General features: G+C 33.5%; 14 protein-coding genes and 1 pseudogene across 23 annotated transcripts; 6 read left to right on the top strand and 9 right to left on the bottom strand.

The window, feature by feature from the left end:
- Positions 1-902: 902 nt before the first annotated feature.
- On the bottom strand, positions 903-2,763 carry LOC118034138 (calcium uniporter protein 4, mitochondrial). Its single transcript, XM_035039346.2, has 2 exons — positions 2,093-2,763; positions 903-1,701 (listed from the first exon to the last, which is right to left on the bottom strand). The coding sequence occupies exons 1-2, from the start codon at positions 2,675-2,677 to the stop codon at positions 1,288-1,290; spliced, it is 999 nt and encodes a 332-aa protein (XP_034895237.1). The 5' UTR covers positions 2,678-2,763; the 3' UTR covers positions 903-1,287.
- A 20,851-nt stretch (positions 2,764-23,614) lies between these two features.
- Positions 23,615-27,131, bottom strand: LOC118034137 (uncharacterized). Of its 2 annotated transcripts, none has more exons than XM_035039345.1 (6): positions 26,694-27,131; positions 25,349-25,475; positions 24,716-24,855; positions 24,530-24,592; positions 24,372-24,440; positions 23,615-24,016 (listed from the first exon to the last, which is right to left on the bottom strand). In XM_035039345.1, the coding sequence occupies exons 1-6, from the start codon at positions 26,907-26,909 to the stop codon at positions 23,945-23,947; spliced, it is 687 nt and encodes a 228-aa protein (XP_034895236.1). In that variant the 5' UTR covers positions 26,910-27,131; the 3' UTR covers positions 23,615-23,944. The 2 variants fall into 2 exon arrangements, with proteins under 2 accessions (XP_034895236.1, XP_034895235.1); XM_035039344.1 differs by having other exon boundaries at positions 25,340-25,475; positions 26,694-27,130.
- A 6,376-nt stretch (positions 27,132-33,507) lies between these two features.
- LOC118034135 (uncharacterized) lies at positions 33,508-37,800 on the bottom strand. Of its 5 annotated transcripts, none has more exons than XM_035039337.2 (7): positions 37,681-37,800; positions 37,305-37,338; positions 35,862-36,077; positions 35,160-35,383; positions 34,888-35,052; positions 34,338-34,665; positions 33,508-34,156 (listed from the first exon to the last, which is right to left on the bottom strand). In XM_035039337.2, exons 2-7 carry the CDS (start codon positions 37,324-37,326, stop codon positions 33,879-33,881), a joined length of 1,233 nt encoding a protein of 410 aa, XP_034895228.1. In that variant the 5' UTR covers positions 37,327-37,338; positions 37,681-37,800; the 3' UTR covers positions 33,508-33,878. The 5 variants fall into 5 exon arrangements, with proteins under 5 accessions (XP_034895228.1, XP_034895225.1, XP_034895229.1 ...); XM_035039334.2 differs by having other exon boundaries at positions 35,160-35,386; positions 37,681-37,799; XM_035039338.2 differs by having other exon boundaries at positions 35,160-35,386; positions 35,862-36,071; positions 37,681-37,753.
- Positions 37,801-42,664: 4,864 nt separating this feature from the next.
- On the top strand, positions 42,665-46,531 carry LOC118034134 (methyltransferase-like protein 2). 2 transcript variants are annotated; one of them, XM_035039333.2, is made up of 9 exons: positions 42,665-43,002; positions 43,088-43,402; positions 43,602-43,635; positions 44,067-44,139; positions 44,465-44,642; positions 44,716-44,805; positions 44,927-45,026; positions 45,198-45,431; positions 45,655-46,531. In XM_035039333.2, the coding sequence occupies exons 1-8, from the start codon at positions 42,730-42,732 to the stop codon at positions 45,353-45,355; spliced, it is 1,221 nt and encodes a 406-aa protein (XP_034895224.1). In that variant the 5' UTR covers positions 42,665-42,729; the 3' UTR covers positions 45,356-45,431; positions 45,655-46,531. The 2 variants fall into 2 exon arrangements, with proteins under 2 accessions (XP_034895224.1, XP_034895223.1); XM_035039332.2 differs by having other exon boundaries at positions 45,672-46,531.
- A 1,817-nt stretch (positions 46,532-48,348) lies between these two features.
- On the top strand, positions 48,349-50,800 carry LOC118034133 (NEDD8-conjugating enzyme Ubc12-like; annotated as a pseudogene).
- A 1,649-nt stretch (positions 50,801-52,449) lies between these two features.
- Positions 52,450-54,523, top strand: LOC118034132 (protein BRASSINAZOLE-RESISTANT 1). Its single transcript, XM_035039331.2, has 2 exons — positions 52,450-52,873; positions 53,420-54,523. Exons 1-2 carry the CDS (start codon positions 52,619-52,621, stop codon positions 54,116-54,118), a joined length of 954 nt encoding a protein of 317 aa, XP_034895222.1. The 5' UTR covers positions 52,450-52,618; the 3' UTR covers positions 54,119-54,523.
- Positions 54,524-57,255: 2,732 nt separating this feature from the next.
- LOC118034130 (uncharacterized) lies at positions 57,256-60,718 on the bottom strand. The gene is made up of 4 exons (XM_035039330.2): positions 60,030-60,718; positions 58,453-58,594; positions 58,220-58,361; positions 57,256-57,846 (listed from the first exon to the last, which is right to left on the bottom strand). Exons 1-4 carry the CDS (start codon positions 60,400-60,402, stop codon positions 57,508-57,510), a joined length of 996 nt encoding a protein of 331 aa, XP_034895221.1. The 5' UTR covers positions 60,403-60,718; the 3' UTR covers positions 57,256-57,507.
- Positions 60,719-65,515: 4,797 nt separating this feature from the next.
- On the top strand, positions 65,516-67,159 carry LOC118034129 (anthocyanidin 3-O-glucosyltransferase 5). The gene has a single exon (XM_035039329.2). The coding sequence runs from the start codon at positions 65,553-65,555 to the stop codon at positions 67,005-67,007; it is 1,455 nt and encodes a 484-aa protein (XP_034895220.1). The 5' UTR covers positions 65,516-65,552; the 3' UTR covers positions 67,008-67,159.
- Positions 67,160-69,111: 1,952 nt separating this feature from the next.
- On the top strand, positions 69,112-71,017 carry LOC118034127 (hydroquinone glucosyltransferase). The gene has a single exon (XM_035039327.2). It carries the CDS (start codon positions 69,310-69,312, stop codon positions 70,750-70,752), a length of 1,443 nt encoding a protein of 480 aa, XP_034895218.1. The 5' UTR covers positions 69,112-69,309; the 3' UTR covers positions 70,753-71,017.
- Positions 71,018-71,456: 439 nt separating this feature from the next.
- Positions 71,457-72,821, bottom strand: LOC118034128 (peroxisomal membrane protein 11A). The gene has a single exon (XM_035039328.2). It carries the CDS (start codon positions 72,645-72,647, stop codon positions 71,880-71,882), a length of 768 nt encoding a protein of 255 aa, XP_034895219.1. The 5' UTR covers positions 72,648-72,821; the 3' UTR covers positions 71,457-71,879.
- A 4,070-nt stretch (positions 72,822-76,891) lies between these two features.
- On the top strand, positions 76,892-81,223 carry LOC118034125 (lysophospholipid acyltransferase LPEAT1). Of its 2 annotated transcripts, XM_035039322.2 has the most exons (9): positions 76,892-77,657; positions 77,967-78,086; positions 78,223-78,260; positions 78,422-78,486; positions 79,042-79,110; positions 79,471-79,604; positions 80,201-80,341; positions 80,549-80,612; positions 81,015-81,223. In XM_035039322.2, the coding sequence occupies exons 1-9, from the start codon at positions 77,124-77,126 to the stop codon at positions 81,023-81,025; spliced, it is 1,176 nt and encodes a 391-aa protein (XP_034895213.1). In that variant the 5' UTR covers positions 76,892-77,123; the 3' UTR covers positions 81,026-81,223. The 2 variants fall into 2 exon arrangements, with proteins under 2 accessions (XP_034895213.1, XP_034895212.1); XM_035039321.2 differs by lacking the exon at positions 81,015-81,223 and having other exon boundaries at positions 80,549-80,970.
- A 211-nt stretch (positions 81,224-81,434) lies between these two features.
- Positions 81,435-85,072, bottom strand: LOC118034126 (deSI-like protein At4g17486). Its single transcript, XM_035039324.2, has 4 exons — positions 84,727-85,072; positions 83,406-83,662; positions 82,781-83,068; positions 81,435-82,010 (listed from the first exon to the last, which is right to left on the bottom strand). Exons 2-4 carry the CDS (start codon positions 83,614-83,616, stop codon positions 81,769-81,771), a joined length of 741 nt encoding a protein of 246 aa, XP_034895215.1. The 5' UTR covers positions 83,617-83,662; positions 84,727-85,072; the 3' UTR covers positions 81,435-81,768.
- Positions 85,073-92,701: 7,629 nt separating this feature from the next.
- LOC118034124 (J domain-containing protein required for chloroplast accumulation response 1) lies at positions 92,702-97,069 on the bottom strand. The gene is made up of 9 exons (XM_035039320.2): positions 96,156-97,069; positions 95,079-95,848; positions 94,603-95,000; positions 94,389-94,500; positions 94,019-94,077; positions 93,834-93,899; positions 93,674-93,751; positions 93,052-93,228; positions 92,702-92,951 (listed from the first exon to the last, which is right to left on the bottom strand). Exons 1-9 carry the CDS (start codon positions 96,632-96,634, stop codon positions 92,913-92,915), a joined length of 2,178 nt encoding a protein of 725 aa, XP_034895211.1. The 5' UTR covers positions 96,635-97,069; the 3' UTR covers positions 92,702-92,912.
- A 1,022-nt stretch (positions 97,070-98,091) lies between these two features.
- On the bottom strand, positions 98,092-100,505 carry LOC118034122 (arabinosyltransferase RRA3). The gene is made up of 2 exons (XM_035039317.2): positions 100,278-100,505; positions 98,092-99,574 (listed from the first exon to the last, which is right to left on the bottom strand). The coding sequence occupies exons 1-2, from the start codon at positions 100,446-100,448 to the stop codon at positions 98,456-98,458; spliced, it is 1,290 nt and encodes a 429-aa protein (XP_034895208.1). The 5' UTR covers positions 100,449-100,505; the 3' UTR covers positions 98,092-98,455.
- A 2,305-nt stretch (positions 100,506-102,810) lies between these two features.
- On the bottom strand, positions 102,811-107,622 carry LOC118034121 (probable protein phosphatase 2C 55). Of its 3 annotated transcripts, none has more exons than XM_073404478.1 (6): positions 107,421-107,622; positions 106,059-106,955; positions 105,484-105,808; positions 104,817-104,966; positions 103,964-104,254; positions 102,811-103,096 (listed from the first exon to the last, which is right to left on the bottom strand). In XM_073404478.1, the coding sequence occupies exons 2-6, from the start codon at positions 106,817-106,819 to the stop codon at positions 103,055-103,057; spliced, it is 1,569 nt and encodes a 522-aa protein (XP_073260579.1). In that variant the 5' UTR covers positions 106,820-106,955; positions 107,421-107,622; the 3' UTR covers positions 102,811-103,054. The 3 variants fall into 3 exon arrangements, with proteins under 3 accessions (XP_073260579.1, XP_034895207.1, XP_073260580.1); XM_035039316.2 differs by having other exon boundaries at positions 102,811-103,093; positions 107,421-107,621; XM_073404479.1 differs by having other exon boundaries at positions 106,059-107,622.
- Positions 107,623-108,900: the final 1,278 nt, after the last annotated feature.

The raw sequence follows: 108,900 nt of genomic DNA on the forward strand, positions 1-108,900 counted from the left end.
ATTTTCTGCAAAATAAACAAGTGTCAATGTTCCTGTAAGAATACGAGAATTCAGTTGTTAAGGGCATCTCAAGCTCTGAAAGGATTCTAATGTTTATTGATGGGCTATGTTTGGATCTTGCCGAACTTTATGACGTGATAGTGATTATCAAGAAAATGAAGTTGCAAGATTGATAATCGTAAGCATTCACCAATTATTGATGCGTCTAATAAAGGAAATGGATCCGTGCCATGGCGGATTCCAACTGAGGGAGACCCCGTGGTTTGGGAAGTTAAGGTAATGGTGCCGGCCGGTGTTTCCTGTCTGTTTCAGTGCAAGGAAAGAGGGGGAACCAAGAAAACATCAATTTATGGATTAATGTGGTGTTGATTCAAGTGCAGATTCCACCTGTTTGTCCTGTAGAATTAAGAATTTGATGGTGGCCAACATCTACCATGCACGAGGGAAAAAGGTGCAAGTAGACTTCTCACTAGGTTGTAAGGAATCTCTTGCGCACACACGCAAATGGAATCGACTGCCTAACATGATTCCTAGCCCCCAATTTGCTGGGATTCTTTAATTCTTATTCAGTTCACAAACAAGGATTCTTGGAGTGAAATTTTCTCATTCTTTGATGGATTCTTCGTTACAAGACACTGATCGTTTATTTTCTCATTCTTTGATGGATTCTTCTGATGTTTTCTTCGTTACAAGACACTCATCGTTTCGGGACAAAAGTCTTTACCTTTTCTTATAGGGCTAGGAATCGCTGCCTTGATTGATTTGATTTAAGAACCCTAAAATCCCTGTTCACCAGGTATCGTTCAAAGCCAATGGAACTGTTATCTTTATGCATGATTTATAACGGATGAGAGGCATGAAAACACTACTAACAGTTGTGGATATTTATCGTCAGCAATAAAGAAGATTTGGATCGCTCTACTGAGGCATTATATTTCATAATTTACAGCTTACAAAGAAAAAAAGAAAAAGGAAAATAGGAACAGCAAACTCCCGTTCCTTTTTGCTAGCTTGACTCCAGCTTCTATGCTATGGTGGATCTTCAAATTTTCACCATCTTGTCGAAGCCTTCAATTAGTAAACTCTAACAAGGCCGGATCATTCGATGCTTGAGAAAAAGCTTCTGGCATTGTAACAAAAGGTTCTCTATTCATTCTTTACGCCCTACTTTATTAGCAGGAACATGCTCGAACTCATTCCTATGCATGGATTGGCTAAGAAATCAAGGCCCCGTCTTCAGGGTGCCCGGGTTTGCAATATTCGGATTGTGGTAAACCATAACCGAGGTTAATTAGCATGAAAAACTCTGCGAAGTTGGTTATATTTTTGGACATCAAAGCCATGAAGCACCATGAGTTTCTTTTGTTTGGTCTTGAATCGGCGCTGGAAGTACCCTTCAAAAGAAGGTTCGGTGGATGTTCTAAGGAAGAAACCATAGGCTATTGCAAAGTGAAGGGAGGTCACGAAGAAGCATATCGGCTCCATGACATCCCAGTTAAGTTCCCAGAAGGTGAGCCTCATGAACCCAAGTGTCTGGATCATTATAAAGCCCAGCCCACAATAAAGCTCTCCTCGTACCTGTGTTCTAGCCTTTTTATCAATTATTGCCTTTAGTTTCTCCATATGCTCAAGCTGTTTTCTTCTTGGATCATTCGGAGCGGCCATAGTCTGTGATATCATGTGCTCCATTGATTTCGCCACCTGGTACACAAAAAAGAAATTTAGATGTGTTGATGTTTAGCGTTATAAACGGAATTGTATAAATTAGACTTAATCAGAATATCATTATTATGATAATATTTCTTTGGTTGTCCCTTGGCAAATGGCAAGTCCAGGAAAACAAGTCGACATAGGACAGTCACACACAAACCACTTTGATCATAAGTAGTATGTATCGCTGTTTTTAGACTCGGAACAGCCCAGTAAATAATTCGGTGACATGTCGATTCAGAATGAATTATTAGAAAAAACCTTTAAGAAAATAATATGTTTTGATTTTCTTAAAAAATTTATCAAATAAAAATATGCTACAGTCTACACATAGACAAAAACTACCAGTTAAGTTAATTAATCAAATAAAAGTAATTAATACCTGCTCAGGCCTGAGATACACAATGTTCCCTAAAACGATGACGTTTCCAGACTGGTCAATCAACCTTGCAAACTCAACACCTTGATCTTCATTTCCGCACTCATCAACACAGACTTTAACAAACTCCGAATACATGATCGATACTTTTGGGATCTCTCTAAGTCTCGTCTTCAACTTCTCCATCAGAGAAACCCTTAGGATCTTCTTCGCATTCTCAACAGAAATTCCGAAAGTATTCGCCTCTCCGGCGACCTGTTCCGGTGGGGTCAGACCATCAAGGTGGAGCCGGTCACTGGAAATGTTGTACCCTTTGAGCTTTTCTCTTAACTTCTCTCCAATCGGAATGGAGATGAACTCTGGTAACTGGTTAACAGCTCTACGGTGAAGGAATCGCCGGAAAAATCCTTTATCGACTGAATCTCCGGTGAGAGGCTCTTTGTGTCGGTTGGTTTTTGATGGGGCATTATTTTTTGGCGTTGTAAGGGCTTTAACCGGTGATGATGAGTGGTCGAGAGTTGCTGCAGGTGATGGAACTCGACAACCGCTGGTGATGGTACCCTTCGAAAATAATTTTCGAGAAGCCATATTTGATAAGATTTGAGGGTTTTCAAGCTGCTGAATGAGGAAGGTTGAGGTGTGATGGGGGAGAATGAGGAGGTATATATATAGGGTCCAAAGATGGAGGAGAATCTGGAAATGAAAATGGCGATATATCGGATGGAATCTCTTTGTTTCCCTTTCTGCACGGAATCAGTTTTTACCATTTATAGGTATAGATTTCCTACCGCCATCCTACCGCCTGAGAGTGTGCGGTAATGTCGCAGGATTATTTTTTAATTTGTGTTTTTATTTAAAATTATATTAAAATAATATTTTTTTAAAAAAATTAATTTTAAATATTATTACATTAAAATTAAAATAAAGTAAAAATAAAAAAATAATTTTTTTTTAAAAAACAAGTTGAAAATCAACTTTAAACGTGCACGTGGAATGAAGTGATTATATTTTTAGATGCTTTTCAAAAATACTTTTATTTTGAAAATATATTAAATTAATATATTTTAGTATTTTATAATAATTTTGATGTGATAGTATAAAAATTAAAAAATTATAAAAAAATTATTTTTAATATATTTTTAAATAAAAAATTATTTTAAAAAACATTTTTATACCACTATCACTATTCCAAACACCGTTAAAGATTATGATTTTTTGTAATTTATGTTTTAAAAATACATAAATTTATTTTAAAAATATTATAATTTTTTTCTCCAGCCAAATATATTTATAGCTTCAATGCTTTTATTTATTTCGTCTTGAGATAATAACAATATCATTAGATCAAATTGTATCAACTATTTTTATAAAAATAACATTATTTTATTTTTTATTTTTTATTTTTGTGTTGTTCCGATATAGTTCGGTTGAGTGAACCAAATTTCATAGGTTCAATGTTTCGTTTATTTAAATAAAAAACACTCAATTTTGAGTTAAGTTTTAAGTTCTGAAATTTTCGAGTTCAATCTATCAAATTAGACAGACTTTAACAAGTGTTTATGACGCTAAGTTGAATTCCATTGTTACTACTCGTCGTCCTGTATTAGATTACTCCTAGCTGTAAACTTGCAGCGCAATGCCTTCACCATGCTCTAATGTCAATTGATTATTTTATTATTTCATTCCAATAATCTAATAGCTAGAGAGAATATGCTGATATTAATATTTTTACATCATTAATTTATTATGGACCTCGGAAGATGTTTTTTTTCTTATCACATAAAATATTTTACTTATAAAATAAGTAAAATATTTTATGCAAAATAAATAATGGTTCATGTACGATATAAGATTTTAAGAATTCCCCCAGGGATCTCAAGCTCTAAAGGATTCTAATGTGTATTAATGAATTCCCGAAAATTCTAAATAGCCTAGAAATAAGTTTCCAAGTTGAATAATTGGTCATAAAAATCTCATTCACCTTCCTTATCTAAGATAGTTAACAACATATACTTAATGCTTGTTAGGTCAAAGTGACTTGTAACTAATACCTGTAAAAAAATCCTTTTTGATGAAGGTAGGGATACTCCGATACTTAAATAAATATTTTTTTAGAGAAAAAAAATACAATAATATTTTAGAAAAAAAAATAGTTGATGGCGTATACTTGATACTTGGTAGATTAAAGTGATTTGTGGCTAGTACCTGCAAAAAAATCCTTTTTGGTAGAGGTAGGGACACTCAGATACTTAAATACAAATCTTTTTAGAAAAAGAAAATACAATAATATTTTAGAGAAAAATGCTATGAAAATACATATATAATAGATAATGAAGATTGTAAACCATTGATTTGAAGGTTTTATAGTGTATTTATAGATCACGAGTCTCGTTTTTTTTTTTTGTAAAGAAGAAGGTTTAAAGTGTAATTTTATCATGATAGTATTTAACAAGGTATAAATATCTCTTACATCTATATTAATATTTAATAGAAATATGGTAGGTGCCTAAAGAACTTTTATGCACTGAAGAGGTGTAAGGAGATTAGGGTTCAAGATATTAGATGTAACTAAGTCTATGAAAGCTGAACTTTTTTCCTAGTCTAGACCTAAAGGAGGAGGGTCATTCTCGTGGGCGTGCTCTAGGTAAGATAGTCATCTCCTTGGACATGCCAATGGAGAATGATCATTCCATTGGTCGTGCCGAGAAAGGATGATCATTCTCTTGGGCATGACAAGGGAGGATGATCATTACCTTGAACTTGCTGGACTGCTAAGTCCAAATGCATTGGATTTGATATGTTTGTTAGACTCACGTTACCTTAGATTTGGCGAATGACCAAGTCTAAATACTTTGAGTCTGACATGTTTATTAGACTCACATTACCTCATTCCATTAGACGTGCCAAGAGAGGATGGTTATTTCTTTGGATGTGCTAAAGGAGGATGGTCAACTAGGGTTTGCCCTAGAAAGGATGTGGTCATTCTCTTGGATGTATTTAGGGAAGGATAGTCATTACCTTAAATTTATCGGACTGCCAAGTCTTGGAACACAGCCAAGCCTAGTGTCACGAGGCTTGGCATTATTAAACCTAGCGCGTTTTCACTAAGACATGCTTGTTTTCTTGAATATTTATACCAATAATTCTTTTATTGATATGTTAATTTTTAGTAAACATATACCGATAAAAATTTGTTTCTTCATTTATCAATGTGCAATGTTCGGAAACTCTTACTCGTAAAAGGTAAAGATATTAATTCAATTACACGCGGGTTGGAATTTTTATTTTCTTATAATTTGTTTTTCAATTTAATGATTTCAAAAAACGATCCAATGATATATGTTTGACTAAGGGCTGTTTGTTTTTGCATTTTAAAAACGTTTTTGAAAAAAATTGATTTTTTTTATATTTTTATTAACTTCAAATTAATATGTTTTTAGTGTTTTCAAATTATTTTGATGTGCTGATATCAAAAATATTTTTTTTAAAATAAAAAAAATTATCATTAACATGTATTTTAATATAAAAAGTTATTTGAAAAGCAATCACAATTACAATGTCGAACACGCTATAAGAAGAAACTAATAATACTTAGTGACCGTTTAAGAATCATTTTAGATGTAACTGCAGCTTTTAACTATAACGATAACTTTTAAATACTTTAAAAGTTAATATTACGATCCTTTCCATGTATTTTTTTTTTATATAAATTATAATTTTTAATTTTTAAAAAACCGCAGTCACAACTTTTCCTAATCAACCTTTAGGATCTTTACTTGTCGGTGCCAAAAAAACTAATACATGCTTTAGATGCATGATACCTAACACTGAAAAAAGTATAATGCGTTCACCACCAGTCCATTAAAAAATAAAAATAAATTACCTAACTATTACCACAGCCAAATAACAGAGGAGATCGAGGATGAAATCTTTAAAGATAAAGAAAAGAAAATTGTTTTATTTTTTATAAAACAAAGTAGGGTATCCCTTATTTTAATTAAAATCACACGTGCTTGTTGTTAGATTTTTTTTAAAAAATTAAAATGATATATTTTTCAAAAAAACTATCTCAACATAAAAATTTAAATCATTAGATGAACTTCCAGGATATAATTTATATCTTTCTCTAACACACCTTCTCAAATGAAAACCCTTTGAACTTAAAACTTATATACACTCACATTATCTTGTGCTTAATTATTATCAAATAAATGAGAATAGTGACATTCGAACTCGTGACAACTTGGTTATCAAGACTCTGATACCATGTTAAATAACAATATTAACCTAAAAATTAAGTTATTAGATGAAGTTACAGGATATGATTTATATTATTATTTTATAATATTTTTTTTTTTAATGTATGTCATTGATTATATTGATATAAACTAATACCATGTTAAAAATAACTCATTTTAATTAAAAAATTAAGTTATTAAAAAAAAGTGCAAAAATAATTTTATTTTTTTCTCTAATCCTAGCCTTCTTCCTTTTAACTGATGCTTCCACTCAAACAAACATAAAAAAAATAATATTAATTTGATGTTTCAATCCGTACAATAACTCTCAAAATAGATTATATTTTTTTCTTCTTCTATAACTTCTCAAAACTAATTATCATTTAATTTTGTTTCTATCTGGGAATATATAGTGCTTTTGGGTCTTAACGATTGCATTATTTTGGAAATTAAAAACAGAAAGGGCTTTGACTTGGTATGCAAATACATAATTTTGCATAATTAAGAAGGCATGTTTAATATTTATATATTCGGTAATTTTCTTCGATAAAATAGGCCGAGTTTCAATTATTTCAATTTATTTATTTATTATATAATGATGAAGAACTACTGATCATGTCATATAATATAAAATTCAAAAACTATTTAATTTAAAACAATGTTATTTCAATATTTTTTTAAAATAAATTAAAATGATAAAGTTTTAATTTTTATTTTTTAAAAAATTACTCAATCAAGTTTTGATCAAGTAATAAACTAACTTACCAATTCATTCAAGTATAACCCCGTCAACACCCATCTACTTTTTAAGAAAATCTCTATCTACACCGATTTGGTTTTAATAGAACTAATTTAATATTGCAAATGACCATTAATAGACGAATGAGTAAGTTTTCATATGTAATCAAAATTGTCCCTTTCCAGAATTATTGCTATAAAAAAAGTAATTATAAAGGGAAAATGAAACAGGAAAAATATTATAAATATAGAAGTATATAAAATACATGACGCAGTGTTGTTATATATGCAAACAAAAAATAACAACCATGTAACAATTCCTGTACAATATGCAGTGCTGTATAGTCCACTATAATATCATTAGTTGTGGCCATGAAATGTGGAAGTCCACCTAATAATTAACTTTTTGATATTATTTTTCTTATATAATATAGTTTCTTTAATAATGTGGTGCATGATTTTTTTAAAAAACATTGTTTTAAATAAAAATATATCAAAATAAAATTTTTTATTTTTAATATTAATACATCAAAACTAAAAAAAAAACACTTAAAGATATTAATTTAATATTTTTTTAAATAATAATATTTTAAAAAACAGATTGAATAGCATTAAAATATTTCGAGTGGATGCAGTGGAATCCTAGAAAACTCAACATTTATCTCTTAAGATTTTTCTCTTACAAGACAAAAGGAGTAGGTTCAGAAAAGATAACAGTACTTGTTACTCGCTAAAGCCATGTTGCTAGCTTCATCAATTACATTCAAATTGTATTAAGTTAAAGCCCCAATTTTTTTGTCGGAAAATTAATTATTTTGAAAAGTAAACTCGATAAAAAAAATTGAAGAAAAATATTATATTTTTTTTTATTTTATTGAATCATGAAAAAAAGAGTTGATAAAAAAACTTTTGGTATTTGTTCATATCATAAAAAAGAGTTGAAAAATAATGTAAAAAAAAATCCCTATCCAAAAATTTAAGTTGTTTGGTGATGTGTTAAAATATGATTTATATTATTCTCTAAAATCCCCTTCAAATAAAAGTTATTTGGGTTTTAAATGTGTACAGGCCCACATTACATTGTATTTGATTTTTTTATCAAATAAAAAAGGATGATGAGATTTGAACTCGTGACCGTTTGGTCATCAAAGTTCTGATAGCATATTAAATAATCATCTCAACCCAAAAGTTTAAAAGTTTAAGCTATCAAGTGAGATCTTTAAATATAATTTATATTATTTTTTAACAAATAACATTTTCAGTTATTTAGGTTTTTTTTGGGTAATCGGTAAAATCTTAGTTATCAACTTTTTTAGACACACACACACACACACACATATATATATATATATATATAAGGGAGTTTTAATTTCAATTTCTAAGATAAAAAAATAATAATAACATTTTTCAATTGCATTTGGAAAAAAAAAAAAAAAACAGCTCCATTATTAAACTGGCTCTTAAAATTGTTGCAATTTAACGGAAAACCTTTCTGATTAGTGACAACTCCTCAATGTTCAATTCAATTTCCAGTCATCATTTTGGAATATTTAAGTGCATATCAAGTACTAATAACATATTTCCTTAGAAAGTCTAATTAACGGGCTTTGAGTTATATAATAAAAAATAATATTTCCTAGCACGTAATTAACGTAATTATAATTAAACAATAGTAATCATCAAGATTTGAACCTCATTTCATTAATCCTGCCTGAACCTAAGCCTGTTGCGTAAACATGATATTCGCCAAACAAAAAATTGATGCAGATATTTTATGGTGGCAAAGGAAGTGAAAGGTTTTAATTAAAAATAAAAAAGTTGATGAAAAGTCTGATAGAAATGTGTGTGTATATGTGGACTGACGTTGACAGCAACCATTAATAATATAATATATAGTTATAATTGTTAGATTTAATTTGAGAGTAACTTGAAAAAAGCATGCATCATTAAATTATTATATTAACTTGTGAATTATACTGAGTTATTTTTTGTAAAATAATATTTTTGTTTTCGGCTTAAGCAAGTTTAGATGCATCAATCATCATCACTAAAAACTTATTTAAATTATACAAGTTTTGGCTAAATTAATTTTTTATTTGATTTTATTAAAAATTTAATCCGACTTAAATTTTAAATATTATATTACTTGAATCAACTTACCAGATTGGATCGGATTTAACAACTTATTATAAAAACCTTTTTTTTTTGTATTTAAAACAATTTTAATCTGCATTACTCCAGTACACGTGTAATAATTTCTCCATTCCCAGTTGAAGCCATAGGAAACAAAATCTTCCACCTGGTTCAAAAAAACATGCCTGCTTGAAAACTGCAGATGTTCGTGAGTGTTTCCCATTGATGCAATTTGGAAGAGGGACGTGCACCACGTCAGGCCAGAAATGAGCTGCGTCTCTTCAGCGTAGACCGGAAGCGACGTGGGGTGGTGGTTCTGACTTTAATTTGTGGACAATTGGCAAGCTTTTGCTTTGCTAATTAGTCAAGTGAAAGGGATTGTAGTGGAGTTGAGGTCATCACAAAATCTTTATCCAAAGTTTTAACATCAATTTTTTTTTTCTATAATGGAAATGGTTTTGAATTTGGTGGTTAGAGAGTCTTAATTGTATATCTAGGGAATTAAGGAAAAAACAAATTAAATTTAAAGACAAATTGATCTCTTTAACCGCAAAAAAAAAAAAATTCGGTGCATTAAATATTTTTTTTAAAAACACTACTTTATTTCAATGGACATAGTTTTCAATCCTACTAATAAATGAATTAAATTAAATTTTAATAAAAGTTGATTCCAAAATCTTGTTTCCATCAATGTCACATCCTCTCCATACAATCCAAACCTTGATGGACTCATTTGTCATTCATTTCAACCCAAGATCCACGTATTTTATATATATGGATGCAAATTGTTCCATAATCGAAAGCTTGCATCCCGAGTCATGACTCACGAATCCATTTCAGGACCTTTGGTCCCAAACGAATTATGATCTGTTCACAATATCTTCCCACTAGAATAATTATATAGAGAGAACAAGAAAGAACTGTATATATTTAGCTTCCTAGTTTCCCCACCGAACCTCCATAAATTTCAAATAATTGTGGGTGGTGTAAGCATCTCTTTATCCCCCTCATAAGTATATTCTCATGATCTAAGCGTAGCAATACATAATCTTCTCCTGTCTGCGATAGAGATGGATTTTATTTTCATTTCTTTTGCATGTCCTACGTCACAAGTCATTTCTCTTAATTTCTCTACTAAATTCTCCATGCCTTGCTTCCATGTACGCATGCGTTTACTACCACAATAAACATTGAATTCTTTTTATTTTTTCGTGACGTGAGTTCCTGGTTGTAATTGGGTTGTGTTCTTCGATTTCTAGCTTTCGTTATTATAGGAATGCTACGATGGAAAATGCCTTTGCTTTTAGAATTCTTTACGGAACTACTTCATCGTTTCACTTGAAAATCAAGATGTAGAAAGATTCACGGAAACTAAAGCAAAGAGGGAATTCTAAAATTCAAAAACAACTTTAACTTTATGTGTAGTTTTACTTGTAGCATGCACGCACCAAAGGAGGGATAAATAATATATTGATATAATTCACGCGGTACGCATCATCTAGTCTAAGATTATAAATGTAAGACTTCAAAAATATCTTGCAGAATAAAGCACCCAGTCGGCCGTCGACAATGGAGGAGGGACTGCATAGAACGATAGAGTCAAAGACCGTAAAAAAGTCTTTAATTAATTGAGGGGATCGGGCATATTTTTCCCTATTCGAGTTCTGAGACGGGAAAAACTCCTATTTGATCACTAATTTATTTGACAGTACCCATTAATTAAGGACCTGATTTTCTTAATTCAGACTTTTGCATTTAAATTCATGTTTTCATTTAATTAATAGTTTATTTTAGATTTTAGAAGATTTTTTAATATAATAACAGAATTTTAGTAATTAAATGGTTATAAGTTCGAATCTTACCATTTTAATTTTTTTTAATTAAAATCTAATCAATAACTATATTAGAAAATAATATAAGTTATATTTTTAAATCTTATTTAATAAATTTATTTTTTAAGATGATTACTTCACAGTTTTTCAAATTAAGGTTTTAATGATGAAGCTAATTGAGTAAAACATGATCGTTGATAAATATATATATCCATTTCTCATTAATTTATTGTCCAAAATAATACTATAACACTTAACACAGTCGAGAAAATGACGAAAAGTTTTAGAAACCTACTGCCTCGTGAATGCATGCGATTCATTATTTGGCTGCCAAACGTAAAACCTGTGGGGGTTGATTCTTGAGAATATTCGTAAACGACAAGTCGGTGCATCGGTTAATTAAGATATCAAGATCTAGTATTATGATTCGAGAAAGCAACGGTATATTATTTAAGTGAAAATAATGAAAAGTGATGATAAAAGGTTTGAGATTTATATAGCAACTCTTGAGTTTGAGTTAAGGTGTTAATTTTTTATAAGAGTCTGGAACAACCGGGATTTTACATGTTCACCTAAACTTATAAAATGTGTTTTTTGAGGGATGAGATTTTTTCAAATTAAAAAAAAAAAAAAAAATGGAAGAAAGCGCAGACAATAATGTGTAAGGCGTAAGTTAAGAACAGATGAAATTATAAGAATTATAAATATGGTGTGAGAATGGAATAGATGTGAGAGAATTTTGTAAGCCAAATGCCAAAAGTAAGCAAAAGTCCACTCATACTTGTTGGGTGACTCTTCATCGCTAAAATCGTGCCACGTTACTTATTTTTTACAGCTCATCAATGTTTTTGAAAATGTAATTATAATTATTTTTTAAAGTATTTTTTATGGTAAAATATATTAAAATAATATTTTTTTTTTTTTTAAAAAAAAAATTATTTTGAGATTAACGTATCAAAACGATATAAAAATTATATAAAAAATAATTTGTTTTTTAAAAAAATATTTTTATAAAACACGGTTAGAACAACTCAAAGCTTAACTTGAACGAAGCTTATTGACAATTCATTTGGGGTGTAGATGGGACTTGTGAAAACATAATAAAATTAACAATTATATGATTAAATTTCAGAGATAACCCTAAGCATATGCAACCTTTATAAGCATAAAAACATTAGTTAATTATACCTAAAGTACTGTGCCGTTGACGATGAATATCGAGAGTAATAATGCCTAACATGTTCTTATAGAACATAAAGATAACTATTCTGTTTTAGGTAAAAGAAATTGGATCTAATTAAACGATAATGGTGCCGACGGATTTTGGGATTCTTAAATAAATCAAGTGGGGCAGCGATCCACAGCCCTATATATAATAAGTAGAGAGATTTTTATCCAAAAACGACGAGTGACAAGTAACGAAGAAAAACAAGAATCCATCAAAGAATGAGAAATCTTCACTCCAAGAATCCTTGTTTATTAATTGAATAAGAATTAAAGAATCCCAACAAATTGGGGGCTAGGAATCATGTTAGGCAGTCGATTCCATTTGTGCGTGTGTGTAAGAGATTCTTTACAAGCTAGTGGGAAGTCTACTACCCCCCATCATCTTCCCACGAGCACTGTACATGTTAGCCGCCTTCGAGCTCATCTCTACAGTAAAAATGGCGGAATGCGCGTTTGAATCATCATCACATTAATCCATGAATCATGGCTTCTCGGTCCCCACTCTTGCCTTACACTAAAACAGAGACAGAATCCCATGTAAGAATTGTGGGCGCACTAGGCGTGGAAGCACCATCACCATGACTTCCCAGACCTAAGGGTCGAGCTCCCCGTTGTTGGAATCCGCCATGGCACCGCTCAATTTCCTTTACTAGACACTGCAATAATTAGTGAAATGCTTGTGATTTTCAACTACTATTGCAACTTCATGCCCTAAAAGTTTGATGAAATCTTTGCTTTAGGGATGAATTGTTTCTGCGTAAGCCCACTGAATTTTACTAGTGTCGGCTTTTGAAACTATGGAGACTGACCTCATGGAAATAATGATAGCATTTTGGTGACAAAAACAAGCTTTTTTCCGACGAGGTCCACTTAGCCACTAGCTAGACATTATTTGAATTATGGGATTCATGAGCTTGGAGAATTACAATATAAATACGGAAAAGCTCCTCCAACCACATAATGATCTGCCACATGAGAAAGGCACCACTATTCCTCTGTGATTATATTTTTGTCAATGACATCATATATAATGTTCCATACATGTTTATTTATGCTAGATCTTCACAGTAATTATTACAATCATACGTTAATCACATCCAAAAATGATTAAGCAAGATGGTCTATACTTATTCATGATATATACCATGCCAAAAGAAGGGCCATCTAAAATTAATTAGCCCAAAGGAAGAGGAGAGAGTGACGCCATGGCATTAATTCAGGTTGCTAGAAAATGCTATAATTAAGCATGATAAAAAAATAAAAAATAAAGCCCAGATTTGAAAACCTACATTAACCTAGATATAAAAGTTGCTGAATACTAATCTACTAAGAACATGGAAGTCTATTTAATCTCTGGTGATTGAAAAGTAAAATACAAACATATTAATGCTCCGTTTAGAAATGCGAGTATGGCTACATTATTGTAATTATCGTAAACGTGTGTTTCATAAAAAATAATTAAAATAATATTTTTAATTTGAAAAGCAAGGTGAAACTGCAGTTCTTATCCACATTTATAAACAAAACAAACAATGAAAAGTTGGAAAAAAAACTCCAAAATAAAATAACCAAGGAATATGAAAATCCTCTTCCATCAACTTCAATAGAAAAGATGAGGCTTCCTCAGTGCCACCAGCATTAATAGGCTGATTATTATTTATTTTTAATGCTAATGGTGTTTTATACCATTGATTACTCTCAGTCCCATGTGCTGTTGTCTTCTCGGTGTCCTGTTTTAACTTTAATTACTTCGTTCTTCTTGGATTACACTTTCCCAAAAGAAAATGAAGAAGACAAGAAGAATTCTTGGTTTGCAAGAAAAGGAGAATTATAAAACTATAAGAAAGAAATGGGTGAAAGGAACTCGTAAAAGATGGTAATGTAGCAACTTGTATAAATGTCGCATATCGGATTAGAGTGAGATAATTAACTCAATATCGAATCTTTTTTTTATTTTCCAGAAAAAAAGTTACCTGCTCCAACTAATAGCTTTCACGTTTTCAACTTAATTAATTTAAAACCACATCAAAGTTAATGGTGACTCGGAACTAATTAAATTGATCATAAAGCAGGTGCACTGATTAGGTTTCAAGCTGTTAATTAGGCCTCGAAAGAATGCTCGCAAAAACTTTAACCATGTCCTTTGTGGGTGCAATGCGGTCCGAATCTGAAGCACTAAAACACATTATTCGATAGAAATTGACAGGAGTGAGAGCGATGAAGTATATATGATATGCAGAGTATATTAAATTATATAGGATGAACAAATAGGGCTCGAGTCGGTTTCAGCACTCGAAGAATCAGCTTCCGATTCATTAATCGCAAGGGTCCTGTCCCCTTTTCGTGGCTAATTGTGTATCAGTTTGGATTCCTCTAACAAGTGCACACCTGCAATCGATTCATTCGAAGCAGTAGGGGAGAAATCAGAAAATAAAATTAAAAAATTAAAATTTCAGTTATTTTATCATTTAAATTAAAAATATAAATATAATTAATCGAGTGGTTGAAATTGTTTTTCCTTACAGGCCCTACCCCCTGTCTCCGCCCTAGTTGTAGTCATAGTTATTAAAGAAAATTTAGTGTAAAGCCCGGGCTACCAGTAACTCGGATTGATTTATTTAAAAAAAATAAAAATAAAATAATATTGTTTTCAAATTATTTTGAAAAAATCAATGAATTTTTATGAGATCAACTAAATTAAAAAAAATCCATTTCAAGTTGAATTATTTTTAAAAATCAATCTAGATCAGGAGCATATCAACTGAATTTTATATTAGCCCATCGAGCCTTGCCGAGTTAATAACAATAGTTTTAAAAGCGATTAACGTTGCCTGTGACGGCTATAAATTTGCCATTTACACTAACTATTTTCTTGCTTCTTTCAAGGAAAAAAGAACGGAGAGAGAACAATTGACATTTGACAAATATATATTCTTGAGAGTTACATGTATATATATATTCTTGGGGGTGGTTTGAAATTATCAAATTGGGAAGAAAAGCAGCCATCCTTCAGAATCCATGCCGGCTTGAGATTTCGGGAATCGTAATCTCATTGTAGCTTCTTGTACCAGCAATGTTTGCTGACCCAATTCATATTAAATAACTTAGAAAAAGAAAAAGGAATACACCTATATATATATATATATATATATAGAAGGTTTGTCAACGGTCTTATTGAAAAATATAAATATGTGCACCGTATACTTCGCAATTATTTGGCAAATTAGGGTTATATATATATATATGGTGTGATTTTAATGGGGAATCTTTCTTTGTTCGAAATGCCACTGGTTAGATGCTGTTGGTGTACGCACACCAAGGCATGTCCAGTGTAGTTAATATTTTGTGCCACTATATGGAGGCAACTTCCTTTGCTTTGGCTGAGTTTTTTAGTTCTCTCTTTTAAAATAATAAAAAATAAAAAATTAGTTTGCTCGTTAATTAAAATCAAATATTTCTTTATATGATTTTAAAATACATTTTCACATCAATTTCATAATAATAATAATAAATTTATTCTCATATCAACCCTTTGAAATTAACAAAATGTTTGAAATTGTAATTGTTGTTGTTTTACAAAGTATTTTTTTTTTAAATGTATCAAAATAATATTTTTTTTAATTTTTTAAAAATTATTTTTGATATCAGCGTATCAAAATAATATAAAAATACTAAAAAAATATTAATCTTTTTAAAAATATTTTTAAAATATAAAAACAAATAAGATATAAATATTTAATTTTATAAAAAGATGCTGTTGTTACTTTAATAGATTCATATCTAGCTGTGAACAGATACGTACTCTGCAGTGGAATTTATTCATATTCTCTCATAGTCATCATTGTCATTTGATATGCTTACATCATGTTGCTTAAATTTCAATGTAAATTCCATTTATGTTAAGCTTCAAGTTATATAGATGCGTTTTCACATGCTACTTACTTTGATGAACGTGAATATTCCAAGAGCTTTGAAACATATAATTCTTGGTGCGGGAAGGGATATTCCTCTTTTCTAAATACATTGTGATTAAATTCCATCTAGGAGGAACTTGGTGTAGGTTCAGATTATCTGTTAAATGAGTTATTTCATTCGGATCAATATATAATTTTAAAATAAAATAAAAATAGTGCCGCTTTAAAAAATTAAAAAAGTCAAATTAAATATTGATTTAATTAATTGGATCAAGGCTTCATGTCAAATAAAAATATTATAAATTAAATTTTTAGATATTTAAACAAGAAGGCAAGTTGACTAGGGATGTATATGAAATTTAGGTAGCGGCTGCGATTTAGATGTTTTTTATTTTAAAATATTTTAAAATTATTTTTTTAAAATTATTTTTGATATCAACACATTAAAATAATTTAAAATTATATATAAAAAATTTTAAATAAAAAAAATTAAAATTAAAAAATATATATAATTTACATCACATCCTCAAATACACCGTTCATATGAAATTCACCGGTGCATCTGGCCAGGTTTAATAATCTTGGATCGATGGATTCGATGGCAAATTCAAGAGGGTTAGTTTTGTAATCTACACTCCAATAGTGCTCTTTCTGTCATGAGAAAAATTTCGAGGCGAGAAAATTAGAAATGACGTACATAGAGTAAGTTTTCACTTAGTCCTTGTGTTCTTTATAATTTGTGTGCTTGCCCTTTTAGTTTTTAAAATCACAAGTTAGTTTTGTCCGAAAGACTAAAAAACAATTAAATTATAAAAAATAACTAACAAAAGGAGTAAATTTTAAAGGAATACTAATATGCAGTGATCCAATATTAAGGATTTAAAACTAAAGAGATTAGTTAATTATTTTCTAAAAAAAATACTTTAAATAAATATTATTTTAATGGTAAAAAAAGACGGAGATAATCAAGGGGATTCCTCTCATTATCTCCCGAAATACTCGAGAAAACATTTTTGGCATTTTGCAGCCACAGAAGTCCTAAGACTAGCCCTTGCATAAATCAAGGGGCCATAACTCCTTTGAGAACGTGGCTATGGTCAAATATAAATTGCCTGAAATCGATAGGTTCGTGTGGCTTGCTCCTCCGATTTTGACTGCAAACTCAGCCTAAAACAATCGGAACGTTCACAGAAACAAGTTGCTAGGACCTCACCATCTTCGAGACCTCAGCAATTCCAATGAGGATAATTGAACACTTAATCTTTGAACCAGAAATATTAGCTGCACAATCCATGTATTTGCGTTAAATTAAGTGATGAAGAACAGAGAGTGAGAGTATTATTGAGCTGAAATGGTTGATCCTTTCAAATTTTCCCCACTTTTGTTTTTTCTGGGTAGAGCTTGTCGACAACTGACTGCACTTTCCATTATAGTTATAAAATTTGACCCACTTTATAATCCTTCTCAATCCAAAACAATATTATTCTAAAAAAAACAAATCATATTTTAATCGGTTTTAATCATGTTGATTGGATGTGTATTGGCTCTTTAAGTTAATTATCATCTAATTCAATATAAAATCCAACTTAGATGTTTGGGATAGAGAATTATTGAATTAACTTACAGTGTCAAGTCGTCAAATCACCTGCTTTACTCTCCATGTGAGGCTGTGTTTAATAATAATGTTTTTTTTATATATTAAAATACCATGATAAATATTCCATTAGCCAATGTTTGAGGAAAAGCCAGCCAAAAAGAAGTGTTTTCATTTAAATCCTTTGACCAAGTTACATCCAGTCATTACATGAAAACAAAAGCTACTTAATTTGAGTTGGAGAAAAGCTGTAAAAGAAAAGTCCCTCATCGTGGCTGATTGATTGATAACAAAGAGCTTCCACGTTGTGGGATCAAATTGAATCTTTGACCAAAAAGGGTTGGAAAATTTTGTAGTGTTCTTGATCGCAATAGCGAGTGATGTCGTGGAAAACTCAACCATGGAGACTTTTCCAAGAGTAGAGACGATGGAATTGTGGAAACTAACAGCGATAAATGATAGAAAGAACCCTTGTTCTCGGGGTGGAAAATGATAGACAGCGCCATGTAGCCTGGATAAATGCAAAAATAATCGGTTGTCGTGACCAAAACTTTTACGACTTCGAAGACTGGTTGAGAGCTAAAGAAATGACAATAATTGTTCCTGCTTTTTACGGTCGGAACTTCCTCCTTCCACGGTGAAAATGCCGCTGATGAAACTCTCCACTCTCGCATTCTTGATATGGGCGCTTGCATTTACTGTGTTGGGAATTGGATTCATCATCGCTATAAACGTAAAGACAAGCGAGGACGTTAAGAACAAAAGAAAACGATGTGTTTATGAGTTTTATGTTCCATTTATGCCGAATTGTAAAAACGAAAAAATCTCCCCAATTTTGGCAAAAACAAAAAAAATTCTTTGATTTTTCATCCTAAACAATATGATTTTTTTGAAAGTATCTATCTTTTTGGTTTTATTGAGAAATTGATGGGAAAAAACCTTTAAGAATCTGTCTGATCCCTCTCCTTTTCTCTTATAATGAGAAAAAAAAACAGAGAGAGAAAAATATGAAAAGAAATATTCATATATCTTTTTAATTAAACTTCATCATTAACAACCACCACTCAAATCAAAATTCAAACTAAACCAACAATACAATGATGGGTTTTTTTTATATAATTATTATTATTAAGAGTTATAGAGAAAGAGATGAGTTTAGAGTATTTTCATGGAATTTTTCATAAATCCTTATTGTTTAGTAAGAAATCTAAAAAAATCATATTGTTTATGAGAGAATAAAGGATTTTTTCTTTTTTCTGGATGGTGTTTGTTTTCTAATTAAAGTTAGGAAACTTTTTACAACTAGGCCTTCCATATATTGGGCCAAACTGTCCAGCACCACCTCCTAAAACTAAAAGAGGGGACAAACTAAACTTTGAGATGATTTGGGCCATAGTGGGCCTTATTCCCAGAGCTAGTCCAACTAACCTATTTCGATTTTGGGCCCAGGCTAACCCCTCTATCAAACAACTTCTAGCCCATCAGAAACTATATAGATTAGACACACAGATCCCCATTGCTTGGAACTGTTTGTGATCAGTGATGCCATTACTTTATCATTGAGGGCCCAATTTTCTCTCTCTGTTTTTGGAAAGATTACATGATGGTTGCAAGGATTAGGAATTTACAAGCCATCTAGAGACAAGAATCGTGTCCGGGATATCCTAGTATTCTCGGCTCTTAATTACTTGCTCTGACGCTTACCGTGCTGATGGTCTCCATTGTCGAGCAAAGAAAAGCTCACTTCACATTGTTCTCCCATGGAAAATAAGAACACAAAAACAAAACCCTTCCGAGAAAAACCATGAGGACTTCATTTTGCTTGAGGGTTCTTAATGGACAATGCTCGAGAGCCTGCTTGTCGCCACTGCTCTGGCCAGCCCAGTGAAAGATGTTGAAGATGTTGAGGCCTGGGGTCATGAATCAAAGGCTTCCTCTAGTTACGTTCTAACCCTCTAGCCCAGTTAAAAATCAATAATCGACGGGGAAAGGGATAAACTTGAATAAAAGGAACATAACGATGTAAATCCATTTGACAATTTTGCAGGCGGAATGCGTTAATCCATAGTTATCAGGGCCTCCCGGCGCAAGATCCGGTTATGAGTTGGGAGAGTTAACCGGCTCGAGTATGTTATTTATAATATGGCGAGCTGTGTTCTCCCCTCTAGCATAATTTAAAAAAAAATGTTTTGGTAAACTGGCATAGATAATAAATAAGAAACTAAAATAAAATAGTTTGGTAAAAATCCAAGTTTTCAAGTGCGGAATTTTAATTTTAAGAGAGAAGAAAGAGCTAAGAAAAGAGCAAAGAGAAAAGAAAAGAATGAGAAATCATAATCATGCTAAAACTTTGATGATGACACTTTTAGTATTATTAGAAAAATCTTGACTAGATGAATTGAACATCAAATAAAGTCAATAACAATAATCAGAATGAGTAACACGAATCGTTTAAAGACAACAAGTGATTGAATTATCTTTTCTGGTTTCATTGAATTTCTTTCGTCAAGATTCTTTTGATAATATTAAGATTATATCATTATCAGAGCTTTAATATATTTATGATATCTTATTTTGTTTTTTATTTTTTCTACATCCCCTCTGAAAAATTAGATACCACACTTTTCAAAGATGATATTTTAATTTTTATCAAATTTAGCTACATTTTAAAATTTAGTTTTTCATTTTCTTTTAAAAAAAATGTGCTATTTTTTATTTAAAAAAATCAGATAGCTGATTGCGAGACTAGGTGTGCAATTTGAGGCTTCACTTGTGTCGTAAATACACCCAGAACCTGCAGGGAATCCAAAGATTTAAGGCAGTTCCGAAACTTTAACATTACGGCATCGAACTTCCTTTAGCAATTAGCATCTATGCTATGTCGTTGTCAACTTCTATCTATTCCATATGGGTTTGCATGACATCAACCTCAGGCATTTAATTACACCATTAATTCATTTCCTTCCCCGGAGGGTTTTATTTTTCGAAACTAAAGCTACGAGGATAAGCTACGAGGATATACTATATAAAAAGTATTTCGAAAATAATACAATTTTATATAATCAGTAACAGAAATCATGCTTGAATTAATAAATTGTTAATAAAAATTATGATTGAATTAATAAGCTGCTGATAAAAACAACGGTTGTGTTTTTCGTTTTCTTGCTTTCTTTCTGATCCTTAATCCTTGCACCTTTCCGGTAAGAATTCATAACCTTCTTGGACCCCGCATAGATTGACTACTATTATTATAACCACATTTTATACTCTCTTTCTCTTTGATATTTCCCTCCTCTCCAAACGATAATCGTCCATCAGCCTTGAATTCTCTGGAGGTTATCAAAAATTTATATAATTATTAATTTTAAAATTTATAAAATTAATTAAGATATACATCTACTTTAAATATTCACATTAATTAAAAAAATAAAAATCAATCAACTCACCCATAACCAAATCTTCAAGTTCAGTAAAGGTTTCAGTCTCTTCGCGATTGCCTCTTCTCTCATGTCTCTTTTTATTTCTTAACCTTTATTTTCTGGTATCTATATGTTGTTTTCTCGTTTTCTCGAGAGTTTTTGTTTTTTTAGCTTGATTTGTCGATGTAACACTGAAATATTATTACCTGGAGCATGTATTGGCAAAGATTCATCTAGATAATTTTCTCTGATTGAAAATATATTAGCAAAAACCAGTCAAAACAGTTTGTTGTACCCGTTGCTCCAATAATCAAACTAAGGCTTGCCATGTTGTGGAAAGAAATGTATTGTGGGGTTTAATTTGTTGAATAAAGTCTGATCATAGGGACTATGAAGAAGATGAAGAAGAAAGAATTTGCTGGTATTGTCTTGCTTCTTAGTGTGCCGGGGGAGAATTTTTGAAGCCTAGCTTTGAAAATCAGGTCGAACCATTGGCTTTCGAGCTCATCCAACATGCATGTTAGTGCTACTTGACCATCTCTCGTCCATGTTACCTTTTATCAAGGAAAGAAAAAAAAAAATTGATGTATGTTTCAATCAACGCGGGGCCCAAGAAAATTAGGAACTTATGTTAGAAAGCTGCAAGGGATACTAAGGAAGCAAGAACATCTACGAATATGATAGACATGGAAACGAAAGATGCAACCGCTATTTTCATCAGCGGTTTGATAATTCTACCGCGGTTTTCATTAGCGGTTAAATAGAAATATGCTATTTTGAAATTATTTTTTTATCCCATGCCTATATCCTTGGAACTCTTGCCATGGTACTTTCGGAAAATACAAATATGGCAACAGTTTTCCATCGAGCTCACAGTTAATGTGACCAAAATCTATCAATGATCATGGCCCAAAGGAAATTGGTACGAAGCTGAGCTCTGGAGAGAGAGAGGGTAGACCTCTAGACGATAAAGCAGTGTATTAAACACGAACAGGAGTCATCGAAAGCAAGGGTTCAGGCAATCTCATCCCTTGATCAGTCCTCTATACCGACAATAAAATAGTCCTAATAACAAGATGGGTCCCGTTCCGATACGTAATATCATGTTCTGAACTTCTTCAGAGGCCTCGAAAAGGACCCTTCTCCAATCAAACAGTATGCTAGCACAGCCACAGCCATGTATTTTAATCAAATTGAAAATGACGTTCACTGCCTCTGGTCCTCGGCAAGGGGATGGATGGCCCATGGCAGTACCTTCCCACTACATTTGGGATAGTTACGACATTAACTTTTAATTCTCTCTCAATCAAGCACATGGATTTTAATATTTTTTTTCCATATGAATACATCAATTTCATACAGTATTGCCAATAAAGTATTTTCACTGCCTAAAATACTGAACTATGATTTTACCCTTTTCTTTGTTGGAGGGGACTTTCCCTACCAGATGATTTGGAGCGTTTTCGAGAAAAGCTTCCATTCCTTCCATCCTTCATTTTCCAATCTTTCAATTGAACGAATGAAAAGTTGACCATTAACAATTTCAAGCTGTGTGCCCATTTGAAGAAAAATGGAGGCTGTAACATTTCCATTTGGATTGACCCCCCAATATGTGAAAGAAGCAGTCATCATCCCTCGCTTATTGAGAAGAATCAATCAGATTAAAGCCGAAGTGCAAAGGAGCAGGAGAAATAGTAGAAATATTTGGATACGGGTTTATGAATCGCCTTTCTTTATCTTCTATTTTCCGATCTGTTGACGCGGATTTCGATCATGGTAACAGATTATTGTGGAGGGAGGTGTAGTAGGTTATATGTTATGACGATTGGATAAACCATATACATGACATGCTTGTAGAAATGCTTCAGTGAAGCTATTGCGTATATAAATGAAGTTAGAATAATGTTTGAAGATGGAATTAAAACATGTCCTGGATAAGTCTTAAGAGTGGTCTGAAGCCCTGCCAATTTAATGCAAAATGCTTCTTTTGAAGTATGAATAATCTGTTTGTTAAAATGCTTCTTAGAAACAGTACAATTTAACAAAATCATTTGGGAGGGATAGTTAGCTCCAAAATTGTTACATGGTAATCTGGATAACAAAAGGAAATTGACGGAAGTTTAACAGAAGAACTTGATTGGTAGTCTTGGAAAAAAAAATCCACGTATTCCGTCGAGAGAAACTTGAAGAGTAGACATGCTTGTAGTGCAATTATCCCTTTAATTATTAGCTAATTACTTCTTTGTTGACCTAGCTAGTGGAGATTTGTTAAGGGTTTTCTTCACTTTAAAATATATTCACCATGGACCCCGCTTTCCATGGCCAATTAAAAGCGTCCAAATCTTAAGCGGTAGCTCCCATTTCATCTTCAAAACTAATAACCAGATTATCATTTAGGAAGCACGGGACCCGTGGCACGAGGACATCAAATTGGCGACCTAAGATCCAAGAATATATACACTTTCAGAAACCCATTTCCCTCAAAGTCAGCAGTACATTAATTAAACCAAGCTTAGAAGACAGCCACAGGGACTTACTTCTTAGAGGTCCAGTCACCTCATCAGTTTTTACATATATCTACATAGCTACACTAACAAAAAGAAGGAACCTCTATAGCTCTGACAGGGTAAAATACTAACCTAGTGATAGATACGATGACAAGCAAGCCCGGGATACATATGTTACACATGGGGGTGGGGTATTCAAGTACCAAGTATTTGTTAGCATAGACAAAGAAACTCAGATATCTCTGTCTCAGGGTCATTTGCAGACGGTCTTCAGTCTTTTTGCAGCCTGGACAAATCCCACAATGACCTGCAACTCGTCCATTTGCTGCAGCAGCAAAAGACATGTTCAGATTATGATTGTCTGAAAATCCGAAAACTATTAGTAACCTTCCATTACAGACCCTTGTGTTTCAAAACAGAAAGGGAAAATAAATCCTGATAATTGAACCTAAGAACACTGGTGTTTCAGAGAAGCAAGAGTTTTTCAAATCTCCAGTTCAGCCAGCAACTAGTTCGCGAAGTGTCCATCAAATATACTTGCCTACCATTTTTTTTTTCAAAAAGCATCTAATTCTCAGTCCCATACAATACATTTAAATCGATGAATATATATATGAAAGTAAATCACGAGGAAATAACTGCAAGGAAACCATGCAGGAATTGTCCAATGTTTCTAGTACCTGCGACATAAAATGCCTCTGAACAACATCAATCAGTTGCTCCTTAGAAGGGTTGGGCATGGCATCCACCTAGAAAAATTCATGATGTTAATTAAGTTGGGCATGCGACAGAATGTATTGAGTTAATTGTTCAAGTTTCCCTCTAAAAAACCACTCACAAGATTAAAATGTCGCCAATATCTCCACAGAGCAGCCATCTCCAACTTGCTGAGGTCAACCTTCTGTAGTGAGAAGAGTCGATAAGAAAAAGATATTAATACATTTCTGTAGTTATTTCTTGTTAAAATTAGATCATGAAAGGATAAAAAAAGGTGAATAGAAGTACTAAGTTTAGTTTTATTTACCGTGGCCCCACGAGGTGTGGAGACAGAGCCCTTAGACTGCGAGTCACAAGAGGGAGACCTGCTCATAGTCTTGTGAGATGATCCTGTTGATTTATGAGTCCGATTCCTTGATCTATGGGACTTTTGAGTGTCATAGGATGCTGGAAAATGAGGGATGACAAAAAACAAAAATTAAAAGGAGGTGGACCCAACCAAAAGAAAAAGAAATGATACAAGAGAGCTTTTAGCAATAGTGAAAAGTAAAAGGTGGGAGACAGAATGGATCCTATGTGCCAAACTTACCCCTTTCACTAATAATAGCATATACTATTACGAACCTACGGTAAGAGTCCAAGCAAACATTTAACTACACCGAAAAGACTAGGGATTCCCCTAACCAATGCCATACGTTTTTTACCAAGACGATCGGAAAGGACACAGGTATCAATTAAGAAAGTTTATGAAGAAACATGGGTGCAATTAGCATAAACCAGCACAGCAGTGCAAGGTATTCATGAGATTGATAGCTTATTTTCTGTTGAATACCAGGATTGTTTCCACAACTTTTAACAGAGCTCTGCTAAAACAAGTCTAGCTAAAATTTGGGAATCAGAAGACATTATTTATGAAGAGAGATTTACTAACCAAGCTCACCCATATCCAATCCATTCCACTGCACATTATCAAATTCCAGATCATCATCATCCTCATTGCCCGTGGGAGCCTCAATCACACTAAGGGCATTCCTCTGTAGCTTGACTTCTATGCCATTTGTCAGGACCTGTATTTTTAGTGATCAGAGAATCAAAGATATCAGAACATAGCAAATGCCTGGAATGACATCATACAGATGATAAACTGATTCATAGACAAGTTGGTAGACATCAGCAAGAGAGCAAAAGTCAAGAAACGGTTGAAATGATGCAGTGAAGTAAATAAAATAAGTTCCATTTTGGAGTTTAGGCAAAGATATATATTTTAGACTTTCCTGATCATTATACTAAAAATATCATGATAAGCAATTCACCTAATAGGCAAGATGCTTCACTAAGCAAAAAGAAACAACAAACCACAGCAGAAAATGGGAGCCAATACCAAATCTTCTTTTTTTCCCCAATAATAAAAAAAACCAGTTAAAGAGAGTGATCAAATGTTTAAAGGATATTTACCTAAAGTGGAGTGGAACATTCTAAAAAACACCAGCTTTATTGTCTTTAGCCCGTATCGAAAGATGTTTCAAATTTCAGAAGTCAAAAATTGAGAGATATGTATCAAATACAGACACTAGATAAACAAGTATAAGGGGTATTCGAAGGCAAAATTAGGGGATTCCATCAGTAACCCAGGAAGCAAAACAAGTTTCAGAAGATGTTAAAAGAAGCCTGAAAAAACAAGCATGCAAGAGAATTACGGAATCTAATAAATTATTTAATCCAAGTGAATTCAGATAATGTCCGAAAACTTTTTTTTTTTTGTATAACCAAAAGAGTATCATTTAAAAATGAATCAAAACAAGATCCCCCGGCATAGCCCCATCATGCAAAGCTAAGAAGCTATCCAAAGCAGACAAAGAACAAGAAAACAATCAAGATAAACCTAAAAACCCCAAAATCATACATTTGAAATCCCACATTTTAAAAGACCCATCAAAACACCAGATCCATGAGTGAAAATCTACATGCAATGAAAAACCCATTTCCCGAATCCCTTAGTTATAGATTCGAATTACCATAAAACGCCTTAATTCTTGCAAAGTTTCACATTTAAGCATTCATTCTCCTCAATTTTATCTTCTGTAATAAGAAAATGAAAAATTAAAGCAAGTGGTCAATAAAATAGTATCACATTAACACAAAATCCAGACCCAAAACTATTAGATTGACCTGCATTGCAAAAGAAACTACCAATCAAAAGCAAACCAAACCACAGATGACAGTACATAAAAATACCCATTTTTCCTGCATTCTTAAAACCCAGAAAAAAAAGTCGAAAAATTTACCAGCCAATGCCACCCGCCAAGCCCAACAGCCTTCTTGACAACACCTTGAAGACCCACAAGCACGGACTTGGTACGGTTATTTCCAGTAACTACCACTTTAGTATGACGTGGCAGCACAGAAAGCTCTTCTTCACTGCTGTCACCGCAGCTCTGTAAGTGAGAAAACCCTCCTACAACTCCTCCTCCATTGACGGAACTCTCCATTGTCTCGAACATTATTAATAATGAATAACTGTATCTATAAACAACTCAGTGAGTCAAAATTCGAGTTTCAAAACTCGAAATGAAGATCCTGCATTGCAGAGCAAGGCAGTGAATGTTTTGGGGGACAAGGAGAGAGAAGTAGTAGAGAAATTTAGGGATTTTTGTAGGAGAAAAAACACAGTTTTTAGAGAGAGAGAGTTTTGTGTTTGTGTGGGAGAGAGAGAGGATGAGAGTGACTCCTGGCTACGTTTATTGGTTGTGTAACCATGAATCCCGACGAGAGAGAATGGACCAGTAGGAGGTCGACACGTAAGAAAGAGAGGACAGTGTCGTTAATCATGCATCAAAGCACTTCCTTAATAGCGGTTTTGGATTGGATTGTTTATTCAAGTGAGTTTGACTGTTTGACTTGTTGCAAGGGGCGAGGCTAGTGGGGGTACGACATGGAATGACGGAATTGACCTTGCTCCTGGTGCTGTGGTGTTTTTGAATTTGGAGTTGGTTTTTTTTTTTTTTTTCTCCTTGAATAACTAAACTAAACACAGGAATAGAACAAGAAGAAGAAATCGGGTTTCTTGCAAGGCAGGAATTGGGATATGTACCTTCTTGTATTCTTGCTATATTCAATCGAAGAATCATGTGATATGATGTGATAGAGAAAAATAATTCTCGGAAGAAAATTATTCAAGTTAAATATAACAAGAATATTTTTATCTTTATATTAATATGTTAAAATTATTGAAAAAAATAAACAAAAGCTCGGAACACTTCCTAGGCCTCTGGGATTTTCATTTTCGAGATGTTTCTTTATCAAGTGTAGGTCCTGTTAAGATTCCTAAACATAATTCAATGCAATTTATTTAAGAATTTAATTTAAAAAAAATATATAAGGTAGGGTGGCAATTAATATAAACTTTGTTATTCTTCTTTGGTGTGGATTCAAATGATTAAAGTTATGCAAAACAAACCTTTAATGATTCGATTAGGTGTCGAGGAGAAAAATAATTTCTTTGATTTTTCGGGGAGAAGGAGCATGTTTATATTCAATTAGTTCCATCTACGGGTATATCTTGAGTTTTGATTTTAACATATATACGGTAAAGATTTGTACTAACATTTGCTGATGTGAAAAACATAATATTTTACATTGGATATAAAAATTACCATGTAATATATGTTACAAGATAATGTAAATCATATCATAAAAATTTATTTAAAAGCTTAAGTTTTTCAATTGAGATAATTTTTTAATATAGTATTAGAACTTTGATGATCAAACGGTCACGAGTTTGAATCTCATCATTTCTATTTATTTAATAAAAAATTAAATATAAGATAATTTGAGCCTGTGTAAATTTCAAACTCAGAGTGTTTTCACTCGAGGGGTGTGCTATAAAATAATATAAATTATATCATGGACCTTACCTAAAAAAATTAAATTTTAAGATTGAATTAATTTTTTGACAATATAATAGCTATATAGAAACCAATCCTTACTGCATCTGAATAAAAAAAAAAACTACAGCATAATTGATTTGATTGATTTACAAAATGTTGGCTCTCTTTATCATACATGACTAATAATGATTAATTCCTAATGTAGGTAGATTGACTTTAATTAGATTAAAAACAGTAATGCACTTGAGGGAAATTCTCATTAATTATTATTTTTTTATAATTTAGTTGTTTTCATATTTATTTTTGATGTTTTTAAAAATTACAGTTTATATTTTTTTACAAGTATAAAATAGACCACATAATAATTTATAATAAAAATGATTACGGGTACAATAAAATTTACAATGAAAATTATAATTTAAAAAAACACAAAAATAAATACAAAAACAACTAAACTATAAAATACCAAGGCCATTTTTTCTTAGATTTTACCATTGTCTATGTTTCTTTCCATAGTCGTCGACGAATGAAATAAAACAAGGGAGAGTTGTGTTTTTTTTTTTTTAAGGAAATGAAAAAATCTCAAAGGAAAAATGGTGTTTGGTAATTTCATCGCAAAGACAACAAAAGTTTTTTTTTTTAAAGAATAAACAACAAAGGATGGAAAAAGGAAAAGGGAAACGGCAGAAGGGAAACGTAACGGAAACCCGAAATTCACATGCGGGGCCCACGAGCGGGGAAGGCGCTACCTTCCGTCGGTGTTGTCCTATCCACCACGAAATACCAAATTTATTTGCTTTGCCTCCATATTGAAAATTAAAATACCTAAAAAAATATACCTTGCCTTTATTTTCCCACCATGTTTTCCCGCCACAATTGACCACCATCAACAGTTGATTTCCTGATATCTATATTTTAGTGACTGTTTACAATTAGAAATTGCGTTAAGTGTGTATTAAAATTGTTGTTGATTCCAAAAAAAATATATATATTAAATTAATTTTTTTATAATTTTGATGTGATAGCATAAAAATAATTTTGATATGTTTTTAAATAAAAATATTTTTTAAAAATATCCTGAATTACAATATTAAATATCCATTTAGATAATGTTTTTACTTTTCAAAGCGTTTTTTTTTAGAAACGTATAAAAATAATTTTTAATACCAACACATCAAAACAATAAAAAATTAATTTAAATAAAAAAACTCAAAAAATTACAAAATTCAATTTTAACTATAAAAATAAACAGACATTTAATCATTATCATTTCAGCAGAATACCAAATTACCAATAGTTGGATTAAGTGTTTAGCCAGACGGTCTAATCATTATTCATTAAATTTTAAGTTTTTTTATTTAAAATTATTTTTTATATATTTTTTAGATTATTTTAATTTAAAAAATAATAAAAAATATTTTTATACATTTCCCACCTGTCATAAAACCAGTTAATTGCCAGTCATGGGTACAATACCTAATGTGTCCTTTAATCCAGGGAGTGTATCATTATAACTCAGTGCACCACAGGGCACATAATCACTTTTAACCATTCTTGATCTACAGACACATGCTCAAATAATGAATGCAATCCGGCTAAATTCACCGGAATTAGCTATCGGCTTGGCAATTAAAATGCAGTGGCCGGTAGCGTTGACGTGTCGACAGGAAGTGGTTGAAAGGATAGTAACTCAGGGAGCGAGGACCGAAAAGATACCAGAGAATGGGGTGATAGCTGTGGCACCGGGCAGCAGGTAGGAACCCTCAGATAAGGTGTGATAGCTAAAGGAGACAAGACATTGGGCTCCACCATGTAACTAACCTTTTCTTTTCCCCGTCTTCTCTCTCCGTTGTGGTAATTCCGTAATTGTAGTAAACCTTTTCTTTCATTGAGGTGAAACTTCTGCCAAGTTTCTCCATCTGTCTTGGTTTGTGTTAATTTTTAAATTATTTTTTATATTAAAGTAATATTTTTTAATTTTTAAAAATTTATTTTTAATACTAATAAATAAAAATAATTTTAAAATAAATAAAAATAAATTTCAAATCCACGTTTGGATTACAATGACAAGCAAAACCTAAAAATACTCAATGTTGCAATGCATAAAAATTTTTAAATATATTTTTTATTTTTAAATATATTAAAATATTTTTTTTAATATTTTACATGTGTACGTTGAAGTTATTAAAAAAATATCAATTTACTATATTTATAATTAAAATATATTTTTTTTAAAAATTACTATACTCACAAATGTAGTCAAATAAAATGAATTTGTTGATAAAACTTGTATAATTCTTAAATTAATTATTTTAATGACCAAGATTTTATGAGATTCTTTTCATGATTATTAGATGAAAGTTGTTGTCTCATGATTTTTTTTAATCAATTATCTAGCTAGATTTAAATATTTATTTAGCTTGATTTCTGTTTAGCTTATTATTTAAAATAATTCTTCAAGCTATTAAAATTCAATTATTTACATTTAAGTCTTATCAAATTAGAACGCTGTCTATAATTGAAGTAATTCTAGAGTTCATGAACCTCTATTTTACCACCTGTCGTGTATTGTTTGGTTGCTAGAATTGAGAAGGAATAATTGATCTCGATGGATGACTTGATGATGTTTTTTACTATGAAAAAAAGAAAAAGAATTCGAAATTAATCCCAGTATCTACCGAGGCCATTAGCATAAGGAACCATTTAGAAACGAAATTAAAATCATATTTTTAAAAAAGTTTATTTTATTAAAATTTAATATAATTTGTATATTTTAAATTATTTTAAAATACTAATATCAAAAATAATTTTTAAAAAATAAAAAAAATCATTACATATATTTCAATATAAAATATTATTTAAAATATAATCACAACCACACTATCAAACATTCATTCAAATCACATCTTCGGTTTTCAAGCCTTTTGCTGGGTGACATTAAATCGCTGGCACTAGTGTCCAGCGAGCTAGCTAGCTAGCTCGAGACTAGGGCTGAGGTTACAAGTTTGCAGGGAGGTTTAGATGGATCTGGATGGAATTGAATCAGAGGCGACATGTTTCACTGTTTGTCGTCTCATCGTGAATCTTGAAGAATGTCATCCACTGATGAAGCCATTTGAATAGCAACATCATTTCTGGTGAAAATGGCAGTAGCAGGTTTGTAAGTGAGTGAAATCCCTCCTCCGAGAGAGTACATGTAATTACCGTAAAAGACAATTCCCTCGGCTTCCCATTTCACAATATTCTTCGACGGGGGTTCTGTACACCTGAACCGCGGCCCACTGCTCCCACATTACCTGGACAGGAGTGGCTCTTGCTACTGAAGTCCCGAGGAGGGACCGGGCAAGGAAAAAGGCCCTGCTTTGTGCATCTGGCTTGGACCCATGGCATGCTTGTTTATTATAATTGCACTTCCTGCTTTATTTTACTATTTTTGGCCTTCGAGATACATACAGGTACATGCTATTTTCCCATCAAACTAAACCAGCTCGCATTACATAACAGTGCACGGAACAAAACAAAACAAAAAAAGGACGAGCCCTTCACTTCGAGAACATGTTAGATGCCCCCCGAGCCGGGGAACTTGATTTCAACTCAGGCCAGGTCGAAGAGTTAGGCACGGGCATGTGACTGGATAAATCGGATCAACAGTTACTTGTTCTGGGTCCTTTTTCATTTTTATTTTTTATCAGAAGGCTACAACACACTTCGACACGCTCGGTGCCTTGGTCCCCTGATTTTTATATTTTCTGTTTGGTGATGTTAGCTGGCTTTATTCATGAAGGATTTGCTACAGGCAGCAATATGTACTAGGATAAAGTTGCTGGCTGGTCCCATTACCTCGCATCCTTCCCGCCATCACTTCTAGCAACAGAGTTTTCCAAATTACCGTAGTTTGGTCCAATCAAATGATTCTTGTAGTAAATTGTTGTGCCCACTGTCAATGTGCACCGTGAGGGTAATTGAATCACAGGGGACAATTCGCTCAAAAAATAATAATAACAACAATGAAACAAATCAATCCTTATTTCAATCATAATAACTATAGCTTAACTAATTATATTTTAAATTTTTTTAAAAAAAATTATAAATTTTAAAATTATTAAAAATTTATCTAATTATTAATTTTAAAATCCTAAGATATTAATTAAGATGTGTATAAATTATTTTGAATATCCAAAATCATCAAAAAAATAAAATAAAATTATACTGATCCAGACCTTGAGGGAGTTCCATCTATGCTTACGAACCCACTTGGCTTGGTAAGATAGATTTGAAGCCCGGTACAAGCCCGACTTTTTTCTAATAATTTTTGGAATTTGACTCATGAGAATCAACCATTTCAACTCTAAGAATTTTTTTTTTATTTTTTATTTAAAATAATATGATATTTATTTTATAAAATTTTATTTAAAATAATTTTTTTTTATTTTTTTAAAAAATAAAACAATATTATTTTAAAATAAACTTGAATTTACCCGTTAATCCCGACCTGACAAGCCACAACTAGTACCTTCAAGCAGGCCTGATAAATTTGGTTCCTTAAGAGGACCCCTCGGATCAGACAGTGAGCATAGCTACCAAAGTCCATGTAGAGGAAGGCCCATCAGTGGACTGAACAGAACTACACGTAATGAAGGCTTATAAAATCATTGGATTTGGCAAACAAGGCCCATCACTCGATCCGCAGCCCAGCACCAGGTCCAACAGCAAGTTCTGATCCTGTTATAAGAAGAAAAATGAGTGTGTTCTTAAATGTGGTTTGTATCTTATTAGCTTTTTATGGTTTCAATTTGAAAAATTAAATTCAATAAAAACTATAAATTATTATTATTATTATTATTATTTTAACCAAGATCTTTTTAAAATTAGGGCTTAGAAGCTCGTTTAGAAATGCGTAGAAACCGTGCTTTTTTTAAAATAATTTTTTTAATGTTTTAAGATATTTTAATTTACAGATTTCAAAAATAAAATTTTAAAAATAAAAAACATATTATTTTCATATATTTGCCTATACAACTAGCCAGTGCACCCTGGCCAAATGTCCCATTCGTATGTTTTCAGTTCACTGATTCTAGTGCAATGGGAAAGCAGTGAATCGCAAGGCATGGATTAGTTGGTTTTTTTAAATATTTTATATTTTATTTATTTAAAAATACATTATAATATTTTTTTTATTTATTTTTAATATCAACATAACAAAAAATTCTAATAAAAAAAATCAAGGCACCCTGAAACGTTACCATTGCTGAAAACAGCAGTTTTATTATATTACAAAAATCACAGGAATACTTCACAAATACAAGCTTACAAGGGGACTTAGTTCAGAACAATCAGTTTCCTATCTTTTTCCATCAGTGTCCGCTTGCTACTCTTGACCGACTCAAATACCACCACCTATGTATACCCTATTATCCTTAAAATCTAAAGTCCATTGATCATTTGAAAAGAACAATACCTGACGACCTAACTATACCAGCTTCTGTCGCTGAGTAATTTTAGGATACACTAAGCAAACAAGAATCGTTAATTTACGTGCTAAGATAATTTGATTTTATACAAATGCTCAATGGAAAACTGATATCAGAAGAAGAAGTAAAATGGAACGAAGCACAGATACTTCTTCTTGGTCTTTTTCCTTCTGCTTCTAGCAGCCTTCTCCTCTTCATCTGGAGATGCAACATGGCCACCTGACGATGCACCTACAGCATGAAAACTTGATGATGAACCCTCACCCCAGTGATTTGCACCTTGATTTCTGACTGCTCGTTGAATATCTAAATCTCTATGACCATTTCCTTGCATGGACGTATCAGTTTCAACAGCATGTGGCCTGCCTCCTTCAATGCTGATATATGATCCTGTTGATAAACCATAAAAACAGTCTAAGCCTCCTCACATTCAAAACTTATAAAGGTAGATGCATGAACTAGTTTGTTTTTTTCAATTTGAAGATTATGTGCATTTCCGAGGAAAGCACGGCACAGTGAAGAGAAGATCAGCAGGAGTACATAGGAGCGGGGAAATTGATAATTGACGTACCCTGAGAAGCTGGAAGCACAACCACCTCATCTGGTCTGTGAGATGCAGTGACACTAAGCTTGCAGTCCTTATCCTTTTGTGCCAGGGCCTGATTACTTTCAGATTCTAGGTCTCGCAACAAAGCAATTGAGTCAAAGTATTCATCCGATGACATGGTCATGCAACTCGAATTATCGGAACTAGAAGAACGTGATGCTGGATTATCGAGATCCAGCAGTTCCAGGAAGTCACCTCTGGAAAAACAATCAATTTCAGGCAGATTTGCGACTGGGAGATTTGGCGGTCTTCCTGTTGCAACCATGTTTTCAGTTTCATCATCCTTGTTCACCTAAAAAAGCATTAGAATTCAGCACAAGAGGAGACCAGTATATGGAGGAAACACTAGCCCGCATGGACATTCACACATTTTGCTCTATGATCCAATGTAACCATAAGAGAGCAATTCCTTGACGAGGACTCTGTTACAAGTCCAAGCAACCGGTCTAAAAGGAAACATGAAAATCAAAATCACAAAGCAGACGTTAAACAAAGGCCACAATCAAGGTCACACCTCAGGATTGCTCGAGGAACCATGGCTTGTATCAGCAAGAGTCCCTGGACCAATTGATTGTGCAAGGTCAATTTGGGTATCACTGTGGGGGCTAGCAATCTGTTGATTTTCATTGTTTAGAGATTGTTCACCGCCCAGAAATACTCTGCATAATGATCTGGCTTCCTGCAAAATGTCCAACCAAACTGGCAGTTGACTGGCAGGTTGGGAGGAGAGAATAAAATACAAATGTTATTTAATGAGAGGAGAGGGTTGCATATTCTATTAAGTACCTTGGCCTTTCTTTTTTCACTATGTTCCTTCTGAGTTATCCAGTATTCCTGCATCAACCAGTCAGTTTTACGCTCATGAGGCACTTGGCCTTCAAAAAACTCGAGGGTGGTTCTCCAGCCAGTGATGGCAGAATTCGAGAACAGCTTACAGGCCTCCCCTTTGACCTTCCAGAATCCAAGTCCTGTATCATCATTCTCCTTGACGCGAAGCAAGTACCAAATGTCTTCTGCATAAGCATCTTCATCAGCTAACTATTGCAGTGTCAATCACACCCAAGCATGTTACTTTTGGCATGCAAACTTAGCATGTTATGGTTAATACACGAGATCTGGTAGACAATGCCCAATAAAGCATAATATACAGTAAATGAACGAAAATTGACATGCTCTATTAAAAGAGATCATAAGCCACAAATCTGTGACATACGGTGGCTTGTTTAGCAGATAACAATTAAATCCAATGCATGGATCCATTATTCATGGCTACAGAAATGAGCCTTGATTAAAAATGGAATAGACATTCTATTCAATCAGGATAACATAAGTCTGATTAGGCCACAACATTGGATGGTGATTTGTAAAGAGGGAAGACAAAGATGATGGATTGTTCGGACCATGATGCTACATTGCAAAATGCACAGTAATGTTGAATAATTCAAACCATTAAATTCTACCACCTTTTTGAAGAAAAATAACTCTTACCTGGTAGATTTGATGGTGCATAGATGTAAGGATTGACATCAGTAATCACATTTCCTGGGAGAGGGGATCCACTATTAAGTTTATACAAAAACATAAAGAGATCCTCATCTCTACAATGAAAATCAATATCTGCAACTGGAGAAGAAGCTGGAGGGCACATAGTGGCTGAATCCAAAGGGAAGCAAACAGCACGGGGATCAAAATATCTCTCTGCACCTTTTGTAGCAGCAAAAAATAAAAAAGAAGAAAAGCAGTGAATTATGAACTATCAAGTTGCAGATCAATCATAGTCAACAAATGAAAGGGATGAATCACACAAATAGGAAACCAGATGATAATTCAATACACAAGTTCAATTCACATTAATGGAAGTGCATGTCTATCAACATTTAACACCGTTCATTTTAGTTTATCATCATTCAACTAGACAAGATACAGGCTAAAACAAGCGACAGCAAAAGATCAAATAAAACTCTCAGTTCACAAGGAGAAGAATACACAGATTCAGGTGGGATGAACATTTATAAAGGGTAGAAATATGAGCAGAACTCTCAGATCTTCATTAGTCAGATTGGTGAAAAGAATGTTGGCAGAAGGACCAACAATATATTACATAATGCTTGTGTTTCAAAACCAGTGATGCGAGGAAAAATTGGAAATGGTATTATAAATATTGAAATGCGAGAACCACACAGGCCAGAGGCAGAGATCAATTTGACCATACATATGAGTTCCAAGCTAGGTGAGATTGTCCTTTTTCCTACAATAAGTCATGTTCCAGCCAAACTTTCTATGAGTTGTTATGGAACTAAATCCTGTTACTTTACATCAGGAAACACCTCATTGATTTAACTTCCATATTATTTGCTCTTACTATCCCAGTCCGAATCTGATCACTCTTTTTATACAGATGCATCCATAAGTCCAGGAACCAAGTTATTTACGAAATAACCATGGTTTTCTAACCCTAATCTGATCAACATGAATGACCGCATAAATCCTCGAAACAAAAATATGGTCACCATAACAATAAATCTGAAGCAGGATCAATAAAACCAAAAAACAAAGGAAACTGAATAACAGGGAATAAAAACTTTCTAAGCTCTTATAAGATATAATTTTTAAAATGGAAACAACTCAATCGGTTTCATAGAATCGAAATTCACAACCAAATTCAAAGAAAATTTATTCCTTGGCATAAGTAAGATTATCAAAACTTTCTATTCAAAACATACGAAAACCAGAGCCTCCTTCACCCAGCACCAGTGAAACTTTTGAATTCCAGGACACTTAGCAGCAGAAGCTATATAATTTTACATCATTTTCTAATCAATCAAACAAATGGTTTGCTAAAGCAATTTCCAGATTTGCAACAGAAAAGGATCAACATAGCTGAGCCAGAAATAATAACAACAACAGTAATAATAAGGGTCAAAAAATTACCTGGAATTGCTCGCAAGAGCATCCAGCGGTGAATCTGTATCACAGAATCAAAACCTCAAGATCAAGTTCAAAGAAAACAAAGTTCTCGACAAACAATCAAGGATCATTTCTCAGTTTCCAAGAAGAAAAAAGGATCAGCCAAAGCATAAAATGTCATTTCCACTCAATCAATTCGCTTTGTTAACATAAACCCTTTTGCTTTAAAGCAACAAAGTTTCTTTTCGTTTCCTTTCTCTGTCTCCCACTTCCCATCAACCAAAAAAACGATAAATTAAATCCTTAAAAAGAACAAAGAGTACCAGAATAAGCAAGAATTATGATATTCAATGAAGATGCAGTACAGAAACCTATACGTTTGGATGCTCAGAGTTCTAACCTTTTAGGACCAGAATCACTGCACGGTTCCTTCTTAGCTACTCAACTAATTCCCACAACCGAGTAGAGTGGTGGTGGGGTATATTTGTAGGCCAGTACAAGTGGTAATACTGTTAGTTAACCATGGTTAATTACTTGCCGCGCACACAGTTAGCGGTTTTGGTTTCCTTGTCTTAATATTTTAGTTTTTGAGTCATCTGGCCACTAAGAAATAACCACATGGTATTTCGTCATTGCCTTAGCTCATGCACCTCTAGTTTGTAAAACCCACCGTGGTCCTTTCTTGGAAGTTTCTTTCTTGGATAAACTATACTTTACCCCCTGTAATTTCACTATATTTCATTTTAGCTTGCTATAGTTTAAAGTTTATGATATATGTCCTCCTCTAAATTATTACATGCTAAATAATATTTTAAAAAAGCCTTGTACAACTAAAAAAATAATCCAAAATCATCCCTTTTCCCCCTCAAAATAAATCTTAATAGTGTTATCGTTTCTTCAGCTACATATCTTATATAGGCATACTTTTTATATGACAAGAAACAAAGCAACAATACAATAACACGTAAATGAGAAATCCCATTTAATGCGATAATATTTTTTTATTAAATAAAAATATATTTTTTTGTAGAATACTGTCACATGTAAATGAGATTTTATATATTTTCAACTATTTTGTATTGTAACTTTATTTTTATCACAAAAAAAATATGCTTATATGTAATTTTTTTTTTTGTAAATTATTATTATTTTTCATAGAATGTTATCATCGTGTATGATGTTTTAGGAAATAATAAGAAAAAAAATAATAAATCAACTAGTAGATGGTTTAGTGATAAGAATTTGAAATTAAAAGATAATCTAGTAGTAAGAATTTGAAATTAAAAGGTTTGCTTTTCATATGATTCTAGATTCGAGTCCTGTTGTTGTTAATATTAATAGCTACTAGAAATTTATTTGATCATTAATTTTAGAGTCTGTAAAAATTATTCAAGGTATGTATAAATTGGCTTCACATGAATAAAAAAAAAAAAAAAAAACACTGTATTGGATATGCACTGTGCGAGGTTGCTGTCCTTTTTCTTATTATTCCCTTTTTTAAGTGTTTTTTTGGCCTAGGGCTCTCATGTATTGTACGAGCTTGCTTTTGCTCTTTTTTTTATTTATTTTTTATTACCGTACGTCTGGCTACTATTATATTATGGGTACAAGAGATAAGATAGTTGAGAGAAATATGATATTTTTATGTTTTTTTTTAAAAAAAATTATAAAAATTTATTTTAAAACTATCTAAGATACATTTATTTTTATATACTCACCTCTAACCCTGCAACCAAAATATATTTATTTATTTATTTATTCTGTTTCAAGACAGAAACTAACTTAAGACAACCTTGTGTCTTCTATCAATCCACTCTGTCTTGTAAGAAAACATAAGAAAAGGGTGACATTGAGACTTTTGGAAAACTATAGAGTCTATATTGAAAAACTCTGATCTTCAGGGACGTTAAAAGAAATAGCTTATCCTTCATTCTTCACCTCGCGATACATTGACTTTACAGTGCCTTCATCCACAGCAAGAGAAAATTTAAGAGCTTGCACAAGGCACAGCAAGTTCAAATGTTAAAACACTCTTTATTTTTTAAAAAATATTTTAAATTAATAGTTTTTATATATATTTTTAGATATTTTAATATAGTGATATCAAAAATAATTTTTAAAAATTAAAAAAATATATTTTAATATATATTCAAATAAAAAATACTTTAAAAAACAATACTTACTATAATCTCAAACTCTCCGTAGACATTCCACATAGCAGCTTCGTGTTCAAACATATCGTGTTTTAAATATGTTTTCTTGGGGTATTTGAAAGGATCAACAAACAAATCAAAGCAGCTGCGGGACTTGTTCTTTGGCTAGTTTTATATGGGTTGGTCAATTAAAGAAAGGAGAATAAAGCGAAGGGAAAATGATAGCCATAAAGCGATTCGAGAAATCCAAAATATCAGTCAAAGTGTCGAGCACTGCCTGATAGTGTTGCGTGCGTGCTGGGGTTAGTTTTCGCTGTCCGAGTTATTTGTATATTATTGTGAGATTTGGTTTCTTTAATTTGTTGCAATAAATTAACTCTTATGTTAATTAATTAATTTCTATATATTAAATGAAAATAAAATTATATATTTATGAGTTTATTGGGATTATTTTTATATATAAATACGGGGTTTTGATCTTTGAATTCAACGTATTAAAAATACAGATTTTTACATACTAAAATATACCATTAAATCTTGAGTGTGTTCGAGCTTAGAAATATCAAAATATTTTAAAACAAATGTGAGTTTTTTCTATTAATGACATGGGATATATTTTAATTAATTTATCTTCTGTATAAGATCTAAATGTAAATTATTTTAAAAATATATTTAGATATATAAAGTCTAACAGTTGATATCATAATTTATAATAATACCTTTCTAAATATCTATATTGATATATTTAATGGTATATTTTATATGCCATTGAAATTTCATGAACAACTTGGTTCCAAATTGAATTAATGATTAACTTGATTTTATTTATGGCTTTAAAATTTAGTTTATGATGGAACGAGTTTCAATAATTGCCATACATATAGTGCCTAATAGCAAATAAAATAACTGCCATCAACATGGTGTAGGAATAAACTGAAAACCATTTGTGCTATGAATAAATATTTTAGGGTTTTTATTTCATGGGTTGTTTTGATGTTTCGTATGATTATAAATCATTAGGAAAACTTATTTCTAATCACTCAATGATTGGGTTATCCGTTTTATTTTTCTATAGGCTATGCAATTTTAATTTACGTGACTGTCCCTTTGATTTTTGCGTTGTTTATTTTCATGGCTTTATTTTTGTTTTATTTGGTGTTTCTTTTATGATTTTTTCAAAGGTAACACATTATTTTATGTTATATATATATGTTTATTTTCATGGCTTTATTTGTTTTATTTGGTGTTTCTTTTATGATTTTTTTTAAAGGTAACACATTATTTTATGTTATATAAAATTATACCTTAACTTGATGTTGAGTGATCTATGTAATTTTAAAAAGTTAGGGATTAACCACAACATCTTTGATTAAATAAAATTATATACCATTCTATGTTAATATTACATACATAATGATAGACATTAATTGTAATTATTTTTACTAAATATAATAAATACTATCCTATGTGATTTTTTCATCATGTTTATATAATTGATAAGAATAAAATATCAATTTATTTCTATAATATACCCATGAGAATTATAAATTAATTACATGATTTGATAGTTTTATTACAAGGTTTAGGATAAAATATCAAATTATTCTCGTAATATATACTCATAAAATTATGAATTAAATACATAATTTTATAATTCTATCATGCAATATATTTGAACATGCTTGAATTAAAACTTGAGTACACGTGCAATTTTTATGTGACTAAAATCAATTTTAGCATGGATTGCATTGGAAAAATATGAAATTTTACTTATTCCTCAATTTCAAAATAAGCATGTGATTTAAATTTGTTTTTGCAGTTTTATAACCTATTAATTTATTTGATATTCATTGTGATATTCTCAATTTAAAAGGTAATAATTATAAATAATAAGAGGAAAGAATTCGTCTTTGTATAGGGTAGACGAACACGGATCATATAGTTAGAAAATACAAGCCACTTGTAGTTATTAATACCGACACTTTATTGTGTTTTTATAAGCAATGAGAGTGATCGAATCGCCTCAATAAGGTGTTCATATAAACTATAATATTTATCTGTACATAAGATTTGGTTGATCAATATAAAAAAGCTCGTGATTTGCTAAAAGTATTTGATGTTCAATTCATTACTTCATATAAGGTATTAGCAAACACCTTAATCATGAAGTTCTCATCCAAGAGGTTTATTAGTGTGAGAGATATGCGTGAGTAATTCATATAAATAAGGAACATTGTGGCTGGAGGTTGATCTGTTGAAATTTTTATTTGTGATAGTATATCTTGAATACATCCCCATGATAACAAGAATCTATTAAAATTTCACACAACACATTTAACGATAAATGGTGCCTAAAAAGCGTAGCGTGATGACAAAGAGTTTGAGATCTGCACAGCAGATTTCGAGTTTAAATCAAGGCGTGCATTTCTTGTAAGAGCCTGGGACAACTGGGGTTTTACTCATTTATCTGAATCCATAAAATGCAATTTTTGGAGGGTGGAGTTTTCTTGAATAAAAAAAAAAAAAATGTAACGATAAATGATTAATCAATAAACTAATGACCATGTGTGATTAAGAGGAAAAGAAGGCAGTAATAGAACTATGAGAAAATTCAATGCTTGCAATTAGGGCAAAAGACAAAACTCAAGCCATGTTGCAATTCATATCGGGTTTCGAAATTTGATCTAAGCACAATCCATAAATACATAAATAACGTTAAAATATATATATATATAAAATCACATGCATATATCAAGCTAATTACATGCTAAATAATTCTAAATTAGAGCATTTAGATTTAAGTTATACATATTCAAAACTTCATCAGGTCAGGTTCGAGTATAAAAATTCTATATTCCTTGCAATAGCTTGAGTTTTAATAATTATTTATAGTTTGGATTCGAATTCAAATATTGCAAATATCAATCAATAATTATCTATTACCCTTCATATCTAAAACCTTTCACATTCTAAGTTAAATAATAAAAATATTAATTTGATAAAATTCAATTAGTCGACTTGGATTTTTAAAGATTCAGTTCATTGAATTAAATTCAAGGACTTTTTTTTTAAAAATAAAACAATATAAATATAATTAGAATAATTGATCAAAGTTGATACCCCAGTCAGGTCATCCAACTCGGCACACGAGTCAAACGCCTCGTCGGAAGCCCACGCAAACGTTGTTGGGCCTGAAATAATCTCACATCTTAATGAGCGCAGACCTGATACCCGAAGCTACAGTTTTTACCTTTTAGCAGTAGAGCTAGAAAGTGGAGACGCTTGAAGTGCTAACCATGGAGAACTCGAAAACAAGCGACAAGCTATCTGCCTTTTTAGAATCTGGAATTTACAGATTCGAGAATTCAAATGTTGTTTTTATAGACCCGGTTCGAATGTTAAACCGGTCCTATACTCGCTTCAGGTCTTCACCATCTGCCTACTATTCTCGTTTCTTCGATTCCAAAGAAACTATTGTAACTTCAGATTCAAAGAAACGAAAGCGAAAGGAGAAGAAGACACCCCACGACTTAAACGAAAGAGAACAAGCTGCTACCCTGCGTCACCAGGTAACCTTAAATTCGCTGCCCATTTACTATTATTTGGTGTTTATGATTGTGTGTGCATTTATTTTTTATTCTGATCCTGTGGCAGCAAGCGAGGCCTATGTTGTTGGAGGCCCATGGATTTTTGATGGAAGCTACTGATCTCCTAGCGATTATGAAGGATTTAAGGGGTGGCAGTAATATCTGTTCTTCAACAGAATTGAGTGAGCAACACTCTTTTATTGAGCTTGGAAAGGTTTGGCAAGCTCCTCTCTATGAAATCATTCTTAAAGGTGCTTGGAAGGGGTTAGAAAGAGTGGTTCCTGTTTTTAACAATTTGGTTGTTAACGAGACAAGTGATGATATGGAGGCAGAATTCCTAAACAATAAATATATATTGCCAAGAGAGAGTTGCTTCTACATGGTATGTTCTGTTGATTTTGTCTACCTCTTTTAAAGTAGCCAGCTTTAGCTTCATGTGTCTATTCAATTTGGTATCTTTCGATCTATGATTCTTTAAGGCTGCTTCTTTTTCTGGGGGAGCAGTTGATTGGCTTTCATGTGGAGTTTGTCTTACTTATTTTTTTGCATGTTTTTTTTGTTTTCCTTCTACCATGTGGAAGTCTGATTTGGGGCAGGTTCACAACCTTATTCACGGTAATTACTTTCTAGTAGCCATTGTTCTGCATATTTCTTTTCCTGATCATTTGACTCCATGTTGCATCAGAAGAAAAATATAGAGAGCTTTGGAGGTTAAGCATCAAGATATAGGGTGTTGAATCCATTCTAGCAAGGAACATCCTTTGTCTGCTAGTCTTGGGATCCATTTGTATTATCAGGCAATTGCTAGTCCTGCCAATATGATTTGATCAATGACAGCTCTATATCCAGCATCCTATGTAGTTTTAAGAAATGAGTGCTAGTTTACGCATAAAATTTCTTACTTGTTCTATTGATCAATGGCAGCTCCATTGCCAGCATCCTTTGTAGTTTAAGAAATGAGCATCCTTTGTAGTTTAAGAAATGAGTTATGCATAAAGTTTCTTACATGTTCTATTTGTCACTCATTTTTGTTCTTAATGTTGCAGAATGCAATGTTGGCTTCAATCTTATAGTGATCGATCCACCATGGGAAAATGGAAGTGCTCGTCAAAAACTTAGGTAGACATTTCCGTCCATATAGGATTTCATTAATTTCCATCTGGTTGGTTAAAAGTTTACTTTTAGTGATAGTTGTTTCTTTTTCCTGTAAGTGCATTTTCGGTTATAGAAGTATTTGTCAAACAAAGTATGTTTTTGGTACATTACTCCAGCATGTGAAAATGAGCTGACTTGTGAATAAATGATGGGAAAAAAAGTTTCACTTACTTGACTCTGTACGTAGGAGAAATTTTGAGCTGCAATTGCTGTCTTCAACAAGTACCTTTTGCCCCAATTTGAACATCAGTACTTATATCAACCTCGTCCTTTTTTCCTTGTCATGCAGGTACCCAACCCTGCCAAACTGGTATTTCTTATCCCTTCCTATTAAGCAACTTGCTCATCCAGATGGTGCACTTGTAGCCTTGTGGATGACCAACAGAGAGAAATTGCATAATTTTGTTCAGAAAGAGCTATTTCCTTCATGGGGAGTCAGTCACGAAGCTACTTATTACTGGCTGAAGGTGCTCCCTCCCTCCCTCCCTTACTTATTAATGGTTATCATTCCATTGATTGTGTTTTACTCAAACATTACAGGTGAAAGCAGATGGCTCACTGATTAGTGATTTAGATCTCTTTCATCATAGACCTTATGAATGCCTTCTACTGGGCTATTTTCATGGACAGGTGAGAGTACGAAGTTTCAATGGATTTCGATTTAGTAATAATACCTGAATGTTCTTTGTCTGGTGTTTCTTTAAACTCTAAATTACTTGATCATAGCTCATCCTGTTGATTAATTTTCCAGGGCACAAATTCTAAACAGCCGCCAAGGCTGAGACCTATAAAACATGATCAAATCATCATAAGCATCCCAGGGGAGTACTCGAGGAAGCCTCCAATTGGAGGCAAGTTTGTTCTGACGTGCTATTAACATTTTCATATGCACACACACTATCAGAAATTGGAGTTGGCAATCACATCTCCTCTTACCACTTGCTGTCAAGGTCATTCAATATGTGACTTTTTCTGTACTACTCATAGATTCTTAGTGCTTGTTCTTCCCTTGATATCAATAGAGTTGCTGCTGGAGCATGTTGCAGACTTTAAACCTGCTCGATGTATTGAACTATTTGCTAGAGAGATGACAGCTGGATGGACTTCTTGGGGAAATGAACCTCTTCATTTTCAACAATCGACATCTTTTGTAAGGGATGAGATCGATGATACATCCTGATGAAGGCACTTTTGTAGTGAACTTGCAAGGGAGCCTGGAGCTGCTGGCATCCCTCTTTTCCAAATATATGCTCCTTGTAAGTTGTTATTACTATTACTATTACTATTATTTTTCCTTTCTCATGTCCTTCTGAAGTGGTATGGTTATAGATTGAGACGTTTGGACTAGCCTTCCAAGTGTTATTTTCACTAGAACAGGTTTCCTTGATCTTTTCCTTTTCGTATACATATTACCCATGCCGTTAACAATTCATTTTGCCTTTTGTGAAGCCTTGACTGGATTCTCTCTTCACTTCACAGATTACATTTGCGTGCAGGTACAAGCAGGTGGTGAACTGTTCTGGTCACCATTTTCAAAAGCCAGCCAGTTCCGGAACAAGAGTCTAAGTAGTGTGTTATAGTGGTCACTTTCCCGGTCCGAGCTAATGGAAATGATTTTCTTAACATGTGCAATGAGTATTCAGATCAGGCAAACGAGATTAGGATAGTGAAGGAGGAGAGGATGTTCTGGGATATTCATGGAATGCTTTTCCTAATATTCAAAGATGCATGGAAGTTTCACTAGGCAATCTGGAGTAGATTGAAACAACCTGAGCCCTTCCTTGTGTTTGTATCACTTCTCCCAATTCTGTACTTTGAGACCGTGTGGCATCTCAGAATTTCCCAGTAAAGGATGTACTTGGTAGGTCTAGAGAAAAAGGTCCTACAGAGAGTCTAACATCGTGCACGCTTGCGAAGGATTTCTGACCACCGGCAACTGACCTGAGGGATGTTTGTGATTGCTATAACAAAATCAACTGCCACTATACTATCTCATGACCTATCTGGGCAAGTGATCATCCATGCAGTAACAATCATATCCATGTGTTCTTGTGTTTGTCTCTCATGTCACAAGTCTGTAATGCAATCTATCAAATATTTCACGAAATAGGTTCTCCTGTAAAGAATGAAAAAAAAAAAAAGTTACAGGAGAAGGAGCTTACCATTCTGCAGAGCTTTAAAAAGAAAACAAAGGAAAAGGACTGCAACAATAAAAGTTTCCAGCTCCTGCAAGTAGCATAAAACTGGCTTTGAAATACATGTATCGGAAGAAGCTTCGTGTTGTGGAACTTGTACTGAATCTCTTGCTCAATCCAGTTAACTAAAGAGCAGCAGCTGTTACACTTGTCGCCATAAATTCGTCCATTTCTTTTCTTCCATGTGCAATAAGTTGCAGCATTTCCATGCAACCTCGCTAAGACAACAAGAAACATCTGTCTTGCAAGTTCATTCTTTCCCACTGGTATTTAGTATTTTACATCCTCTTCATCCGAACTTTTACAAAGAACACAGGTTGTATCCATTTGTCTACCCATAAGAATTCGAATGAGCATGAGAGCCCAAACCATTTGATGGCGGGTTCGGATTAGGCTTATCCGAGCCCACCATTCATATGATTTGGGCTAGGATTTACTCCTAGAGATACACCAACTTAAGCCCGAGAGAACTTAGGATTTGGCCTGGATCTTACTAACCTGAATCCACTCCATAGTCCGAGCTCATTGCTCAAGGAGTTTGGTCTGGGTTATTCATCAGAGATCCACCAACCTGAGTCCACGAGAGCTCAACCTTCAACCCTGGTTCGATACCGGCAAAAGGGATTTTTAATGTTGAATATTTTGCTTTTGGGGAAAAAAGGAACAAGGTAGACAATAAAGAACATAATCATGACTCTTTCGATTTATTTATTTTTAACATAATCACGACTCTTTCGATTTTTTATTTATTTATCTAAAGCTAGTTGTCCAAAGCTATTTCAAGAGTATTTATAAATATAATAATAATTATTTTTTAAAATATTTTTTATTTAAAAATATATTAAAATAATATATTTTTCATCAAAATAATTTAAAATTATAAAAATTATTTTTAAATACAAAAAATTATTTTTAATAAAACTCCATTTACATCACAATCCCAAATAAATACTTCACTTAAAAAAAAAAAAAAGTTTAAACCTGCGGTAATGTGCAGAGGCAACGTGCAGGAAATAAATTAAAACAATTCTAACAAATAATAAATTTGGGAATTTTACTGACTGTATTTGCAAAGAAGGATTGCTCTTCCGGTCAGCAAATTGACGGTATTATCATGGAATGGAAAGAAGTGTAGCAGTTATTTTTTAAATTATTTTTTATTTTAAAGTGTATTAAAATATTTTTTTTATTTTTTAAAAAATTATTTTTAATCTTAACATATTAAAATAATATAAAAATATTAATTCAAAACAAATAAAATAAAATTTTTTAAAAATATTTTTGAAATGCAATACCAAACATTACTTTATAGAATTATTTATTTTTCAACTAACGAATTTTTTATACTGGATTTTCCAGGTGCACATCTCATGTAATATCATCTTTAATCTATAATTATAATTTTTCTAATCATGGTTTTGGAATCCGGATATAAACAGATAATATGGTTGAAAGCAAGCATTTTTTTTGACACAAAGATTTTTCAAACTCTAAAATTACAGTAAAACGGTAAAGAATATCTAAGTCGATAAATTTTAAATATAACAATTTGTATTTGTTTTTAAAAATAGCATATAAAACTATTTAAATAGTAGTTAAATTGATAGTTAATTAAAATCAAGTAAAATAAAGTTTTAAAACCTAATTCAAAAACTCAAAAATCACTAGAAAAATTTTAAAAATATAAAACAAATTTTAGACTTAATTTAATTATGATTTCAACCTCGTCAATCCAATCATTATGAGAGCATAGTGTCTTCTTAATTTTATTTTTGTGATGTTATGACATTTTAATTAAACATAATGGCTAAACAATTCTGCAATTTTTGAAATATCAACTAATTAAACTCACCACAAAAAAATATTTTTCCTTTTTCATTTTAGACCTTGCCTAGGTCTATTTTCTTTTCTTGTAAAATCTCAACAATACCCCTACTACATGGCGGCATACCACGTACAGCATCTAAGCAGCACGTATGCTCTCTCTCGCACTCAACAAACGAAAGCCAAGAAACTGCGGAGCCAATTTATCATGAAAAGAATATATTTCAATACTATAAATACGAGTGCGAAGCAGTTTCTCTGCAGAATAGGAGAAAAAAACACTAGAGAGAGTCCCCCTCTTCAAACTCTCTCTTCGATTACCTCTTCAAAGTCTAAAATTCTCATTGATTTTAATTTGCTCGAGCAGGTCTGATTCCTTTTTTTTCAATGTTCTTAATTATAATTTTCGGAGTCCTATGTATCTGTAATCAATTCCCTTGTTTTCGTTACTTGAGTAATTCTTAGTCTTGAAATTTGCTTAAACTTATCAGGTTGATTAGACAAAGCATAATCAATAGATTTTGGAAACAAAATCATGGGTTTACTAATCTTTAGCTCTCAATACAAGAACAGATATTAGTTAATCAAGCCAGGTTGTTTGAGTTTGAAGATCAACCCAGGCTATACTCAAGCCACTAAACCCTCCCAAGTCCTGGCTCAATGGATCCGATTCTTAGATCCATAGGTTATTTTCCGTTCTGGGTTATTGTTAATTAATTAGCACGAAGAATGTTTTGTTACCTAAGGAAATAAGTGTTTTGGTTGTGTTTGTTGATTAGGATAGGTAAAATTTAGCCAAGAATTCATGTTATGCTATCATGTTAATCTTCTTTTCATGATAAATTGGCTCAAATTAAGGAAAACAAAAGTACTGAAATATATTTTTACTGACCAATTAGAACTGATTCCTAAGATTCATATGGGTCGAAAAAGGTTCAATATACAAACGTTGTGAAACTTTTTGAAGAACAATCAAGAAAACCTTATGAAAATTGAATATTCTTGCATAGAAGATGTAAAACATATATTAAATATAGACATATATTTCTATTTTTTTTCCAAAATTTGAAAAAGATAATTTGAATCTTTAACATAATCCATATATTCATAAAATATGCCGAAAATTTGATTGAATAAATGTTATCTACTGTGAAGCGACTATTCAAAGAGAAAATACTAAAATTATTATTTAGTATAGTTTCATTGGAAATAACTTGGTGCTCGAGGATACAGAGTCGATGAATCAAGATGTCAATCCATTACTAAATTTTCTGTTCCTTTTCTTCTGGCAGGCATAATGATTAAATTATCTAAGGTAGAGGAAAAGCAGAGGGAAACTCAGAGTGCATATGGGAAGCCTCCAGTCAAGAAGCAAAGTTCTGGGGAATTACGTCTTCAGAAAGGTAATTCTTGCTTTGATATACTCGGTTATAACAGCATCATGAATGACACAAAATTAGGCATAATTCACACACTTTGACAAGAGTTTGAGGGAGCTGAAAATGCAAGAACAGGACCAAAGTGCACGATACAATCTACTAGACCAAGGCTGGAACTACTGAAGGAATGTGCTTATTTCCTCAGCCCATTCTTCTGTCCACTATTTTATGGGCACTTGGTTCCATCTTTGGCTAGAAAGTACAGGACGGCTGCAGGAAAGTTTTCTATATGAGAGATTATACATGAATATTTCTATTTCCTCTTAATTCATATCTGTATGTTTACCCTTTGGCTTGCAGATATAACTGAGCTGAACCTACCGAAATCATGTTGCTGACGATGGATATTACAGGTAATTTGAAAAACCCTTACACCTGTGCTCAAAATCTCTGGCTCATTCCCTTACCTATGGAGTGCCTTTTTCTTAAAAAACTCTCCTTTTACCTTGTCATAGGGGTGGCAAATTTGTGTTCTCATTTCAAGTTGCACCTCTCTATCCTCATGACGCGTCAAAGGTCAAATGCAAGACGAAGGCATGGATGCGATGTTTGGTTCTGCCATCAATCTCTCTCAACGACAGTACTTGCCGAAGCATTGTGATCACACGGAACTTGTTTGCTGTTTGCAGGTCTACCATCCTAATATTGATTTGGAAGGCAATGTTTGCCTAAATATTCTTCGAGAAGACTGGACACCTTTCCTAAATATAAACATCATCATCCATGGATTGTTTTACCTATTCACGGTATCTACTTTACAGCTAACTTTATCTCACCATTTAGCCCACAAGAAACAAGACCCTTTGATGACTTGTGATGTTGAATGTCTTAATGTGCAGCAACCAAATCATGAGGATCCTCTGAATTCTGATGCAGCTAATGTGTTGAGAGATGATCCGGATGAGTTTAAATCGAATGCGAAGAGGGCAATGAGCGGTGGTTCTGTAGGAGATGTTCACTTCTCTTCCTGCCTAACTTAGCATCCTAAGGCATAATTAAGTAGCAGTATAGTTATCTCTTGGTGGTTCATCAAAATTTAATGCATTCAAATTCTCTAGCAAGCTTTGTGTGTTCTAAAGTCCGCCCTAGCTGTTTGCATGGATAAAATATTCGCACATTTTATTGATTCAAGATCTTGAATGTGTCCACCTTGCTGAATTGCAACCACTGATCTTTCCAATCAAGCCAAGAGGATTCCAAAGATTTTGTACTGTATTCTATTTTAATTTTCTCCCTTGCCATCGCACAATCAAGTGTGTTTGGCATGATTTAACCTAACTTTTCATTTTGAAATTCACCTAATTGTTAAATAAAATATAACAAAAAAAGAGTTAAATTAAAAGTATGTTTGGTAAAATCTAATGGCTAAATGATTCAAACCTTCCCCGAATCTTTGTTATATAAAAAAAATATAAATTTTATTTAAATAAAAATTCATCTAACTTAAAAAAATTTCTAATTATATAAAAAAACTGAAATCGCTAAAACTATGCTAAAACTATGAAGTAATACTCTTATGACCATGGGAATTTATTAATTATTCAAGATATTATTTAATCAAGGTGTTATTTAAACTTCAAATTAAAATTCAGACCCAAAGAAATACTATTTAATAAAAAATATTAATTTATTAAGATTATAAGGTATTTTATAAAAATAATTTCAAATAATTCTGATTATTTGAGTGAAAAAAGACTAAAAGAAAAGAAAGGGTAAATGTTAAATCAAATAAGGAGAGGAAGCAATTGTGAAAGGGGAAGTGTACATGGAAGGTGAGGGTGGATTGGGTCCCAAGGAAGCCGGAACAAACTAGAGGCAGAGGGTTTTAATAAGTTCAGTGTCTTTGGTCTTATCAGTTTCTAACAACTGGGAGAAGAGACACGTTCTCTCAAATGGTGGGTCCCACACTCAACGGCTTGGACCCCATGTTTGAAATATTAGGTTATTACATGACAGGTACCGTAAACTAGACATAAACCCACACACGCGGCAAGTTCCCCGCCCCCACCCTTTTTATTTTTTTCAACAAAAACAAGCGCCAGGGCAAATTCGCGTGCTCAAACAGACACACACCCGTCCATGGTTGCTTCAGCTTGGAGGATTTATAGCCTACAGAATTCGTGATTTCGTCCTTTTAATACTACTTTCTTTCTCTCAAATATCATTTCTTAACTGAATAAAATTATTTATTTTAAGTGTTTATTTGTTATTGTCTTAGTTTATGCTTTTAAAATTATTTTTATGTGACAAAGTATTAAATTGCCACTTTAGGTATTTTTAATGATTTTGATGTAAAAAAATAATATTATTATTTTAATCTAAAAAAACGTATTTAAATTATTTAATAGGTTAACTTGTAGTTTAATTCATCTGATTAAATATAATTCATATTCGACTAAATCAGTATTAATATTTTTAAAATAATAAAATAATATTATTTTTTAAAAATAATTAATTTAAATTGTTAAATCTGCAAAAATCCATTATTTAAAATTTAATCAGGTTGAATTTCAATTTAAACAGTCTTGATATTGATTTGGCTAAGTTAAGAGCCATGATTTAATTAACCTGAACAATACCGACCAAGTCAACATTAATAATTTTTTTTATGAAATGAAATAATATTTTTTTTAATAAAAATAAACAATTCAAATTAACTTAATGACTCACAAATTAATCGAATAACCAAGTTGATCAGACAAGAACCTGGGTCTAGCATACAACCTTTTCATGTAATGAAACACACCCTATCATTTCTAGCGGTGGTAACAGACTTTTCCTTTTTCTTTCTCGTGTTACTATATAAAGCTTTATTAAAATAAATCCCCAGAGAGAGATCCTTCTATTATACTTCCAGCCAATTAAAACCGTCTTCCTCGTGAACTTCTCTTCTCTTCTTCCCTGTCTTTTCCTTTTATTCGAGGGAGTTGTATATACAGAGAGGGAGAGGGAGAGGGAGAGTTTGTGGTGGGCTGTTGTCGGAAAATGACGTCAGATGGGGCAACCTCGACGTCAGCTGCAATGGCGGCAGCTACAAGGAGGAAGCCATCGTGGAGGGAGAGGGAGAATAATAGGAGGAGAGAGAGGAGGAGGAGAGCTATAGCTGCAAAAATATTTACTGGGTTAAGGGCTCAAGGGAATTATAATTTGCCTAAATATTGTGACAATAATGAGGTATTGAAAGCTCTCTGTGTTGAGGCTGGTTGGGTTGTTGAAGAAGATGGAACTACTTATCGCAAGGTATGCTATACATATGCCCCTGTTTTTCCTTTTATGGATCTGCACTTATTGCTTTCCATTCACCTTGTTTTCCTCCCTTTTTTAGTCAGATCAAGCTTCTATTGAGGCTTAACATACTCTTTTTTTATGGTTTTTTTCATGCTTAATTGCTACTACTACTCTACTAGGTTTTGATTTGAGCATTAAGGAATCCAAGATTTAACATCCGGTCAATTGATGCTTAAAATGTTAATAAAAATGGCTTTAATCTGAAGGGTTCTTTTTTTTTTTTTTTTTAAAAAAAAAAGGAAACTTGAAATTTGTTGAATTAAGTGTGATTAGCTATCCCTGATCGATTAAATAGGCTGTTCTCTGTTCTTTTTCTGTTTTAAAGCGCTTAAAATCCAATTAATTAAGCTTGAATTGTTTTTATCTGATTCTAATCACCTTTCGTTGCATAACCTGAAACTTCTTCACCAATGTTTTAATGTCTCCATGACCCTTATGGTTAGTGGTAATGATTTCTGATAACAGCAGTGCTTTGTTTGTTTGATTTTTAATGTCCAGGGACACAGGCCACCTCCTATTGAGATAGTAGGTACTTCGACGAGGGTAACCCCATACTCATCCCAAAATCCTAGTCCACTATCTTCGTTGTTTCCTAGTCCAATTCCTTCCTATCAAGTCAGCCCCTCCTCCTCCTCGTTTCCGAGCCCTACTCGTGGCGATAACAATGCCTCTTCTAATCTCCTTCCATTCCTTCGAAGTGCCATTCCATTGTCTCTTCCTCCTCTTCGAATCTCAAACAGCGCGCCTGTAACCCCACCTCTCTCGTCCCCGACCTCAAGAAACCCCAAGCCAATTCCCAACTGGGACTTCATTGCCAAGCAATCCATGGCCTCCTTTAGTTACCCATTCAACGCGGTGTCTGCTCCGGCTAGCCCAACTCACCGTCAGTTTCATGCTCCAGCCACTATACCTGAATGTGATGAGTCTGATACATCCACTGTTGAGTCTGGCCAGTGGATAAGCTTTCAAAAGTTTGCGCCTTCTGTGGCTGCAGCAATGCCAACCTCTCCTACCTATAATCTTGTGATACCCGTGGCTCAGCAAATTTCGTCTAACAATTTGGTCAAAGAGAATGTAGTGCCCATGGATTTTGAGTTTGGTAGTGAACAGGTGAAACCATGGGAAGGAGAGAGGATTCATGAAGTAGGATTAGATGATCTAGAGCTCACACTTGGAAGTGGCAAGGCGCAGAGTTAGAGCGAACTAATACTATATATCAGTAAAAGTCATGGCAAGGAAATGCAGGAACATAAGAGAAGTTTTCCTTTTCTGGTTTGTGGTTCGCAAGCTTGGTTTGGAAGAGCATTTGCAGTTTGTTTCTTTGGCGCGAAGTACAATTCCCGAATCAATAGTGGTTCTTGAAAGGAAGTAAATTTTCATGTTTATTTAGTTTCTGTTTCTTTCACTCATTTGATGATTACATTTACCAGCTGAATTGTTTGGAATGTTTCACAAGCATTACATGTAGATAGTGTGGGATATTTCTCAGTGTGATCGAGAAGTTCTTCTATTTGTTACAGACTTTGAAAGAACCTGCTGACAGCATCAAATCATTTGTTGATGTTTTACTTCACTAAGTTAATGAATGTTCCTTGCTACAAACACCTTTGCCTTTCAACGCTCCTTTCTTTTGTCTTTCAAATCTGTTCTCCCGGCTACTGTATATGGTCATGGTGTTCATGATCCTCGCACCATATCGCATGCTCATTAAATATGTCAAAAAACCAATTCAATTCAAAAGCTTAAGTTATTAGGTGAAGCTCTAAGATATAATTTGTATTATTCTCCAACACACCTCTTCAAGTGAAAGCTTTTTGAGCTTGAAATTTGTACAGACTCACATTACCTTGTGTTTAATTTTATCAAATAAATAGGGATAGTAGATTCGAACTCGTGACCGCTTGGTCATTAAAGCTCTGATACCATGTCAAAGAATCAATTCAACCTCAAAACTTAAATTATTAGGTAATATCTCAAAATATAATTTATATTATTCTCTAACAAAATATAAAACTGGATTTTGAATGACATTGCCCGACAAAACCCGTGTTCGCTCGCGAAGAGACTCGATACTAAAACAAGGGAATGGGAATTAAGGAATTTAAATAATGATTATATGAATGGTTGTTATGTAGCAATGTCATCTGCTGTCGAACCAGAGGGGTCTGGTTGCCATCCGTATATTTTTACTGGAAATTTCTATGTCGCTTATCATTTGCACCGCTCGTGTTATCCTCCAAGCTGAATGCAATTATTTGTGAGCACGAAAGTTTTCCAGGTTTGTGCATTGCATCCAGCCCATTGCTCTGTAGCCCTTCATCAAACCACCCTGCTTCATAACGTCACTTTAAGTGTATTTTTGATGAGCAGTAGTTTTTGGCGGGTGTAGTTTAAAAAATTAAATCTAAAAAAAATTATAAATTATATTTTTTTAACTAAGACTTCAAAAGAGCGTTATATACAAAATTATAATATATATTAATTAATTAAATATTTTTAAAATTATAGTTGAGATAAAATATAGTTTCAACTTGTACTGAACCACACTTCCAAAAAAAAAAAAAATCCTAAATGATTATAGATGTTATTTAAGAAAATATTAATCTTAGGCTTTCATATAAATTACTAACACTCCTAGTATGAGCAATTTAATTAAAAAAACACCAAAAAGTTTTTCCTAGAGCTTTTTTGTAACACCCCACTAATAAGATATTGTCTGCTTTGAGCCTCCTAGTCCATTCATTCTAGAGCTTTCACCCAGGTCTCTCTTACGGGTTTGCTCTTAGCAGCCATGCATAATCTCAAAACACGTCTTACTAGTTAAAGTGAGCATGTATTTATAAGGTCCTGGCTCTGGACGTTCATTTCCGATGTGGAATTTTATATTTTTTTTTAGTTCTTTTGGATCATTTTGATATATTAATATAAAAAATAAAAAATATTATTTTGATATATTTTTAATTAATATTTTTTGTAAAAAAAGCAATTAATATTACTATTACTATTATTATTACAAACTTCCCCTCGAGCAAAGATTTTCGTGATTGAAGGATTTTGTTAATTATCATTTATGTCACTACAAAAATGATCTATAATGGCATTTATACAATGTTATGATACGAAGAAAATTGTCATTATAGACCAATACTAACGTTGGAAGCCGACATTAGCTCCTGCCATGATACCATTGCTGCAAACCTACAAACGTAAAACTTATGTCTAAAATAACATTTTTAATAGAAATCTAGAACAAAGTTTGACCTAAATTGAATTTTTAATCGAAAAAACCAAATTTTAACTTGATAAATTCAGTTGGCGTGCTGAATCCGAATAAGTCAACAATGAGGATTTTTTTTTTTCCTTCAAAAAGAATAAATAATTGATCTAAGTTGATAAGTCATGCAACCCTTTTTCCAAGGTTAATCCTTCAATCCGACAACCATGAACATAACACACACATTTTCCAATTGAATTTGCTTATAATTTCGCATGAACATTACACGTAGATTATAGATAACGTGAGATGTTTTTGGTCAAGAATGAGGAGCTCTACGAGGCTGGCTTTGAAGAGATGGCCGGACAACACCCACGTTCAGACATTTAATAACGAAACAAGGGCATGGAAAGACAGGAATATAGATAAGAGGGGATCGACATAAATATGATAATATGAATAGCTGTTGTGAATCAAGTCACCTCACTGTCTGAATGGAGGGCTATGGTTTTGATTATTTATTAGAGATTCATTAATAATCAAAATAAATCTATTTATTCTTCTTGATGAATAGGTTATAAAAAGTTAGCCAAAATAATAATTATAACTAAATAAATATTCGTAGATGGTACCACTCGAGGACCACAAAGCGGTGATGACTGATGAGGGATAGTTTTCATAGTAGGTTACTTGTCTATTCAAGAGGGAGAATTTTTTTAAAAAAATATATATGTACTTAATAACTTCTCCTAATTTAAAATCAAACTCCACCAGTCTTGTAAGAAACCTATTAAGTATGCCTATTAGGTTTTAATTTGAATTAAAAAAAACTCGTTCCAATGACACCGTCTGGTCATACTAAGAAGAGGAATCTGAATTATCGAGGTGATGGCCAATAATAAAAGCCTGAAACTAAAAAATTTATTTTTTCTGTAGTTTCAGATTTGAGTCTTATAGTTGCTCATGTAATAGTTACTGAAGGCTTACATGATCATTAACTTTAGAGCCCGTGAGATTAGTCAAGGTACGCGCAAACTGACCCGAACACCCACGATAATTAAAAAAAAAGAAAAAAAGAAGAGGAATCTGATTTACACAGTAACCTCATTTAAATTTCTATTCATTCATCATCTTCCCTGGGATAAACAGCAAGCTTGAACACCAATTTATAAAATTTACTACTATCAAATAACAATGATTTTTTTTATTACAGTGATGTTTGGTTAGGAAAAGGATACACAAGTGGAAGAAGAAACTATGCTGCTTAGAAAATCCAACTGACATTACAAAAGAACAACTGCTCTGCTACTTGTCTTGCTATAGTTTTATGAGTGTGATTAGTCAGGGAAAGGGGATATATGGTTCAGACGGATTAGTTATGAGAAAAGCATGTGTTCCCCAAAGCTTTAGTAACTATCTCTATCTCCCGACTCTTGGGGGGTTTGAAATCCTTCTCGACGTCTGCATTGCATTCTTGGTATCGGAAGCATGATATCAGATGATCATTAGCAATTCCTGCCACTTGCATGAATGAGTAAACAACAGTGGGTCCAACGCAGCGGAACCCTCTTTGCATCAGATCCTTGCTAATCAGTTCGGCTTTTGGGGTCTTTGCAGGTACTTGGCGCCCATAGCGAAAACCATTTCTTAATGGCTTCTGGTTCACAAACCGCCAGCAATAGTTGCTGAAGGAACCAAATTCTTGCTGAATCTGCAAATTAAGAGCAAAAAGAAGCTCATTAGCTTCTGTCATTTGTGCAAATGAATTTCAACTTAATGCAGCATTGGTCCAAGTCTAAAACTTAGTTGCTCTTGGATTTGGATTCCCCCCTGCCCCAAATCAGCCAGCGAACAAAAAGAAAAGTTCAATGTTCTCTCGTTGAAACTGATAAGATGATCCCCTCTGTTTTCGCATTTCTATTGTCATTAGAAAGATGCGAAATCCAAATCTTGAAAACTAAATTAAGATAAACCACGAATTGAGCCCTTTAAACTTGTCTATGCTTGCAACCTCCACTAAACTCTGCCTCCCACAAGCAATTTGCAACAATACTGGGAGGCTGTTGGATTGATAACTTAATTACCTTGAGCATCTGTTTAGCATTCTCCACTATTGCACGAAGCTTTGGTTCAGATAGCAACAGATTCCCATTAACTTTCAATGATAGGAGCTTCTTCTCAGTAAATTGTGCAATGGATGGTGGGTCAAATTGATCAAACAGCTTCCTGACAATAAAATACAACAAAAGCATCACCTAAAATTCACGAAGTCCATTTTTTTAAAACCAATAAACATAAAAGGTGAAGACCAACATACCTGAATATGTCTCTCATGTGAAGAATTGCTAGCCAGCTGAGTTCTGCTAATGCTTGTGAAAATACAAGTAACTCAAACAGCTTCCTGTCATCATGAACTGGAACTCCCCATTCTTCATCGTGGAAAGACATATAAAGTGGGTCTGTGAATAAAAGTACCATGGAGCAGACCTTAAAAGTTAGTCAATTTAGTTTCCAATAAGATAGGTTGACAGTTCAGGCAACTTGGAGAAAGTAGGGAAAACAATATCCTGAAAATAACACATAACTTGTAAATTGAGACAAATGACCAAATCCTATACCATGTTAGTAGAATTCAATAAAATTACCCGTACATGATTCTACCATCTTGATAGGCGGCCCAGAAGCTACTCTGCTGATTGCTCATTGACACGCAATTAGAGCATTTACCACTAAAAACTATTCATGGTATTGGTTTTTCAAGGACTAGTTCAGACTCTCCATTTTGTCAATAAAGTGAAAACAATCCGTGGAAATATTTTGCACCTTCTAGGTACTTTGTTCATCTTGTCCATGTACTTTAGAGATCTATATGTAATTGCTAAGGAACTTTGTGATTTTACCTCAGTTTATCCAATCACTATTTGACGAGTCAATAACAATCTCACGGTACGTGCAAGAATATCTCTGGATCTGGGCTTTTAGTATGATAATAGATCTCATCAATAGTAATATGTCACAATTTGAAGCTGATTCAACAAGGAACTTGTTATGTCTCAACCTCGGTGCAAAGAAACTCATATTCATAGCTACTTTGGCAGTGCTACTGTCACGTTATAAAGGATGCTAAGCTGGATCAAAGAAAGACAACAAACTCAAATTTATGGCAGTAGCATGGCTCAATCTCATCTTTTAGTACGAAAATTCCTTTCCCAAACCTGTAAAATGATGCCTATTTAAGAAATAAAGACAGGATGAACACAAATTTCCACATTAAGCAAGTAGAAAAGCATCTTTGACCAAATAATAACACAATTGCTGGTATAACTCATGGATTTTCAGTCTTTCTTAGTATTCTACAGTTACCAAGAAGCTATGCCAAGTAAAAACTTCCCAACAGCCCCATCATCTCAAACTCCATTACCTTGACTGGATTCTCATCTTCCACTTCACCACATTTATTTATTTTTTTATGAATTTTCACCACATTTGTTGCATACTCGCCCTGTTTGATTATTAACCAAATCTTGCATCTAACTAACAATCCACGAATAAAAGCATTCCTAAACTGCTGCCATCTTCACTATTTCCAGCTACCATTTCCTTAAAATTAATCAATTATATGATCTCAAACACTAAAACTCAGCTAAACAAACCAAGAAAAGCATCAACCTTCTTAATTTTAAGCAACTAAACTATCCCCTGCTTTCTATTGTTAGAGAGTGATATAAAATCTTTAAGCTTTAGTTTTTGGATCGGTGATTCTTTGAAATGCTAACAGAGCTTCAATGATCATGCGATCAGACGTTTAAATCCCATAATTCCATTTAATTAATAATAATAAGTGCAAGATAACAATAAAAATGCATGTAACCTTAAAATTCACTAATTTCTTACCAGAATTCGGAGTAATCCAATCACACCTCTTAACCGGCCCATCTTTCTTCGACGAGACATCCTTGATTTCACCTCCATTAGGAACATCCTTGACTTGTTTTGTTCCATTACGCTTCACATTCCTTCCAGAACTTGAAGAAGAAGAATAAGAATCCGAAGAACACGTGCTATCCACTGACAAGTTATTCTTAACAGCAGCTTGAGACATTTTCTCCACAGGTTTCTTTGGTTTCTGCTGTGATTTCTTTAAAACCTCAATCTTCCTTTTAGCCTCCTCCGAAACCCTAACTCTGTTTCCCGCCGGACCAAGTATCGCTCGTGGTGGCTCCTGCGTTTGTTTTTCTGCCGATCTTAGCCTTGTAGCCCCGGACATTGTTGTAACTAACTGCAATTGAGTACAAATTGAGGTCTTTTGGGGCTTCAAGAAATGGAATCAGTCAAGAGAGTCAAATGGAGTGGTTTCGAAAGGAAATTTGAAGGGCTGGAGAGGGTAAAATGGGATTTAAAGAGAGAAAGGGTTCGGGTAGCAGGTGGGCAGAGAGAGCAGATGTGAGGAGAGAGCAAGAGAAGGAGGGAAAGAGCATAAAAACGGACGGGTTTTTGGAGGTTTTAAAAACGGAAGCCTGGAGATGGGAAGGCACCGGTTATAGCAGGTCATGTTGCTTGCGTGTCAGTTGCAATAGACCGTTTTGGTGTTTGAAAAGGACGGGGATATGAGCTCATTTTCCGAGTTTGCCCTTCTTGAATGAATACAAATTAAGGTCATGGGATTTAAAATATTTAAATCTTGACTTTGCACATCTCCATAATGGATCATGAGAGCTACATTATAACCACCTCTCAAGTGCCCAACAAAAAAAAAAACAATTAAGGTCATGGATGTATTAATTGATAATTATGGTAATGATTTCATGCCTTTTCATTAGATTTAAGGTTTTGAGATAATGTTGAAAAAAGACAAATCTAATAGCCATTAACTTATGCCAAAATAGCATCATTGAATGGAATGAGAGGAAATCCATGATCATTACCATTTCAATAATGATATCATGAAGATCATTTCTTTTAACCATTTCTGTAATATGAAATTTTAACCATTTCTGTAATATGAAATGGTGAAAATAATTATAATTCCTCTATATTATAGTTATTAATTTCAGGTAGGTTTAATTAATTGATATAAAAAACTCACAACTTGACAGGCTAAATTTTATCTTAACTAGAAAAGATACTGACTCGACTAAAAACTAGACCGATCTAGGATCCGATTAACTTCATCAAATCGATTAAGCCAACACCAATAATTTAGAAAATAAAAAAAAAATGATATTATTTTGATAAAAAAAAAATACTCACTTAACCCTAGCTTTTTTTTTCAAGCTAGATCTCTAATAGGGCTTGACAAGGTTTAGAGGATCATATAAGATTACATGGTATGCAAACACTATAGTGAAAAATAAAGAGTAAAGTGGAGGTTTTGGGTTTGTTTTTTAATGGTCAGAAGTTTGAATCATTTTAGAACTATTAGAGGGTTACATGGTTATTAACTTCAAAGCCCGTGGAATTAGTCGAGGTGCACGCATGCTTATCCGGACACCCACAGTAATTAAAAAAAAAAAAGGGGGAGAGTAAAGTGGCAAGGGTAAATGTGGTATCTCGAGGATAAAGAGCAAGACTGGGAAATGGCGGTTAGAGTAGGAAAGGAGGAACCTTAGGCTAAGTGTCAAAATCAGGTGGCTATGCAAAATTGGGTGTCGTGTGAAGGGGGCATGGCATGGTGGTGAAGTTCCTTACCGTTAAGAAAAAGAATCCAAAGACTCCCTCACCAGAAGGAAAAACCAAAGCAACAAAAAGAGTGGGCAGTGGGCACCTAACGGCTATGTAGTCATCTGCTATATCCAGAAAAGTACTCGAATGGGCCTGGGCTGCTCTTGTTTGCTTTAATGATAAGTTTCTAGAGTGGGCTAGCAAAAAGTGGATACGGAATTTGAACTTCACTGCTGCCAGCTTGGCACAATGGTAGGTGTAGCTTTCCTCGGCAGCTAATGTCCGTGCTATCTCTATGTCGGTTGGAGAACTTATTCCAAAAATCTATGAATGGATTATTAGATTAATTTATGTATCTTTAAATGATCACTTGTATTAAAATAATAATAATAATAATAATATCATTTTAAATCAAGTTAGACCATCAAGTTACAACAATACAAGTTTGATAATTTTGCTCCGCTTGTAAAATGAAAAAAAATCAAAACTGATAATGAGGATTTTTGATAGTCTTTGCATGATTGTATTTATTTTTAGTGTTTTAATTTTTTTATTTTTTTATGTATTGATATCAAAAATAATTTTTTAAAAATAAAAATATTATAATATATTTTTAAATAAAAATTACTTTAAAAAATAATATTTACTATAATATCAAATACACTTTTTTTTTTTATGAAAAACAATAAAAAAACATGGATTACAATTCATGAACAGGTAAAAAAAATTGTCTTGAGAGTTTAATGAAATTATCTAAGGATAATTATTTTCAGTTTGATTTGGTTTAAAAAAAAAAAAACAATCGAAATTTATTCAAACCGACTGGTTTCGGTTTGGTTTCTTAGAAAAAATCGATTCAAAGCTTTTTTGTTCGATTTTTCTGGTTTTGGCTCTGTTATTTTCCGGTTTTGCTTGATTTTTTCTGGTTTTTTTAGGGTTCGGTTCGGTTTTTTTTTATTTCAGGTTTATAAAACCGAACTGGTTAGTTTTTTTAAAATTATAATTTTTTTTTTAATTTTTAATTTTCTCGATTTAATCAATTTTTTTTTATTATTATTTACACCTAAAATCATCATCATATTTTTGCGTCTTTATGATGTGCTTTTGTTAACTAAAAATATCTTCTAGTGCAACAAAATACTCTCCACCGTTGTTTTCCAGTTGCCAAAGCCTGACAGGCAACCACTTGTTGTTGATGTAACCTTAACGAGTATTGAATGGAGATAAACCTTGGTCCGACAATACATTTTATGTTCTTGATATTTTTAAGGAATCTTGAGATTTAAAACATTTTTAATGAATAACTAATCAAAAATAAATCTCTTTAAACATCTGAACAAACTTGTTGTAGGCATTCATCAAATATATATAGCTGGAGTTTTATATTTTTTTAGAGGTACAAATTGTATTGAATAGTATATATGGGATTCAAAAGCTTTTCTCTTAACTGAGTTTTTTATATTTGATTATTTTTATGTCTTTTTCTAATTATTTTTTTAATTTTATATTTTATTATTGCATTTATTTTTTATTGGATTATCATATTTTCATAATACGGATCCCGAATTTAGCAGGTTAACTCGATTTGATGAAATTTTTTTCTTCCTTATTTTAAATTTTCCCTCTCCCAATTCATAATTTGATATTGGGTTAATGGCTCCATAATTTTTTTATTAACTTTCTATCAGGTTATTTCAATCTTATGACTTGAGAATAGTGCTTAACAGGTTAATATAAATTGACTCAGGTTGTTTTTTTATATATATATAATTGAGTTGTTTTACAACATTATTGTTTAATATTAAATCGGTTGAAAATTGAGTTTCATAATTTATTTTGATTTATTTTTTTATGAGAATGTTTTGATCTTATAAACAAGATCATGAGTTTTGGTATTTTTAAATCTAGTTAAATCATGTTTTTTTTTTTCAATGAGATTATCTTGGTCTTATGTCCTTCAACATTGAATTTGCTTTTTACTAAGTTGTCCTTGTCTCATAACCTAAGTTATATGCTTGACAAGTTAATTCAGTTGACTTAGTTTTTTTTTTTAATTAACTTTTTTTCTTATAATTTCATCATTTAATATTATGTTTGATTGAGAATTAGGTTTCTTGATTTATTTTAATTTGATTTTTAGGAGGTTATCATAACCTCATGACCCGGGAATATTGCTTAATGGGTTAACCTACATTAACTTGACTCGTTTTTGTGTCAATTTTTTTTAATTATTTTTTTTACAAATTTCATCGTTTAACATTGATAATTATAATCTATTTTGATTTACTTTTTACAGGGTCCTTCCAATCTCATTACTAGAGTCGCAGATTAGACAAGCTAATCTATGTTAAATTGGGTTGTTTTTTATATTATTTCTACAAGGTTATCTTAGTTTAATAACCCGGGTCATGAGTTTGGCGGATTGAATTAGATTATTTTTTTTATTATTTTTTAATTAATTTTTTTTTAAGTCTCATCCTTCAATATAAGATTGACTTAGAATTGAACTTTGTTATTTGTTTTGATTTTCTTTTTATATAGTTATCTTGGTCTTATAACTTGAGTCATGAGTTTCACAAATTAAACCAGATTGTTTTTTTTAATTTCATCATTTAATACTGGGTTAATTGGAAATTAGTTTTTTATAAATTATTTAGATTTATTTTCTATAAGTTATCATAGTTTTATAACCCATATCACAAATTTAACAAGTTAACACGGGTTGATTCAAGTCAATCCAGCATGTTATTATTTTAATATTAAAAAATATCATCTTAAATTTGTTTTAGTTAAACTATGTTTTTATGGGTCGTGCGAGTTATTTTTAAACCTATAAAATTAATTGGGTTATTTCAAATTAACCCTCATACGATTTAAATTCTATTCCGTTAAAAACATTGATAATAACTGAATATTTGTTTTTATATTAAAGTGAAATTTATCTAGGCCACAAGATCAATTATCTAGTATAATCTATGGTGAGAATAAAGATGGACGGTTCTTCAGACGAAAATATAACAATCATTTCGAGCATGGCCAGTAACATTGACTCCGCCTTCAAGATATTTTTTTTATTGAATTTAATAAGAAAAATCAGCCTTAATCTCTAGTCTTTTCATAGGGTGCTTGTGGTTTTAAAAAATATAATTAGAAGTGGTTAGTTGGATTTAAATACGTGCTTGGTAAAAATTATAGTTAAGGTTTATGCATAGCAAAAAAACACGTATAAAATATTTAGTAGTTGTGGTTGCTTTTCAAAGTGTTTTTTACTTGAAAATACATCAAAATAATTTTTTTTTATTTTTTAAAATTTATTTTTGATATCAGTTTATTAAAATGATATGAAAACACAAAAAAAATATTAATTTAAAATAAAAAATAATAATTTTTTTCAAAAATGCTTTTAAAACGCAAAAACAAATAGAGTTTTACAAAACTCTATTATAAAAATACGTAAAAACTGCTTCTCAAAAATTATATTTTAAACTTAATTTTTTAATAAACCGCATAGTAAAAAACATAATTTAATATATTATTAAATACTTTACTATATTTGTATTTTTTACGCTACAAACACAAAAAAACTCAGCCTTACGAATGAGAATCACATCTCCCCCGTTTCTTGAAAAGGAGATAATGGTAGCCAATCAGCTAGAAGAACTGAAGAAGCACGTGACAAGGGAGGATACGATGCTTATATACACATTCCGGGCAAGACTTTGGTCCTTAACTCCTTGTCCTTGCGAAAAATAATATATGGCGTCTGTCAATAACGTAGAAACAATGGCAGTAGTTGAAAATCAAACCGCAAAACCCCATGTTGCAATCATGCCAAGCGTAGGCATCGGGCATATCACCCCTCTTCTCGAGATCGCTAAACGACTGGTTGTCCTCCATGACTTTCATGTCAGTTTCATTGTCATCGCCACCAACGAAGCCTCTGCAGGCCAAGGCAATCTACTCCAGGCATCCACCCTACCTCCAGGCCTTGACGTGGTGTGCCTCCCTACTGTCGATGTTTTTGCCGTCACAACAAATGGCATGCCGGTGGCCGCTCGTCTTTGTGCCATAGTACAAGAAGCCATCAAGTCCCTAAAATCTGTCCTCGTAGAGTTAGGAAAGATCAAAGCTGTTGTCGTTGACTTGTTTTGCACCCAGGCTTTTGACATCTGCAGCGAGCTTTCAATTCCAGCTTACCTGTTCTTCACCGCATCCATTGCCTTGCTCAACTTTTCTCTGTATTTACCGACTCTTGACCGTGAAGTGGAGGGCGAATTTGTTGATCTCCCCGAACCTGTTAAGGTCCCTGGTTGCCCTCCAATCCGACCTGAAGACCTCTTGGACCAGGTCAAGAACCGTAAGATTGACGAGTACAAATGGTATTTATTTCACTCCAGCAGGTTCCATTTGGGAGCTGGAATATTTCTCAATTCCTGGGAGGGTCTTGAACCAGCGAACTTTAAAGCTATCACAGAGGATCCATTCTTCAAACAGATCCACACACCACCGGTTCACCCTGTTGGACCCCTAATCAAACTAGAAGAGCCTCTGACTGCCTCCGATGCTGACTGTCTGGCCTGGTTAGACAAGCAACCTCCTAATTCAGTTCTTTTTGTGTCACTAGGCAGTGGTGGTACGTTAACAGCTGAGCAACTCACTGAATTAGCATGGGGCCTTGAATTGAGCCATCAAAGGTTCATTTTTGTTGTTCGTATGCCAGCAAATAATAGTGCCTCCGCAGCATTTTTCAACGCAGGGAGTGATGTCAATGATCCAAAGACCTATCTGCCAACAGGATTTTTGGAGAGGACACAAGAAAGGGGACTGGTGGTGCCATCATGGGCGGCGCAAGTTCTGGTGCTCAAACACCCATCAACCGGCGGGTTTTTAACTCACTGTGGGTGGAACTCGACACTGGAGGCTGTGACTCATGGTGTGCCTATGATCGCGTGGCCACTCTACGCGGAACAGCGAATGAATGCTACAGTTCTTGCAGAGGAAATTGGAATAGCTATCAAGCCAGCGGCGGAGCCAGGAGCGAGCCTGGTGGGACGTGAAGAGGTGAAAAGAGTGGTGAGACTTGCGATATTAGAAGGGAAAGAAATGAGGAAAAAGATTGAAGAGCTCAAAGATAGTGCTGCTAAAGCCATGGAGATTGGCGGGTCGTCTTATGACTCGCTAGCTTGTTTGGCCAAGGAATGGAAGTCTTAATTAGTCCACTGTAAGCTCCTGAGGATCATTATAGCTATTAGAAAATAAATCTTTGTTTCCATGTCAGTGGCTCCACCACAAGTCTGTTTAATTTTCTGTAAACAATCAAGCACTGCAAGTTCTTGTAATAATAAGCGTGCATGTTTCCGTGATTTTTGAGTGTAGAGAAAGCTCTTAAACGCGCGGGGGTATAATTGTCTTTACAAAAGTACATGCTCGTCGTTAGCAAGTTTTATGGGTTAGAGGGGTGTCTTCTAATTGTTTTTGCGTGGAGTAATGACATAAATAATCTTAGGAGCCACAAAAACTAAGGCACTGTTTGGCAGTGAGATTGTACCTGTGTGTTGTCTAAATTTAATTTATTTTTTTTTTGCTAAAATTGAGTTTGGTTTGTACTTTTTGGATCGTTTTGATGTGCTGATGTCAAAAATGATTTTTAAAAAATAAAAAACATTATTAGCATGTATTTCGGCACGAAAAATTATTTGAAAAGCAACCGCTACCACACTACCAAACACGCTCTAAGCCTCCGTCTACGTGCTTTCTTAAGAATTTAAAACTTGGTTTCAGGGGCTTTCTGATCCTTGAACCTTGGTTTTTTTTTTTTCATGCTCACTTGGGATTATGGGTAATTTGATCTTTCTATATGATTTTTTTAATGTATAATATGATTACTTTGGTGCCCCTAAACCTCAAAATTTCAAAGCTATGTAAATTTTTAGTCTTTTACCCTTGGCTGTTTTCCTTATATTCATATGGGATTAGAGGTAATTCGATATTTTTAAAATATAAAAATTGTTGGCTCGTGAGGACACATACCCCTAGTTAGACACCACTTGCACCCTTTATGCCGGATGTATAAAGATGTCCAACAATATAACTAGTACTTTATTTTAGTGATGTGATGTGTGTCCCAGTTAGACAAAGAGGCTGTTTGGCATTGCGGTCCAATCTGTTTTTTGTAAAATTTTAAATTTGTTTTTGCTAAAATTGAGTGCGGTTTGTATTTTCTAGATCGTTTTGATGTGCTGATATCAAAAATAATTTTTAAAAAATAAAAAAACATTATTGACATGCTTTTCGGCATGAAAAGCTATTTGAAAAGCAACCGCTATCACACTCCCAAATACCCTCTAATAAACTTCGATGAGTTTTTTATCTTTCTTTTTATTTTCTTTGTCAAAAATTATGTTGTCCTCTCATTTATTTTATAAATCCAATTTAGTTATTTTTTTATTAATTTCTAGTTTTTTTTCTTTTTATCTTCTTTTGATTATTTTTTTGTTTTTAATTTTTCTGAAATTATGATTATATAGAAACCTAACTTAGACTCAATTACACTCTTCATAATTAAAAAGCCTAATACTTCATTGGTCCAATAGGTGTATAAAGTCATGGCCCAGGCTGATTCTCTCACTGATTCGTGTTTAATTAACTAATGGAGCTCCGCTGGCGTAAGAGTTTGGAATATCTGGGGAAGAAGAAGAAAGAGGGCGAGTCTGTGTATTTTTTTCAAAGGGCAAAGCTTAAAATAATCCCCTCCATCCAGATAAAACAACCCCATCTTAAATAATAAAGATTCCTTAGCTTCAACCATAACAAACGGATCTAACTCAATTAATTAAATTTTAAGTTTAGTTTTTAAAAATTATCAATTTAAATATTATAAATTTAAAAAATACAAAAGACTTGCATGATCATTAATTTTAGAATCTGTAAAATTAATCAAGGTATATATAAATTAACTCAAATACTTACATAAATTAAAAAAAATTCCTTTGCTTTTTATTGTATAGAACATGAATATAATAATATTTTTTTATCTATTTTAACTAAAATTTAAATAGCATGGATGTGGAAGCTTTAAATGAACAATGAAAAGGATAATATTTAGTATTATTGGGTAATTGTTTACTGCAATTATCTTGTTTGTTTTCATATTTTTAAAAATATTTTAATTTTTTTTATTTTAAATTAATATTTTTTAGTACTTTCATATTATTTTAATATACTTATATTAAAATTAATTTTTTTAAAAAATAAAAAATATATCATTTTAATATATTTTCAAATAAAAAACACATTAAAAAATAACTATTACCACACTCATGTCAACCTGAACTTCATCACTCAGTAGCATGACTCTAGATCCAAAGGCACGGAGGTACTATATAGATGGACAGTACATGCCCTCGCTGCTCGCTCATTGCTAATCAACCTCCTCTCCATCCACCCCTCACCGTTAATTGTGAAACTCTTCTTGCAAAAACCATTTCACAGTGTGTACTTTGACTAAGAAACAATGATATCTGAGATTGAAGCCACAAAACCCCATGTTGCCGTCGTTTCAGTTCCACTCATGGGGCATATCATACCCCTTCTTGAGTTCTCTAAACGATTAGTCGTCGACCATGACTTCCATGTCAGTTTCCTTGTCATCACCACCAAGGAAGCCTCGGCAGCGCAGGACCAGCTCCTCCAGTCACCCACCTTCCCTCCTGGCCTCGACGTTGTCTACCTTCCTCCCATCGACGTGTTCTCTGTCACCACAGATGACATGCTGATGCTTACTCGCCTTTGTGTCATGGTAGAAGAGAGCCTCAAGTCCCTGAAATCAGTCCTCAAAGAGCTGGGGGAGCTCAGAGCAGTTGTCATTGATAAGTTTTTTACCCAAGCCTTTGATGTCTGTTGTGAACTGTCAATTCCAGCGTACTTATTTTACACTTCAGCCCTTGTTATGCTTACCTTTTCCTTGTCTCTACCAACTCTTGACTGTGAAGTGGAGGGTGAGTTTGTTGATCTCGCTGAACCATTGAAGGTCCCTGGTTGCCCTCCATTTCCAATTGAAGACCTTTTTGACCCGCTTAAAAACCGTAAGATTGATGAGTACAAATGGTTGTTGTTCCATTGCAGCCGTTTTCACCTGGCAGCAGGGATATTCGTTAACTCTTGGAAGGAACTAGAATCTGTGACCTACAAAGCCATAACTGAGGACCCATTCTTTAAACAGATACCCACACCTCCAGTTCTCCCAGTTGGACCGTTGATAAAAGAAGAACCACCACTAACTGCCCGAGACATTGAGTATCTGGCTTGGCTTGACAAGCAACCATCCGATTCGGTGCTTTTTGTAGCACTTGGCAGTGGTGGTACATTAACAGCTGATCAACTCACTGAATTGGCATGGGGGGTAGAACTGAGCCACCAAAGGTTCATATTTGTTGTGCGTAAGCCAACAAATAGTAGCGCATCAGCTGCAGTTTTCACTGCTGGAAGTGATGTTGACAATCCGATGACTTATTTGCCGGAGGGGTTCTTAGAGAGGACTCAAGAGAGGGGATTGGTGGTGCCATCATGGGCACCACAGGTGGCAGTGCTTAAACACCCTTCCACCGGTGGTTTTTTGTCTCACTGTGGGTGGAACTCAACATTGGAGACTATTATCAATGGAGTGCCTTTGATTGCTTGGCCACTTTTTGCTGAACAACGAATGAATGCCACGATACTTGCAGAGCAAGTTGGAATAGCCGTCAAACCAGTGGTAAAACCAGGAGAGAGCTTGGTGGGACGTGAAGAGGTTGAAAGAGTAGTAAGATTGGTGATCGAGGGTGAAAAAGGGAGGGATATGAGGAGAAAGACTGGGGAGCTGAAAGAAAGTGCTGCGAAAGCTCTGGAGATTGGTGGATCGTCTCATGATGCGCTTGAGCGAATGGCTAAGGAATGGAATGCGGAGTCTAATGTCTGATCGTTCGTGCACCGAGTGCACCGCACTGTTAGGCAAAAGAAAAGTTGCTTTTCAAAGCTAATTTACTATTTTTAGTGTGCTAAAAAAAACCGATATAACCACGATTAACTTGAAAATGCTAAGTTAACCTCGTGAAAATATGATTTTATCCTCTAATTTATGCTTCCCTGGCTTGTATCCTAGAGAGATTGCACTCTAGCAATCCATGGTTCAATGAATGTTGTTTCACAGCGATTCAATGATACCTCTTTAGTTTTGTCAATAATTATTTGCTAATGGTATTCGATTCTCAAACGCATATGATAATAGCACAAAAGCTAACGAGTGTGAAAACCATTATTAGGCAGTTAACCCCCACCTCACATGCTTACTTTAATATTTGCAGACATGGAGACAAAAAAATTGGAACTCTACTCCACTTTTGGATTATGAACTGCAATTAGATGCTGTGACATTCAGTTTAAGCAATCTTTAGAAGAGCGCAGAAGCTATTTGCAATTGTTCCCATATCCATTACAGATGTCTGCTAGAGTGCAAAAACCCACGAGTTCAAAATTGACAATTGTTCATCACTTTGGCAAGAATCACAGTTCAATGGATTAGAGGTATTTGAGTGCTGTCTAAGCATTGCTATTTTGAACCTTATTAACAATCACGTAGCGAAGATATTTGCGCATCAAGAATTCACTTGGAGCAAACATTCCTGGAGAGAAAACATGAAAAATAAAAAATGCTCTCATCTCGTTTGGTTGGAAGGGTAGCAAGGACAAGAACAAACCAGGAGCAGGGGTAGAGATATCCCTTTAAACCACAGTTTGTTTCCTGTAATGATTTAGGCATCTAGGACTCACTTGGAACTGACATTAACGAATAGAACATGATTCAAATTTGATGTCTTTTATGCACAACTCTGAAAACCATGAGTTACTTCTGCTGCTGCAAATCCATATTCATGTAAGAAATGGTATACTGATTTCCGAAGGCTATCACTTTATAATTCAAATCCAACAGTTGAAGAATTAGCACATCTCTTATTGCAATTTGGAATCAATTAATTACTTCCATGTCTTTAGAAGAAGAAGAAGAAGAATTCCTTAACAGCATACCTTCCACGATGAATGACAATCTCAGCAAGAGACCCAATTCTTATGAGTACTAATAAGAGCAGATAAAAGGCCTGCACAAGATACCAAAAGGGGGCCTGAAAATTGCCCTCTGCCGTCACGAATATCAGCCAGAGCCATTAGCCCGTCGGCAAAATCCTGCACAATTGATAATTTCTTCATCAGCTTCTTCTCTCTCAGCTTCCACAATCTCCTCTCTTCCTCTTGACGCCCAATTCCTCTCGTGACTGCAATTTCAACGCTGGATTCCAGGCACACCTCATCTTCACTCAATTTCTTTAAATCTCTAAATTTCAAAGAAATACTCCCAATATACCCAACAAACTCCGTCCAAGCACTGATTTTTCCTAAACTTTTGGAGTGTTTGCTATCGATCAACCCCGATTTAGCCAACCAAACAAACTGCTCAACAAAATAATACAAACCTTCGCCTCCATAGGCAATGATGGAAAGGATGATTTCTTGTTTTGAATCAAAATGAGAGCCTCTTAATGCGTTGACATCTTGAACAAATTTCCCAAGTCGGAATGCTTTGCGACTGAGTCCAACACTTGATTCGAAACTCTTTAGTCGTTTCGTTACGATTAAGGTTTCGGGGAGGACGGATGAGGCTAAGATGATCTTGGTTGCGTAACGTGAGATCTTGAGGAGCTTGTCAACCCCATCTCGCTTTGCAAGGTATACCTCTAAATGATTCAAAAAGTCTCTTTGTCCCTGTTTATTAGGGATTTCATTGGCGTTTTGTGGGGTTGGGGAAGGCTTGGGATCCATCGTGATGGTGGTGGTGGTGCAAAACAGAGAGGAAATTGCTGGTGAGAGCGTGTAGCAGGAATTTCTTAGTCGGTAGAAGTATTTCGCGAGAGAGAGGGAGATGCGAGGGGAGATAGAATCCCTCGCTCGCTTACCTGCCCTTCCTTTGTCTCGTCTGCTTGCTTCTTGTTCTGCGTGCCACGTTCACCAGCAAACTAAAAAACAATATTAATTTAGTCCTCCTTCTCTTATTATTGCTTTAATATAGCCATTCTATTATTTTCTTAATTTATTTGGTCCCTTTACTCATGAGAAAACCCTAATGTGGTCTTTCTGTCTAATTTTTTAGCAATTTTTCATTGGCGTGTGGCAGGTGAAGGTGAACTCACATGTCAGAATATAAGCACGAAATCCAAAACAAATCAATGTTGCTAATGCCTAAAAAATTAAAAGAGCAGGTTAAGATGGAAAATTGCTGTCAGCCCCGGCGTTGAACACCCTTTCCTGTGTTTTTCGGGTATATTCGAGAATGTGTTAATAATATAATTTAAAAATATATTAAGATAATATATTTTTTATTTTAAAAAATATTTTTAATATCAACACATTTAAAAAAAACATAAAAAAATTAATTTTAAATAAAAAAATAAAAATTTCCAGATTTTTCATTTTAACCGCATTTTCCATAAACTGCCGTGAGATTCTGTCACTTCGGTAGTATTTGAGAACGCAGTTGAACGGCGTTTTCAAAAAATTCAAAAGGTTTTTTTTTTGCTAAAATTTAATGTGGTTTGTATTTTTTGGATTGTTTTGATGTGCTGATATCAAAAATAATTTTTAAAAAATAAAAAAATATCATTAACATACATTTCGACATGAAAAATTATTTGAAAAGTAACAGCTACCACACTGTCAAACACCCTTGAGCAATTACTTAGCATTTGGGAGTGCACTAGTTTTTAATTTTGGTTATTTTTTAAAGGTATTATATTTTTTAAGTTTTTTTTATAATTTTGATATGCTGTTAAAAATAAATATATAAAAAAAATATTTTAATATATTTTTAAATAAAAAATATTTTTTTAAAAATACCTTATACTACAAAATTAAATAAACGCATTGGAAAAATCATACCTCGGAGCATCAGTAGGTGGATTCCATCGAGGTTGGGCTAGTCCTCCCCGGGCATCAGATGGGTTTGTGCATCCCTGAATCAGCTTAAGCTATATGGGCTTTCTTTCGCAGGTTAGTCAGTTTGGTCTTGGGATTAGGAAAACTTACTCCTTTTTATGGGAAGCCCGAAAGAGGGGTTATGGTTAGCTAATGGGCCTCACACTGGATCTATCCACTAAAGTGCTTGTTTAGCATTATGATTGAAAGGATATTTGAATATGTTTTAAAAGTGTATTTAATTTTTAAAAATATCAGATTAATATTTTTTTTGATAATTTCTATATTTAGGTATAAAAAATAAAAATAAAATTAAAAAATAACTATTTTAATATATTTTTAAGTGAATAATATTTTTTAAAAATACTAAAAAAACATAATCTGATTTTTTTTTTTAAATATTGAGTTGGTTAGAATTTAACTTTGCATGTGGGGAAAACACTGTATCTTTTCTCACAAAACATTGTAGATTGCTACAGTGTCTCTCCACATGGTTTTGTTTTTATATAATTTTTTCAAATTTATCTTTGTTAATTTTTTTGTTTAATATTGATTTGTTTGAGAATTACAATTACAAGTCATTACAGATAAGGTTAAATCATATAGGGAAGCACTGTAGTTTTCATCACAAACATTGTGAATTACTATAATGCTTCCAACATGATTTTTTTCCTTTTTTATGTTTTTTTTTTATTTTTTTCTAAAATTATCCCTGTTGATTTTTTTTTTATATCGAGTTGGTTAAGAGTTGAGCTTTGTAATTTTTTTTTTTAAAACACTGTGAATTGTTATAGTGTTTTTCCATATAATTTTTTTATATATTTTTTTAAAATTATCTTTGTCGTTTTTTTTATAATATTGAGTTAGTTAGGAATTATAATTACAATAAAGCTAAATCATATGAGGAAAGCGTTGTAGTTTTTTTCACAAAACACTGTGAATTGCTACAGTATTTCTCTAAATGGTTTGATATTTTATTTTATTGGAGAAAACACTGTAGTTTTCCTCACAAAACATTGTCAATTGCTACAACATTTTTTTTCACGGGGCTTTTTCCTTATAAAATTATCTTTATTGATTTTTTTTAATATTAAGTTGGTAAATAATTTAGTTTTTTTTAATGTTTTTTTCTTTTTATTAACAGAAAAACTAAATCATGTGGTAAAAATACTATATATTTCCTCACAAAACACTGTAGATTGCTGCAACTCATTTTGTTCAGTTTCTAAGTTTTTGATCACCAACACAATCTTTTTTCACACCATGAAATATTTACTTCATTGTATCTTTAATTTGTATTATTTATCTAGAATTGTTTTATAATTATAACACTATCAAATATGTACAGAGAAACATGCCGCATACCATCTCGTCCTTTCTAATTTGCTTTTAATTCTAGCTTTCCAATTATATGAACACATGGCACTCAATCATCAGTCAACATCTTGATAATGACTTTTCGTTTTGGAAATTATTTTAACCTTTTTAGTATTATTTTTTAATGAACAGGCTAGCTCTTGCAATATTTTTTTATGGGATAATTTAAACTAACCTTGTCAAGAAAATTAAAAATTTATTTGTTTGAAAAACTTGTTTACTTAACCAACTTACAATATATTTAGAAATATGATTGTGATTATTTTTTAAAATATTTTTTATTTTAAAATATATTAAAATTATATATTTTTTATTTTAAAAAAATTATTTTTGAGATCAACGCATTAAAATATATAAAAAAATATTTTTAAAATCAGTGCATCAAAATATATAAAAAATTATTTTTAAATAAAAAAATTGAATTTATTAAAAACATGGACTGACCTGTGTTTTTAAACACAATCCTGATCTCACAACAAAATAAAGTTTTAGTAAAATGCTGAAGCATAAAGTATACTTACCAAACCTAGTCTAAGATTCATGGAACAGCTAATTAATTTGAGTTTATTTAAAAATAATATTATTTAAGTTAATTTTTTTTAATTAAATGATATTATTTTTGATAAATTTTTTAATAAATTATTATAGTTGACTCAATTAAATATAACGAGGGCCAATTGAATCTTAAGTTAATCCACTGAGTCTTCTAAGTTTGCCCAATTCGATTAAAAAAAAAACTCAATCTGGTTAAACTCAGCAGATCTTCATGTAAACTCGCCAAGCCAAAAAATGAAAATTACAATAATAACATGTTTATTCCCTTTGATATATTCCTATCTCATGTGATGTCATTCCTAGTAACAACATGTTTTATTCCCGTGCCGATGTTTGTTCATCTTCTATTTTACATCTCTAGTTATAAGATTATGGTCAATACTTGTCTCGGAGAATGGTTGTATTAGTTCAGATGATTCTAATTTATTTTTTTATTAAAATAATCTTGTTTTGAGATTTTTTAATAAAATAATATTATTTTAACAAAATAAATATAATTCAAAATAAAACCTGATCTATGTGAAGTTTCAAATCATTTATCTTAAAGGCTATGTATTTTTGTATTTTTTCTAATCTAAATCCTGATATTTAAAAATTTATTAAACCCCAATTGATCTGGTCGAACATAAACAATGTACAATGTACTAAGAAGAAGCAAAAAAAACTTTTAGTGATTATTTACTCATTCACAATACTTGAATTTAAAATCTTATTTAAAAAAGAACCAACCATTTGTTTTTGCATGTAGTAGTGTATTTAAATTAATGTTTTTATTAGTTTTTCTAATAATTTTGATATATTAATATAAAAATAAAAGGATAAAAAATAATTTTTTTTTGAAAAATAACTTGCACGCCACCACCAGAAAGAATTCAGCTGCTGACCTCATCGTGATTTGTAAGTATCCTTTCTGGCAATGATTACATCCTTTGTTGATAATAAAAGAATTAAGATTGGAAAAAAAAAAAAAAACATGTACGATTCAAATCTTAATCTTACGCTACAGAAGTCAGAAGGCAGTGTTTAAGACAAGTTGGTTTGAAGGCCCACATCCACAATCGTAAGTTTGCTGGCTTATGATCACAACCGTCCACTTAATTTAATCCAACGACTATAATCACAAACTTATCAAATTTCACAGGCTAGATACACATCATGAGCCGCAAAATCATTTGATGCTAAGCCGTAACAGCGACCTTCCTTCCTCCCTTCCCTGGCGAGAGTAAAAATAACACTAATACCACACCACAGCATAGCATGTCAACTCCCTCCCCTCTCCTTCTCTAATCGGATCTGCTTATCCTTTCCAAACTCTATCTATCCAATTATTAAATGATTTTTAATCCTTAATTACTCTAATTATTATTATTATTATCATTATAATCTCTTGCAACCATGGACACCGAGCTCAAATCCATGAATCCGGATCCGCCCAAACCCGAGCAACCCGACCCGGCATCCCGAGACGATGGCTCGAACTCGAAAGACGACCGTCCGCTGCTTAAATCGGACTCGAACAGAATCAGCTCAACAACAGGTGAGAGCATCGAGGAGCTGGAGAAAAAATTCGCTGCGTATGTCCGCAATGACGTGTACGGTCCGATGGGACGTGGGGAGTTACCATTGGTCGAGAAAGTTCTATTAGGAATCGCAGTGGTTACGCTGGTGCCGATACGATTTGTGCTCGCATTGATTATATTAGTGGTGTATTATATAATTTGCAGGGTGTGTACGCTGTTTTCGGCGCCGAATCGGGATGAGGAGGAGGAGCAGGAGGATTTTGCTCATATGGGAGGGTGGAGAAGGGCGGTTATTGTTTGGTGTGGGAGGTTTTTGTCTAGAATGCTCCTTTTCGTGTTAGGGTTTTATTGGATTAGTGTAAGCTATAGAGATATTGAACTGCCTGATCAAAATAAATCTTCTTCCCAGGTATTTTTATTATTACAGCTGCTTTTTGTAATTTTATTTGGAGCTAAGTGTAATTAATTCGATGTTAATGATTTTATTGGTGAAATTATTTATGCTTTGATGTTGATGCTTTTTTACTTTGTTTAGCTTATGTTTCTATTTGGATTTTACATTAAGATTAATGACTGGGACTATTATATTAAGTAATTAATGTCTAATGGTATGATTATGATGGTAGTTTTTTTTTTTTCCTTAATCATGTTTAAGTTCTGATCCAAGTGAACTAACTCTTGTTATCATTTCCTCTCCATTATTTGATTTTTTGGGCAGAACGAGGGAAAAGATCAATCTGAAGAACCGGAAAGACTGGGGGCAATAATATCAAATCATGTTTCATATTTAGATATCTTGTACCACATGTCTGCTTCTTTTCCAAGCTTTGTTGCCAAGGTTTGTTCGTGCTCTGTTTCTTGTATACGATTTTAGTCTCTTAGAATTTACTTATGCTGACAGTATATATTGTGGTGTTATTGACCTGATTCTGGTTTAATGGTGATGATTTTGATCCTGGATTTTATCGCTGAAGAGATCAGTGGCTAAACTTCCTCTGGTTGGTCTCATCAGGTTAGTTCACTATGAACCGTATTTATCTGGAAATTTATTTTTATTATTGCGGGCTTCATTTGGTATTGCTAAATGACATGATAATTGTCTCTTCATATATTATCTCATATGGTTTGAATGGGGGGAAGTTCTGATGTTTTTTTCATGCTTGTTTTTGACAGCAAGTGCCTTGGTTGTGTATATGTTCAACGGGAGTTAAAGTCATCTGACTTCAAGGGTGTTTCAGGTACAGTGATTGTTATTGTCTATACACTCCACTACTATTTGATACTCCACTACTATTTGATGCACGGTGAAGATTAAGTGGCTAGCCACTCTCTCAGTGTATATCTTTTTAGTTTAGTAGTGTTGTACTAAGCATGAATAGTGCATGCCATAGATTTCATGTTCATAGGTTTCAGTAATTTTCAAGCTTAGTGGCATGTTTATCAGCCGCTACTCTGACCTTGCTTGAGTATTTGATAGTTGCAATAGAGATCATCCCTAGAAAAGAAAGCTCATGGGTGTTTTGACCGGAGAAACTCTAACTGGATTGGGTTAGGGAAAAAAGCAACAGTTCTGGTTTTCTGCATTACAGAATATAGAATATGAGCATGCCTCAAATATATTTTTGCCTGAAAAAGTGAATTGAAATAAGCCATGTAGTTTAGAATGATACTGGCTCTCTACATTACTAATATGGAAGTCTAAAACTACTGTTGCTTTTTGCTAAGTAATATAATATCTTTTGACAACGAGAATGTATTGCTTGTGAAATTTCATTTCCCTTCGCTCCTTGCAGGCATTGTGACTGAAAGAGTTAAAGAATCTCATGAAAATAGCTCTGCTCCTATGATGATGCTTTTTCCTGGTTAGTATTTGTGGATCTGTTAAATTCCTAGCAAGAATATTGCTTGATTCATGAATTGCTTGATGTGTTTATAATTTTATTTTACTTGAAAATGGATTGAATATTTTTTATTTTATTTTCCCTCTCCAATCGATAAGAGATTGGGTTCTTTGTATATACGAGTTGAATTCAACTGTGAGGAACACATACAGTCAGTAATGAATTAATGGTTTAAGAATAGAACTACACGTGGTGCTGTATGCTTGTTCTCTGCATGGGTGACCACAAAACTATATGCCCCAAGTATGTTGATATAGCCTGCCTGCCTGTAATTTGCACAGCTTCCTAAAAGGTAATCAATCATCTTTTATCTTAATACAGAAGGCACGACAACAAATGGAGACTTCCTTCTACCATTTAAGACAGGTGCATTCTTAGCAACAGCTCCTGTGCGTCCAGTGATCCTGAGGTATCCATACCAGCGATTCAGTCCTGCCTGGGATTCAATATCTGGGGTGAGTTTTTCTTATGCAATTTTGATGAGAAATTTTTGTTTGGTTGTTGATTCTATAGTTTTTGTTAAAGTTGAAACATCTACTTCAGTGCCTGGTTGGCCAACCATCAAGGAAGATGAGTGATGAATAATTTGTGAAAATGGACTTGATTGGGATCAAGGACCTGAAATTATTGCCACTTATGAAAGCATCAGCTTGAGAAGTGATATAAGAACTCAAATAAGTTAATTTAAGCTGAGGGAATTTAAATATATAGTTCAAGATGTAAACAATACCGTGAAAAATAAATCGTGCTTGCTTTTAGAGAAATGTTAGTAAATGCAAGGGTCGAGGTTTAATATCAAATAGATCAGATTTTTATAGCCAGTTATACATTTCGTTCATGATAAATCACATGTACAGGGAAGAAACTAGCCAGCCAGGTCACGCGTATGCAGAGTTGGATTTGAAGTTTCTTGGGGAATCTTTCCACTGTTTTTTAATCTATGTTTTGTATGTGTTACAGAAAGGATGCCCTGCTTGGAAAATCAGATTTACTAATCTGCATTTAAATTCTTTGTTCTGCTCTCAGCCTCATAATATATTTCATTTTGCAGGCGCTCCATGTGTTTTATCTTTTCTGTCAATTCATAAATCATATGGAAGCAGTATGGCTTCCTGTTTACTACCCATCACAGGAAGAAAAGGACGATCCAAAGCTATATGCTAGTAATGTCCGACGGTTGATGGCCCGTGAGGTATGCACTTTCCTTGATGTTGGATATTGAACTGTTTAAGACAATTTAATAAATTCTTGGCAGCCCACTCTTCCATTTCTAAAGTTTTAAGTGTTACCGTGACCTAAAATTATGCAGTCTGAAGTCATCACTACTGTTTCATTTGAATTTTTAGGCATTCTATCCTAAATTGCCGCATATATCAACATTTGTTTGTTATGGCTGCAGGGTAATTTAACAATGTCAGATATTGGACTTGCTGAGAAGCGAATATATCATACTGCTCTGAATGGTAATATTAGCCTGCCTAGTGTTTTGCATCAGAAAGACGATTGATAATTTCATGGCCTCGCTTCCAACTGATAAATCTATTCTGAGTTGAGCTTTTCACTTTATGTTGGGTATTTGCTCATAAATAACAGTCAAAACACGGTAGCAACACTCCACCATTTAGTACAAGAAAAAGATGCTGGTATTGATTTGTAAACTCTTGCGCGGGAATTGTGGCCATTGAACATGGTTTTAAATGTGCTGGTGGGGTGTATGTTTGCCAAAGAACCTAGTTTAAGAAATTTCTGGGATTCTGTATCGTGTTATGTATGCATTTCTCATTGAGTTTACTGAATGCCTTGAAACCCTTTTCGATATAACGTTGCATTTGTTAAACTGAATCATCTGTTTCCTGTTCCTGCAGGTTTGTTTTGACAATGCTAATTCGGATTCGTCATCTGTATATTTTACTCTATGGTTCTAAGATTAACAGAACAGAAAAGATTAAAATTATATAGGAATCATGAGCAGAATAGTATCTCTTATGTCTTCAATTGTATTCACCTGAATTTTCTGGAATTGCCGTGGAGCTGGACTGGCGTTTACAAAGAAAGCCATTTTCTTTTGATCCCACATTTTTTTTCGTTTAGTGGCAATCTGGGAAGATTAATTTGTTCCACGAAGAGGTGGCTCGGGCTCATCACTACCACCACCACTACTTGAAAGATTGATTTGATTTCACAGATCAAATTGCATACTTGATTTTTATTCGATGACTTAAGATTTCTGGTGAGGGTCGAGCAAACTTCCTTTCCCTTTGAAAGCTATTTCTCTGGCACATAAATTCTCAAACTCACACTATTATATACAAACTTAAAGAACAGGCAACCAATGAATTCGTCTGCCAAAAAATGGCCACTGACAAAAAAAAATAGATCAACCACAGCTCACTGCTCACAAGGGTGCTCCAATGGTTATCTAGCTTTTTTCTCAGACGAGGGAGAATTTAATTAGCATTTTAATGGTTTGCAACAGCAGACTGGTGCTAAAACCACCACAACACACAAAAACCATTCATCTCAACAAACCCGCCCATTAACCTTCTAGGGTTTGGTCGCTAATCACTATGCAGAGATATGAAATCCTCAATGAACGCTAAAGAGACCCTCGAGTAGTTTTCATCTTTCTTTCAAGGACCCGTTCATGGACCTTCTCAATTCCCATGGTAGGCAGCCTTTCAAGGGTGATTGTAGCAGTAATGAAGACGTTGACAGCTGCTTTTGTCGCATTGAGATTGAAGACAAGCAACTAAAAGCGCTTCTTAACCTTCTCTTCTCACTGTCATAAGGTTGGCCGCAGGGGTCATGTCGCACAGCAGATATTTTAAGGGATTGAGGAAGCACGCAGTTGCATATTGAACCTGTCATAGAGTTAAGTACTTGGGAATTAAAGACAATCATCATAAACTCCTTGAAATCATGCAATTTAAGAATTAAAGACACAACTTTCTTTTGATCAACATAAACACTGCGGACACTTGGGAGTTGAAGACATGCAACATGAAGACACAACTTTCTTTGGATCAATCTCTTGACCTGTAAATTCTTTTCCTTGATACATGACTATCCATCATTTTTTTGGAAAGCCCTGTTTTCAAGCAAAAGGCCTCTTAGTTTTTATAGACTTTTCCTGCAATTACCACTTGCCTAATGTAGAAGTCTTGCCCGGAAAAGCAGTTCCAGGGAGAAGGGTCATGCCAGAAACACCCAAAACCATCGATCCTCGACCCCAAAAGAATTGATGCCATAGAAATTGTTCTACCCGGGGGCTGGAAAGTCTACGCATCATCTTCTTGTGACATTTACAGTAAGGTGAGTCCCTGACAGAGGTTATTGATGCTAAAGGTTTCAAGGGACGTATAGCGTGACATAGACAAGGTGCATGCATCCTAGGCTTGCCATGGTAGAGACTAAAAGATCAAGGTAAATTATTGAGATTTCCTCTCTCTTTTTCCCCAACTTGCAAACAGAACCAGTCTACATTCCAGCAAGGTAACGAGCTGATATTTAAAAGAAAAATTACTTTAGAATTGAAAGTCTCAGTTACATAGATTTAGATGTTTCTGATGATAATTTCATGCAGTAATTTCTCAATCCTCTGCTTGGTAGATGGTTATATGAGAAAACATACCTATTTTTGCCAGTCGATTTACCCACTTTGGAATTGGTTTCCCGGTCAGCCTGTAACAAATATCCTTGCAGAAATGGTTGCAATTCTTAACAATCAAGTGATATGTATCACCATGATAGCTCGCAGCATGCCGCTCCATGAATTCTCTAACCTGAATGGAGTCCAGGCATGTGGTCCCAATGAATATGGACCTCCTGAACTTGAAGCCTGGGCACTGCCGTGGCTCGACCTCAAAAACCCCACTTGTTGGGTAGTCATGGGCTCCAAATGCATATTCTACTCCATGAACTGCACAACAGTGGAAGGAGGGCGATGAGAAAGTTAGAAACCTGATCTAACTTGAAACTGGAGAGTGATATAAAAGAAGAAAATACAGCAGGATCGGGCTTTAACCCACTGCTTGCCAATACAGTAATTTTATTCAATGCACAAGGATTGCACTGGTTTGGCTGGAGGTTTCTTAGATGGATAGCTTGGATGAGAAACTAGATTAACATATCTGGGAACTCAGTTTTTCTCATTATAGGCAAAGGGCAGCATGTTTTTTATGAATTGATCTCCAGACTGGAAAGCAAAATCACTAGACGTGAGGTACATGATTGGAAACCATGGGTGAGAGCCGTACCTTCCACACCAGAGTGAAAGATGCCGAGGCCTGCCCAATAGGCGTAGCCATTCATTGGTGTCAAGTCATACACATTGAGATAAACAGGTGTATCGCCTGGACCATAGCTAGCTGATCTTGGTTTGGGAAACAAACAAAAGCGGGTGGCTGATTTGCCTTTCGAACAGAGGGGTATGATGGATTTCCATACTTTCTTTGATCCAAGTTTCATATTTCCTTGAAGCAAGACCAAATTTCAACTAATGCTGGCCCCCAAACTGCAGAGACAAGAAAAAAAAAATCAACAGACTCGACTTCTGTAACAATTAACACGACAGCTTTTAGTAAGATATCACATCAAGATCCAACTTAAAATCACATCATATCCTTTCCAGCGCTTCATGAGACAAAAAGTCCTGCATCTTGTAGATCATATCCATTTCGCTACAGAAATCTATTTTTTATGTCTTGATTTCTAGTTGATCAATCTGAATCTTAAACGCAATGAGTTTTTTGACTCTACAGTACATGGTTTTCCTTTCTAACTTTCAACTCCCCTGTTATGGCATTATTTAAAAATCACAAACGGTCAATAGCAACATTAGTATATTTTAGGTGATCTTTTCAAACTTAATATAATAACATATCGCAGAATCTGCAGACTTGTCAACATTATAGCAACCATCTGCAACACCAGTTGACTGTCATCCTAAATAATTAGCAAAAATAGTGGTATATTATTTTGCACAATCACATTCACCATGAGATATGATCAAAACCTTTATGCGAATCTTGGTCCAGCTAGATATGGCTGGCATACCAATGCATTTAAACCAAATATGCAAAAATCAAAGTTGCATAAAATCCAGTGACTTTTAACTCCAAAATTCAAGACATGAATTCTCCACGAGAAAAAGGACTAAATATTACCAAATTCATTGACAAGAGAATCTGGATTTGCAGCATGGCTTTAGATTCTAAGCTGAAGTAAAGTTGTTTCAGATCTAGTTGATATCATAAACAGTAAAAGCAAAGCAAATGTAATAGATCAAACAAAAACAAGTGATCTTAGAAAGCATCCCAAAACAACATTACAAGAGCTAGAATTATACAGTTTGGCTTAATTTTTAAGTAAAGAACTCCAAGTATTCATTGAAAGAAAGAACTTTGGGATCCAACAACATCTACAATGAAGCAAGAAGACAGCAAGATCGCTTCTTTTTTCAGATTTCTCTCAAAGCTTCCCGGGAATCAAGCGAACCCTTAAATGAGAAGCACTTAAAACAAAGAAAATAGAAAAGAAGAGAGGCAGAGTAAAAAAAATACAAGAAGAAGAACTCACAGATTTGCTATCAGAAAAGGTAGCCATTAGAGCCCAAGAAGACCACCTTTCTGAAGCATCATTGGAATGAAAACCTCTTTGAGTTGAAAGTAATAATATCACTACCTAAACAAGAAAAAGAGAGGGCCTATCTGATTCTGAAAGACTCTGCTGTCTGACACAAAACAACAAGAGAGCTAAAAATTATAAGAAAATAATATAGCATCAAAACAGGATGGCAAGGTAAAAGCCAACAGTCAATTTCCCTCTCCCTCTCTACTGTGTACGCCTCTAATACTCTAATGACACTAGTACCATTAGCTTAGGTGCTAAATTACAAGGGAAGCTCTGTTGAAGACTTGAAGGAGATAGAGGAGGTCGTTCTTTAGATGAGGAGGAAAAGAAAATGAATATGTTATTTTAATCCCTTCATATTTAGTAATTCCTCATTTTGATCCCTATTAAATCTTTTCTTGTATTAATACCGAAAATTCCAATGCAACCCACTCGCTGATGTATAATGAAGTCGGTAGAAAATAGTCTTACGACCTTCCCTGAGTCATGACCCGGTCGAGGGTTGTGTGATTGTCAGGTCAATTCCATTACAAAGCTGTTTTAGACAAACAATTTAAGTGATGGTGATCCACTTGTTAGATATTTTTATTTTTTATAAAAAAAAATTGTGTATATAAATTTTTTCAATGTATTTTTATAGTTTAAATAATCTAGGTTAAGATTAAAAATTTTATGCACGCATATAATAAAATAAATCGAGAATTATATGTGTGAATAAATAAATAAATAAAAAATCATTAGTGATTTCTACATATAAAACTTGAAAAATCAAAAAACAGATATAGATTAAAATATTTAATCTTGAAAGATGGAATATTTATCTAGTTGTGTCTACTAAATTTTTTTATTTAAGCAATCAATAATAGAAATAAAGACACGAATTAAATTAATAAAATAAAATAAAATGGAAAAAAAAACATGTGCAATATTGCACATATTATAAATATTATATGAAAATAATTTTTTTATTTAAAAAATTAAATTTTATCCTGGAAAAAAAATTAAAAAAATATAAATAAAAAAAACTCTTCAAACTTAAATGTATAACTAAAGACATAATGGTCTTTTAAAAAAGACTTTGCAAACAAAATAAAAAAAAGAAAAAGAGCAGATACTAATTTAAATATAAATTAAAAAATAAATAAAGATAAATCTATTAAATTAATCATTAATGTTTTTTTTTTTAAAGAAAAGAAGCAAAGCCAAACACATCTAACCCATTTTGCTAGGGCCCACGCGCAGCCTACTTTAGAAGGTCCACGTGATCGAGCCCTTAACTTTTTTGTTTGTAATTGGGTCCGCCTTGATTTTTTTTTTTAAAAAAAAAAATTGACAATGCATCATCTGATTTGTCCAAATTCCAACCACCATGTTCGCCGAAAAATCAAGGCTTGAGTTTTGTAATGTTTTGAAATTAATGTGTCGATCATTGATCCGGGATTTGGGTCGTGACAAGTTTTTTACCTGAAAACCTATTTTTCAACCCATCTTGACTCTAAAACATTATAGAAATTGTGATAAATCTATTTGTGGCCTCGAAAAACCCAAACTCCAAAAACAGAAAAAAATTGAAATCAACTCGAGTTTGAATTTGTTTTTTCTTGAATTTTAAAGGTAAAAAAACACTTAACATGAACTCTCCTCTTCAAATTGAGCCATTTGACATAAATATCACTCATTTTTGTGACCCAAATCGGTTTCAATGGTATTTTTCTCTCTTTATCATCGGAACTCAACGACTTTTCTCTCTCATCTCTCAAACAAGGAATACAAAAAGGAACCTTTTTACAAAAAATGAATTAGAAAAATATCGAGGTAATGAAAGTGTATATATTTTTTGTGAAACTTATGACATCTCACCTGTGTTTGACGCCCTCTTCACTTTGGTTCTTCTTCTTTCAATCCTATATTTTCATAATAAATCAAAATCAATTGGTCTTCGATTAAGATTAAGTCGGTAGAAAAAAAGTTTGATGATCAAGTTGAAAAAATATAAAATTTTGCATTGCCCATCTACAGTAATACGCAAGAGAATAAATAGTAGAGCCTTGCACGATGAAAAACACACGTCTTTTAGAGTGGTACTTAATTAACAAAAGAAAAAAAATCTTGGAATTTACTTGGTTATGTTTTGCTCGGGGTTGACCGAGTTAATTTAGTATTTAATTGACCCATTAGGTCACCCAAATTTAATCGACTAACATCAAAATAATTCAAAAACAAACTTGTTCTGGATCAGATTCTTGATCAACTCACATAACTGGAGTGGGTTTAATAACTATGAATTAATGCTCATTATTTTTCTTACCTTTTTCATCATTTGTGATTTTATTCCACAAAATATTTAAAATTTACTTAACAAAAAGGATCAAGGGAGGTTAATTCGATATTGTTGTGTCGCTAAAAGCTATATCGAAAGTGTATTTGATATTGTGATAAAAACACTAATTGTCAAAAATTTAATTTGTTTTGCTTAGAAGTAGTTGTTTTGGTGTTTTTGAATCATTTTAATATGCTAATGATAAAAATATTTTTAAAATAAAAAGATGTTTTGATGTATTTTTTAATAATTTTTAAAAAGCAATCCCTACTATAATATCAATATTGAAACATCTTAGATTATGAGAACCGAAATGGAACACCATGGAGCGTGTAGGGATCAGAATATAGTTTACCCAAAAAAATAAAATATGAGGATGGCATGTGTCTAATTTTTTTTGACAGTGCCGTGTTCGTGGTCCAGCTGAGGCACGAATTTCTGCCACATCTTTTATCCCGCTCCTCCTCCCTTCTTCTCAGAATTTATGTACACATCAGTCACTGTAGTTGATTTGTTTTTAATGAACAGGCAATATAGTATTTGAAATAAAATAATAAATCATGATTAAAGAAAAGTAAACAGTGAATCTTGCCTTGATAGATAAAAGATAGTGAAATGATTGTGGGGTGGCGAGTTAAATGGGATTGAGATCGTACGTCATCCAAAAGAATTCCTAATTTCATCATTACTGATTTTTAAAGCTATTTTTATATTTTTATTGCATTGCAAAAATTAATTACCAACCAACATCTATTAATTGTTTTTCATGTTCTCGAAATGATAGATGTTTTAAAATAAAATAATAAAAACAGTTAAGATAAAAATAATATTATTAAAAAATAATATAAATCATATATTAAAATTTTACCTAACAGTTTAAGTTTTTAGGTTGGAATAATTATTTAAAATGGTATCCTAGTCTTAATAACCAAGTGATCACGAGTTCGAATCTCACCACCTTCATTTATTTGATAAAAATCAAGTATAAGGTAATGTGAGTCTGTGTAAGTTTCAAGTTTAAAAGGCTTTCACCTGAGAGAACGTGTTAGATAATAATATAAATTATATATTAGAACCTTACCTAACATCTGAAGTTTTTAGGCTGAGATGATTATTTGACAAATATATATATTTTTTTTATTTTAGAAAATATAAATTTATTTTAAAAGTATCATTAACTATTGATTTATTTTGTATCTTTGTTTTATTTCTTTAATAAAACAATTTTTTTTCAAGTATCATTTATATCCTATCTATAATACTAGATGATGAAAAAACATAGTTTAATAGTCGAAATGGTACACGAGATGATATATTCAGATTACACAGAAAAACTCTAATATTATATTGATATAAGAAATAATTACTATAATTATTTTATAGTTAGTAATTATAATTCTTTTACATAAGAAAATTCAATGCATCTTTTTTAACTATAATTCTTTTTTATAGTTAGTAATTATAATTCTTTTACATAAGAAAAGGAGAGACATGAGTTGATCTTATCATACTTGACCATGTCTTCCTTGTGGAATTTTATCTTGAAAAGACATGAATGGCTATGGTAATGATTAAACTCCTATTTCCTTCCACGACAAGAAATTAGAATGTCATTGTCTTAATGCAACATCACACTATTTTGTGGGTGCCGATTCATCAAAGCATAATAATTTCGTTGCCACTGATTTTGCTTAGAATTGAATGAGAAAATGACCACTTCCGGTTTTTAATTTTGATTTTGCGATTCAATTATATTTTTTTTTTGATAAATTATTATTCATAATTAATTTTTTTATAGGTGTTTTTCAAAATTATTTTTTAACTTGAAAATAATTTTTTTTAACATGAGAAAATGACCACTTCCGGTTTTTAATTTTGATTTTGCGGTTCAATTATATTTTTTTTTGATAAATTATTATTCATAATTAATTTTTTTATAGGTGTTTTTCAAAATTGTTTTTTAACTTGAAAATAATTTTTTTTAACATAAACACATCAAAATATATATATATATATATATATATATATATATATATATAAACTAACGTGCTCTTAAACAACAATCATAATTAAATATTCATTGGATTTTACTAATACATCTCTGATCTTTAACACTTTTGCTCACAACAATAACACTGCTTAACTCATAACCATAACCGCAATTGTAAGTAAATTTGCTCCCTGTATACCTGTAAAAATCTTGTATGGTTTAAATAAAAAAAATGTCACATAAGAATCAGAAACACACTAATTTAGATGGGATAGCGTTGTATCCAAAAAAAAAAAAAAAAAAAAAAAACACGTCTTGGCATGCACTTGCTATATATATAAAAACCAAACAGAAGGAGTTAAATCCTGACAAGGACAGAAGATGGGATTCCAATTCTGCGCACGGGTGCAGGGAGATTTTTAACCAGAGGTGCTTACTAAATGTTTGCAAGATTATTACGAGCCACAAAATCTAAGAACTCAAGTCTAATTAAGCTATGATTATATTCTATGTACAGTGGGTTTGTAAGTTGACATGTCGTTTTCCCAAAAGAGGTCAGACGCAGCAGGGAAATGTTTACTACAATTGGTGGATGCAAGAGGTGAATCATTTTGGCGAGATTGAAAAATCTTGCATAAATATCCACGGACGTTATATCAAATCTGAGAGTTATAATGGCCATGGCATTCCCACCTTGATTTTAGGTCAAGAAGAAATGATGATAGATATTTAATTTTATTCTTCATTCTTTCAGAATTCGTTGCCTCAGAAAATTAACTCGTCATTTGATTAAAACTGAATTTTTTAAAAATAACATTATTTTATTTTTAATTATTAAAATAAATTTTATTAAACCAATCTGAGTTAATCTTTCCATCTCGTAACTTAAATTTAAAATCAGATCAAGTGTAACAATTCGTTCAAGAGTTAATTTTTAGCTCCCGAGAGAAACCTCAAATTAGTCTCCAATATATCTGCCGAATTTCATTCCAGATCTTATATTTTTTTGTTGGGGGTTGTAAGGACTCAATCATGACATCTTCGATTAGAAAACTGTGGTGATTTCTGGATGCAAAGATCCATTTGAAAAAAATTCTCATGCTTTAGCAATGAAATTGATAAAAATAAATTCATTGGATAAGAAATCGAGATGGAGGCTTCGAACCAAGTAACAGGTCAAGGGATAAAAATGAGGTTTTTCAGGGAGAAAACACTGAGGAGTTCTAACAGCCTGGGATCAATTTACACGCTACACAAACAACGAAAGACCCTCGAATCGAGTCACGAGTAACAAGCAAGAGCCAATTATTGTCGGGAAGCAAATAAATATTACAATTGGGCAGCCATAGCTTGCATTTCCAAGGTCATCCACTATTTTACTGGCTAGATATTGCAGACGTGTTGCAAAGTCAACTTGTATAAATACTTTATATTTCCACACATTTATCAAACTCGATGGTCCCCCGGTTAATCGGCCTGGAAACCCGTAACTTCGAAGCCCGATTCAGCCTTAATTTATCATCGAACTAGATTAGTACCGGTGGACCCAAGCGATGCAGCCTGGCTTGGTACAACATCGTTTTAATTTGTTATCTAAATAATTATGATTCCATGTAGGAAATACCACCAGCACTTTCTCGGAGAATTAAGTATACACCACCGATATTAATTGAGGCTCCTACAGAGGAACAACAGCTGGCCTTTTCAAGATGTTTTGAAAGCCTTCGTGAACATCTTGTGTGATCGACTTGGCCTCCTTCCCATGGCTCAATAAATTATTTTTATGTAACAAACGCATTAAATTCACAGAAGAGAAGTCGAATACTGCTTATAAATGCTTAGCCCTTTCCGACGATCAACATATCTGGCTCATAAATATTAAATACTTGCTGTGCCCCCCCAACAAAAGGAAAGGACCCCGGTGGGTGGGTGGGTGGGTAATCTTGCAAATTGAAGTAAATATGAGTAAATAATAGCAGTGACAGATTTTACGTCATGTGGACAAGGCAAGTGTTGTCTCTGTCAAATATTTTAAGCAATGCTGCAAGGAGAATTTATGTCCCTCAACTGCCATTACAGGTAAAATGCAAATAATGTTCGAAGCACCGAATTCGAATCCAGTCAATTCGAAGTATACACTCGTTGTTCAAGTGAATTATTACTCCTCCTTGTTGCTTTCCTCGAACTAATTAAAATGGAACAATTAATTCATGGATGACATCTAAGTTAAACCGTGCATAGTTATAAGACTTCGGTTCTTGATTCAAGGGCTAACCTGTATCAACTAAACCTTTTTTGATTTTTTTCATGAAAAATCCAAAACAACATTTTGGTAAAATAATTTTTTTTTAAACCAATTCAATCCAGGTTAAGTTTTAAGTTCTCGAATTATCAGCCTTACCTACCAAATTTTATCTAGTCTTAATTATTAAACTTGAGTAGGGATGGAAATCTAATCTAAAAACTGATAAATACCAACTCAACCTGAATAAATAAATATATTATTAATAATTATTTTATTTAATAGGTAACGTGTAGAGTATGAGTATTGTTAAATCTCACCTCAAATCCTTCTAAATCTAACATAAAATATATTTATATTATATAGATATACTCATAGAATATTTAGATTTTTTTTAATATAATATATAAGCATCTATAAACTAAATATTGAATAATAAATATCGGGATTCAATATCTAGTTTATAAATATAAATTTTTTATTCAATGAATAATAAATAAGATATAAAAAAACTTTGATAAGTAGGTATCCACCCTTAAATTTCGGACCGGAATCTATTAGCAATTCAAATTTTCTACAGGAACAAGTAACTTTTATCGGCTAACTTTTGACGTTGATCCCACGTTGTCTGTTCGGGAAGTGTCAGAAGGCGGACAAAGTAGCTAAAGGAACCTCTGGCAAGGTAGAAAGTATCGCAGAGAGTTTTGTGATGCTTTAGGAAACGACAGTTTACTTCCAAAACAAACATATGGAAACGACAGGCATGCAATGTGCACAAAACAGAGGCTGCGGTGCCGTAGAAAGGAACTCAAGCCTTTTTTCCTTGGCGTTCTGACAGGTTTGAGCCTTGAGGGTTTTTCTCGGTAGGCCCTTCGGTTAACTGTGATGTTTCAACTTTCAATTCATTAGCCAATTAGACTACCTCACTGGGTCCAATAAGAACACAAAAGCCCAATTAGAGATGTGTTAATTCTGTCTGTCCTTCACATGTTTGTGTCAGCCATGTGATGTTTTGTCTCGTCCGAGATAATATTGTTATTGATTCTTCGAAATCACATTCTATATAGATTTTTATTTTATTTTAAATTAGTATAAGTTAGAGTAGCAAAATATCATAGATATTAAATCCAATTCGAAATACACCAAGTTCAAGAATCGGGTCATAGTTCAAGGTTATATATGAGGAAGGTTGCCTCGTGATCTGTGGGTCAGCATTGAACAATTTTTCCTTTTTTTTTTTTTTAATCTTAAAACAGCTTTGTTTAATAAAAAAAAAAAATGAATTCTTTTAGCGACATAGCCCATATCAAAATCTTAGTCGATGAATTATCAAATTAACCATTTGATAGATACTCGAATTCAACAATGATTAAATAAATATTTTTTTCATATGCATAAAAGGATAACTCTATGACTAAATTCAATTTCAACTTCTTAATGTTTAGTAATAAGAATATATACTCTAAGACACAGCAGCACAACGCACAAGCAGAGTAGCTATCCACAGTACACTTAAATAAACAAGCATCTCGATGTCCTTAATCCATGAGAAATTACTATCTGCATTCCTTGGTCTCATATCACACTGCTCCGAGTGAGTTGAACAGAGTCCATGCTTCCTGTGTGCATGCAACGAGTGGATAACATTTTTTTTTTAGATGAATTTAGAATGGCGATGATTTCTTCAAGCTCAAGAATTAAAAGTTAAATGGATATTACCTGCAAAATATCGAAGATTTTTTCTGCTGTGTATTTTTGATGTGAGGTAGCACCTTTCTGCTGTAGTTTATCAGGGTGTAGACAGAGTAAGGCCTTTTGATATGTTCTTTTCACCGCATTTCCTTCAATTATATCAACAAGAGGCACAGGATTCCACCCACTTTCAGACCAAAGGACCTGTGAGCGCAGCTCATATCAGTTTAAGAGGCAGACAGTTCCAAGTTAGTCGGAGCCAAAAGATATGATTTACAAAGCCTAAAGATATGACCCGTGACCGGCCCGAATAAGTTGAGCCCTAGTTGACTCGGCCAAACTTGGTCTAAACCGGCTGGGTCAGCACTAAGGAATTTTTTTTTAAAATAAAACAACCAAAAATGATAGAACCGATTGACCCACAACCAAGTAACTCGGACCCCTTTTTAGGTCATATCTGACCGGAACTGACAACTATGCTTGGAACGGGATGAAATTCAATTTACTAGTTTTAGTCACGAATCACCAGAAAACCACTTTAAATAGAAAATGCAGTAGGTCTGATGCAATGGTAATTAAAGTTCAGATGAAAGAATGTGCACTCTAGAAAAGAACTCGCAGCACAAGCAAGAGTAGAAGGCAAACTCACATATTGTAAAGTTGACAACAGGGAGCGTATGTTGCCTTCCTTTCCGTTCGACCACTTCTGTATTTTATCATCAATGACCTGCAATGTATGATTTCCAGTTACTATTTCCTGGTAAAGTTGAAAGAAAAAATGGAGTGTCTTTGTCAACTTTCTTCCTTACTTGGATCTCCTCATGGTTATCGCTGGTTTGGAGCTCCCTTTCCCCATCCTGGGCTAATTCTGTAATCTGTCCACAAGGCAAAGTATACCAGTTCATTAGTCATTTCAGGAGGCGATTAAATAATCCTAATACCTGCTAAGAAAAAAGATGGCGGAATGCTAATGTTTATATACACAATTACATACCAGGTGGAAGGACATATCTCTATCTGCAATGGTTGATTCTAAGCCATCAGGAATGGAAGCTGTCAACAACGTTTTGATGCATTACATATCACATTTTTTAAGAATCATTAACAAAGAGTTCAAATCCTTTTTGTATTACGAAGTAGTAAGTTCAGTAAAAGAAGCTCATTCTAGCGAAATTGCATAGCAATTGGAGTATATGAATCATGATTCAGATGAACATGTAATATGCCATGCTGCTTCACCATTTTCATCCTAGTTGATATTAAAAAACACATAAAATCATTTTTCCAGGTGGATGGTATCCAAAATCTTCCAGTCAACATGCAGCAATTAAAATAACATATAGCATCAATTAATATCAAAATACCTGCAGTTGACACTGAGCTATCCTTACGTCCAGAAGAAACGCTTTCGGACCTGAGGTTGTTCGCCTTTGTCTCGGGATGTTGTTTCTCAGATTTCTTAAGACATTTGTTCACCTGAAGTTACAATAAAAGTTGAAAATCTCAGGTCCACTATGAGTGTATCAGCTGTGCTAATATTTGACAAAATAAAATGCAAGATCATTTTCAGCTGAGTACCAGGATGGAAGCATCTGGCATGTTTTTATTGTTAACATTACGCGAGTGCATTTTCTCATTTCTGGTATCGTCAGTATTGAATTTTATTCTTTCCTTTCTTCCCGAGCTCTGATGTTGAGAGTCATTAAGATCAAAGTTGGGTTTTTCTGAACCTGCCCGATTGAAAATTTTAACAAATTCCTTGACCTTTCCCCTAAGTCTGTTCTTCTCAAGGCTGTCTCTTGATTTTGTTGGTGGATATTGAAAGTCAGCTTTATCCACTTCTACATTATTCCCTGTAGTTCTTTTCTCATCTTGATCCTTTACGTTTTCACTAACATCGAAAACTGCAGATGGTTTTTTGGTGCTTTCTGCCTTTCTTTCTTTCAAACCATTTTTTCTAGTCATCTCATCAATACCTGCCAGAGAAAATAGATGTGTTATTAGAGATATCACATGAGAAGCATACTTGATATAGATTCCAGAACTTGACTTACATTGCTCATCATCATTCTCGGATAACAGGGAACGTAGTGGTTTTAACTCAGTCTTGCGATCCTCAAGCGTAACTACAGAAATTCGTTCCTTTGTTTTTTCAGATAAGTCCATTTCAGGACCATCTTCAACAATCACTTGATGAGTGCTTGGAGTATCTAACTCAGGTACTGGAAAAATTGTGTCCACAACAATCTGACACGGTTCTACTTCACACTGAATGCTCTTATCAAAGAGGAAGCGATTATCTTGTTGATTAAGCTCGATGTGACTACTGAATGAGGGAACATCGATATCATGTGGATTTGCTGATCGTAATTCTCTTGCTATGCCCTCGCTTGCTATCCATCCATTAGCACTTGAACATCTCTGAAGTTCACAATTCTCATCCAGTCTTGATTTGGTAGCTCCTCCAAGGGACATCACAAAGGGTATTCCTTTGCTTGCCCACTTGTATATAGAAAAATGAGACTGGTTTCCATTTGTTGGAACATCAGAACTATCTGAATCACTTTTCAAATTTGTGCTTGTGTCTGTTTCTTCATGTTTGGTCGAGTTTGATGACTCCTCGCTGCTAAGAGATAGCTCCTTCGATAAAGCGATTTGCCTAGAGATATCATTAGTCAACTCGTCTCTAACGTGGTCCGTTTGGCTTGCAGAATGTGCACAATTGCCTACGCCATATGAAGCACTATCCTTATTTTTGTGAATGCTATGGGCGCTAGGGTTGAATGTTGGCAAGTCTGTCCGCTTACTCAGTTTGGCAGGGAGGCTGCAACATTAACAGTACAGGATTTGAGCTTCTGGGATGCATTTGTTCAAAAGACACTCAAACCCAAGCAGATAAAAGTGCAGATAAGAACAATTACTTGAACAAAGAATCAATAACCACTACCAGACACCACATTAATCCGAAATACATTTGAAACAACCTAGACAATGACATATCATCACTTCTTATTGCTATAAAGGATTCTTAATTGGTGATTTATGTTGACCAATGAAGAAAAAACCATCTAAATTATAAGATCTAAGATGTACAGAAATAAGCAAATAGCATCTCGGGGTGAATCCAAAACCTGAATTGTGCAGGCAGTGATGGACTCCAGGGATCAGCTCTAGGTGGCAGCTGTCCAGTAGGGCTTAGGACTCTTGAACCTGGAGTTGAAGAAAGTGAATCAAGGTCATGCTTCTTCGGAGAAGGACTCAAAGACTTGTTGCCTCTGAAAATATCATCAAAGAAATCATTTCTTAAATATCGCCTTCTATTGACATTTTCATCTCCAAACACTGGCTTCTCATTTAAACCTGACAAACTGTTGCGAGACAACATGGTATCAACATCACCACTTCTTGAAACAAATGAATCTGTCGTTTCAGCAAAACTAGATCGCACCTCCTGAAGCGACGATCGCCTCGGTGGGCCACCAAAAACATCCATAAAATCAATATCAGAGCTTCCATGTTGGCTATTTGAAGAAGAACCTGGATGGTTTATAGATTGTCTTTGACGATTATAACCTAACAGAACACTTTCTCTCTGAGAAAACCTCTCCATTTCAACCAATAACCAGTACGGAGCACCCACAAAACCAGTTCAATTCAACTAGACAGTAAGAATTTAAACAAAAAACTGGCGTGAAATTCCTATCCATCTTTTTGATCATGGAACTGCAAGTCCTGAAGAGTGTTCTTGTTGTTGAATCAAGAACTTGCAGAGATTTTTCTTTTGAGAATCATGATATTGAGGTATGGAGGATGGGATACATACAAACAATAACGTGGAAGATTTTGAAAGGGAGAATACAATGGTGGGGCTAGTGGGTTCTTGTTGTTGAATCAAGAACTTGCAGAGAGGATCATGATATTGAAGCATGGAGGACGAGATACACACAAACAATAATGTGGAGGATTTTGAAAGGGAGAATACATAGGTGGGGCTAGTGGTCTTTGAAGCCACTAGTAAAAATCAATGTCGTCTGCTTGTGGATGTTAAGGAAGAAAATTCCATACAGCAACCGAAGTATTAGACAAACTTTGTCGTTAACCTGAGTTTTTAGAAATTAATTCTTGGTGACCGTTAAACTCAGATTTTTTGTGATCCCACGTTGTTATGGGTTCGTTTTCTACAGCCTCCGTTAGGATGACAGCCTGTTATTGCTTGCATGCAATGAATGATGTCATGAACTTCTTTTGCTCCCTCCTCCAGTCCATGTAAATTAAAACAAAAATCAAATTAAAATTAGCTGCCAATCTTATTCACTAAAATTCGATCATTATTGCGAAAAACAGAAATTGAGAAAAACATGTCCCTTCTATCCATATAATTTTTTTTTTTTCCTGAAAGAGTAACTAAATACTAAGGATTGAACTGGGTTATGATTGGTTGCCCTTGGGATAACACTTTCACATGGTAACCCAGCTAATTTGCTGTCCATGCATGAAGGTAGGTGACTATCAGGCACGAATATCATGAGGGTCTTCCAAGAAAAGTCAAGACAGAAATCTAACCCTCCAGGAAAAAAGAATTACAGTAGACCTGATTCTGGTTTATGCTAGCAAACCAATCGCATTAGGAACCCCCCCACCTTAGCATCTGGTAATAATAGATACGGGATCCACTGCACCTCGTGATGAGATAGTTAAGAGTCCTTATGAACCTAGATTTAGTGTGATAATTTTAGTTTTTTATTTTTTTATTAATATAAATGTTCAGCCAGTTTGTGCATATCTTAACTGATTTCATAAGATCTAAAATTAACAATTATAAAAAATTTTAGCAGTCCTAAAACAACTCAAACTCGTAACTATACAAAATCAAACCCAAAACTTTACTCATATTAATAATCTTTTGTTTCTTTCTCTCAAAGGGGTGCGAGCCAAGAAGTACGAGGATCCTGGTTCATGGTCCTTGCCAGTCCAGTCACATTGTAGCCAACCACCGAAGTCATTGATCCCAACTCCACCAGGATGCAACAAAATGTCACTCTAAAAAGGAATCAAATACCCAGAAACTATCAAAGAATAGAGCTTGCAAGTTGCAGCAAAATCTTTTATCATGAAAAATGACAACCCTGATCATATTGCTGGCGCACATTATAGAGCACAGATGAGACGAGTGGGGGGGTGCTCCGATGAAACTTAATTTAAAGCTACAGGAACAATACAAACCAAAGTTCTGAAGAAAAAAGAAGGAAAAGTATCTCACATCAGCTACACGTAAAATACAAACCAAAACCTCAAAGAAAATCAAGGAAAAAGTTTATCTCACATTTCTCTTCAAAGGTAATAATAGATTTAAACTAACTGTATCATGTGAAAAGTCTGGGGGGAAACACTAAATCTCTCGTAATCCTCTCTGTAGTTGTATATGAGTTTCCTACCAATCAGAACCATCAGGGAAAGGATCCAACGCATCTTGCTTCCCATTAACATAGAACTCCACAACTGCTTGCATTCTTCGAAGTTTATCAGGGTGATAGTTTACATGAACAATTACTGGCTTCAATGTTCTTAGCGCAGGATCTTTCCTTACTGTCTTGAAAAGGACCTTACTATTCATAAACAAAAACATATCCATTGTTCTTTTTGCAGCATGGAGTCCATCATACCCAGGATGTGAAGGGGAGAAAAGCTCCTCGTTGAAAACTGCTTGGTCCCATGAGTTTGGCTCTCGAGACAAACGACCAGCCACACGATCCAAAAGCTCAATGGAAGGAAGTGTAGGCCTTATATAAAAGAATCCAGAATTGTAAACCCATATTCTCATTGTATGAGCATAACGAGCCCAACCCATGGCAGGTTCATTAAAGACATCATCAAATCCATAAGCTGTCATATTATCATGACCATCAGACATAGATTCAACATCTGAATCCCGATAAAGATGATCAAATGGGTTCTGCAAGTATATTATATCAACATCTGACAGAAGAACACTGTAACCCAACTGCAAAAATTCCCTCAAAATACGGAACTTCAATCCAGAAACAGCATGGTTTCCTCCTGTTCTAGCAACTGAATCAATACCACTATCTGGATCCCTCTTATACACTGGAACATCATTCGACTTGCAGAAATCTACAATATGGTCATCTAATGCTACAACAAGGTAATTGCGTATACCAGCTTTCTTGATGTTAGCGAACCAGACTTCTAACATGGTTTTCACATTTGAATTTGCAAGTGCAACTATAAGCTCCTTACGAACAGCAACTTCCTCCAAGAGTTTTGCCAGTCTAGGATTCACAGACTCATCAGGAACAACAGTTGGGTTAGTTCTCAAACCCTTGACAGTACCAAAGGGACCAACTTTCTGCTGTTTACCCAGTAACAAAACCTGCTTCTGAGCATGATCTTGTCCTTGTTCCGCCAGCTGCAACTTTTCATTTAGCTCCCTAACTTGCTTCTTCATCTCAGCATTCTTCTCCGATATCAATACAATATCAGCTTTCACCATTTTAATTCTCTCGGGCGATTCACATGAAGACAAGCCTGTCTAACAAACAAAAAATAGGAAATCACAACACAATAAGTGGCCTATAAATCACAGAATCCACCCCCCATAAAAAAGCAACCATTAAATGATAATTCCCAATAACTGACAGAATATTGACTTGGAAATGTACACTACGCATCATGTGACAAACAAGCTCATGTTCAAAATAATAACTAAAATAACAAACCTTGCTTTTCATTATCACCAAGCCAGGGGATGCAACAAGAAAGGCAAAAATGCTAAGCAAAGACTAAGACAGCGAAGAGGGGACACTGGTGAAATGATGCCACTTTCACAAAAAAAAAAAAAAAAAAAATTAATGGTACAAAACTGGCTTCTCTTTAAAAGCATTTTCAATTCTGTATCCTTTTAGTTTCACCAAATTCCCCCATTCCTTAGTGAAATCATGGCTGCAATTAATTCATTAAAACAAAAAACAGCCCGAATTCTAACTATCAAAGCAACTAACACCATCAGCAACACGCATAAAACCAAAGTCAACCGCAAGAAACAAAGTCAAATCTTTGAAGTTAATAAAAAATCAAAATTCAAGAACACTCATTACCCAATCAAAGAAATTTTTTAATAGAAAACATCAGAATCAAGTTTACCCTATGTTGAGGACCCCATCAGCAATCACAAAGTAGAGAGAAGTATACACAAAAGATATATTTGAAGTATTTAAAGGCAAAAAGATTTGAACCTGAAGATTTGAACTAGCAATTCGACGATGTGAGCCAGTCGGATTGGAGCTGAAAAACCCATGAGGATAAAACACAGCAAAGACGCAGCCAAGAAGGACACCGATCAAAATGGCTACGGCGATTCGAGATCCTTGAAGTGACTGCCCTTTTTCTCTTCGAAGAACCGCCATACCTTCCTGTGTTACGGTCCACGGACAGTCTCAGAGAAGGATAGACAAATAAGCAGCGGAACTTTGCATTTTATAGCAAAATTAAAAATAGGCAAAACTAGTTTATTGAGGTATCATTAATTTTTCGGTTAATTACACTGAAACTATAATTTGATATTTTTTTTAGCAAAATTATTCTTATATTTTATTTAATAACTACAAAATTCTTGCAATATTAATATTATAATTTTATCATAAATATATAATATTATACTTTATCATTAAACTAACATTATAATTTTTTTTTTAAATTAAGCTTTTAAAAAACATTGAACAAACTATATTAAAAAATTGAATTATTTTAACCTTTATTTTTTAAAGGTAATTAAATCAATTTTACTCTTTATTTAATTCTAAGTTAATTTAAAATTGCATACAATTTAAAACTTGTTTTTTAGAAGTAGAGTAGAAATTTTAAAAAATATTTTTTGTTTAAAAATATATTAAAATAATATTTTTTAAAATTTTTTTATATTATCAAATTAAAACAATAAAAAAATATTTAAAAATCAGTTTTTATATTTTTTTTGAACAAAAACATTTAAGATTTTTGAAAAAAAGGGCCAAACAGCACTTATCGTACATCGGAGTAGGTGTGTTCTGTCTTTTTTTTTTTTTTTTTTCTAAGATCGATAAAAAATAAAAAATAAAACAGAGAACGGAGAGGAGAGGATCAGGTGTAGATGATTTGAATGATCTGCAAACAGGTATGAAGTCTTGGCCTTGCGATTGTTTAGTAAATAATAATCGCGCGGCTCTAAAATCGTGGGGCCCGTGAGTGGAAAAAAATAAAACTGGAGCCTTTTACTTGGCAGAATAAAGCATGTTTTAGTTTTTATAGAATTTAGAAACACTCCGCTTTATTTTTTCTTTAAAAATTCGATATTTACTCTAAAAATTCTCAGTCTGATCTCTAACCTCTTAATAGATAAAAAGGAATTTGCCTAGAGAATTCTTTTTTTTTTTTTTTTTAATCTTGGATACAGCTAGTCAAGAAACATTTAAGATTTTTAATCAATTTTCACTTTCTTTTTTGGGATAGAACTTATCATAAATGGTTAAAACATCATTGATTTTCATTTGAATATAGATTTTTAGGTGAGCATCGATTCAAATGATTCCTTTTAAACAAACACAACTTAACTAAAACAATTTTTTTTTTTAAAAAATCTAACCAAACTAGATAAAAAAAATAAATTGATCAAAAATCTAAATTAAAACAATTATATTTGTTCAAACCTCGCAAGTGTAATTTTAATTAATAAGTGTTTTGTTATACTATTTTTTAAGGTGTCGTTTGATTAGTGTTTCAGAACAAAAAAAATATGAACAATGAGAATAAAAACTAATTTGATTAAAAAGATAGAAATATAAAAAATAAATGTCTCGAAAACAATTACAAAATGAATTTATATATTTTTAAAATATAAAATATAAAAAGAATATATTTATATAAAAAACTCTTAATTACACATTTAAAGATAAAAATAATTATCATCTACAATTCAACTTGAAGCAAGGCTCCCATGGGCCGACCTCAAAATTTGGTTTTAAAAAGAATCAAAATATTATTATTTTGAAATTTTTTTTCAAAAAAAAACGAATTTTTAACTTGGTTTTTATCCTTCATTGACATGGTTTTGATGCAGGGGGGATTCTTCTTGCAAGTACAGTTAATTCATGAATTCATAGACTTTGCCCAAATTCACTAGGGTTCCAATGACCCCACTATATTTTCTACATCTGACAAAAGTCAAACCCAGGATCTTGGACAGGAACACACTATCAAATCTTAGCTCTTCTTCGCTTGGCCACCTCCATGGAGTTAAATTGACAGAAGAAACTGCTATATATCTATAAACTAAACTTATAGTTCATTGGACATTTTTACATAAACTGAACTTGTCCATATACAGCAGCCCTATCAAAATTATTTATGCAATAATCTGCTGTCACAACTTGCAACTCAAACCAATTTACCAAAGACTAAATTCTCTCAATCAGTAACAAGCTTGTCTTCATCATGTTGTGAATGTTACACATCACTGTTTACTCATTGATTAGGACAATCCGATTCATTAAAAATCTAAACAACATCTTGAAGCGATCTCAAATCTTCTATAAATATGAGAATGGCCTCTGCATGCAACCAAGATGCTGATTTTGGAGCAACCTGCTGCATCAACGCAGCGGCAAGCTCGAATTACCTTTAACTTTGAGAATAAAAAAACACAACACATGCTGCCCTTGTCAAGTTTAGAGTTAACAGTCTCAAAAAAGGTTTGCTATCTGAACTAAAATCGCATATATCATGAAAAGCAAGTTACAAAATTAAATTTTAACATATCAACAATAGCTGCTTCGCAGTCAACTAAGCCATATAGTTTTTGATGGCAAAACTAGAACGTAATACAATATACCTGGCAATGAATATTTACATCAGATGTGCTTGACGATAAAAAGTATTTGATTAGTGTTCAAGCTCAACAAGCTACACAACTGAGAACCTCCTATGCTCACACAGTAGCAACAATCCTCCTAGTGACAAAACTGGATCACCGCATTTCTTAAATGGCATTGCCTGCTTGAGATCTAGATTTCTTTTCCTGCTTAATATGTCACGCACACATACACACACAAAAAAAGAGCATGCCATCAGTAAATGACTTACTGGAATAAACTCCATTCTTATCACAATCAATTTGACAATCTTTGTTCAAAAGTGTGTCGTGATACTTGAAATGATTGAGATATTAATAGAAGTTGATGAATGAGATGAATGCATATTTTTCTAGGTTTAGTTTGTCGACAATTAACATCTGGTCCTAATTGATGGCAATGGAGCAGGGAGAGATGGTTTAGCTTGTTAGCATATTGTTAATGCCAGCCACATTGGAAGCTTCACCCTCCCTGGTCAAAGATGAAATTTGTGCTCAAGTCACCCGTAGGGGCTTATTCCAGTAAGTCAACTTAGACAGACAATTCTTTCCTGATAAAGATGATGACTACCTAAATATCAAAAATTGTAAATCAACCAATTCCTAGGAGACTCCAATGCGAAAAGGGATGGGAAATTAGGGCACAAATTGAGCAGCAAGCACACCACAGCTGAAGAGAAGGAAATTAGGAACGAAAACTTAGCCACAAGCAAACCACAATTAAACTTCTAACACATTCAACGATCACTTAAATTTCTATGACTCCAAAACCTGCGAGCATAAACCTTCAGCCCCGAGATCATACACATAGGCTAGAATTACAAAATGCCATTTTGGCTGCTCTTGCCTGTCAGAAACTATAATAGAGAACTTGTGTATGCATGCATGTATGCATGCTTGCATATCCACCAGGCCCTTAGAAATGCCTACGCATTTTAAAACTCCAGTATAAACATGATTAAAAATGAAAAATGATGTAAAATAAAAATGAAAAAGGAAACCACACACACACACATGTAACATGGAGGAGAGTCATACATCGTCAGAGCTGGTAATATATGAAACAACAACAGTGATGTCATCAAGCTTGCCACCATAATAGCGAAACCCAGCATCTTGTGCAGCAGTGGAGAAAGGGGTCTGCCGGTCTTTATCTTGGGCTCGTTGCCGTGCTAATGCAGCTATTTTCTGAGCTGTTGCCTGAGGCTCTAAGCCAGCTCTCATGGCATGAACCACCACAGCATTAATTTCATTGTTGTACAAGTTGTCAAACAATCCATCTGTTCCGGCAACTATAACATCTCCAGGAGCAACAGGAATTGTGAAAACCTGAATCAAATGGGGTTCTTTAGTTCATCTACACATTCCGCAATGGACCATGACTGAACCATATCCAAAAAAGAAAATCACAAATCATATGTATTTTTCTTTTAATCACAACTGCTTTTGGCGATTCTAATGCCAGGTATGACTATCGACACTCAGACGGTTAACTATGACTAGAAATTCAGAAATATAGAATAAGCAAGGTTGCAAGGAATGCAACAAGAGCATGCTTGTGATGTTTAATTAGGCTCAAGAAAATATGAAATCATTAATGATACATTAGACCATATGAATGCCAAGTCACTTCAAATGACCAAATAACTGTTCTTCAACACAAGGTCAACCACAACCAGAAATTCAGTTATGCAACATTAGTATGGTTTCTAGGAATACAACTACTTGCAATATTAAGTTAGGTTTGAGAAAATATGACACAGTTGATGACAAATTAGAGACCATATGAGTGGTAAGCCATTTTACATGACTGAAAGGAGCCTAACCAATCTGCATCCATATTTGTAAAAAAAACAAGACAGTAATGCGAACAGAACATGCAAAAACTAACCTGGCCAGAGCTAGGCAGATCACCATTGTTTCCATTCTCAAGTTGATAAGTGAAATTAAAACCATGCTGCTGCACAGGAGATCGGAAGACGGTGCATCCATCTCGAACCACTATAAACCCACTATCCCCTAAATTGATCGCATGGAGACCCTGATTATTAACAACGCAAATAATACAAAAGTTAAAAAAAAATGAAAGAGATTGTGGTCATGTCTCAACAAAATAAACAATCAACAAGATTTAGTTTGAATCTGAGGCAGTGGTATCTGTTCATTAAGTAGACAGTGCAAATGCATCATATGAAACCACTCAAATACGAAAAAGGAAAGAGCTAATTAATACATGCAAATATGAAAAGGAATTTGCAGATAAACAATATCATAAAACTCGAATTGTTGATATAATTGATCCTTGCTACAATAGTTTTCATTTATTTATCTTTTTATTATTATTTGTACCACACGTGGATGAAATTTAAAGATTTATTCCCTGAGTAGATGAAATCAATTATTGGATAGGAGTAGGGTAGTCGAAATTTAAAAGATTTTAACTATAAATGGCTTGTTGCATTTTCTCTGTCCACCATGAAACCACATAATGATGGTTATAGCTGAAAAGCTCATCACTACAGCATTTCAAAATCCATGAAAAAAGTGACAACAGATACCTGGTCTGTGAGTGCTATGATGCATGCTGTTGAGGAACCTTTGGCTTTAGTGCTAGAGTGAGCTTTCTCCAGGACCCTAGCTGGATCAATTGAGCCCTTGGGCTCCTCTTGAACTGCAGTAACTGAATTAGACATGAGCTCCCGAGAATACAGCCCAGAATCAATACCATGATCAGCCCAACCACCCACACCATCAGCTACACCAACAGCGTGTTCATCTGCACAAATAAAGTGGGCATCCTCTCCACCAGTCTCTTCTTTATCAGGATGGGGCAGGTAGCATGATCCCGAGAGTAGCTTGAGCATTTTGCCAGTTGAAATCTTCCTGCAGTCAATTTGAAGTAGCATAGCAAGATTGTAAATGCTAGCATTCATGCTACAGAACAAGGAAAGCCACAAAGACAAAGTGAACACCATCTAGACCAAGCAATGTCTTTGGTCTGCATTAGACACGCATGGGAAACAAAAGGATCGTGGGACAAGGGGCAAATGCAAATCAATTCCTAAATCAAGATCTGAGATGATATATCATGAAAAATGAAATAAGAGATCGATGAATAGGTCTAAGAACATACTGTTCTGATGAAGCAGAACCTTCAGGCTGTTCCTCACGGGTAGAATTCTCATAGGTTACATCAGGAGCAGTTCCAGCTGTAAAGCATGAATGTGCTGAACTTTGGAAATCTCTAAATCCCGTCTCCATGTATGGAGAAAAGTCACACCACCTCTTTGCAACATTATAGACAAAATATCCATAAATTGGAGAATTGGTAGGCTGCTCTTGGTTTTTCAAACTCATGCTAGCCTTTCTGAAACTCTGGGAACTACTGCTGCCATAAGAGATGCAGGGATTGTTTGTCGATGAGGGAAGATGCCCAGCCCTTGAAGTCAGATTCTCTAATAAACACTCACCAAATACAGCTCTTGATGCTCTAGCAGCCATTGGCTTATTGCAAGGCTTCCCACTGGCCAATATTTGATTGTTGTCACAAAGGGCACGATCTATGTGATAGCCACAAACCTGAAACGAAGGGCCTGATACAGAGGGTACAGAAAGTGTACGAGAAACTGCTCCAACAACAGAGATATTCCTTTTTCGGTTAACTACCAGTGAATCAGAACTGGCAGCAACAACTGTACCGGGTCTCAGCAGTAGTTGTAAATCTGTAAGCGATGCAACACATACAGAATGAAATAACCTATAGTTACAGAATCGAAACTTTCCTTGCCCAATCAGACTCTCAAAATTTTGCAGCACACCTTCTTGTCCTATTCCCGATCTCTGAATCCCATTCTGAACCGCACTCCTTAACCTTGAAAAATAAGTAGACGGCATCTTACCCTCTTAACCAAAAAACTCTCAATCGAACCCGTCTATTACTGCCACCACTAGATACAGATAACAATCTCATAACTTCCAACACATCTATACTTTTATACTCCAGCAACAAAATTCCTCTTCCCTCAAAAGCCTATAATACAAAGATGGCCATAAAAAAAGATCATACACAAATTAACCAACCATTCTACAAGCAATAAGACCTCTGTGAACCAAATCGATAAAAAAAAAAAAAAAACATAGATAATAACTAGCCCTGAATCCTAATCCGTACAAAATCCTCTAAACAAATCAATTCTAAGCTCAGTATCACCTAATTATATGATTATTACAGATTTAAACAATCAGTTAAACCTAAGGTTAACGTGAACAATTAAACACTAGAGTCGAAATTCCTTCCACAAAAAAAATCCAGGAATTTTAAAAAGAAAACCCACTAATTTAAACATGGAAATATAAGAGATAAGAGAAGAAAAAAGGAATCTTTTATTGAATCCTATAATCTAATCCTCTTTATCTTATGGGCACAAAAAAAAAAGATAGAAAATAAATAACCGAAGCTCCAAAGAAACTGGTAAATCTCCAAGGAAGTAGGTACCAGACACGAGGCTATCTAACCCCTTTTTAGCTTTGACTCTTCTTCGACTTAATTTTCACGATCGCAAGAAATGAAGTTAAAAAGAAGAGGATCAAGAAAGTTCTGTCGTTAATCCTCGCCGAACCCTAAAGACACAGAGAGTAAGTCAGCGACAACCAAAGGTTTTCTTTCATTAAATTACCAGTTTACCACTACTAAAGATGGTCGCTCGTTCATTAACATGTATTTTTAAGGATGTAGGGATTGACTGATTTGACACTCGATGTTGCGTCCTATTGACGGTATGATTCTGTTGTTTTCGTGATTGGTTAGGGTTAGTTTGGTGATTGTACAGTAACGTCCAAACTAGTAGGCGATTAGTAGAGGCAGGATTTGCTAAAGTGCGCCGGCGTGCAGCGACTGCACTTTGGATCTTTCGGGTTCTCGCAGGTGACCACATGTTGTTTGTGTTATTTATGAATTAGCCCCACGTTTTGTTTAATTTTTCTTTTCCGGACGTTTCGCAAACATAATTTACAGATTAAAAAATTTGAATTCACAAACATAATTTAAATATGCAAAACATAAACCAAATTTAAAGTCTTCAATATTCAAATAACAGCAACCATAATCCATGAAAAAACATTAATTCTTACAATTTTGCTTATAATTTACGTTGCCAAATTTGAACTCCAAACACTATAAATTCAATTAAATCAAATTAATTTTATTAGTTAAAGTTCTAGTCAGTTAAATTACCAATTCAACTTCAATTATGCTTCAATTCACACTGCTATTGGTCTTGATCAGGTTCTTTTTTGCTTCACGCACGAGTTTCCTTCTCTATCCTCCACCTCTCTGTGTTCTTCATTTGAGTTGATTGAAAACAGAATATACTATATATCCACCTTCAAACTTCGAAATGCATCAGCAACTAATCAATGTTCTTGTCTTCGCTTTCTTGAATTACTTCCATGGCTTGAATAATTAAATTTATGTCACCTGCAGGCTGCAAGGCGCCTAACATGCATGTATGATCAGTTGAATCAGATTCACCTGCATACAAAAACATGGAAAGATGATCTAAGCAAATGCGCTACTGACTGGACAAAAAGAAAAATAAGCATTTCCTAAAGCCTGGAAGCGAGGCAAGGTGCTTTTGTTGTTCCTGCAATTAAAACATATAAGCTTCAGATTTCATAATTTTTTTTTTTTTTATTGGTAACCGGGATGTCCGGGCTAGCTTGCGCGCACTACAACTAATCCCCGGGATCCACTGAACATCTTATAAACTCAGTGAACTTGTAAAGCACCGCAGAGGTGATAAACATGCATGATAAAATTCGAACCCATATATAATGGAAAAAAACAAGTTCCTTTCACCACTAAACCACATCCCTCAGATCTCATAATTTCTCCCTCAGATCTCATAATTTCTTAATAGATATATAAATGTATATCTATTTTCATGTGTCCAAATGAACAAGGATTTTTACATGAT

This window comes from Populus alba, chromosome 14 (assembly GCF_005239225.2).
Source record: "Populus alba chromosome 14, ASM523922v2, whole genome shotgun sequence".
Classification (NCBI taxonomy): Eukaryota; Viridiplantae; Streptophyta; class Magnoliopsida; order Malpighiales; family Salicaceae; genus Populus; species Populus alba.

Excerpts from the sequence above, each read along its gene's own strand:
- LOC118034135 (XM_035039334.2), bottom strand. The coding sequence starts at position 37,326 with ATGCTCTTGCGAGCAATTCCAG. Across the intron at positions 35,387-35,861 it reads TGCACCATCAAATCTACCAG|AAGACATTTGGTACTTGCTT; the intron begins GTAAGAGTTATT and ends ATGCTTATGCAG. Across the intron at positions 34,666-34,887 it reads GTTCCTCGAGCAATCCTGAG|GTGAACAAGGATGATGAAAC; the intron begins GTGTGACCTTGA and ends ATGCTTTTTTAG.
- LOC118034122 (XM_035039317.2), bottom strand. The coding sequence starts at position 100,448 with ATGGCGGTTCTTCGAAGAGAAAAAGGGCAGTCACTTCAAGGATCTCGA. Across the intron at positions 99,575-100,277 it reads TTGCTAGTTCAAATCTTCAG|ACAGGCTTGTCTTCATGTGA; the intron begins GTTCAAATCTTT and ends TTTGTTTGTTAG.
- LOC118034130 (XM_035039330.2), bottom strand. The coding sequence starts at position 60,402 with ATGTCCGGGGCTACAAGGCTAAGATCGGCAGAAAAACAAACGCAGGAG. Across the intron at positions 58,362-58,452 it reads CACATGAGAGACATATTCAG|GAAGCTGTTTGATCAATTTG; the intron begins GTATGTTGGTCT and ends TTTTATTGTCAG. Across the intron at positions 57,847-58,219 it reads ATGCTAAACAGATGCTCAAG|ATTCAGCAAGAATTTGGTTC; the intron begins GTAATTAAGTTA and ends CTTAATTTGCAG.
- LOC118034121 (XM_073404478.1), bottom strand. The coding sequence starts at position 106,819 with ATGCCGTCTACTTATTTTTCAAGGTTAAGGAGTGCGGTTCAGAATGGG. Across the intron at positions 104,967-105,483 it reads TCATAGCACTCACAGACCAG|GGTCTCCATGCGATCAATTT; the intron begins GTATCTGTTGTC and ends GTTAATAATCAG. Across the intron at positions 104,255-104,816 it reads ATCTGCCTAGCTCTGGCCAG|GTTTTCACAATTCCTGTTGC; the intron begins GTTAGTTTTTGC and ends CATTTGATTCAG.
- LOC118034125 (XM_035039321.2), top strand. The coding sequence starts at position 77,124 with ATGGACACCGAGCTCAAATCCATGAATCCGGATCCGCCCAAACCCGAG. Across the intron at positions 77,658-77,966 it reads AAAATAAATCTTCTTCCCAG|AACGAGGGAAAAGATCAATC; the intron begins GTATTTTTATTA and ends TTTTTTGGGCAG. Across the intron at positions 78,261-78,421 it reads CCTCTGGTTGGTCTCATCAG|CAAGTGCCTTGGTTGTGTAT; the intron begins GTTAGTTCACTA and ends TGTTTTTGACAG.
- LOC118034129 (XM_035039329.2), top strand. The coding sequence starts at position 65,553 with ATGGCGTCTGTCAATAACGTAGAAACAATGGCAGTAGTTGAAAATCAA.
- LOC118034137 (XM_035039344.1), bottom strand. The coding sequence starts at position 26,909 with ATGTTCGAGACAATGGAGAGTTCCGTCAATGGAGGAGGAGTTGTAGGA. Across the intron at positions 25,476-26,693 it reads TTGGCGGGTGGCATTGGCTG|GTCCTGACAAATGGCATAGA; the intron begins GTAAATTTTTCG and ends CTAAAAATACAG. Across the intron at positions 24,017-24,371 it reads AGAGGCATTTTATGTCGCAG|CAAATGGACGAGTTGCAGGT; the intron begins GTACTAGAAACA and ends TTGCTGCTGCAG.
- LOC118034128 (XM_035039328.2), bottom strand. The coding sequence starts at position 72,647 with ATGGATCCCAAGCCTTCCCCAACCCCACAAAACGCCAATGAAATCCCT.
- LOC118034124 (XM_035039320.2), bottom strand. The coding sequence starts at position 96,634 with ATGGAGAGGTTTTCTCAGAGAGAAAGTGTTCTGTTAGGTTATAATCGT. Across the intron at positions 94,078-94,388 it reads TAGCTCAGTGTCAACTGCAG|CTTCCATTCCTGATGGCTTA; the intron begins GTATTTTGATAT and ends CGTTGTTGACAG. Across the intron at positions 93,900-94,018 it reads GAGATATGTCCTTCCACCTG|ATTACAGAATTAGCCCAGGA; the intron begins GTATGTAATTGT and ends CCTTGTGGACAG.
- LOC118034132 (XM_035039331.2), top strand. The coding sequence starts at position 52,619 with ATGACGTCAGATGGGGCAACCTCGACGTCAGCTGCAATGGCGGCAGCT. Across the intron at positions 52,874-53,419 it reads ATGGAACTACTTATCGCAAG|GGACACAGGCCACCTCCTAT; the intron begins GTATGCTATACA and ends TTTAATGTCCAG.
- LOC118034138 (XM_035039346.2), bottom strand. The coding sequence starts at position 2,677 with ATGGCTTCTCGAAAATTATTTTCGAAGGGTACCATCACCAGCGGTTGT. Across the intron at positions 1,702-2,092 it reads TGTATCTCAGGCCTGAGCAG|GTGGCGAAATCAATGGAGCA; the intron begins GTATTAATTACT and ends TTTGTGTACCAG.
- LOC118034126 (XM_035039324.2), bottom strand. The coding sequence starts at position 83,616 with ATGAAACTTGGATCAAAGAAAGTATGGAAATCCATCATACCCCTCTGT. Across the intron at positions 83,069-83,405 it reads CTTTCACTCTGGTGTGGAAG|TTCATGGAGTAGAATATGCA; the intron begins GTACGGCTCTCA and ends ACTGTTGTGCAG. Across the intron at positions 82,011-82,780 it reads AAATCGACTGGCAAAAATAG|GTTCAATATGCAACTGCGTG; the intron begins GTATGTTTTCTC and ends ACTCTATGACAG.
- LOC118034134 (XM_035039333.2), top strand. The coding sequence starts at position 42,730 with ATGGAGAACTCGAAAACAAGCGACAAGCTATCTGCCTTTTTAGAATCT. Across the intron at positions 43,636-44,066 it reads GGTTCACAACCTTATTCACG|AATGCAATGTTGGCTTCAAT; the intron begins GTAATTACTTTC and ends TTAATGTTGCAG. Across the intron at positions 44,806-44,926 it reads TGGGCTATTTTCATGGACAG|GGCACAAATTCTAAACAGCC; the intron begins GTGAGAGTACGA and ends TTAATTTTCCAG.
- LOC118034127 (XM_035039327.2), top strand. The coding sequence starts at position 69,310 with ATGATATCTGAGATTGAAGCCACAAAACCCCATGTTGCCGTCGTTTCA.